The sequence below is a fragment of the Peromyscus eremicus genome, chromosome 19, assembly GCF_949786415.1.
Source record: "Peromyscus eremicus chromosome 19, PerEre_H2_v1, whole genome shotgun sequence".
In the NCBI taxonomy this organism is placed as follows: Eukaryota; Metazoa; Chordata; class Mammalia; order Rodentia; family Cricetidae; genus Peromyscus; species Peromyscus eremicus.
In genome coordinates, this window is record NC_081435.1 from 51,995,945 (window position 1) to 52,127,196 (window position 131,252).

Consider the following 131,252-nt stretch of genomic DNA (forward strand, 5'->3'; position numbering starts at 1 on the left):
GATAGGTCCAACCTAGGAAAATCCCTGATTGGTTCTGATGTGACATATGAAAACTAATAGTGTGTTTCACAGTCAAATATATTTATACAACTTTGACCAGAGCTGTTGAATGCTGATCATTCCTTGTACAATTAGTACCAAGTATTCCTTAAAGCTATTGCGGGATATGACAATACAGACAAAGTCTTAGTGACTCAAGTGTTCACTTCTAGCCAAACCATCTACTACTTTTTAAGTGCATAGGAATCTGTGGGTGTAGTCAGAATAGATACAAACTGGCAGACGAAGTGAGGAGCACAGCTCTAGTGTACTTCACCCCAAGGCTAGTTCTTTATATTTCACTATGTTTCAAACAAAGAGGCAAATCTCAGGCCATTCATCTTCATAAGTGAATAAACTAAGGAACAGAGAAGTTCAATGATTCATTCAGATTCAATTTGGGATTCATCCCCAGAGGCTAAAGGATTCCTCAGGTGGTCTGATTTCTCAACCTCTGAACAATGCCTCAAATGGAGGAATGCCTCCAATACTGTGATATTTGAGCTAAAATGAAACCACCAGCCCCTAGAAACAGGAATTTGTAGAGCTGAAAATCTAAGACCAAAGCACGTAAGCAAGGTGTTCAGTTGTTTTTAGCCCCTGCTGGATAAGGTGCCACTGTCCTTTTGAAGTTTCAGGCCATGCTTCTCTCTTTACTGTGCACATGAAAAGCCCTTGATCATCACAGGTACCCAAGGGCACCTTTGATTTCCTTCTGTGGGGTTGAGAAAATGGTTTTGTCTCTGCCGTGCAGCTAGATGTTTAACAGCTGCTCTGTTAAATAAGTATTTACAAGTTTCCCTGTATACATAACCTCATCAGACCCAACCTCAAGCTACTAACAACGTCAGCCAGCTCAAATGTGCCAAGGCTCCCCACAGCCAGCATGAATTGGCCTTGACGTGTGAGCTGGTTCCAGCACAGCACTGCCTGAACAATTCTGAATCAATGAGTACCAACTAGAAGCTGGGAGCAGTGGCTTTGGAGGATGTTCAAATGCCCCTATCAGCAAGACGGCAAATCTATCTTGGTCAGTTTACTAATTCTTATACACTAAAAAAAAAAAAGGAGCATGTTATTATTGTTATTATGCCCTTTAGGTTAAGGCCCTAAGGTGTCCGAATATTTCTTAGCCATGTGGTGATGAGAGTCTCTCAACAGGTCCTCAGCTTAGGAGATTGTCAGCCATGGCTTTTTTAATGTCAAGGAGTGACCTTCTAGGTAAACATTCTCTAATTTAATTGCCCGTTAAAAACATGTTTGGGTGAGTTTTTGCTTGTCCGCTTGTCGTCCTTCTGACAACACAAAATTCACAGGCATTCGTCAAGCTGCAAAGAGGCAGACAAGATGCTGTTTGGCTTATCTAGCCCTAGACACCTGCAAAAGCTCCTTGGCTCATAGTCTGCCCCATCGCCACCACCAAGGGAGGCTCAGTCTCATGCCTGGAGCTTGCGTGAGTAAACAGATGAACGCTTCTTAAAGATTAAGTCGCAATGATCCAAAGACGTCACTGCATTGGAAGACCTCTGGACCACTTCAGAGGCTGAGCAGACAAGATTGGCAGGGTAAGGTGCCCTGTGCTGCTCTCTTCACAGCTTAGCTAGTTATGTCTGGCCTCCGAAAAACATTCTACCAAGCAACATATTGCTCTGTAGTTCTGGGGCACTGAGTAGCAGATGTCCTTGGGCCATGGATGCACTCCCTGCTGAGGACCTAGAAGTCAAGCACAGTGATGAGACACAGAATAAGCTTGGTTTGCACAGAGGGAGGTTTTCTGGTGGGAATCATCCTTAGGTGGGTTTAATTAAATCCTTTGAGAGGTGATGATGGGAAAAAGTTTACTTAATTCCTCAGACAGTGAATAGCCATAGATTTTCATTCTGCATAGAGTGAATCAAAGTTAGATCACAAAGGGACAAATCTGCTTTCTTCACATAATAAAATATCCAGCAGGTCCTGTAAGGTATTTCTGCACGGTAGATGTTGTAAACTCATGTTGGACATTTTCTGCGTTGTGTTTAAAAGGCCAAAGTGTACCTATATACAGACACCTGCTACATAGTATACCCACAGTATAAACAGGAGGTTGACTTCTAACTCACAGAGGTCCACCTGCCTCTGTCTCCGGAGTCCTGGGATTAAAGGAATGTACCACTACTCTGAGCACTGTTTTCTGTTTTTCTTAATCATCGTTGACATGAGCTTGTTTCTTTATACTGAGCAAGCTACATTTTGTTTCAAATGAATCAGGTATGTATGTATTCCAGGGTTTTTCAACCCTCCTAATAAATTATATGACAGCATAACAAATGCCCTTATCCTCTGTCTCTTTCTGACCAGAGGAGAAGTCCATACCTACAGGCACAAGGGACTTGACCAGGAAACTCCATTTTATTATGAACATATTCGCTGCTACCCAGCCTTTCCCCTGTTAGATAGGAAGGCAGAGGAGAAAAATGATCATGGGAGAGAGGTTTGGACAAGAACAGGTTGAATATAATCCTTGATGCACTTGCAAAAGGTCAGTAGTTTTCTCTGTGAAACCTGGAATCTTTGTCAGACCCCATATCAGAAATACTGTTGAACCACACTTCAAGATCCAGGGCTAAGCACAGTCCTGCCACCAAGAGCCCCAGGAGAATGTACGTATGAACTGAATTTTGCCACTAGAGCAAACCCCATGCCAGTGGACTTTATGACCAGCTGAGATTTAATCATCAAGCTTCAGTAACTGGCACTGAAGTCCTCCCGGGACCTAGAGCAGTGGTTCTCAATTTTTCTAATTCTGTAACCCTTTAATACAGTTCCTCATATTTGAGTGACCCCTCAACCATAAAATTATTTTCATTGCTACTTCATAACTGTAATTTTGCTACTAGTATGAATCGTAATGTAAATATCTGATATGCAGGATATCTGATTACGACCTATGACAGGGTCATTCAACCCCCAAAGGGGTTTCGACCCACAAGTTGAGAATCACTGATCTAGGACAAACAAATCTAAGCATCACAATGCAAGACCACCTATTCAAATGAGCGGCTTACTTAATAGCACAGCAAGGCTTCATGGATCTAGACCATTTCTGTTTCCGCTGTAGATCAGCATCCTCAATGCCGAAATTCAGAAGTGGCATCTCTATCCAGCTAGAATTAAAACCACAGATTTCATGCTATGCTCAGAAATCTGGACACTCAACTGTAAAAGCATAAATTGGAAGTAAAGACAGAAGAACATGTGACAGTTTCTCACGCTTAATTTACTTTGTTTTCACCTTTAATTTCAGTACCATTTTAAAGGATAGAATGATGTAGAACAAAGCCCTTTATATTGTGATGATGAAACTGAAGGGTTAAAATGTGGGGCGCTGGTGACTGTGAGTTTATTAAAGAAATGAGCAGGATGAACATGTCGGGTGAAAACCAATGCCTCTTGTTAGCACCATGGCAACCCTTCCCCCACCCTTACTGATGCATTCATTTTGGGAAATGCCATTGTGTGTGGAGAGACTTTACCCCTGCTCAACCACAGTGGAAGTTTAGTGGTCTTCAGAAGGAGGAGGGGCCTTTACCAGTCCCAGTCCCAGCTGTCTCGTGAGAAGCAACCTTACCTGTCCTTGGAATTAAGCTACTAGAGGAAAAGGGTCACAGAGGCCTGGAAGAAGCCAGTGCTGCTGGGCTGAGCACCATGTAAATATCTCCTGCCTTCTAGGTGAACAAGGAGGATCACCTTTCACAGAGATAACTGTGTGTGTGTGTGTGTGTGTGTGTGTGTGTGTGTGTGTGTGTGTGTGGTGACTGTAGCTTGTGAAGAAAATGCAAAAGTTTGCTTCGACAGCTTCCCAAATGTTCAGTATGAATGTGCCTGCCTTGTTGCCTCATGTGCCCAACACAGTACTGGATGCATTGTTTTTAAATAAACTGTTTTATTGTGCATTGGAAAATGCTGCTGTCTGTCTCTGTCCCGTACAGAAAGCCCACACATCTATCAGCACTAACACACACTCCCAAGTAAAACAAATACATCACCTTCTTTTCACTCCCAGTGAGGCCTTCTCCTGGAAGCTTGTAGGATAAGTCTACACAGGTTGTCCCTGGCTGTCTATAGCCATGAACCATCAGTGAACGCCAAAAATGCCTGAATACACTTTTTCCATAGGACCCTTGAATGATATGACTACTAATAATGCATTACTCCTGACAATTAGCAATTATAGGCATCATCATTTTATTTCATTAATACTTGAATGACCCACAAGGTTGGGGAAGGAGCTCAGTTGGTAGAGTTCTTTCCTAGAGTGCACAAAATCCTGGGTTAAATCTACATAAATTAAGTATGGTGTCATACACCTATAGTTCTAGTACTCTGGGGGACTCAGAAGTAACAGAAGGTCAAGGTCATCCTTGGCTACATATTGAGTTCAGGCCAGTCTGGGTAGGGAGGGGGAGAGAGAGAGAGAGAGAGTTGGGCAAGCCAAATGTAGTGGTGTATGCCTATAAATCCCAATGCTTAGAGGCAAGAAGTTCAGGAGTTTAAGGTCATCCTCAGAGACATGAGATCCATCTCAAAGGTGAAAGAACTGGGTGAGGAGCTCAATAGGAGCACATTTGCCTAGTGTTCACGAGATTTTGAGTTCAATCTCCAAGAGGGAGGAGTTCCGGGAAGAAGAAAGAAACGGGGGGGGGGGGGGGGCAGGAAGGAAGGAAAGGAGGGAAAGAGGGAAGAAAAAATGTAGAACAGGAAACAAAAGAGAAAAGGAATCGAGTGCAGAGGAGATCGACACTTAAGAACTTGGTCCACGCTGCCCCTAATGATGATTCGAAGCGAGAACTCAGTCTGCCTCTCAGCCTCGTGCCTTCTACTCCTCCAGTGTCATTAGGTCATTCCTCACAGCACCCCGTTGGCTGCCACCATCAGCCTCTTCTCTCTGTGTGTCATTTTTCCCCTCTGTGATTTTTTTCCCTCATAACTAGAAATGATACTTACATGGTTTAACCGTGTTTTGTACTGTATTATAAGTTCTACCTTACTTAAGGCCGGTAACTTGGCTTGTCTTATTTATGCTGTGCCCTTAATGCTGGGAACAGTGCAAGGATCTCAGCAAGCTAATAAACACTACTTACAGGCTGGAGGGGCTGGTGTGCAAATAGGTGGTTAGATGTACAGCACGGTCCACGCACCTGTTTCAACTCTTCTTTTATCATCGCCCTCCACGTCTTAGTACCTGCACCACTGACACCAGAAGCCCTGGGTCTCCGGTGATTGTACTGTCTCAGACAGCTCTGTGAGCAACACTCAACAAGAAAGTAGAAAAGAAAGAAAATGTCAGAGAGAAGGAAGGGATAGGAGCAGAGAGGAAACAGGACACAAAATTGGTTTAAAAAAAAAAATCACAATGCCTGTCTTGAAGAAATCAAAAGTCTTGTTGGGGCAATGCCTCAACATATCACAGGGAATGTATTATATCCTGGGTGACTCAGGGGATGCTGGGAATGCAAGTGAAGGCACACACGGTTTGCAGTCCGGACACACGGAAAGAAGAGGCACAAGTTGTGGGCCTAGAACACAGAGTGAGACCCTGTCTTGGGAGAGGAGGGAGGCAGAGGTCAGGGAGAGAAAGGGTCAATTCAAGTAAAGACAATTAAAATTTTAGAGCAAATATAATGTAATACTTGGAGTTTTTCTTTTCTGAAAATCATATTGGAAGATTTCTCTCTCACCCTACACATATGCACACTCAGAGAGAGAGAGAGACGATGGGGAGGTGGGGTAATCCTAAAACACAACACTTCACGAACTTCAGCAAAACATGAAATTGACATCAAGCTTATTGCAGGCTCTCTGCCTGGGGCTGATTAGTACAAATTAAATTTTTTTAATGGGAATTTTTTTTTCCTAAGAAAATGCATTGCCACAGCTTGATCAAGACAAAGAGGACTTCAGAAAAGAGAAATCCCCTTCATAAAAGCACCAACCTGACCCTATGGCCTCCAGACCAGGAAAGAAGTACAGCTTTCTGCTTCCATCTAAACTAGTGTTGGAGCTCCTGTGCTAACTGGGCTTCCTCGGGGTCCAGTGGAAGAGCAGGGGTCAACTGGTGCCAGCCTCGGCTTGCTGCCAAGGAGCCACTGAGAGTGTGACATTCCAGTGAATGAGGTGAGCTCATAGGCCACACTTCTCCTGACCCTAGCTCACCAGGAACTTAGGTTCTCTGTGAACTCAATGCTCTCGATCACAGGACAAGAAACTGCGACTTGGGGTGAGGGTGGGGGGACCTGACTGTCCCAATGTGTTGTCCTAACAAGCAGCAATTGAAGTGCTTCATCAGCTTTCAGAGAAAGGGAAAGAACTTTGCTTTTACGTCAACCCATAATTCTCCATCCAGATAAAAAAATATTTAAAGAAACAGATTGCTCACTTTACATATTTTCCTGTGATGAAAAACATTTATGAAACATTAGAAGATGGAGGTAAACACAAGAATATCTTCAAACCACTCAAACCTTCCCCCCTATTGTTCTGAATGTGTGTTTATCATTCACCATATATTCCCCTGTCTTTTCTGCCTTTTTACATGTAAAAATGACACCAAGAGCTTCGTTCTGTGTTATTAAATATTAAAGGATAAGCTCGCAGAATGAGCATTAAAGCACTACAACTTATTTAACCAATTCTCTAGTATTACTTCAAATTTGTAATTTGAATTACAATTTGTAATTTCTCCTGGTTATAGACAGTGCTCTGAGAAATGTTGGATGTTTCCTTGGGGGGGAAAATGCCTTGAAGTAAATTTCCAAGAACTTGAAACAAATTTCGGTGAGAAGGACTTTTTTTTTCAGTGTCTGGGGAGGCCGCTTAGTCAGTAAAGTGCTTGACATATAGTCACAAGGACCTGAGTTCAGTTCCCAGAACCCACCCTGAAAAGCTTGGCATGGGGCCAGCAAGATGGCTCAGTAAATCACTGCACCAGCCTGTGGACCTGAGTTGGATCCCTGGGACCTACATAGTGGAAGGAAAGAGATCCAACTCCAGAAATTTGTCCTGTGATCTCCATGTGTGCAACACACACACACACACACACACACACACACACACACACACACTTAAATAAATAATTTTTTTTTTTTGAAAATCTGGGTATGGTAGCAGGCACCTGTCACCCCAGCAGTAAGGAGATGGCAACAAGAAGAACACCTGGCTCTGGCTGGTCAACCAGTCTAGCTAAATCAGCAAGCCCCAGGGCAATGAGAGACCCTGTCTCAAAAAACTAAATAGACAGTACCTGTGTATGATACCTAAGATTGACATCCGGTCTCCACATGCACACATATGTTAAGCACACAAACATGCATGCCCACTTAGATCCTCATACACATGAACTCAGGAGTGAACAGACCACACACACACACACACACACACACACACACACACACACACACACGAAACTTTTCAGGGCTAGACAAATGTTCAAATAGAAATTCAATGATCAGATTTCTAAATGTTCTCCTAGAGCACTTACAAAAAGTTAGGAGAAAATCATACACTGTCATAACTTCCCTAATGGTATAATGATGAATTTTATATGCAAAACTTAGGTAAGTAGATAAGCTATTGTAGGTTTCTTATGTTCAGTTTCTATGTCTTTCTTTTAGGAGCTGGGAGACCTTCACACTCAAGGAAAAACTCATCTGCTTGTATTCTCATTACTAATCAAATAAGAGACACCTAGATCATGTGGGAAAGACAGTCCTTCAATACAATGATAGATAGTTCTTTTCTTTATTCTAAGAGTATGTTTATTGCTCACTCGATCTACCAACCTAATAATGTTTCCAATTTACATTAAGTCCAAGAAGTCAAAATGAGGAGGTTGAACCAAACAATCTACCTTGAGGCTATATTAAAGGTACAGATCAGTTGTTTGTACTGAGTTTCTTTTAACCAATATCACCAGTTCTATAGGAGAGATATGCTTTAACCAAATTCAAAATGTGGCATAGATCTTTCAAGGTAGATATTATTAAGAGCAGCTAAAGTAGTCATCACAAAATCCCAACCCCAACTGTTCCTTTTTGTTTTTTAGATTTCAAGACAGGGTTTCTCTGTGTAACAATCCTAGCTGTCCTGACACTCACTTTGTAGACCAGGCTGGTCTTAAACTCACAGAGATCTGACTATCTCTGCCTCCCAAGTTCTGGAATTAAAGGCATGTACCACCATACCCAGGGAATTGTTCCTTTAATGAGTAAATTTGCATAAAAAATCAAGTAACTTATTCATCTCTGTGTGCCTTGTAGTTTCTGTCAAAACAACTCAACTCTGCTATGTTGGCACAAAAGCAGCCACAGATGATATAAACAAATGACAGTGGCTATGTCCCAATAAAACTTTATTTGGAGCATCAGACAGCAACTAGATTCAGGCTATTGGGTCCTGCTGTGGGCCGCAGGAATATATCATAAGAACTCAGCTGGTTATGGCAAAGTCACTACCTGGAGGGATCAGGGAATTCCTCCAGAGGAAGCCAAATTCCAAGGAGTTTTTGGTGTTATTTGGCTTGTTATATATCAGCTGTCTTCTGTTATGAAAATCATGTGTGCCTTCATAGTTTTCCCAATTGACTTTTCCCTAAGAAAGGCTAACAGTGTGGACTGATCACTCTCTGGACATACACATTCCAGGTATTTGGAGAACAGCCTCAGTAAAGGCTTTCTCTGGAATCAGATATCTCCCTTGGCCACTTTCAAGGACTAGCAGTAATAACAGTCCACATGCAAGGCTCCTGATTTAAGATAAATTCCACAAGGAGACACCACCTAGGTCAGGTGGACGTTAAGTAATAGCTTTACACAATTTAGCTCGGACCCTCCTTTCTTACAGACTTACTAACTTTATAGACCTCTAACTCCTTACCTAACCACTTCTAGGAATATTTAGATAACCTTCTGCACTGACAGCTATGCTCAGCCAGAACCCCAGTTCATGCCTCCCTGTAATTATCATCATTGGCAGCATCCGGCCAGGTCCATCCCGAGTTGGAGGAAAGTACCTTATCAGAGATACCTCTGTACTCTCTAAGAATAGACTTAACCATTCAGGCTACCTGTTTGAGAAGGCCTGGCAGATGTGCCAATTAAGCTTTACTTCCTCCTTTCCCAAACCTTACCTCTAGTTCCAGATCTCCCTTTAACTATCACCAGAGGCATCTAGCTGTACACAGGTTGCCTAGCAACTGAGCACACTTTCTCTCCACCCTGCAGAAAAATGGCAGATAGCTTGGACAGATATGAGCCACAGGAAAAAAGAAGGCAGTTTTATTTTCTCCCATTGACCTAGCAACTTATAGATTCTTAACATTTTCTACTAATCATGTTTAAGATTATAGTTGAGCACATAAGATCCCTCTTCTTAGTTATTACCCGAATTTAGCCTTTAGTTAATTCATTTCCCCATTGGTCACTTCCCTTTGGGGTTGCAAATGACAATTAACTGTTATTGCTCCTCTATGTGATTCTTATCACCCCTCCGTTTGACCCTGGAAGCCTGGCTTTGCACTGCCAAGGGATTACTGATTGTAAGTGTATATACCGGGACTCCCAGGGCACAGAGACACAGAGAAGAGAAAAGAGAATGGAAGAACTAGATGGGTAAGAACTTGAGAGGAACAAACTGAGATGGGGAAGAACTAGATTGAAGGGCTAGAAGAGAGTACTAGAGGAACAAGATGGAAGATGAGGAAGAGCCAGATGGGGAAGAACAAGATGAGGAAGAGCAAGATGAAAGAAAAGGAAATGGGAGAGGAGCTGATAGGGGAAAGAACTAGATGGATGAGAACCTAGAAGGGTCAGAACTAGATGAAGGAATTAAAATAGAACCTAGAGGGGACAGTAGATAAATATAGAGAGAAATCAGGCAAGAAAGGAGCTAGGCATGAGAGCAGAATAGAAGCTGTGTAGAGAGAGAACTATCACAGAATAATAAAGTGTATGAACTAAGGAGTTTCTTGTACATAGATTCATTTCTTTTCATCAAAGATTACTTATCAGCTGGTTATAGATTTTTCCTGGACCCTGGGAGGGGACTATCGAGGGGCTGGACCCACATAGTCCCTGATAGGGTCCTAACTGGACAACTTCTGCTTCAAGTAATAAGCCCCTTAATATATGTTAAATATTTTCTTGGAGCTTTATCATATTGGTTTCTGAGGGCGGCTATTACTAATTTCTATACTCTCGGTGGCTTGAAGCAACATACGGTTCTGGAGGGTAGGTATGTATAGTCAAGGTATCAGCAAGGTTGATTCCTTTGAAAGCTCTGACACAAAATTGTTATGTGCATTTCTTCTTGCTTCTGGTAGCTGCCAGAACCCTTGGTATTCCTTGATTTGTAAATGCAAATTTCTGCCTCCATCCTCTATTCTAAGGACTCACCACTGAACTTAGACCCCAGCTGAGTCCAGGATGATCTCATCTCAAGCCGCTCACTCTAGGTACTTTTTTTGCCTTGACTCTTATTATAAATAGGGTCACATTATGAGTTTTTGGGTAGACATATTTTGAGGAGCCATGATTGAGTTGCCTACATCCATTTATAATACACACATACAAAGTAATTCACGAACTCATGGAGAGCCGCAGAATACAACCAAATGATGCATACAGGCTCTGATACACTCTGTAAATGGTTACCCCCTTCCAAGGTATCACATCATCCCACAGAAGCTCAGCAGTATTATTGGGTGATGGAAGTTATATCTTCAAATTAATTAGATTTTACAGAGCTCTCCACTATCTGTTGACAGTAAATGGGTGTTCTTGTAACAGACTCTGAAACAAATTACACAACACCAAACCAAAATCAACAAATTCTAAAGACATTCCTAGAGGACAAGATCTCATTTCCCACACCAAAGAGGTGTTCAGCGCCAGTGATATTGATCTTGTGTGAGTGAGTTTCCTGGCTGGGGTCCATGCACAATGTTTAACAGAAAAACACGTGGATGAAGGAAATATGAAAGTTGGCCAACCTATGACATGAAGTGATAAGTTTAAAAGAAATGTCTAAAATGTTTCAGTGGACACATTTGTTCAACACCTTGAAGATCAATTTAAGACCCATTCTCATCTTCGCAGCAGATAACACAGATATATAGATATAGATCTAAGCAACTTTAGTCACAAACACTAATATGTCTGATTTAGCTTCCTGAAACCTTGTGACCTAATCAGCAAACAGAGTCTATTGGGAAGAAAAGTAGAAATTCAGTTGGATATATTTTTCTTAAAAAAAAATAAATAAATAAAAAACAGGCTATACTGAAGTCAACAATATGTAGCCAGTAACAGTGACTAAAAGGGGAGAAAGACTAGAGTTTCATAGAAAACGGAGCACAAAACTCACTGCTTTCCTTTGGAAGCACTGAGTCCTTCAAAACAGAATGTCTGTAAGAAAATTTTCTCCATGCAAGTATGTCCAGACCAGAAGGACTGTGTGTAATGTGAGGCTCCACATGAGAAAACGGCCTACTTTTCATGCAAGTAGCAAGGGGTATCCAGATGAGACACATCACATCACATACCTGCCCACCCTGGGTGCCCAGAGTACTATGCTGCTTTTCCCTTTCTCTTTCTTTGATCCAGCTCTGAGACAGGAGATTTTCCACATGACAGACCCAGCAAACAAAGGAAGGGATGGTGGAAGAGGTGAGTTCAGAGAACCTTTGATGTAGAAGAAAGGAGGTCTGATTAATCCAGATACTACATAGAGACTTCCAAACCACCAGCAGGGACAAGGGGCAAGAGGGCTTTATCATTCACCCCCATCTTTATCCATCTCTGGTGGGTACTCTCTCCATCTTACAGGTGGAGTTCACTCTCTGATAACCCTTCTGGATGGTCTGCAGTATTCTGAATACTTGTGTTCCTTCAAATTCCCACGTTGGAAACTAATCTCCAGTGAGATTAGAAGATGGGACCATTGGGAAGTCATTAGATCATCAGGACAAAGCCATGACAGGGATTACTGAAGGTGCTCCCTGAGAACTGTCCCTTTCCGCCACATGAGGACGTAACTGAGGTGTACCATGTGTGAGCCAACAGGTGGGTTCTCTCTAGACACTGAATCTGCCAACACTGATCTTAGACTTTTCAGTCACCAGAATTTCTGTTATTCATAAGCTACCAAGTCTACAGTATTTTGTTATAGCAATTCAAACCCACTGCCGTTTTTTCTGAGGCTGTCAGGACACAGTCCAGCAGTATGTTTCAGAGAAATCCCCCTTGTTTTCGTCTTCTATTTACGTGGACCTTTCATGTGTATTCAGCCCAGAGTCCCACTGGTCAGCTCGCAGGGTTGTGTCAACTTCTGTCCCCATGTGTAAGGTTAAGTAATTTCAACTCCTTACTCCACATTAGTTTTGTAACCAGACTCCTTCTTCAATATGCATAAGTTCTGGCTTAGTGTACCCCTCCAAACCAAACCAAAGCCCCTGGAATGACTCACCTAGCCCTTCAAAAGAAGATAGACTGTCTGGCTGAGAACCAGGAATCCTTACATCCTCAGAGTGGAAGGCCCAAGTGTTAAATGGGAAGTCAGAGTTGGATGGGAAAAAAAGAGAAATAAACTAAGTCACTATGGCTAGGGGCAAACTTCCTATGAAGATGACAGAGAACACATCAGTAGACTCTTGACTATGCCACAGAAAAATGACGTCTTCAGTAACAGTAGTCATGACTTTTCATTCTCAAGCATGCCTGAGTAAGCCATGTCTACTTCTGTTGTTAAAAGTCACTGACACGGGGCTGGAGAGATGGCTCGGTGGTTAAGAGCACTGGCTGCTCTTCCAGAGGTCCTGAGTTCAATTCCCAGCGACCACATGGTGGCTCACAACCATCCGTAATGAGATATGGTGCCATGTTCTGGCCTGCAGGCATACATGCAAACAGAACACTGTATACATAATAAATACCACTGTGTATACATAATAAATAAATAAATCTTTTTTTAAAAAAGTCACTGACACTTGGCATTCACTTATGATCAAAGCATGGCCTGGGTTATCTAATTTAATAAAATTCCTTAGACTTCAAATTCCCAGAAACAAATACATGACACCATCCCTCCAGAAAGTGCTCCAATTTAAATCTTGATGTCTAGGGATAGACTTTTCCTGCCCCAAGCGTATTACATTCTCCATGTATATTCCCTCACCCTGATGAGGAATTGTTTGTCTTGACCTAAAAGTTCTTACGCTGAATGTATTCTGTATATTTTCTGTTTCATTGACTTTTAGCTCCTCTTGCTTTGTGTCTCTGTTCTGTAATTTACAACCCAGTGGATATAGGTTCCTTTAGGATAAAAACCACATCCCATACTTCTCTATGTCCTTTGCTCTGGCTCACCAAGAGCAGGCAGTGCTCGTTAATTGCGTAGTTGCTCAGACTTAACCTGCGTCTCTTCTTAGAGTCACATCAGTAGACAGCCCTGGAAACATCATTTGTTTTAGCAGAAAGTGTTCCGTGTACATCCAGAGCTTGGAAGACGGAGGGTGTGGCTCAGAACATGGTCTTTGCACTGCTGGCATAGTTAAGAGAATTTACTTTTCATCGGTTGGCTTTCCCTAAGCCAAGCCAGAACATTCTATTGTGGTTATCACCCACAAAGTAGAGCCCTCTGAAGAACTTTAGTGGGTAGTAGTTGTCTCGTGGTGAAGCTACCATGCAGAGACAGTAGCTCCTTGTATTAGGTAATCTTTTTATCCCAAAGGTCGGATAGTAACATGTTAATTAACAATGGCTGTCTCTTTATGTTAGAATTTCATGTTACACCATTCTGTACTTTTCACCAATGAAATTTATTTGTACCATCTAGAAAAAAGGTTTATTATTATTATTATTATTATTATTATTATTATTATTATTTTCCCTACAGCTTTCCCCAGGAAGGCGGATGGCTACATTTAGGGTGTAATTAAAAGCATAATAAAATTTCGCCAAGCCCTCACATAGGTCTCAGTCCCGTCTGCAAGTGACTAACCTGACTGGTATCCAGAGTGAGAAACCTTCACCCTTTAGTCAGATTATTGAGCAATCAGAGCTAAGGGAAAAAAAAAAAAAAGGCCAGTAGGCTGATGCTATTTTGTAGCTACACGAAGGACTATCAGTCTCCACAGAGAATGGTCTATGAGGGTGGGATGGTTTCCCCTACTCAGTGGATCATCATCATTAACACTCTATAGGGTCCCATTCAAGGAGCCTGAAAAGCAGGAATCAGCAATTCCCTAAGTCACAAATAATTGGCACTTTGATAGCTAGTTCTGGTCAGGGAGGGGAGAAGAAAATAGACACTCATACTTCCTTTCCTCCACTAGAAACAGCTGGGCCTGGTGGAGCACGTCTTTAATCTCAGCCCTGGGCAAGCAGAGACAGGCGGATCTCTGTGAATTCAAGGCCAGCCTGGTCTGTATAGCAAGCTCTAGGACAGCCATAATAGAGAGACCCTGTCTCAAAAAAAAGATGAAGAAGAAGAGGAAGATAAAAGAGAAACTGGGTGGCAAGAGAGCATTCTCTAGGTGAACAGGCACCAAGAGTATGTGCTTCCTCTAAGTGTTAAGCTCTAAGGGGAAGGTATCCTGGAGGTCAGGAGCCAAGGAATACCACAAACTCATACCACACAACAAACCTCACACAAGAGATTTATTGGGAGAGAATAACCCAGGAGGGTGGATGCCTCTGCTTGGGTGAGAAGCAGTAGAGAACTGAGTAGAAGACAGGGTTTTCATATACAATTTCGGGGGTCGGGGGAGGAGATTTCCAAGGTGAGGATTGGTGGGATTTCAAGTCCAGAGCTTGGGATGAGCCCAGGGACTGGTAGAATTTCAAGTCCTGAGTTTGGGCTTTTTACTCTGTAGGGAGGAGACTGTGTCCAGCCATTAGGGCAGATAGAGTGTTCTGTGGGTGGACTCTGATGGTTGGAGGTCTTCAGGACAGGGGCCTGGCCACTTGTGTGCCTCTAGGGGCTTACACTTCCCAGATGGAAAGCCAGGGGCTGGAAGCATGAAAAATAATTTCAGGGATCCAGAGAGATGGCTCATTGGCTGATCTTCCAGAGGACCCAGGTTCCATTCCCAACGCCCACATGGCAGTTCACAACCACCTGTTAATCTAGTACCAACAGATCTGGTGTGCTCTTCTGGTCTCCTCAGGCACCAGACACATATATGGTACAGACATACATGAGGCAAAACACCCATACACTTAAATGTTTTAAAAGAAAAGAACCTCAGAAGCACATAGGAACAGACTTGCTTCTCCTACATTACACAGTATGTCAATGGCAGAGGAAAGGCTGAAATCCAGGTTCCCTGTCTCTGGATCCTAGCCCACGTTGGCTGAAAACAGACGGAGCATCATAAACAAAGATAGCCTTCCTCCTATGTTCCTGATAGTGTCACCTCCTCCACGTCCTGCTGCCGTGGCCCGCCAGGCATTCCTGAGGCCACCCCTGTGTTATACTCAAGAGTCCAGATATTTCTGACTCCCTGGCTCATGATAAAAAAAAAAGGCAGCAGCTCAGAGTTGAAATAACCCCCATTGTGCTATAATTTGTAATTAACTTATTGATATCACTGCAGCAACAGCAGCAGCAGCAGCAGCAGCAGCAGCAGCAGCAGGTTCCACTAAAAATTAGAACAAAGAGAAAAAAAAAAGCAAAGCAGATTTAAAAGAATACATAACTTAGCACATGTGGTCATTGAGACTAATTCTGGTCATTCTCTGTAAAAGAAAAGGCAATGGTGAGGAATATACTGTCTTTGAGAAAGGCAATTACATCACACCACAGTGCTCTTAGAACAGGAACTTAATCTGGGGGCACTGTCGGTGTGCTGTCAGCTTGGAAATTCCTGTGCCCCTGGCCAACTGTAACAGCTGATCACCTCAGACAGAATTCAAATGATCCTTGAATCTATATTGGAAATGGGGTACATCTTTATTTTCACTGGCCCCCAGCTAAATTGACAAAATTCCTTTGAGTATAAAAGTGGGTCACAAGCAAACCACATGATATTAACAATGTCTGTGACTTCATCATTGTAGATGTCCTAGATGTTTCTAAGTCACATTCAATTGCCTCTGGCACCTTTTAGTGCTCTGCATGCATCATGACTTGGAAATGGGTTCAAAGCCACCACTAGATCTTATTTAATACATTGAAAAAGCACATATTACTATATCAAAACCTAGTTATATACCATGTAATTACATTTAAAGAATTCCTGAGACACAGTCTACAGGCTTTACCAGAGTAGTAAAGAGATCCAACAGCACACACACACAAACACACACACACACACACACACACACACACACACACACACACAGCTGAGGTACTAGGCCCAATCTTACACTAACTTCCTAGCGATAAAATTATGCACCAAGGATTATGCTGTAGCGTTTAAACACATTGCTCATTTTACCCTCCCTAAATATCCTAGAAAGTGGTAGGTAAGTGTATGAATTTTATCAATGTGACCCTGGGATGTTAGCCGAATAAATCTAACCTTTTCAGGGTGGCTCCAGTACCAGAATCATCTCTCCTGGTTCTTAACATAGGATAGATCCCCTGAGTACATGCTGAAGGACATAGAAGTTTTATTTGGAAATACAAAAGGTGGAGGTCTGGGACTAGGGAGATGGCTCGGTAGGCAAAGTGCCTGCTGTTCAAGCATGAGGACCAGAGTTCAATCCCCCAGAACCTACATAAATGCTGGATGAGTATTGTGGCTACCTGGAATTCCACTGCTCCAAAGGCAGAAACAGGGGAATACCCAGAGCAAGCTGGCTAGCTAGACTAACAATCTCATTATCCAGTCTAGGTTCCATTGAGAGACCCTTCCTCAATGAATAAGGTAGAGAACAATTAAGAAAGGCTACCAATGTCAACTTAAGAACTGCACACAAATGGAAACATACCCCCGCCTCTCTCCTTTAAAATGAAAACTATCTCCTGCTCGGACTATCAAAAAAAACTGGGTGTATTAGTCTGTATTCTAACTATGAGTAGGGTACTTATTTCATCTAAATCTCACTTCCCTCCTTATAACCTCAACCCTAGGTAGCATTTCCTAATACTCTCTGTTGCTTTTTCTCTCTCTGCTTTTATGCTCAGATGTATATTACTCATTGGCTATTCCCCAGAACTAAATTCCAGTCATCTGCCTATTTTAGTAATTTGGACTCCATCAACTTTATGTTCTAACATTTTACAATGGCTGGAGTCTTGTCACTTAGGATCTGCACCGTCCCTTTAAAGCTTTGGCAATGACAAGGTAATTCTGACAGTTTACTGACTCTGTGACTCATAAACACAGGGTAATTGTCTTCAACATTTGGAGAGAAGTGATGTTGTAAAGTAGGCCCATTATTTCCATATTATCAAGGAAACAGAAAGCAGAATCCATTTTTCATCCTGTTGAAAAATTAGCTTCATCACAATAGTTTTTAACCTAGAAATGTCAATACTAGAAAGTGTGAATTATTCTGCTGGTGTGGAGAGCAGCAACCCATTGACTGCTGCAGGCCTTTATACTCTCTCACTAGCTTGCAAGCAGCTGTGATGACAGAACCCAGTAAGGCATCAACTCAGACAGAATCCTGGAGATCACTCAGAAACCCCAGCTTCTACATTCCCACTGCTGCAGCACCGCACAGGTACTGGATGTTGTTCAGAATCCTACTGACAGTACAACTGTTCATTTCCATTTGCCTAGGGCAGGGTGCTTTACAACACTTCTCCTGATGTAATTATCCCTTGAACTTCATTTCACCCTCTAGAATGCCATGATTCAGATGGCTTGCACTGATATGGTCACCCTATTTGTGGATCATCTGGACCAGTCATTTCTTTTCATAGAGAAGGCCCTAAACCCCAGAAACGTGACTGAGAGATGCCTGCTCAGTAGGCAAGATGATAACATTTGTCTCATTTTCTTATTGTTGCTGTAATAAATACTCTGACAGACACAACTTAATAGAGATAAGGTTTATTCTGGCTCACAGTTCAAAAACACATTCTCTTACAACAGGGGACTCAAGGCTGCCGGATCTTGAAGCAGCTGGACCTTTGGACCTACCTGTAGGGGATTATCTTGATTGTGTTATTTGAGGGGACAATGCCCATTCACTGTGGATGGCACCTTTCCCTGCCTAGGATCCTGGACTGTATCAATGGAGAAAGGCAGCTGAGCAGCAGCAAACATTTGTCGATTTCAGCTTTTGGATTGTGAATTTATGTTAAAGACCCTCCATCGCTCTAACTCTGGTCGTTCTCTATGATGAATTCTATCACCATTCTCTCTCTTTACCACAGAGAGAGACTTGCCAGTTCACATATTTATAATATTTGTGTGTGTCAGATGTCTTAGTTTTCTGTTGCTGTGATAAGACATCACGACAAGGAAACTTATAGAGGAAAGAGTTTATTGGGTCTCACAGTTTCAGAGGGTGAGTCCATGACCACCTCAGCAGGGAGCATGGCAGCAGGAAAGCAGATATGGTGCTAAGCAGTATCTGAGAGCTTATGTCTGATCTACAAGCATGAGACAGAGAGAACTAACTGGGAATGGTGTGTGTTTTGAAACCTCAAAGCCCCTCCCCAGTGACACACCTCCTCCAAGGCCACACCTCCTCCAAGGCCACACCTCCTCCAAGGCCACACCTCCTCCAAGGCCACACCTCCTCCAAGGCCACACCTCCTGTGGTGGTGGTTTGAAAGAAAATGGCCCTCAAAGGGAGTGGCACTATTAGGAGGTGTGGCCTTGTTGGAGGAATTATCTCACTGTGGGGAGTGGGCTTTGAGGTCTCATAGATGCCCAAGATACCACCCAGTGTCACAGTTCACTTCCTGTTGCCTTCTGATCAAGATGTAACCAGCACCACATCTGCCTGCACAATGCTATGCTCTCCACCATGATGATAGTGGACTAAACCTCTGAAACTATAAGTAAGCCACCCCAATTAAATGTTTTGCTTTTAAGAGTTACCATGGTCATGGTGTCTCTTCACAGCAATAGAAACCCTAACTAAGACACCTCCTAACCCTTCCCAGGTAGTTCCACTACTGAGGACCAAGCATTCAAATATATGAGTCTTTGGACATCATTCTCATTCAAACCACCACACCAGATACTCTGTCTTTTAAAATAATGTATATTGAATCAATATTTACCCACAAAAGGTCTTATGCTTCCTAGCTAAAGTTTGGGAAGCAGGTCCATATAAAGCTAAACTGAGTCTGGGTTTACTCTTGCTTCAGTTAGACTCAGTCCGTCAGTGTGCCCCTGATGTTTTGTGGACAGAATTCAGACTTTCCATCTTATCAGGGCTTTGGAGGTCAATCTTTGAAAGATGCTGAAGATTTCTTCATGCTTAAAAGTTCAACTACTAGTTCTCCAATAATGATGGAAAAGTCACTCTCTGTTTTACAGCTCAGCTACCATATAGGGAAGTGAGGATGACTCTGCTTTCCAGGCCTGACCTTAGCTTTATGTATATTGAAATCTCTCAGCCTGTTTCTCTCTGTCATCTACCTTCCTCTCCATTCCCCTCCCCTTCTTTCTCCTACCCTCCTCTCCTCTTCCTTCCTCTCCTTCTCCTCTTCTTTTCTTTTCTTCTCTCTCCTGCCTCCAACCTTCAGAAGGTTATCGTGAAAATCCTAAGTGCCCTTTGCTGCCCACTTTTTATCAGCAGATCTTACCTGATAAAAACCAGTGTTCCTCCTCTTCTCTGCCTACCTACCCCCAAACTTCAATAAGACACTGTAGTGTGGACCGAGGGGTCCTAGTTGGACTTCTCTCAAGTCATTTATCCTCTGCCATACATACCTCAGCAAAACTAAAGAATCTGAAAATAGTACTGAGTATAAGAAGACAAACCTAAAAGAATACATACTGAAATATTTAAAAATATTAATGCCAGGTGTGGTAGTAAATGCCTTTAATTCCAGCACTCAGGAGGCAGGGCCAGCCAGATCATTTGAGTTCAAGGTCAGCCTGGTATGTATAGTAAGTTCCAGAACAGCCAGAACTACATGGTGAAACCTTGTCTCCAAAAAATATGTCATGTGCTTATTAGTGAATATTAATTACATATAATAATGAGTTTCATCTGCTTTTTGATTATAACATTTTTGAAAATTGAAGTTGTGGTGAAATCACAGCAGATCATTGATTGTGTGGGAACTGAAGAGTTTGTAGGGAGAACTAGGGCAGAGACAGAAAGAAATTTTTAGAGAAAATCAATAATTCATTGTTTTGATTTTGGTTGCTATGACTTGGATGCAACATAATCATGCCCAAAGCCGTGCTCATGTTTAATTCTTAATGTGATGGTTTGGAGAAATACAGTGTTGTTCATGAAGGAATTAATGTAGCTCCAATAAGAATGGGTTAGTTACTACAAGAATACATTGTTGTACAGTGAGTCTTGCTTCCTCACGAGGAATAGCATCCAGATAAACAGCTAATTATCCTGGGATAAACAGTAAGGGAGTTAGTTCCAGCACTCAAGTTCCCACATCTAATGAGGCATTGTTGACAAATTTAGGGCTTCGTTCATATCATTAGCTGCATGTAAATTAAATTAATTAATTTAAAAAATAAAACCCTGAGATATAGTCTTCAGACATTTCCAAGGCTAAAAGAATATTTACAAGTTTTTAGTGAATGTAAATTAAAACCCACTATCAAAGCAAGCCTTTTTATCATTCAGGGTTACTTGAGGTCAATTTCATGTGAGCATGTAATGTGCTGAGCATGCTACTCCGTCATGCAATTCCTTCCTCTCCCAGTAGTCCCTTTTGCTCTTCAGAAAGTTTCACATCTACTTCTGTGTCATCAGTAGAGGACATGCATGTCTATAGAGGATTATATGTGTCTATAATATCTAGGACCCACAAATGAAAGAAAAAATGTAATGTTTGTCTTTCTGAGACTGAGTTTATTAAAAATTAAGCCCAAGAAATGTTCAAGTTGTTGAGGACACAGAAATGATGAAGGCCTGATTCTGTCTTCAATGTGCTATTTAACCCATCAGTTAAGTTGACAGGCAATGGGCATCTCCTCTTCGTTTATTGTGAAATCATTATTATTTAATGACAGCGTGGTTATAATCATGAAATAACCAGTTTAAAATCTAAAAGTTCAGCAAAAATCTTCAGTATAGCCTTTGCCCCTTGGATCTCTACTGAGATGAAGCAGGATTGCTGGAGTTAGAAGCCATGTCTGAGGATGCTCGCTCTAGCAGGTTTGCTGAACAAGATGGATCCCCCATCCCCTTCACCTCCATCCCACAAAGCAGCCACAGCTGGAGGCTGTATCATACAGAGGACAGAGCCTCCTCTCCCTGAACAAATCTGACAAGCTCATCGCATTAGGTTGTGACATACAAAATATGGCATAATTGTAGGCTCTAATCATCACGATGATAAGAGAGGTCAAATCCCATTTTTATATCCCGAATTTCTAAAATATTGTTTCGTCAAAAAAAAAAATCAATTTCTCATTTTTCTAGTGTTAACTTGAAAAGGGTATAATTGATCAAGCCTAAATCCCTTACATCACCCAGGACTGTGTGAAAGGCTCACACACCCAGCAAGCCACTTGAGTTGGGGGCAGGCGAGTAGCAGTCCTCTTCAGCATCTAACACCCATGGGCCCAAAGGGCTGCAAAGCAAGAACACATTTTACATCCTTTGGTTAAGACTGTGGGGAAAATATCGGCTCATGTAATATGCTCAGCTGGCTCATTGGGGTTTTGTGGTCCAATTTGCGGATAAGATATTTATAAAATCCGGTGATTACAATGCCATCTCATTAACATTTGTTAAGTGAAAACCACAGAAGGCAGCATTTGAGCTCTAGCCTGAGAGGATGAATAAGGAGGCTGACTTCCCTGCCTCAGCACAGCCGGAAGACACCCTGGTGAACACGTACCTTCTTGTTTCCTTCCTTATAGTTTGATTTTCCTCCTTACGGAGGGAAAAGTCTGCAGGGAGAAGAAGGAACATAGCTTTCGCTTTCTTTTGTTTGCTACCTAAGCACAACAAAATTAAGACCAAATCCATTTCCCCATAAATTTGCATTCTCCACTGCTTATACTATTTTACAAGAAGACACCTCCTCCAGGATGTCTGCCTGGATTAGTTATCACACCAGGTCCTTGCAAGCTCGAGGAAGTTCTAGACTTGACTGGATTCATGGTAATAACAGTGCAGGTGCTCTCACTGACTTCCACTTTCCTGTCCCTGTTCCTGGGAGTTCCCGTGTGAAAAGGGCTAGACTCCAGTTTCAACTCTGGCACATGTTGGTCCCAGAACCTCTGATCATGTCTACCGTGCAAGGGTGTCACAGTGGTGGAGGTGGAGAGCGTTATACAAATGCCACAGTGAGCTCTCAGTCAATAGTGGTCCAATGACTGTTACTACATTGATAGCTGACTTTCTGCTCTAGCCAGTCTCAACTTCACAGGTGTTTAAGTGTTGTGTCCTACATAGAACCAGCCCTAGGGTTATCCACATGATGGACGTCCTATGACTACCGACCAAGCATATGCTGTGTCCAGAGGGAGCGTTTGGAAGTTAGACTCCATATTCAAAGACTGATGAAATCTGGTGATTATGACAGTGATGGACACAGCAACTTCACTGGAGGACTCTGCAAAAATCCTTCAGACAGCTCCTCTTTCTTTATCAAGAACGAATAAACTTCTGGCATCCCTTCCCTCCTAACACCTTCCATACTTTCTTCCCCATCATGGACATGTATGCACATGGGCATGCATATGCAGAAAAGGGGAGAAGAGGAAAGGAGGAAGGGGAGGAGAAGGAAGAGGAGCAGGAGACTTTCTCAGTGATACTTAGAGTCACTGAACAGACAGACAGAAACTCCAAATAAAGATGCCCAGGCCCAGAGTAGAGCACTAGACTTCATCAGCCAATTGAAAATTAGGATCTGCATTTGTGGATCTTACCCTCTTTGTGTGTCTGGGAGCCAGGGACAGAGAACCATCAGCTAGCAAGGACTTCTGCTATAACTTTAATTCCATGCTGCCTTCTGTACTTGGCTCTGCAAGCCAGGGATGCAAGGCAGTTAACCCTCTTCAAGCCAGGTATGAAGCACCGGGTTGTTAAATCACGTCCAACAAGAACAGAAGACTGACTCTGTCCTGAGAGCCATAGACCAGGGGGTGAACATTACCATGAAGACAGTTTTCCAGCCTTACTAGCCCAGAAGCCATCAAATGGGTGAGAATGAAATTCTTCAGATGATGCCCCAGGAAATATCACACTAAGAATACATGGGCATGACCAGCTTCCAGGGCTCGGTCTCCCTCTCTAAGATCTACAAAGCAGCACTGTAAGAGGCTGAAAGAGAGCTGAAGGGATAGCTTAGTTAGTAAAATGCTTGCTGAAAAGTATAAGAACCTGACTCTGGATCCCCAGTACTCACATAAAAAGCCCGTGTCTATAATTCCAGCCCTTTGGGAGTCAGAGACTAGCAGACCCTGAGCTTGCCTGCTGGCCAGCCAGCCTAGTTGAATCAGTGAATTCCAGGTATAGTGAGAGACCCTGTCTAAAAACCTCAGATTTCCAGGAGGGCTGAAACTCAGTGAGAGTGCTTGACTAGCAACGCATGAGGCCCCAGGTTCAATGCTAAGCACTGCTCCCAAAAAAATAAATAAATAAATAAAATGGATATTTGAGAAAGATACCCAACATTGAAAGCTGGCCACTGCGTATACATTCACACACACACACACACACACACACACACACACACAAACACACACATATATATATAGATGTGAGAAAGAGAGAAAGAAATGAGAGAGAGGAAGTGGGGATGGGGAGGATGGAAGGGAAAGAGAGGGCAGGGAAGGAAGCAGGGGTGAAGTGCCCTCACTTATGTGACTATACCTCCTTGCTTACAGTGAAAACATTCATAAGATATAGTAGAAACATCTACTCTATTCATATATATTCAGAGACATTTTGATGTTTTGTTTTAATAACTTTGATGAGTTTTTTCTTTGACAATTTCATACATGCATAAAGTAGGTTGTAATCATTGTAACTCCCCACACTATCTTCTCACTCCTATTCCCCCCATCCCTTTCCAGCCTCATGACTTGTTGCTGCAATTTTTCTACCTTTTGTTTTGTTTTTGAGGCCCACTAATTTAACCAGGATCATCTGTGTGACCGTGATGAGCTCCTCAATGGGTTCACAACTGAAGACAATGGCCGCCCCTCCCCCAGAACCCATCATTAACCAATACTTCAGCAGGGAGGGGGAGGGCCCCATAAGCTCCTCCTCAGCCTGTGATTGATTGTTAATAGGCCCACGCTTGTGCAGGCCCAGTGCCGACAGCCACAGCTACTGTAAGACTGTGACTGCATTAATTGTTCCATATACAGAATACAGCTCTTGCGTTCCTTCTGCCCCTCTTCTGAAATGATCACTGAACCTTAGAGGGGCAGAAACACAGTCTCTTTAAAGGATAGGAAGACAAAATCTCCATTCTACTCCTTAAATCCTTTCATCAAGAGAGGTTATCCAGAGACGTTTTTCTTATAATTTTTTTAGCATCAGCACTTGGTGGTCTCTTCCCACAATTGTTAATCTGGTCAACTTGATGAGATTGAGAGGCACCAAGGTGGTTACAGGGCACATTTCTGGGAGCATCTGTAAGACTATTTCCAGGAAAAAAAATATGGATCCTGAAGGTTCTGACTTGGTGAATGTTTTGATCATAATAGTTTCCAATTTTGAAAAGATGGTGGCAAGGTGGTGGTGGATCTGTGGACATTGGGCTTAGCTGGGCATGTTCTTGGGGGCTTCTGCTCTTCCCAGGCTCCTTCTGGCTACTGCTTTGTTCCACTTCCTATCCACCATAGTGTGAACCACCCTACCACACACCTCTTGCCATGATGGAGAGAAACCTGTGAAACTGTGTGAAAACTAAAGTTATCCCTGTTGGGTGTTCGGTAACAGCAAAAATAAAGCTAACCCTTTATCACAGCTGAAATATCCTAAATTCCCCATTCTCTTTCCCAGACACACACTCTTACTGTGCATAATTCTCACTCTCAGTTCTACAGCACTCCACATAATTAGAAGAAACAGCAGAGCGCCTAAGGTGATTGGAAAGACATTAAAATTCCTTCCCACCAGAAATCTAGTTCATCTAATTATTTGCAGTTGCCCTTGAAGCAGTGACCTTCAGAGGTAGAAGTCTGGGGTAAAGCAGCTCTCCTAGAAATACATGAGTAAGTGCATGATGAACACTGTAAGTACTGAGGCGCACATTGTCTCATTAGCTCCCAAGCAAAGGCAGAGTCAAGAAAAGGACAGAAGAAAGGCCAGAAGATCTGGATGGGTGGAAAGCCGAGTGTGCAAGTGAAAGATGAGCCACAGAGGAGAGAAAGGCAAATCCACGAGAAAGCACCAAAGTCAAGGGGGGCAGGAGTAGCCTAAAGTTCTTGAGTAGAATAGAAAGAAAGTATCTAAACATGAAGGACACAGAGAAAAGGCTTAGCCGATATTAGTTTGTTCATTCACTCAGTATACATTTCTGAAGTGTTTACCAAGTCTCAGGCACTCTGGGTACTGCCTGCTGGAGTGAGAAAGCCCCAGTGTTGGGTCAAGCAGGTCTGTATTCAGACACTACGTCAGCCTATTCTCTTGTGTGTATTTAAATCTGTGAGCACTGGTTTCCTCCTTTGTTGCATGAAGAGACTGAGTGAGATAATTGTGTCTAACACAATCTCTCATACATACCCACCATTTCTACCTAGTCCCAGATGTTGACCTGCAATTTGGCTCAGATTTACTCTTTCAATCCTAGAAGTCCCAATTGCAGGAAACTGCCCTACCCAAAGCATTTAATCTGAAAGAGGTACTAAATTCCAGCACCCTGGGCCTCAAGCACATGGCCGTCAGCAAGACTGCTTTCTCTCCAAGTCCTCAGAAAGCATGACCTGAAGCTTACTCAGTGGTGGGTGATATTTTTCTTTTAAAATACTTATGTATCACCGATAAAATAAATGACTATACCAATAAGCCAACAATCTGTTGAGAGAGACCATAACTCATGAACCAGCCGATGTGAGATGAAAAAGGAATCAGCTGAGTTTGCTATGTTGCTTTTCTCCCTTTGCTTCAAAAGGAGGAGAAGGCTGGTCCAAATAGCATCCACCTTTGAGTAAGTCCTCAAATCACTGCAGCAAGGCTGGAGCTAACCTGGATGTGGGGCTAGGAGAAGCCAACACCCTGACATGGGGACATGAGGAACATTGCAAATGCAGTGACTGAGCTGGAGGGTCTGTGACACTTCACACGATTTAGCCAAGCCCAGTTGTTGAGGATTCCATCTCCTGGTGGAGTATCCAGCTTACCAACAGTCCAGGAATGGTTGGATCTAGCCAGCTGAAAATATCTCATTCATTTATTAAACAGATGTTCACAGAGGACCTATTATGTGACAGAAAGCTATGGTAGGAATGAAACGTGAAGCTCTTGGGGCTTGCACATTAGTGAGAGAAGACAAGACAATAAAGAAGAAAAGGAAGAAGGGAGGGAAAGGAGCAGTCTTCAGATCTGTTGCCTAAAATAAAAAACTGGGGTCCTATGTGAGAGTTAAAAGGTGACAAGCCATACAAAGATCTGGGTGACAGCAAATGAGGTATTGGCTCATGTGGTGATAGTGTGTTCCCCAATATATTGTGCACCCTAATAAACTTATCTGGGGTCAGAGACAGAACAACCACTAGATATAGAGGCCAGAAAATGGTGGCACACACACCTTTAATCCTAGCATTCTGAAGGCAGAGATCCATCTGGATCTCTGTGAGTTCAAAGCCACACTGGAAACCACCAGGCATGGTGACAAACACCTTTAATCCCAGGAAGTGATGGCAGGAAGCAAAAAGGTGTATAAGGCGTGAGGACCAGGAACTAGAGCCTGGTTAAGCTTTTAGGCTTTTGAGCAGCAGTTCAGCTGAGATTCATTCAGATGAGAACACAGTGGCTTCCAGTTTGAGGAAACAGGATCAGCTAAGGAATTGGCAGGGTAGGGTTAGCTGTAGCTGGTTCTGTTTCTCTGATCTTTCAGTGTTCACCCCTATACCTGGCTCTGAGTTTTTTATTAAAAAGACCCTTTAAGATTCATGCTACAAGCTCATACTTCATCGACTCATGTACCCTTCTTACTGGAAGGGACTGAATGTTTCAACACTCACTGTCTATGTGATAGAACTGAGAAGTAACAAGGTATCTCTGAAGTCACCCTGAGGATTCTCTGCACAGGGACTCCTCTGTTTATCTGATGAACAGTCATTATTTGACAAATATCAACTGAGCCAGTAGTTTGCATTTTCAGCGCACTGTGATGGCCGTTCCCTAGAGACCAAACTTTCTGCTGTAATACGAAAAGCAGGAAGACGAAGTAAGCAAAGGTCCATCCTGAGCTAACAATGGCCCTGCCTGTTTCACATAAATGACAATGAGAAGGGGAAGGAAAGATATATATATATATATATAGGTGTCGATTCACCCAACAAAGGTGAATGGAGGAGGGGGAAGTGAGTGAGATCTCAGAAATGTCAAAAGGGTGATTGGAGCTCAGTAAACACCACACAGAAAAAAACGGTCAGGAGGAGAGACCTGGAGGAAACTAGAGAGTAGCCAGGGAGAAGCAGGACATAGTTCTGCCTACCAGCCTCACAAGTTTAGGCTCCCAGAAGCCTAATTGCAAAGGAGAAATGTTAGACTCTGTTAGGCTCCCTTTACACTCTAAGTTTTGATATTCTACTGCTGTCAAACAACAACTTCGGGAACCTCGTGCTAAGACACCAACAAGCAAGAAGGAAATTGACCAGTCTGGCAAGGGCAATTTGGTCCTGGATGACGGAAGGGACTTTGCTTCTGCTATTACTCAGCACAAGCAAAAAATACCTGCCCTCTGTCAGGTGCTCCAACAAGGACCTCTTGATGCTCCCATGCACACCACTGAATGTCAGATGGACAAGAACAGCCAGCAGCCATCGCCTGAGATGGGCATAGGACTCTTGGGCTCAGAACCTGGGCTAGAGGCTTGGTTGACTCCAAAAGCTAAACTACCAAAACTAGCACAGAGGCCAGTCAGATTTAGAGTGATGCCCTGAGTGGTGAAGAATGGCGGTAATGTTCCTTGAAGTCAGGGGAGCATCCCTGAGATCAGTGTAGCAACAATGGCCAGCACATCCCCATTAAACCTTCATATGTGAGGTCCAAGCCAACTAAAACTCCATAGCAGGTGTTCTAGTAGGGCTAATTCATGATAAGCAGCAAGGAAGTTTGGATACCACTAACGTGTTCCACCTTGGACCCTTCCTCAGAATAATGCTCATGACCCCCAGCTGATAAGAATTCTGGGTGCTGTTGATCCAAGCTGAGTGGCCTTCATCTCTAAGTTGTTTCATGATAAACTCTCCCAGGGGAAAGCATATGACCAGTGATTGGCTTCTATAAGAGACAGAACAACATTCAGGTCTTCATGCTTTGCTATGGGACATCTCTGAAAGAAAACCCCAGCTTCCTGCCTGCAGAGACTACCCTGATACAGGAAGTCAGAGCATTTTCTCCACCCACCCCCAACTCCTCCTTCCCCATCACATTGCAGATACATATCCTGAAAAGACTAGAAACTCTGTCTAGACATTTATTTCTGAGTCCATAAATTAAGAGGGCCATGTGTGCACACATACCACATGTCCCGAGCCAACAGGACGGGAGGAGAGAGCAGTGGAGCCTTCTGTCATGGCTTCATCTCCATTTCACCAGATCTAGTAACTATCTCAGAAACTGAGATGGACAACCCTACCCACCTTGTTCTGAACAGATGAGACTCTGCTACAACTTAGTCAATAAAACTTCACGTGCAACTTGCTTCTTCTAACACAAGTGGCCAATAAAGAGAAAGTGAAGGGCATTTCAACAGCAGAAAGTTAATGCCTTGGTTTCATCACAGAAGACTGGCCCATGAGAAATGGTTAAAAAGAGGACATCAGGCCGGGTGGTGGTGGTGCACGACTTTAATCCCAGCACCCTGGAGGCAGAGCCAGGAAGATCTCTGTGAGTTTGAGGCCATCCATGTCTACAGAGCAAGATCCAGGACACACATCAAAACTACACAGGACTCTGTCTCGAAGAAACAAAAAAAAAAAAGAGGACATCACTCAGGACAAATGACTGTAGCTAAGTCCTTCAACTTCCACCAGACTGTTTCCTAACCTATCTTTTTTTATTCTTTTCTGTTTCCTAATCGATTTAAAAAGCTTTTCTGACCACACTCAGAACTTTCTCTGTAAAGGCCTATCTCCTGGGGTACTGAGAACAATTAAATGGAGTCGTGTAACATGACTTCTCTGCATAGAACATACTATATCGATGTCTAGTATAAATGAAATACTTGCAAAGGCAGGTTGAGAACTCTAACAGGTAACAAAAAGTGCAGTTATGATTACAACATAACACATCTGCTATGTAATACTACACAGTTTTCCTTTTCAGAGTTTTAGCCTCCTTAACAAGAACAGAACCTTTCTCTCTGGTTCCATTTAACTGCAAAACAACTGTTGAGTATTTTTCATTGGTCAAATGCTGTTGTGTTTTCCCTGACTTACAAGGCAGCAGTCTAGTGAGTAATACCATGCCCTCACACATTGTGGCTGCCAGAAAGTTCAACTGCTTCTGTAATGGGCTTTTGTTTTGCATCAGACTGGAAAAGGAGAGAGAGAGAGAGAGAGAGAGAGAGAGAGAGAGAGAGAGAGAGAGAGAGAGAGAGAGATATGCCTTCCCCAAAGTCACCAGAAGTATCATCCTGAGATTTCAAAAGCATTTCTCTGTCTGACTGTGTCCCAACCAAAATCTACTTCTAACCACCCAGTATCTCAGGATGCTGGTGTATGTGCACCCAGATCCATTTGTACCTTATTAAAAGAGGAATTGGGATTGCATCTATCCTACACTAAAACTTTTTAATGGAATAGAAATCCTTTAGGGATTATCTTAAATCTGGGCAATATTGTTAAGTGGGACCTGAATGTAGCCAAATAGCTGCATGGTTAGAAAAAAAAGGCTGTCTTCCTCCTCACAATGATCCCATGAATCAGGGCTTCTGTGTCACTGATCCACTTCAATGTTGGCACATGTACTATGAGGATATTAATTGATGGAAATACAAAAACTCCTCAGAAATGCCAGTGTGTCTCAAAATAAGAATGGTTTGGAAACCCCATCAGTGTAATCTATCCCACTGAATCTCATCTTTAGGACTTAAATCGTGTGCACCTTTCAGTTGAATAGAGCTAACTGTGTTTCCTTGTTCAAATCTCCCCCCTTTTCTGTGCCAGAGTCCTGTCCCTGCACCAGCCAAATGGCTTGCTTTCCCAGAGTTACGTCCAGCCTTGCCTCTGCCCACCACACACTGAATTCTAGAACCCAACTCATTTAAGAAACTTGGGAATACACCACCCCCTCAAATGAAAACAAGCCAGAAAATGTGAGCAGTCTTTGTGCCTCCTCGCAGGCTATTTGCAAGACATTGGCAGCTACACATCCTAAGGTTGTAATAATCATAATAATTATTTAATGCACTAAGTAGTTTTTGGTCTCTGAGTGACAGGTCTTCATTTTATAGAGAAGATATATTGCCAAATATTCTTTACTCATTCCTACTACAAAATACTGTTTCTGCCCATTAATTATCTACATTGACACTGTACTGGAAGACTCAGAAGATGTGTTCAGAAGCTGAGCACATATCTCCTTAAATTACCGTAATTGTGTATCATCTGACTTTTATACAGCACCTTAAAATATTTCTGCTGAGTTCTACCCCTTTAATAACTTTCCTGTGCTAGAATAGCGTGGTTGAAACGATATGCTGTACTCTTTGTGGTTGATTGCGTGAGCCTTTTTGCAGGGTGGTCTCTATTTTTTCACAAGGTTTGCACTGTCTAGCCTTAAAGAAATAAGAAGGGATGGATGCTTTAGAACAGAAGCAAGCCAGGGAAAGAGTCACATTTGAAAAGAAAAGTTCAGAAGCATGACCAAATCGTACCATGTAGGTGGTCACTTTCCGGTCAAGAAAGGCTTTCAAACCTCTCAGATGGTGTTTATCACAAAATGTGAACACTACAGTTGTGTGAACACACAGGGACTCCTGTGGAGGTCCAAGCTAAGGAGCAATGCTCTTCTGGTTCCTCAGACCAAGAATTAAGATGAACAGTTCACTTAATTTGCCCACCGTGCTGCTGTCCAAGGTACTGCTCCTAGCTCCTCTTCCCCCCCCCCCCCACAAGCTCCTCATGGATATCACATTGAACCCCTTCGATGCTTCTAGATAACTAGACTTGCAATATGCTGACCACATCAAGTGATAATTAAAGACATGGTCAGGAAGACCTCTATTCAAATCCCAACTTCACAACTTACTAGCAATATGATCAAAATGCTAGATCTAATCTTTAATTTTTCCTTCTATGAAATGGGAGGGATGGTAGCACTTCCTATTTCACAGGCTTAGTTAAGGATAAATGAGATAAGTGGGTAATCATTAAGAGAACACAGTCCAGAGATGCAAGGATGGCTCAACATATGAAATCCGCCAATGTAATACACCATATAAACTAACTGAAAGAAAAAACCCACACGATCATCTCATTAGATGCTGAGAAAGCCTTTGACAAAATCCAACACCCCTTCTGAGTCCTTTTTCATTGATCTATTTTATCTTTATAATTTCACTCCTAATTTGAGCTTAATTTCCCATTATTTTTCCAATCTTAAAATGGTATACAGATATGCTGATATAAAAAATATTACTCATTTTCATTCTTGTCTAAGACTTGCATTTAATGCTATAAATTTATTTCTAAACAGAGTTTATCTCTATTCCCCTAAGCTTTTGACAAACAACATTTATATTAGCATTCAAAGTAGCTTGTGATTTCTTCATTGACAGAGGCGTTATTTAAGAGCATGTTGCTCAATTCCAAAACATTGAAGAATTTTCTAGTGTTTTACAGTTGCTTTCTCTCTTAGTTTGGGTTTTTGTTGCTGTGAAGAAACACCATGGCCACAGCAACTCTTATTAGGGACGTATTTAATTGAGAGGACTCACAGTTTCAGAGATTCAGTCATTATCATCATGGCAGGGAGCACGGTGGTGTGCAGGCAGACATGGTACTGGAGTAACAGCTGAGAGTCCTACATCTTGCAGGCAACAAGAGGTAACTTGACTGTCACACTGAGGGAAACTTGAGCACAAGTGACCTCAAAGCCCACCCCACAGTGAGACACACTTCCTCCAACGAGGCCAGACCTCCCAATGGTGCCACTCCCTTTGGGGGCCATTTTCTTTCAAACCAGCACACTTTCATCTTAAATCCCCTGTAGTTGTAGGAGATTAAGATTTTGAAAACTGTAACAAAAGTGCTAGTTACCATGGAATCAGAGTCCAAAGAGAAAAGAGAGGCTCTGGGGGGGAAGTAATTGGAAAGGGGCTTCTAAAATCTGGTGGCATGCACACACTTACAAGTAAAACTCAAACCACACAAACTCAAATAATCCCCCAACAAGATAAACTGTAGTCAAACTTCTGAAAACTAAATGCAGAGAAAGGAATATTGAAAGCAGAGAGAGAAATGATATCTTGTCTACAGGAAGAGAAAACACTAAATAATAATGGATTTTGTCATCAAAAACCATCATGGCCAGAAACAAACAAAAACAAAAACCATGTAGCCCAACGTTATTTAAGTGATGGCAATAAAAACTTCCTATTCAGGATCCTCTATCCAGAGAGAATATGCTTCAGCCAGGAAAGGCACCACATCCAGCATGGCTTGCTTTTGGAAACTTGACTGGGACAGCAAGACAATGGAGGAAGGACTGACAGAAAGACACATGTACAGAAAAGCTGGGATTGGATGTGTAGCGCTCACTTTGCTGGAGTAATGCAGACTCTGCAACAGCCTGGAACCTCAGCATTTTTATATGTGTAGCACAGAGGAAGGAGTCGGTGGTCCTGATAGGAGGTGTCTGTAGGGGAACAGCCTCAGGTTGTGGCTATCCAGGAGGAGGAAGCTGAAATCACTAGTTTTTGCACACACTGGCCCATTGTTTCTTAGCACTCACATTTACACATCATCAACATTCACACTTGGACCAGCAGAAGACATTACCATCCCTCTGAGTTTCACCCAGAGGAGTTGCCACTGCCATGGATCTGAGGCATTTGTCCTTGATATGGCTGTGTCCACAGTAATGCTTGGCTACTCCATCCTTATTCTCTCAATAACTGAATGACCAACTAAATAAAATCAACAGGAATGTAGATAGTCATTTATTTCATCAACCAAGAAGATCTACTTACTATTTACAGACATACTCCCCAACAACAGCAGAATATACATTCTTCTCAAGCATCCATAGTACATAAACCATGTGGAACACATAGTATGTCCTGGGCCATAAAGAAAACCTCAACAGATTTAAAAGAATTGAATCATGGTGAGTGCTCTTTGTCCATGTGGAATCAAAGTAGCAATCAGTAACAGATAAAGGGAAACCTTCAAATGCCTACACCTAAGCCACACACTTCTAAGTAATCCACCAGAAAGATCCCAGAAAGCTTTAAACACACACACACACACACACACACACACACACACACACACACACACACAACTGAATGAGAACAAAACAAAATACATAGGATGCAGGGAGGCACTGCTTACCAGGAAATGTACAAATGAACAACGTTGTAGCAGGAATCTTAAAAGTTCTTATTAATAAAATAAAACCTGAGGCCAGGTATTGGAGTGAATGCTGGAAGATCAGAGAAGCAGAACAAGCCACAGCCACCTCACCTTGCCAATTCCTCAGATGATCCTGTTTCCTCAGACTGGAAGCTTCTGTGTCCTCATTCGAATGGGTCTCAGCTGAACTGTGATGCTCAAAGCCTAAAAGCTTAACCAGCCAAATGCTGCTAGTTTCTGGTCTTCATGCCTTATATACCTTTCTGCCATCACTCCTTGGGATTAAAGGCTCACTTCTTGGGATTAAAGGGGTGTGTCACCATGCCTGGCTATTTCCAGTGTGGCCTTGAACTCACAGAGATCCATGCCTCCAGAAGGCTAGGATTAAAGGTGTGAGTGCCACCATTTTCTAGCCTCAGTATCTAGTGGCTGTTCCATTCTCTGACCCCAGATAAGTTTATTAGGGTGCACAATATTTTGGGGAACACAATACCACCACACAACGTAATGAACTATCTAACAAACCTGGAAAGAGCAGAGCGAACAAGCCAGAAGAAGGGAAGATGTAATGGGCAGAAAGCAGGGGAAATGTGGGTCATTTGAAAAACAGATGAATAGAACTGGCAATACCAAACCAACTAAAGAGAAACAGGCACCAGTTAATGGTATCATAAATGAGATGGGGGCTGTCCCTTAAGACTGTAGATGCCAAAGATAATAAGGGAATATTATGAACAGTTCTACACTCACAAACTTGACGACTTAGATAAAATGTGCCTACGCCTCAAAAATCATATACATACAACATGAGATAAACTAAATAGTCCTCTTGTCACAAGGGAGATTGATTTTATATTTAAAAATACCAACCAAAATGTAGTCTTCAACTCTATTCTAGATTGTCTAATTAGATAACTCTACTGTTTATAGAAGAATTAGTGTCAATCGTTTTTCCAATTATGTTTGCACACCTGTATTTATGCATGTTTGTGGGGTTAGGTGCACACACACGTGTGCACACAGAAGCCGGAGGTCAATGTTCGGTGTCCTCCATCCACCTTGTTCTTGGGGACAGGGTCTCTAATTGACCTGGAGTTCACCAATCAGCCTCAACCAGCTAGACAGTGAGCTCCAGGAACATGCTTGTCTCTACCCAACATAGGGGTTGTAAGTGTACCACCAGGCTTAGCTTTGTACAGTGTGTTCTTCAAAATAAACTTGGGTCCTCACACTTTTATAGAAATCACTTTTCCAACTGAGCTATCTCCCAATCTTTTCTTTTTAATTAGAAAAATCATACATATTTGACATAAACAGCATGATATTTTGATATATGCATCTACTGCAGAAAGGCTAAATCAGTCTAATAACATATGTATTACTTTGCATATATGTATGCGAAATGTGACAGTATAATGTATTGAAAATGTGACTTACATGCATACACATGTACACACACTGTATGTATATATATGTGCACACATGTACACAAACCTATATACACATACATATAAAAATTTTAAAATCTCTTTAGTGATTGTTTTCAGAATACAATGTATTGTTAAACATAGCCTTCAAGTTGTATTGAAACTTAACATCATGTGGCAAATATCTCCCCAAACCTCCCTTCCCCGGTCTCATAGTAACGGCTACTTAGATTTTGTCAGCTTGACGCAAATTGCTCAAAAGGTTTTTTTTTTGTTAATTTGGCAAGAGTCGGCTCATCTGGGAAGTGGGGTCATCAGTTGAGAAAATGCTTCACAGGATTAGCCTGCAGGCAAGTGTGTGGGGCATTTTCTTGATTAATGATAGGTGTAGGAAGGCCCAGCCCACTGTGGGCAGTGCCACCCCCACGTGGGCAAGGTGGTCCTGGATTGTACAAAATTTTCATCTGAGCAAGCAATGGAAAGCAGGCCTGTGAGCAGCATTTCTCCTGATCCCTGTTTCAGTTCCTGACTCCATGTTCTTAATTTGAGTTCTTGCCTGACTTCCCTCAATGATTGGCTGTGATCAGGATAAGCAGACCAAAGGAACCCCTTCCTCCCCAAGTTGCTTTGGATCATGGCCTTCATCACAGCCACAGAAAGAGAACTAGGGTACCAGTCTACCCTCTGTTTATCTGGGTTTCAAAGATTTTGACATTTTTGGATTCCACATAAAAGTGAGATTATATGGCATTTATCTCTCTGTGCCTGGTTTATTTAACATAATATTTTCCAGATTCATCTTCATTGCTACAAATGGCATTTCCTCAACTTCTTTTTTCCCCATTTTTTTTTATTTATTTATTTATTTATTTATTTATTTATTTATTTATTTATTTATTTATTTTTCTATTATCAGCTTGATACAGTATAAATTCTTATCCTAATAGTGAAATGTTTGATTGAGGCTTGCCTGATAATTGAGTAAAACCAAAACTTATTATAAGCCACAGTCATCCTAGGGTCCCCCCTGCTAAATAGCCTCCCTGGTTCTGTGGGTTGCAGTCTGATTGTTCTTTGCTTTATATTTATAATCCACTTATGAGTGAGTACATACCATGGTTGTCCTTCTGGGTTTGGGTTACCTCACTCAGGATGATATTTTCTAGTTCCATTCATTTGCCTGCAAATTTCATGCTGTCATTGTTTTTCTCTGCTGAGTAGTACTCCATTGTGTATATGTACCACATTTTCTTAATCCATTCTTCAGTTGACAGGCATCTAGGTTGTTTCCAGGTTCTGGCTATTACAAATAGTGCTGCTATGAACATAGTTGAGCATGTATCTTTGTGGTATGATTGAGCATTCCTTGGATATATGCCCAAGAGTGGCATGGCTGGGTCTTGAGGTAGATCGATTCCCAATTTTCTGAGAAACTGCCATACTGATTTCCACAGTGGTTGTACAAGTTTGCATTCCCACCAACAGTGGAGGAGTGTTCCCTTTGCTCCACATCCTCTCCAACATTGACTGTCATTAGTGTTATTGATCTTAGCCATTCTGACAGGTGTAAGGTGGTATCTCAGAGTCGTTTTGATTTGCATTTCTGTGATAATTAAGGATGTTGAGCATTTCTTTAAATGTCTTTCAGCCATTTGTGATTCTTCTTTTGAGAATTCTGTTTAGCTCTTTAGCCCATTTTTTAATTGGATTGTTCAGTATTTTGATGTCTAGTTTCTTGAGTTCTTTATATACTTTGGAGATCAGTCCTCTGTCAGATGTGGGGTTGGTGAAGGTCTTTTCCCATTCTGTAGGCTGTCTTTTGGTCTTATTGACCATGTCTTTTGCCCTACAAAAGCTTCTCAGTTTCAGGAGGTCCCATTTATTAATTGTTGTGCTTAGTGTCTGTGCTGTTGGTGTTATATTTAGGAAATGATCTCCTGTGCCAATGCATTCAAGAGTACTTCCTACTTTCTCTTCTATTAAGTTTAGTGTAATTGGATTTATGATGATGTCTTTGATCCACTTGGACTTGAGTTTTGTGCATGGTGACAGATATGGATCTATCAACTTCTAAGGATTAATTATATTCCGTTGTGCGAATATGTATGTATGTATAAGTTTGTGTACGTGTACATGTGTGTGCATACATACACACATACATGTATATATGGGATGTGTATGGGTGTTTGTGTGTGTGTGTGTGTGTGTGTGTGTGTGTGTGTGTGTGTGGTGTAACAGCCATTGTGTGGGGTGATTAACGCTAAATCTGTCACTATCTTTAAGAATAAGAGAAAAAGTCTTCTCAATATATTTACAAAGCTAAGATTATCCTAATATTAAAACCAGATGAAGGCCGGGCGGTGGTGGCGCACGCCTTTAATCCCAGCACTCGGGAGGCAGAGCCAGGCGGATCTCTGTGAGTTCGAGGCCAGCCTGGGCTACCAAGTGAGTTCCAGGAAAGGCGCAAAGCTACACAGAGAAACCCTGTCGTGGAAAAAAAAAAAAAAAAAAAAAAAAAAACAGATGAAGACAACACTTAAAAAATAAATCTATGGACCATTATTCCTCATAAATGTAGATGTAAAAATCTTTAACAATATTAGCAAATAAATATTAGCAAATAGAATCTAGTAGTATACAAAAAATTATAAACTATAGCCAAATGAGTTTTATTCCAGGAACACAAACTGGTTCAATACTAGAAAATCAATCAATGTAATCCACTATATTAACAAATAAAGAAGAAAATTATACAATCACATCAGTCAATGCATAAGACGCATTTTATTAAAATTGAACACCTATCCAGAAAGTGTTATAACACAAGAATACAGAGAAATTTCTTCAATTTCCAAGAAAAAAAGCCTATAAAGCCTTTCAGCTAAATTATAATAACTGATAAAATAATAAATAAGTAAGTAAATAAATAAATATGTTTCCTACTAAGACTAAGAACGAGGATTCCACTGTTACCAATCATTGTGTTAAACACAGAAACTATAGTGAGAACAATCTGAAAAAGCAAGTTGTGCAGACCAGAAAGGATAAAATAAAGTCTGTCCTTGCTTGTAGATGACATAAATATCTATATAGAAAGTTCAAATAAATCTACAAATAAAATAAAGTAGAACTAATAAGTTGAAAAAGGCAAGGCAAAATACTGATTTTTGTCTTACACAGCAACATTGTGTGGATATCAACATGATGTGATTTGTAATTCTTATCACCCAGAAAAGTGAAGTTCTTAGGAAAAATAAAACCCATAATTTTAACACTGAAAACTAAGTGAAAGTGGTAAAGAAATCAAACAAGATATAAAAGAACACGTCCAAAAAAGTGTCTTATTCGTGGAATAGTAGATAGAGTAAAAATCTCAGATGCTTCCAAAATTATATACAGCTTAACACAATCCTTATCAAAGTCTCTGAAAGATTTTTATAGCTATAGACATGATTATCCTAAAATTTAAATAGAAGGTTAACAAAAATAAAGTGGTAAAAACAAATATTTAAATAGAATAAGAAGGGTGTAATAACTAGTCTGCCTTCAAGACTTACAAAGCTGGAGTAATCAATACTATGCAATAATAGTGGAAAGAAACATAGACTAATGGAGAACAGAGAATTCATCAATAGAAAGCCCACATGTTTATGTCAAACCAATTTTTCAAAATGGCACAAAGACGATTCACAGGAGAAAAGGAAGTCTTTCCAACACATGGAACTGAGGCAATTAAACACCCACTTATATGCAGAATAAAATACTAAAAAGTATTGTAAATCTCCTTTATACAAAAATTAGCTTAAAAATGGATCACAAATGCTATGTTGAATACAAAACTAAAGTAAAAAAAATATGTGAGAATATCTTCAGGATCCAAGACCAGGGCAAATTATTCTTACCCTTGAAGCAAAACGCATAGTCCATAAAATCAAAAATAATAAATTGAACTTGATGAGAATTAATATTTACTTTGTGAAAAATTATATTTAGAAGGTAACAGAAACATTAAAAGTGGGTAAAATACTTATAAATAACATATATGACAAAGGACTGCTATCTAAAGCAAAAAGGACACTCAAAATTCAGTAATAAAAAACTATTAAACATGTCCCAAAACTCCACTTAGAAAATGGGCAAGACACATGAGCAGACATTTCAATGACACACATATATGTATGACACATGCATAGAGGTTACAAATAAACTCATGAAAATGTGTGTTACCTCAGAGAGAAACGTATAATATGAAATTATTACACACTTCAAAACTGTCTAGTCTCCAACTAAAAACACCAACAGTATCTATGCTGGCAACGACATGGTGAAACTGAATTACTCTCACGTTGCTGGTGGGAAGCCAAAGCAGGAGTCACTCTGAGCAGTAGTTTCTTTCTTAAATGATGGAGGTGAGCTGAGATTAGAGGTCAGTTGATAGAGTGCTTACCTGGCATGCTGGGTTCTCTCTCCCCAGCACTGCATAAACTGGGTCTGATGGCTTGTGCCTGTCATCCTAGCACTTAGGATATGGAAGCAAGAAAATAAGAAGTTCACGTTCATTCTCAGCTCAATAATAATAATAATAATGACAAGATAACCTACCAGCTACACTACTGAACAGGTTTGAATGAGACTATCCTCCATAGGCTCACCTATTTGGGCACTTACTCCCCAGAAGGTGACGCTGTTTGGGGAAGTTTAGGAGGTATGGTCTTCCTGGAGGAATTACATCGCTGGGGACAGGTTTGGGGAGTTTATGGTCTCACCCAGCAAGCAGTTCACTGTCTCTGCGTTGTACTTGCATTTGAAGATGTGAGCTCCCAGCTTCCTGATCTTTCCACCACACCAGCTACTTCCTCCCATGCTTCCTGCCATGGTGGACTCCTAGTTTCCTGAAACCAGAAACCCAAATAAACTCTTTCTTCCCTAAGTTTCCTTGTCTCTGGTGTTTCAGCACAGCAACAGAAAGGCAATTACTGAGCATTTATTCCAGAGAAATACAAATGTGTGGTTACACACACACACAAAAAAAAAAAAAACCTATGTATTCATAGCACCTGTACTCACAATAGCCTCAAACTGGAAACAAGCTCTAAGGACTGAATAATTACAAAAGTTAATGCCTAGCCTGGCAGTGGTGGCACTCGCCTTTGATCCCAGCACTCGGGAGGTAGAGCCAGGTGGATCTCTGTGAGTTCAAGGCCAGCCTGGGCTACAGAGTGAGTTCCAGGAAAGGCTACACAGAGACCCTGTCTCGAAAGAAAAAAAAAATAACACTTATGATGCATCTTACTATAAACTATTACTCAGCAATAAGAGAGAACATACCATCCTACACATAACAACTTGGGTGGATCTACAAATAATTAAGTGGGTGAAAGTCTGTCTCAAAGGGTCATGTTCTGTGTGATTATTTCTATATAATAGTCTTGAGACTATAAAATTACAGAAAACTGAAAACGATAAAGATGTGAGAGAACTGAGTTTGACTATGAAGGGGTAACACACAAAACACTTGAGAGGAAGTGTTTGACTGTCAGTATGAACATCCTGATGTTGTGCTTAATTTTCTAGTGTTTTCATTGGTGAAAACTGGGTCAAGGGTACAGGGTATCTGTCTGCATTATTTCTTGTTCATACATGTGGATATACAGTTCTAGAAAAGAATCTACTACTGCCACCTTGTTAGACCACCGTAATTCCTTACTACATTCTAAGTCTTATCCTTAGACCCACAGATAAATGTGGCCACCACCCCTCATTGAAGAAGCCTCTCTCTACAGAAAATGGAGACCATCACAGAAAACCACACTGGACACAAAGGACCACTGAAATCAATGGACCATGGGGAGTCCAGCCCCAAAAGAGGCATCTACATCACAGCTCCTGCATCTACGGTTCAGACAACGTGGAGGAAGGGAGGGCAGAGAGATGGTAAAAGCTTGAATAGCAGGAAGTCCGCTGTGAAACAGTCTCTCCTAGAAATGGCTGCATAAACAAAATCAGAACAACGGCAACATCAGTGGACATGTCAACGTAGAAGAAGGAAATGTTCATGGGGTCTCAGCCCTAGACAAAGAACCAGAGGCAGCTAATGACTGCTGGAAGAAGGAGGATTATCCTCTCCCAGACCCCTTATTACCTGTCCAGTGCAGGGGGATGGATCAGTCCTGAAACCATATACACACCACCACCAAAAACAGACTCATCAGATTGTATTTATACATATTTGTGTACACACACACACACACACACACACACACACACACGCATATAACAAAGTCAAAAAAAGAGGCTGTCCACCCGGGGATCAGAGGGGGTCGAGAGAGGGTAGCTGGGAGGGGGTGGAGGGAGAAAAGGGAGGGAGGAGTAATGTAATTCAATTTCAACTAAAAATATTAAGAAATGAATTTTTCAACAAATCTCTAACCACAAAACATAGGCATGAATTATTTTGAGGAGTCAAGTAAAGATAAATGTCTATGATCGGGGGTTGAGGAGATTAATCACTTCTATGTCAAACAACACTTCTCAGTAATGTAAGTGTTAATACGGTAAAAATGTAACTAGAATTGCATCAAAGCCTTGGCTCCAAGTCCCATTGTGACACTTATTAGACGTGTGATCCTTAATAAGTCACATAAATTCCAAACTTGACTTTTCCATCTTTAAAATGGGAGCAGTAAGGACTGGAGAGCTGGCTCAGCAGTTAGGAGTACTTAGCTACTTCTGCGGAAGACCTGAACCCACAGAACCCACATCAGGCAGCTCACAACCACCAGTAGCTCCAATTCTAGGGGATCTGAGGCTCTGCTCTGGCCTCCATAGGCACCTGCACATAAACTCACACAGGCACATGCGTGCACATGCACACACATGCTCATGTACGCACTTGCACTCAAATGCACACAATATTAATGAAGAAATATTTTTAATTAAAATGAAATTAAATGGGAGCAGTAATATTTTCCCTGCCCGCTCCACATTTTCCCCTGAAGCCCTGATGAATGTGTGATTACACTAAGGCACAGACTTGGTCTCATTCATCTCTGTGACACTCCTGCCTAGCTGAGGACCAGCAGGAACAGGTATTCCATAAATGTCTACAGAATGAATAATAGTTTTAGGAAGGATATGTAAAATGAAAGCCATTAATTAAGTGTGATACTAAATCCTCCTGCTCAGCCAGCGAAGTGTGCTGTTGTCGTCGAGAGTCAGCTTCAAATAATATCACATATTCCTTGGGAAGAGACCCTCGACATTGACCATTTTACACCATCTCTTTATAAAATAAGTATAGAAATGGCAGAACAACCCACAGCTTCCTTATGTAGTATGGATTTGTCTGATAGAGTAAATTCTTTCTGTGACAAGCTTTATAGACTTATTTATCGTGTTTGAGAATTATTCTAGCATGAGAGGGTAGATTTCAGGCCAACAAAGTCAAGTCACTCCGAGAGAACAGGAAGTATCTGGTTATCTGACTACTAATACTATATTAGGGCACAATCCTTAGGGCAGACTTTTTGGAGATACACTTGAAGTTTCTCAGATATTTGAAAGCTATTAATGCTAAGTGTCATATATTACTATCTTCCAGCAGAGTCTAGGTCAGTACCCACTCACTAAACGCAGAACCATGTCTGCAGAGATATGTATGGCTGTTGTTTTGTTTTGTTTTTGAGATAAGGCTTCACTATGTAGCCCTGGCTGGCCTAGAACTCACTATGTAGACTAGACTGGCCTCTACCACATAGAGATCTACCTGCCCCTGTCTCCTGAGTGCAGGGAGAGAGTTAAGGCGAGTGCCAGCATGCCCAATTTGGGTAAATATTACTTATAAGTGGATCAAAGATGTTAAAATATCTCACATCAGTTAAGGTTATTTCAACATATGAAATCCAAGAGTAATTGAGTTTTTAGAACTTTATTTAATTGTAGAAATCCAGGCAACAAATTAATGAATTTATGCTTCTGAAAAGAAATGCTTTTGTAGTGTTCTGTGATTTAAAAAAGGGGGGGAGGGTCTCAGCATGTATATTTCAAATGTATAAGCTTGAAAATATTCAAAGTTAATTTTTAAAGCTATCTAAATCAAATCACTTTCACTGTTTATTTTTTTTTAATATTCAACTCAACAAATCCTGTGGTTCAGTTAGAGATGACTTATTTTGACCTGCTGCCTACCTCTGCTGATACCGACTAACTGCCCCCTAAGCCGGCAGTCACAGAACCTTGGGGAAACATTCTTTATAAGTGAAGACCTCGCTCTGTTGTATGGCAACCCACTGTATTCTCCGGCAAATATAATGACTGGAATCAAAAGCAGCCTGTGTTACCCTTTGCTCCTAAATCTGAACAGGAGGCAGCAAAAGCTACGTGGCCTGTCCCTACCATGTGACAAAGAGTCAAATATTTGAGAGGGCAGTCATGTTCCAGGTCATGTGCCTCTCTTCTAGCCTGAACTTCTGCTCCCTTTTCTTTTCCCCTCATATCCTGATGATCTGTGCTGAGCTCTATTTTATCAACGTCCAGATTAAAGTGAGGTGGCCAGAGTTGAATAAATTGCCAGCCTAGAATGTAGGGTACCCACAGTCTGCCTTATAAGCTATGTATCATATTTTTCTTTAATTTTTTATTACATTATTGTGTGTGGGGGAGAGAGACAGAGACAGAAAGACAGACAGACAGACAGACAGACACACACACACACACACACACACAGAGAGAGAGAGAGAGAGAGAGAGAGAGAGAGAGAGAGAGAGAGAGAGAGAGAGAGAGAGAGAGAGAGTGAGTTATGGAGTGTGCGTAGGAGGTGGGGGTCTGGGGATAGCATTATAGGGTTGGTTCTTTCCTTTTACCATGTAACTAAACTCAACTCATCAAGCTTGGCAGCCAGCACCTTTCCCAGCTGAACCATCTAGCCGATTCTGTGCACCCTAGTTTTCATAATGCAGTCTAAAGTATTTTGTGCAGACAAAGATAACTATTTTGTACTAACACAGATTAAGCATGTTTAATCTGAAAATCTGAAATCTAAAAATCTTTAAGCACCTACATGGTACCACAAGTGGAAAATTCCACACTTAAACTCATGTGTCACAGGCTCACTAAAAAGATTGTTTTGGGTCACTAGTAAGACTAATCACTAATAAGACTAGTTTCAGGTTATGTGTATATGATGTATGTAAAGCATAAATGAATTTCATGTTTAGACAGGTAGATCTCATTCGAAAATAAATTCTCTAAAATCCCAAACCTCACACACCAAACACTTCTGGCCTCAAGTTGGAATAAGAGATGCTCAACTTATAGCAAATACCACCATTGTATTTTTTACACACATCACGGCCATAGTCTAGGTTTACATTTATATCTTTCAACTTAAATAAAGGGTGTTCAATTGCTCATTGCCAAATTATACCATGTTGTTTTGGTTCTCAACACTGATATTTCATTGTGAACCCTGATTTTCTGTCCAGTGTTGGCTGTGACCACTGCATTGACTCTCCGCTTCCTGAAGCTTTGATAAGCAGCCTTTCTAACCTGCAGCGAAAACTTTATTGAAAGCGTTGTACAAAGAACCAACAGCCCTGTGACTTGCCACTGGAAACTTCTTGGCAAGGCAGCATCGTGAGGTATCAACTAACAAAATGGTCAATACTACCCACGCAGACAGCAATGCCAGGCCAAGCCTCAGACGGCAGGTACTGAATGAGTATGTGAAAGTGCAGAAACAGATGCAGAGAAGAAAGGAGTGTATTCCCGAACCATCAGAACTAATCTGAGACACGAGTTTCTCTACAAGAAGACATTTAAAAGATGTATTTCTTTCTTAGAAAAAAAGTAGAAGATAGAACTAACTACCAGATGTCCTAGAAATATCCAAAGGACATGAGATCATTATGTCAAAGAGATACCCTGTTAATTCTTCTCATGTTAACTCCAGCAATATTAATAACCAAACAGGGAATCAACCTCAGTATCCCCCAACAGATGAGTAGATAGAGAAATTGTGGTAGACACACAAATAGTCCATAGCGTATACAAACTGTGTAATAGATGCATATACTATTCGGCTTCAGGAAGTTCTACGGTTTTATACAAATAAACCTGGAAGAATTATTTTTAAAAGAAATAAATTGCACACAGAAAGACAAAACTGCATGTTCGCACTTATATCTGAAATCTAAAAAAGTCAAATTTATAGGAACAGCAAGGTAGGGCTTAGAGAGTAGCAGCTGGAAAGGTTTGGGGAAATTTAGTCAAAAATTATAAACTTTCAGTTAGAAAGAGTAAACTCAAAACTTCTATTGTACCACAGTGACTCAATATTCTTAATACACACAACTGAGTTAGCACATATGTTAGTTAGCTCCATTTAGCCATTCCATTATACACATTCTTCAAACTAATATGCTGTACATTGTAAGTATGTACAATTGTTGTCAATTGAAATATTTTTGAAAAACTTTTTTCATGTTAGCAAGATAACTCATATCAGGTAAAGGTGCTTCCCCCAAGCCAGAACAGCATGAGTTCAAGCCCTGGGACCCACGTGGTAGAAGGACTTGTAGAAGAAGTGACTCCTTCATGATGTCCTCTGACCTCCACGGGCCTGCACACGTGCACACTGAATAAATAAATGTCCTTTAACAGAGAAATTATTTTTAATGAAAAAAAAAAATCCTCCGAGAGAGAGAGAGAGAGAGAGAGAGAGAGAGAGAGAGAGAGAGAGAGAGAGAGAGAATGAATGCCCTAGGATGGCAACATAAATTCATTTCCTACTATGGATCTCATCCAAGAAGTTGACAAATTGGATACTAAAGGGTGAGTAGGATTTAACTTAGATTAGAGAGGGGGTAAACAAGCCAAAGGGAAAAAAATCTGGGCCCATCAGAGATCAAGAAACCCTTTTTTAGCACCTCCTGCTGCCACCTGGAGTCAACTCAACCCAGACCCCACCACTGCAAGCAACTCCATCGCGCAGAAATCAGTATTTTAGGTGTTTACATCTTTAAATGGTCATTGGATGTCTAAAGAGATTATTCACTTTTAAAACGGGTCACACAGAGGACTAATATACAAGGCAAGTGACCGGTTTAGCCTATGTTACTTGATCGATGCCTCAGTTTTTCAGCACGCCAAGGGTGCAGAGATATCAAGGACTGCTGTTGTTTGCTTATGTTGGGTAACAAACCTGATGTTAAACATGACCCTTGCAACTGTTCCCTCGTCTTTCCGAGAGCCAAGGTACTTTGATGCTAGAATAAATATCAATATAGTTGATGTCGAGGAAACAGAGGTTTTATGGACAGAGTTCTCCCTGTCAAGTAGGGTTGTTTTTTTTTTTTTCTTTTCACAAATAGCTTAAAACTTTCTTTGAAAGAAATACTTTAAAATCTAATAAATTCCAAAAGTGGCATGAACTGAGACAGTCACTTTAAATTATGACAGTCCTTGGCTCTCTCACATTCTCTGATCATTACTTCTGCCGTTTTAGTCTAAAAATGTAGAAAAGAGCCAAAATGCCATAATTGGAAACTAAAAGCAAAGACCCATCCAACCAACATAAATCATTTGGACCTAGAAATAAAATTCATTTTTGAAGAAAGAATTCTGAAGGCTTTCCAAGATATAAGGTAATTTCTTACTTATAATTTATTCATCAGAAATAAGGGTTTTTTTTAAGATTTACTTTAAGCTGGGTGGCACACCCCTTTAATCCTAGTGCTTAGGAGGCAGAGGCAGACAGATCTCTGAGTTGGAGTTGGAGGCAAGTCTGGTCTATAGCACAAGTTTCAGGACAGCTATGACTACACAGAGAAACCCTGTCTCAAATATATATCTTATGCTTATCAATGCTTTGCCTGCATGCAGGTAAGTGCACACGTGTGCCTGATGCTGGAGGAGGCCAGAAGCAAGCATTGGATCCCCTGGAACTGGAGTCGTAGATGACTGTGAGCCAAGATGTGGGCACTGGGAACCAAACCCAGGTCTTATACTAGAACAACAAGGCTCTTAACTGCTGAGCCAGCTCTCCAGCCTCCCAGAAATAATATTCTAAGGCCAGAAGCCCCAAAACCATTTGAATTCAGAATCAAGACAACTAAAGAGCCAACAGAAAATGAGCCTAGACCCTATCTCACCCCACTCCTAAGACCAGTTAGATGGCACTCACTGGTCTGGATGGGTAAAAGGGGAGGGGGGGAGAAAACTCAAAGTTGGATGAGGAAGGAGGTAAGACTGGAGAAGGGGGTTTACAGGAGGAATTGGGGGAGGAGTGACTATGCTCAAAATACATAGGATAAAATGTTCAAAGAATTAATAAAAATATTGTTATAAAAAGTAAAAATATTTTTAAAAATTTTAAAGACCCATTTTCATAATAGTTGGCCCATGCCAATAAGGCTTTAAATGCAGGGGACCTAAAGAGCCTCAAGGGTCTTCATCAACTAACTGGCCAATAAGAAGAAAGGACTAAAATGCAGGTCCCTGTCCACTGTGACCTTGAGATTCAGGGTCATGGACTAGCTATAGGTACCTCATGAACCAACAGTTTTTAACGTCTCCTCACCAACAGTCAATCATGCCAAAGCGAACAAAAAGATAAAACATAAAATGTTTTATAAACGGGATCTGAATAATTCTTGGCTGTTTTTACACTTCACATTTAAACTACATGCGTAGTTATCGTCTTACTGAAAATGGAAGGTCCACAAGAACAGGGGCCATATCCAGACTGCGCCCTGTTTCACTCACAGCATCTGTGTGGTGGTTACATAGCTCTGGATGCTCTGCTTTGTTCCCACTCTCCAAGCACCCTCCCGTTTGGAGGGGATACCCTGATGTGTGCATTGCAAGGGGGAACACCATGCTCCTCTTTCCTCTCTTCCTAAAGTCCTGGTAGCTAGGACTCTGGTATATGCACCAGGGGCCGGACACACACACACACACACACACACACACACACACACACACACACCGCTAGCTCTTGTAAAGATGACCATGAAGGGGTGAGATGGCAGCTTTTCTTAGCGGCAGCAACAGAGGTGCAGCTGAAGTAAGGACTTGTCCAGCAGCCCAGGGCTCACCTTTCCTGCTGTGTCCTCATGGGGTTCTCCTGCATGGCTCTCCTATAGTTCTCTTGGCTGGCTGGTTTAGTTGACTGAAGTTCTCTCCCTCTTTAGTGTAAGGCAGCCTCTGTTACTTACAAGCAAAACCACTAGTAGGCTGATAATAGACACTCAAATATTTCTTAGGTGAAAAGCTCAGCTAAAAGGATCAGTTGCCTATTATAATTTTACATCTAACACTACAATTTCCCCTCTCCCACAGCCTAGGTTTTGCACCTACTCAACTTACATTCCAGGTAAGTTATCATACTTAACAATGTCAAGTTCTTGGTACAAGAATCAAGATTTAAAAAAAAAAAAAAAAAAAAAAAAAAAAACCTTTAAAAAATATAAACTACGTTTGCTGTTATTCCCCTCAAGTAGGTTGTGAAACATCACAGTCTTAACTCACTGTGGATAATGTCACTTAAGTAATAAGGAAAATAACGCAAAGAAAGAAGCTTAGAATACTGTCTGGGGAGTTAAAGCCAGAAAGGGGACATGAGAGAGAGTTAAATGTTTTCCAAGGGAGCATCTGAAGGTGTGATAAGTGTGTGGATGGGGGAGGAGGCTGGAGGAAGAGAAGGGGAGGAGAGAAGGAAGAAGAGGGAATCTAGAAATGAAGACTTAAACTTTAAATATGGGCTGATATTCACCATGTGCACTGTGGTGGAAGTGGTTCAGTAGCTTAGGGAACAGCTACTTAAAAGACAAAAAGTATTAACACACAGACACAGACACACACACACACACACACACACACACACACACACACACACACACACACACGCTTTCGTAGTATGGCTCTATGGAAGCAGGACAGAGAACACTTGGTCTGTAAATCCTTAAAAATGGCTTCACCCATCCCATCTCCACCTCCCTCAACCATAAACGTCTCCTTGCCTCCTAAAAGAATCTAAACAGGGAATGTCACAAACTTCCACGTTTATAATTTAAAAAGGCTTGTTGTTCAGGATTACTCCAAGAATTCTACTATTTTGCTATCAACTTACGCCAAGGTAAAAAGAATTTATCACAGTGTGTCCTGCTTGGTTTGTGTAAGCACAAACCCCCAAACTAGGTTACCCCAAATTAAAAATCCATTAAACCAACTCAAGTGAAGAATAAAGGAAAGGCCATTTTCTGAAAACTGTGCTTGATCAGCAGGGGATTCAGTGCTAGCCACCCTGCCCCCTTCCCCCACCCTCCACCCCTTCCCCCACCCCCACCCCCACCCACATCTCCTGTTTGATCTCCTGGGCGCTGGTGCTCAACCCTATCCATATAAAGCCTGAGGAGCACATCTCAGGAAAAAAGATCGCTAACACTTAAGAGAAGTTTTTAAGCGTGGGCGGGGGAGGGAGGGAGACGCTGGGGGGGGGGGGATGAAATACTGAAGGAGCGCTTAATTAACTTGGATATCCTGCATACCCTGTGTGTTTTCTCCATAACGTGATTTCTATTTTAAAAATGATGTATAAAAATAAGTTCAAATTATAATGAAAACCCATATACGTGGCTTTCAGTGGAGCGATAAAGAGACATGAAACCTGTACATGGGCTTCCGGTGTTTTTTCCTCCTGTAGATGCGGAAGACAAAGGCCTTGGGTCAATGGATTCATCTAACACGTTCTCTGTTGTTGCATCAATTATGCAGCTCTAACTGTACCGGCCCTTTAGCACGTACTCTCCACTCGCGCTCCCGTGTTCTGAGGACACTGGCATTTCTCCCCAGGACACACATTCCTCTCTCAGCCCTGGGACAGGAGGACTGGGCCACCCACTGCCCTGGCGGCTGCCAAGACACAGGGACTTGTTGCTGGTGGCAGATTTTTTTTTTTTTTTCTCGCTGCGGGCGCAGAGCCTGGAGTCTGCCACGCTCCCTGGGGCTCCTCGGGTCAGGCGTGGGTGGGGATGGCTGCCCCAGCGCCCCTGAGTCCCGGGAGCCCGCCGGAGGGGAGGGAAGCGCTCCACTGGCTGCAGAGCTCCGAGTCTAGCCTTTCTTCCCGCTGAGGTCGCCGGGTCGAGGGCACCCGAGGGCCCAGCGTCGCTCCAGCCTTCCCCGCAGCCTCCCCACCCCCATTCGGGCCTGGAATCAATAGTGGGCGCTGATTTTTCACAATTGCAGCTGTCTGATTCATCAGTGAATAATTAAATCAGAGGCAGCCAGGCCTGCCTGCCTGGCCTCGGAGTATAGGGGGCCCCTCCTCGATCCCTTCAAACTGGGGGTCAGTGGAAAACTGAGAGGGCGAGATCGGAGGACAGGCCTCTGCCTGCGCCTAAGCTGGGCGAGCTACCTGGCCGGGGAGGTGGGGTGCGCCTTTCTGGATGTAGCTGGGGAGCCAGAGGCAGGTGTGGGGAGCAGGCCTGACTGCTGGGGGAAGCGAGGGAAAGCGGGGCGCTCCACAGAGCCCCACCCCCACCCCCAGCTCGGGTTCGACAGCCCCTTCCTTTTGGCCCCGGGCTGCAGATCCAACCAGCACACTCAGGTCCCTGGCTCCCAGCTGCGGCTGTGATTTGTGCAGACACCCTTCTCAGGCTGACTTTCCGAAGGGACAGGAAGCCCACCCTCGGAAAGCGAGTTGCCTTTGAGGAAGATAGAAGCGCCTAGAAACGGCATTGATTTAGACATCAATCCTGACCTACTCCTCCATCCCCCTCCCCACTGGCTGGGCCGCGTCGCCCCTCCTAGCAAAGAGAACCTTCGGCCAGCCCCAGGGCAGGGCGACTGGACTCGACTAGCTGGCAACCAGACCCGCTCACTCCAGCTCCCGAAGCCTGCACGCCTGCCCCCAGGGTCTCCAACCTACCTCCACAGCCTCAACATCTGCACCCACCGTCTCCACGTCCACCCGCCTCCATGACCTGCACACCAGCCCCGCACAACCTCGCTACCCGCTTCCATGACCTCCAACCCACCCGGCACAGCCTCCAACCACCCTCAGTCTGGAGGCCAGCACCCGGGGCCTCCGTGCCCGGTCCCTACCGTATCAGCCATCCTCTGAAGTCTACCCCCGGGTGTAGGGCCTCTAATTCCTCACACACACCCCGCAGCCATTACACCAAGGCCTTGACACCATCCCCCAGAGCCTCGAGACGCCCTCCTCTGTGGTCTCTATACTCACCCCCACGGGCTGGACTTACTTGCCACGTTCTCCATCACCACCTCCAGCCCACTCCGCTCGGTAGGCCTCCACGCTTGGCCTGCCCCAACAGCTGGCCCCCACGTTGGGGCGTCCCTGTCGCCCTGCAAATGCTACTTCCTTGGGGCCAACAGGTTTTCCTCCAGGCCCTCCCCGTCGCAGGGTAGACACTTTGCTCTCTCAATCCCGGGTCTGGAGCTCGGTTTCCCTCTGGGCAACCCTACCAACTGAGTCGGGCCAGGGAGCGAGCTGGTTCACAGTGTTAAGTCCCGCTTCTAGAATGACTACAGCCCCCTGGCCACCTCCAACCCCCGCGGCGGCCAGTCTTGATTTCTTACACGCGTTTGCAAGCAAAACGATTCAGAATTCGTAAGGTGACATCGAGGCAATTTTGTGGTCATGAAATTCTCCTAAAACAACCTTAAAGTACTTGGTGCCTTTTAATAGTGTTACCTCGAAAGATCAACTCAGAATGATTTGATTTTTTTTTTAATTTCTTTGAGAGCAGATAGTCGAGAAGTCTAAAAAAAATGTGCGAATTTAATAAACGGACCGAATACACATAAATATTTTAAACCCCTGTTATACTAGTTTCCGACTAAAAAAAATTATTTTTAAATCGAAAATTCTGTTTCTCAAGTTTCAATTCTGGCCAGTGTCTAAAATACTCTATGCTAAAAATCTTCCCCCGTGGTACCTACACAAATGAAACATCTTTTAAACTTTCATTTTTATTGAGAAAGTCCTAGGTATTCGTAGTAATAATAAATAATGCTAAGTCCTCAAAAATTGTGATTTCTAGAACAAATAAATGGTGGTTTTTAGAAGACAATACATTTAAAAAAGTGGTGCCGTGCTTAGTGTCTGCGGGCAACTTAAAAAACGGCTCCACTTTCAAGGAGCTAAATTTGTCCCTTTTAAAACCAACTGCAACTTTTGCCTTTCTTTAGAAAAGACAACAAAAAAGATTTCACGCGCAACTTGACCGGGACAAAGGGACCTCACGCCCGGTCTTCTTTTGTAAGGTGACGAACTGACAAAGGAAAACTTCATGTTCAGCCCACTTGAGTAGTACATCTGGAAACCCTCTTTAAAGAGAAAGTGCCACGGAGGTTACCCACAAACTCCAAACCCAGGCGGCGGGGCTTTGAGGCCAAGGTGACCAGAGAGCCTGAGAACTGAACGTTGGAGAGGGGGGAATTCCTCGTTCTCAGGCTTCAAGTTGCTTTTCTTATAAGTGCCACGTAGTTTTAGAGAAAACTAACCTTCTCCCATCTCGGAAAAATGCCACAAGCTCCACCCTTCCCCACAAAGAAGTACTTTGAGTATTCACAAGTTAGAGCCCTCAACTTCCCATATACCCTCTTTTCTAAATTTTTTTATTAATATTATTACGTTTTCTACAAAGAGGAGAAGTGCTTCTCCAAGCGGCTTCAGCAATGTTGGCAGCCTAAAAAAACAGACCAGGAAAGGGGTGTGGGAGGGAATTCCGAACAAGAAAGGTGTGTTGGCAGAGCCTACAGTATCTAGATTCAGCGGTGGTCTGTCCAGTTCCAAGGAGGCTTCACTGCCCACTGCCACTAAAAGTCCTCCAGCCGGGAAGAAAGGGGACTGAGGAAAAAGAGACAGAGATGAGACAGTAACACACAGAGAGAAACTGGGCACCAAACTTTGGTGGTCTCCAAATCTATGGGGATAGAGAAAGATTAGGGTTGGTTGACCCAGTTCCTGGCTTTCTTTAAAAACTAAGCCAGTGAATCTGCTGGTGTCTCAGCTCAGCTGAAGTCACGATTCTGGTTTGGGCTGCCTCTGCTGAACCGTCAGTCCCTGTAAGCAGGTGCCTATGCTCTTTGGGTTGGTGGCTGTCCCTTCTCACCTGCTCTCAAACATACCCCCCCCCCAACACACACACCCCTCCAACTCCACCTTCGAGTCTTAGAGCTGAACCTGTCTCTCTAAGAAAAAGCTTCTCCTGGAACAGGGCTTCTGTAGCTTCAGCTTTTCTCTTAAGAGGCCAGATAAGCTGGAAGAAAAGACTCACAAATACCAGCTCTCTGTCCCCTCAAGCAAAGTGTCTTTTGCCAACTTTATGCAGTTAGAGGCAGGCATTTGAAGGATCTGGTCACCTAGAAATACTTTAACACAATCCATAAGAGGAGGCAGGAGTTTTTTCCAAAGGACTAATTTGGCTTCAGCCACTAGAAAACTTTGTTGTTATTATTATTATTATTATTATTATTATTATTATTAAATTTCCTAGATCCAGCAGGACATTTTAAAGGTGTCAGTGGCTTTACAGGGTGAGAAGCTGAAGGGGCTTGGCTGGGCTTCGGCTTTAGTTTTGGTTTTCTTCCTGTGCTCAAGCAGCCCAAGCTTTCAGACAGAAGAAAATTGAAGCTAATGGAGATATCAAACCGAGCCACAATTCTGAAGGCTCCCTCTCTGCCACAAACACCCACGGTGCATCTGCACGTGTAATCACAGAGACTTGCCGGGTCTTCATTACTAGAGACTCTGAGAAAAGGGAAGAAAATTCTCCACCATTAAAAGGAAGCCTCTATTATCACTACTATTATTTGTGTACAGCAACATGAGAATTTCTTTCTCTTCTTGAAATTCCCCCACAATATTAAAACACCATTTGTTGTCCGATTCATATAAACGCTTGAGGCCTTACTGGAAAACCATTACCATTCAATGGCTAGAAAATTGCTCTCCTTCCTTTAAAAAAAAAAAAATGAAAGAAAGAAAAAAGAAAAAGGCTGTCGTAGCAGCAGCAGCAACAGCAGCAGCAGCTACACACACAGACAACAAAAACTTTCTCCTGCATAATCCTCCCTCGTACAATGACAAAGAAATGATATTGACTTACCCAGGAATGGATGATGTGTTTGATAAGGGGGGGGGTGCTTTTTGTGTGTGAAGATTTCTGTCCCGGAGCTACACAGACAGCTGCAATTCATGGGCGATGCTGATTGCTAGAAAGGCTATGGATTGGCATGGGGTCTGCAGCTCACACACCCTGATCAATACCCCTACACTCACACGCCAGATGGTTTGGGGAAGGGCAAAAATAAAATAGTCCAAAACAGCCCACTACTGTGCCCCCCCCCTTTGGTACTGCTCTGATAAACCTAGCTGTAGCACAAATACATTGGGGCCAACACTAAACCTGGGTATATACTGAGGGTTTGGGTGTTTTTCTAGCCCTGTGCCTTTCCAGACTAGGCTATGGCTGCTGTTGGGTTCTGTTTGTTTTGTTTTTTGTTTTGTTCTGTTGTGTTGTGTGTGTTTTAACTTAAAACAAAGCTGTTGGTATCTTATCCAGATTGTATTGATTTAGGGTCTGTTTGTATTTTTTGTGAATAATTTATGGAGTTCCTGTTTTAATTGAGTCTCCCCAGTTTCAATATGAAAAGTACAAGTGAAAACCTGATAGTAAATATTTTCAGTGTTTTCATGCCATTTCTAACTTAAGCTCTGAATTTTTTTTCTTCTATCGTGCAAAAATCTAGCCTGTCGGACTTTTTTTTTTCTATCCTCATTTACATTTCTGATTGTGAAGGCTATCTGACCTGCAGATGTGATATACCGAGAAGTGGATCTCCCTGTCCTGACACAAAGCCTGATACAGGTCCCCAGATTCTAACAGAAACGGCTGGGCTGTGTGGGCACTACATTTCCATAGACTATTTGTGAATCAAATGCTGGAGAGGCAGGGAGAGCAGAGTGTAAGTTCACATTAAAAGGCAAACCCCTGACCTAAAGAACTTGTTAAGCTTTGAGCAGAGCATGGGGCTAAACAAGGGATGATTAAAAGGCAGCTCCTCCCTTTTGTTTTATTAGAGACATAGTAAGAAAGAAACACCAAAGTATTTCAAAACATTATTTCAAAATCTCATTAGTATTGCTACTGTTAAAATTATCTCGAGGTGGGAAATGAATAGTTTTCCCTTTTTAGAAAGGAAGGGGGGGGGGACATCTAAAATCCAAGTCAGTAAAAAATGAGGTTGCTAACTAAACAAGAGCTTTCATTATCCCTTTCATTGGGTTCTGGGTTGGTACATAAAACGTCAAAGCTATTAGGAAAACGTCGTGGAAAAAAATCTGCTTTAATTTAACCCAATGAAATTATATACAAAGACGCCCAATGCGATTTCATCATTTTCCTGAGATCGTCAATATTGATTGAGAGGAGGGGGGTTGGAATGGAGGGAGAGAGGGAGGAGGGAAGAAGCCAGGCAGTGAGAGAAAAACGCAGCTCACCTTTCTGTCCTCAGCACAGAAATGCAATTCCCAGGAGCAGAGTTACCTTGGTGGTCTGGCAAATTAGATTATCATTTTGAAAAATAGTTAAATGGAAATGCATATGCTTAGTGTTCTGTTTGTACACAGCATCAGCCTACGGGGTCACTGGCTACTCTTTGAGCCTGAAGCCAGGGCAACAGCAACTGGAAGTTATAGTCAGCATTGGAGTCCATCAGAGGTACCTTTCCCTGCCCTGCCCTTCCCTGTTGTTTGGGGTCCTGTCACTGAGCACTAGGAGACCAAAGCAGGTTGCTGTCTGGAGAACTTTTGTTTGACAAGGTGTGTGTTTCAAACGTTAGCCATGTGCCCAACCACCATAGATACAGTGAAGGAAGCAACATGGGAAGAAGCCAGAGCAACCGAAAACTGCATTATTTTGTGTGTCTCTTCTGTGACACTCAAGATGTGAACAGCTAGGAAAGGAGAGATTTGGCAAAGACTGAGGAGTGCCGCTTTCTTACCCAAGCTTTGGTGTCACAGAGGATGCTATTTGAAAGAATAATTGGCAACATATTGACCAGAGCTCAATAAAGTTGATCTATGAATAACATCACCACCGAACATTCATGGGTGGTGGTAGGGTGTGTCTGTAGTTGGAAAGGAGAGGAGACCCGCAGAAAAGGTCACTTCGAGAAGAACTGTTTTCCAAATGAATTAAACCGTTCTCTAGTCCCAAGAAGGCACATACAGTATTCTGGGCTGTCCTTGTTTCCTTATCAAGTTTTCCCTAACAGCTGGAAATGGTCGGAGGGGGCTGTCTTAAGAAGACCCCCTGCTCTTCTTTTGACAGCTGATCAAAAGAAAATAGGTCACGCTTCTCAAACTTATGTCCACCCTGTCCTTAATTACTGTCTCTTTAAACAAAGGCAACATCTGCGCAACCTCGAGCTCGCTTGAATCTTCGGAGGCAAACGGAGCGCAACCTGCTTTGGAAGAATCTGTTACTTTTAAGGCTTTCAATGCCGGGTGTTGGCCTCTCTGGCTGTCTTCTACAACCCCTCAACCCCCACACAGTTCGCGGAAATCACTACCTCCTCCACTCCGACCTCGCGACCTGGGTTTGTCAAACAACCGAATTCTAGGAAGACGAAAGTGTACTTTTCAAAGCTATGGCTTTCGAGAGAGCGTTCTCCCTCGTAGTCAGTACCCTAGCTCGGAGCTTTTTAGAAACCAGAGTTGAAAATGCAAATGCCAGCGGAGGCAGACCGTTACCTACCTACAGTAGTAACCTAGGGTGGACAGTCCTCTCTAGAATTTGAGATAAGCGGTACGAGTGTGTGTGTGTGTGTGTGTGTGTGTGTGTGTGTGTGTGTGTGTGCGTGTGTGTGTGTGTGTGTGCGTTGACAGAGGAAACACAACGCGGGTGCAGTCCCCACTATTTTGCATACTCCTTGCCCCCAGGAGAAGTTTGTGGGTCTGTGGATATCAATAATAACAATCTTCGCCCCCAACCCCACGAGTTCTACACTCTCCCCCCTTCTTCCCTGCTCTCTGAAGGAGCAAGCATTTGGTCACCTCGAAACCGCAGCTGCTGGAATTTTAGTTTTGTTTTGCAATCTAGTAGGGCCCTTCTGAAGCCTCATAACTGGGAGATTTATGGGCTGGCCAAGTAATTAAATGGTGTTATTGTGTTAACTTTGCATGCATTAGGGCTGCTTGCGCCGCCGTCAGTGTGAACCTTCCGCCGCCGCCGCCGCCGCCGGCCGCAGCTCTTAGGCAGCCTAGGCGTTCGAGCTGCTGTTCCCCCCATAGATTATGCACATCCCAGTCTCGGAAATTTACCGTGCATTAGAACACATTAGCGCCTGCATTTTAAAAGCTAGACTGCTAGCTCCCTGCGAGGACTCTCGGGAAGTGGCTAAGCTAGGAGACGCGCGTTTGTTTTTTTACCGTACCACAAGCTTACGGGGAGTGAAGAAAAGCTTTGAGGTGAGACTAAAGAAACCGAAGCAATCAACCCAAATTGTAGCTAGCTGCCCAGGAAAGGCGGAAAGCGGAATCTCCCACATAATCCCCCTTGGTGCCCCGCACTCTTGCTTCTTTCTCTCTTCCCCAGCACCCCCCTTCTCCTCCCTTCTTCTCCTTGACGCTTGGTTCCAGGAGCAAAAAAATGAGGGGGGGGGGGGTGGCGAACCGAGCTGTCAGCCAAACCTGAAACGCTCGGCCCCGCCTCCTCCCCATCCATTGGCAGCTGCTCCGAGAAGGTCTGCCTTCCGAGGCCGTTCCTGCCGCGGATTGGTTTCTCTTAATGCCCATCGAGCACGGTCCCGCCCCGGGCCCGGGAGGATAGGTTGGCTGCTCCGGCAAGCGGCAGAGCCCTTCTGGACAGCTCCCGCTCACCCAAACAGAAGACGTCGGCGCCAGAGTGGGCTCGGACATGGCGAGGCAGCGCGCCCGCACAAGCGGCGGGGCCCGGTGATCCCTCCCTCCTTCCCTACCCCCTCCCCTCTCCCGCACGCACGCCCTGTCCGCCCCCACCCCACCCCCACCCCGGGCGCGCCCGCCCGCAGCCCGGGGCACACACCCGCACGCACGCCCCAGCACACTCTCGCACTCGCACGCCCGCCCCCCCCCCCGGAGCCCCGTGGCCGAACCACGCCACGCGTGCCTAGCCAGCCCGCCGGCAGCCCCCGCCGCTCCCACCGCCCCCGGGCCCCGATGGACTGAATGAAGGCTGCCTACACCGCCTATCGATGCCTCACCAAAGACCTAGAAGGCTGCGCCATGAACCCGGAGCTGACAATGGAAAGTCTGGGCACTTTGCACGGGCCGGTCGGCGGCGGCAGCGGCGGGGGCGGCGGCGGGGGCGGCGGGGGCGGGGGCGGGGGCCCGGGCCATGAGCAGGAGCTGCTGGCCAGCCCCAGCCCCCACCACGGGGGCCGCGGCGCTGCTGGCTCGCTGCGTGGCCCGCCGCCGCCGCCGCCGCCGCCAACCGCGCATCAGGAGCTGGGCACCGCGGCGGCGGCGGCGGCAGCCGCGGCGTCGCGCTCGGCCATGGTCACCAGTATGGCCTCGATCCTGGACGGCAGCGACTACCGGCCTGAGCTCTCCATCCCGCTGCACCACGCCATGAGTATGTCCTGCGACTCGTCCCCGCCAGGCATGGGCATGAGCAACACCTACACGACGCTGACGCCGCTCCAGCCGCTGCCACCCATCTCCACGGTGTCAGACAAGTTCCACCACCCGCACCCTCACCACCACCCTCACCACCACCATCACCACCACCATCACCATCAGCGTCTGTCGGGCAACGTCAGTGGCAGCTTCACCCTCATGCGCGACGAGCGCGGGCTTCCGTCCATGAACAACCTTTACAGCCCTTACAAGGAGATGCCTAGCATGACCCAGAGCCTGTCTCCGCTGGCTGCTACCCCGCTGGGCAACGGACTGGGTGGCCTTCACAACGCTCAGCAGAGCCTGCCCAACTATGGTCCGCCGGGCCACGACAAAATGCTCAGCCCCAATTTCGACGCGCACCACACTGCCATGCTGACCCGCGGTGAGCAACACCTGTCCCGAGGCCTGGGCACCCCGCCTGCGGCCATGATGTCTCACCTCAATGGCTTGCACCACCCGGGCCACACTCAGTCCCATGGGCCAGTGCTGGCTCCTAGCCGCGAGCGGCCCCCGTCGTCCTCCTCGGGTTCGCAGGTGGCCACGTCGGGACAGCTGGAGGAGATCAACACCAAAGAGGTGGCCCAGCGTATCACCGCCGAGCTGAAGCGCTACAGCATCCCGCAGGCGATCTTCGCACAGAGGGTTCTATGCCGCTCTCAGGGCACTCTCTCCGACCTGCTCCGGAATCCCAAACCCTGGAGTAAACTCAAATCTGGCAGGGAGACCTTCCGCAGGATGTGGAAGTGGCTGCAGGAGCCCGAGTTCCAGCGCATGTCTGCCTTACGCCTGGCAGGTAAGCTCAGGGGCAGCCGGCAGCCAGGCTGCTGGGGAAACAGCCCCCGTGTGTTTGTAGGGCTGGTCTGTGCGCGGGTTCTGGTCTTCAGCTGTGTGCTCCCTTCTCTCCTGTATACGTCCCCTTTCTTCTCTTTCTTTTCCTTCCGTTTTCACTTTCTCTTCTCCCCTTTATTTCTCTTCTCCCCCCCCCTTTTTTTTTTGCTTCTCGATTGTTTTCTCACTCATTGCCTCTGAGTTCTCATTGCCCCCTCCCTTTCATGTGTCCGCTTATCAGTGTGCTGACCTTTCCCCTCCTCCTACAGTGGGAGGTGGGATCGGGGCTCCTGGTGTCCTCTAGAACCCCTGTTTTTCGAGAGCTGCCGTTAGCCAAAAACCGGTGTACTTGAACTTTCTTAGGACAATGCATTTCCGTGTTCCAGGGTGCCTAGTCTCCTAATGTAGATGCTTTTGACTGTTAGCGGGGTTTGCTCCTTAGAAAAGAAAAAGTTCTTCACTCTCCTCCTACCCACCAAAGCAGGCAAACTTCTTTGGTCACTGGAGGAGATACACCCTTACGCAGCGCTTGGGAACTGAGGGCCAGGATACAACACCGCTTCCAGAACCTATTTGAGGCTTTGGTGTTAGCCCAAGGACTTTATGACCCACCAAAAGAGCGGAGTCTGGCCGACTCCGGTGTCACTGACTACAGGAAAGAGGGTGCAAAGACGAAGGTTGAGGCTGTCACATTCGTCGCTTTGGAAAGGAGACACCAGAGTAAGGAGCTCCTTGCCTCACTGGCCTGCAGCCCTTGCTGGGCTACGAGCCTTCGCAAGGGTTTGCTGAGGTTTGACAGGACTCCGAGAGAGCTTAAGCTCTCAGAAAGAGGTGCTGAGAAATTAAGATGCGAGTTAGTTAATGCTTCTTGGCCTCGGCAAGCTGTAAGCTCCGCCTTTGCATTAAGCGGGCGCTGATTGTACGCGTAGCGGCGGCGTGGCGGGGAGGGCTAGCAGCCCGCGGCAGGGGACCGGTCAACGCGCGGGTTACATTGTTCTGGAGCGGGCACCAGCTCTCTGTGCCTCCTCTAGCGGCCGAGAGGCGAGGTACAGCCCTCTATTGTTCTAGGAACACTGAAACCTCCGGTGTGGGCGGTGGGTGCAAGACCGAAAGACGCAGCCCAGGCTGCGGCTGACTCAGTTGCGAGCTTTTGTGCTGCACGCAGACCCCCTCTTCCAGAGTGCCACGACTGCTCTACCCCCAGGCCTGAACAGCGAATCCAGACGGGCAAGGTGTCCAGACCTCCCACTGGTGAGGACATACAACACCCAGCTGCAAGCCTGGCCGGGCGACTTCTCAGAAAAGGCTTGGTGCTCTAGAACAATTAGTGTTGGCCTTAGTTTGCATAAAGCCCGCATTGAGGCTCCAGGGGTCTGAATCAGGCCCTCACTGCTCACTAGCGCTCTGGATCTGCTAGCTCAGGTGTCCACTCGGTCCCCCAGGACTTTTGTCGGGTGCATCCTACGGTTGCCTAGCAGGACTAGGTCACTACTTCGGAGGAGGAGGCGTTTCCGCCTCCTTTGGCTACCGTTGGATTTTGTTCACTGCTCAGTAACCTCCCCTATCAGTCTAAAAGGGTAAACAAACAAACAAAAACAAAAAGAGAAAAACAAAACAAAACCGAGATTTGATCCAGAGACCTCCAGTCAAAATCAGTGGGCTGAGGACACTTCTGGAGTTCGAAGTTGACTTTCTCTCTCTCTCTCTTTTTTTTTTTCCTCCATTAGTTTATTCTTCATCCTCTCCTACATTTTCCTCAGATTTGCTCCTGGCCCCCAGCAAAGACAAAGCTGTGAGGGCTGGGGGCCTGGCGACAGTTCCCATGGTAGCAACTCTTTGTTTTAGACTCCCCTCTCCCCAATACAGGAGGCCCTAGCTCCAAGGGGTCTCCAGCCTCGGCTGGCTTCCAGCGCTCGCTCGGGGGCTAGAAGGAACTTGGCAGCTGCTCTTTGGGGTACAGTAAAAGGCTGGATGACAGCTGTTCTTCTCTGGCCCATCTCGGAGCGCTGCCGCCCCCTCACGCCGGTCGGGCAAAGGACAAGGCTGTTGGGAAAAAACGCTAGCGTTCTGCCCGCGTAGGTCTTGAAAGTTAAGCCTCGCCGTGCTATGAGATCTTGCTGCAGCCGCAGGAGGAAGAGTGTGGTACCTGGGGCTTTCCGCCTCAAACTCCTGGAGAGTTGCCGGGTGGCTCCTAGAGAGAGGCAAGCCTTCCAGACCACAGACCAGGTAGAGCGATGTTTCGGCGGCGGGGGACGCCGAAGGGGAAGTGCGCTGAGGACCCGGCCTTGCTCAAACATTTAAATGTGAGTCTGTTTTTATTACCCTAGGTGAAAAGGGACAAGTGTCTTCGCCTTTTTATCTCGCCGTTTTATCAGCAACTACAAGTGTGTCGAGTGGTTATTATCACGGAGGAGGCTTTTCAGTACGGGGTCAGTAGATCAGTCTCTTCAGACACTGTGGCAAAAGCGGGGACAAGTAAATAGGTATTATGTGCTCAGTAGAGTAGGGAACAGAAGCACACAGGGGAGAAAAGGGAGGCCTTTTGATTGTTATTGATCGATGGGAAACCCCGCTGGGAAGCAGCCCGGGCCCAGGCCTTTGGGACCCTGAGGTTAAGCAAGCCAGCGACTCCCCGGGATGGCCGTCCCAGCCCAGCACCTACTCGATCTGGGGCCACTTCCGGCCACCCATTCACATTATCGTTGTTCATTCTCATTCTCTCTCTCTCTCTCTCTCTCTCTCTCTCTCTCTCTCTCTCTCTCTCTCCCTCTCCACCCTTTATCATTTTGAGACCCGTCTGGACAGGGATTGGAGGGACTCCAAGTGGAAACCTTTGAGTTGGCCACCATATTCAAGCTCTACCTTTAGGTCAAGTACATCCCAGTCACCTGAAGACTAGATCTTCCAGCCTGCCCATGCATGCAAGCTCCCGGTCTCTCTCTGCTGCTGGCACAGCCAAGTCCAGGTTACTCTAGAGAGGACCCGGGAGGATGCTGGGGAAGCTTGGATTGTCCCAACACAGAAGTCAGAGAAAGGAACTCTACCTGCGCTGGGTGGTGAGAACAGCAAGGGGTTGAAACCGGCCCAATCGGCTGGGAGTGGCCCAAGACGGGATCCCGCTGGGCGGTTCTTATTATCCCGGCCTGAGGACAAACTCACGCAGGTTTGAGCACACTTTCTAGGGCTTTGATCCTCAAGGGCCTTCTGCACCGCGCACAAAAGCAAACTAGGAGGGACCTGGAGAGCTGGGGGGGGGGGGCGGGGGGAGACACCTGAGTTCATTGCCAGGTGGAGGAAAACCGAGACTTTAAAGATGAGGGTTTTTTCCCCCCACGCAGGAAAACAATAGCGTGGCTGCTATTACTTTCCTAGCTGAGGTGTCTCTGCCTCCTGGGCACCGGCCTCTGAGATTGGCCCTCCGGGAGCCGGGCTCTAGTGCCAACTGCGGGAAGACAATGTGGCCTTCTCCAGAAAGCAGTCCCCCAGACAGTCAGGATGGAGCCCACGCAGTTCAGGTAGTCTAAGACCCTTAACCAGCCCGACGTCGGACCCACTTGACGGCCGCCGTAGTGGTATGGTCGGAGCATCGACTGGCCTATGGCTTCTGCCCAGGCACACTTACCTGCGCGTCTCCAGCCGCGAGCTACAGGTATTTAGATGTCGCGGGAGAGCGGTTTTTGCTAAACGGAAGGACTGGAAGAGGGCCTCCACCTTAGAGTTCCTTCAGTTCCCCACCCAGCCTTCCCCACCGTCTTGTTTCTCCAACCCGGGGCCCAGCCCGCCACTCTCAGGGACTTAGTTCCGGGAGGCGAGCCGGGAGGCCAAACCCTACACACGTCCGTGCAGAACAGACTGATCGGTTAGCCTGCTGGCTGATCCGATTAATAACTGAAAAGCTCACCACCGGCGTCCGTCCGTGCTTCAAGTCCCTAGCCCCCAAAGAACGCCTTCCTAACACAGATTGAGAACGGCAGGAGCTTGCGGAGGAGGCGGGACGCGAGGGAGCTGAGTGGATCCGAGCTCCAGGAGTATTCCAGGCCGCCGGGAACGGTGGATTAGAGGGGCCGCGCATTTATTTTTATTCCAGGCTTTCCACCGTGTGGTTATGCCACTTTCTCAAACAAATGTGTATACGGAGGGAGATCGATGCTGATAATGTTTAGAAGATTAAAAGAGCATTAATGCTGGCAACAATAACGTAAACGTGTGGACCCAGATTTCATTGATCTGGAACCTGATCCGGCGCGATTCCAGTAAGTCCGACGGCGGCGCAGCGTACTCTTCCCAGAAGAACGCTCGCCAGTGCCCAGGATCCCTGGCGCTCCGGCCACGCCACTTCGCCAGCTGGGGCCAGGTTCTCAGGTCTGACCGCAACTCCTCCCACGAGTAGCCAGCGGAGCCAGCTCCATTCCTGCTAAGGTTTCCTTAGTCTTGCGCTGGACTTCTGAGCCCTCTCCCCCCACCCTGTGCACACACAATACACTCTCTGCACTCCCTGGAGTGATTCAGTTGGTGGCCGGGCGGCAAAAAAGGGTGCCTCGGTTCTCCCTACCCTTGACACCGTAGTACTTGGTCCAACGGGTCTCTCTCTCTCTCTCTCTCTCTCTCTCTCTCTCTCTCTCTCTCTCTCTCTCTCTCACATCAAAACCGTCCTGGAAAGCCCCTTAATTTTGTAATTCGTTCTCGATAGAAGTAACGTGTCTAAAGCTGCCTGTGAACGTCGCGCTTTAATGATCCGTGTACCCCCCCACACACACCCGGCGCCCGAGCGCCTCCCCCCAACCCCGTCCTTACAGGTTTCAACACTGAAAGTCCTACTTGGAGACTTTGCATCGATGTGTTAGTTGGACTGTTAAACTCAGCCTCAGTAACAAATGCCTGGGCTTCACCCCTCAGTATGGCCCGCTCTGCGGTGGCCCAACTGGGTCAGCTAGTGTGGAAGGAGCTTGTCTTCTGCCTTGAAGTGGCTGCGATCCTGGGCAAGGGATTTTAGGAGAACACCCGCCCCACACTTTTCCACCTGATTCTGAGGCCACAAGCTCTTCCATGGTGTGTGTGTGTGTGTGTGTGTGTGTGTGTGTGTGTGTGTGTGTGTGTGTGTGTTGGGGGGTTATGAGTGTGTGTGTGTGTGTGTGTGTGTGTGTGTGTGTGTGTGTGTGTGTAGGGGAGTTGCTGCTCTGGGACACACTGAATCTGCCAGATTTAAAAAAAAAAAAAAAAAACTCTAGAACTTTTCCTTTTCATCTAGCGGGGAGGGGGAAGAGCTACACCTGTAATCCCTTTCCTTGCAAAATGATGGCTTGCTCTTTGAGAAGAAGCATTGAAGTGAATTTTCTAGAGAGAGGGCAAGAGCTGTTTTAGTTGTTTGTAATTACATATAATTATGAGAAAACTAATATTTTCCTTCGACGAGGTGTTTTCCTACTTTCTCCAAAAAGGGGTGGGGAGAGATATAAATCTTGTGTTCTGCTTTGAAATGTGGGAACAAGCAAGTGGTTATTTCTTATCTTTCCACCAGGAGCTTCCCTTAAAACAAGGGAACCCCCCTGCAGAACACCTTAGTTTTGCAGATCACAAAGTACCCTATTCCCTAAAAGCCGTGTGGTCACCAGATACCCTGATAATCATAGATGGCTTCCTTTTGGAGTGGAAGGCAACTGGCCCACTACCCACAAGCTCTGGAGGATAGATTCCTCTCCCCCTCTAGGAGAACTGAGTAAGCCTTTGTTGAGTGGGAGTCTTAGATTATCCCCACCCCATTTAGAATCTAAACAGCAGGATTCCTCATGAGAGGTGTAGGGTGGGGATTAAATTGATTGTTCCACATTCTCTTTGTCCCCATAATGTCTTGGCAGTAGTTCCATTCTTAAGTCAGGACCGTTCAGAGAGCCCAGGACCCTACATCTGCTTTCCAGGAATTTATTTGATGACCACCTCTCTTCGGCTTCTCTCCGTTTAAAATATCCACTTGCACAGGAGACCAGAGGAATAGAGGAGGAGAGCCCTTGGGAAGAAAATGCTGTGTAGTTCATAGCTAGTGGTAAGGGTTGTCAGAAAATTTCTTTGCAAAAAGTGGTATCATCCTGGGGATCCCTAGAGAAATGAAAGCCTCATAGGAAAAGCAGAGAGATCCAGTTTCTGGGTTCTTGCCAAAGGAAGAGAAACAAGGAGGGCGTAAATAGAAATAATTATCTGGATAAATGGCCCTGGGGAAGAGGAGGAGATAGGGGCACCTTTGGACTTCAACTTCATCTGCACCCTCTCTGGGTAGTATTTACCTTCACCCTTCTGGGGACTCTTTTCTCCCTGCCGAACTGAGGAGTGCCATTTCCTGCAAAGGAGTAACTCCTCTTCATGGGCTGAGTGCAGTCAAAAGAAGTGTGCGGTCCTTCAGTTTGTCTGGTGCGGAGGAGACAGAGCAGCTTCCTCCTGGTGAGAGACGATACCACTGCTCTTCAGTCCAGCCTTTCCTTCAACCAACCTCAGCACCCTTGAGGGAGAAGTTTCCCAAGTATCAGGCAAAACAGTGATTGTAAAGATCACACCCGGGGTGTGTTGGGGTAGGGAAGTAGGAGGCAGGGAAGTTGACTGGGTATCCCAGACTTGTGATTCCTGGAAGGCACAGAGACAGAGATTGTCTCACTTGGAAAGTAGGATTCCTAGAAGCTGTGGGCACTTGCTATGAATAAAAATCCCACATGGATTTTCCCAGAGGGCCAGGAGGCTCTGCATTCCTCCTTGGTGCCTCTCACCACTTGAGGATTCATTACTCTTTCTGGAAAGAGCAGACTTTGTTTGGGTTGGAAGCACACCTCCAGTGTAATTTAATCAGCATTGGACTTCGGCTCCTGTAATCAAATATACATATACTTTCTCCTGGAGGAAGAAAAATAATTTCTCTGTAACCGGTATTGACTTGAAATTGTGTGATTTCTGGAAGGTATCACATTTTTAAAGGGGAAGGTACAATTACGGGGAAAGAACCCACCATTTCCATGGCTTGCCTTGTCATTACTAAGAAGACCCAGTTACCTAAGAAGGGGCAAAATGAGCACTCACAGGGCTCAAGTGTTCAGCCTCTCTAGTTGCAGATATCTCAATACAGCTTCTATGCAGCCGGCCTCTTAGATCTATATTGATAGGAAGCTAGATTGACTGGCTCACCAGATCCCAGAATATGAGTTTTATATTTCCTGGACATTCTTAAAGGAACCTGTCTGTCCTGCATCTTGCTCCCCTCTTTGGAGAGGTCACACAGGCAGGGGGTTCTGGATGTGCCAGAAGTCAGTCGTTGCTTGGTGGCTATTACCAGCACATTCCCCGTTCTTCCCTACAGCATCTCCCTAGGGCAGCTTGGTCTCCCCACCTCCTGAGGTGAGGCTTTGGGTTTTGCCCAAGCTGAGTCTGTTAGGGAATCTGTTGTAAACACAGATCCATTGATTTGCATTTGTCAGAGAGTAAAGTTAAACCAGTGAAAAGAGAAGCCCTTACCCTTTTATGCAGGGCCAGGGAAACCTTTCATATTGATCCTATTGATCCAACCTTTCCCTTTAAGGAAACCACATAGTTAAAGACCCTCGTTCAATAGATTTACCCTTCGTGCTTATGATATTCCTCTAAGTGTTCTCATCTAGGATAGCTGGGCATTAAGCCCACATTCCAAGCCAAACAAAAAATGAAAAGGGGGAATGAAAGGGGAGGGAGGGGGGAGGGAGGCAGAATTGTGGGAAGTGAAATTAAATCAGACTGAAATGTATAGTGACACAGCTGGGGATGTTTTGATCATTCTGAGATGACATGCAGAGATAAAGATAAATTAGATGCATTTAGCATCTTCCTCCCCACCCCCCCACCCCCACCCCCCACCCCCGCATTTTCCCACAAATGAAAATCAGTTTCTATGCATAGACTAGCAGTGTCTTAGGAACATCATTTCCTAATGTAAGGTGATTTCAATCAAACCACTAACCTGGCTCATTTAAACTGGTTCGTGTAAAAGCACTATTGTGGCCACAATAATTATTTTGGTTTGTTTGTAGAAAATCAAGACTAGAATTATCCCTACAAATGCAATATCTTTGACTCCATATAAGACCATGGATACCAAAACCACTTAGGTGGGGCTTAGAGCCACATGCTATGATGGAAGGAGTAGAACCCAGCTTAAGAATGGAATACAGGGTTTCCTGCAGAGCAATGTAGTTGAAATGGAAGTTGCTACATATGGCTTAGTGTTCCTCTGGTTTGCAGATATGAAAATGAAAGTCCCTTTGTCCTTTGAACTATTGGCACAATCCCATCTTTTTTTTTTTTTTTTTTTTTTTTTTTTTGTCCTGGCCCTTTTTGCTCCGTAAGTAACTCCATTCGTGATTTTTTTTGCAATGTGGCACATGGATTATTCTCAATTGGTTATCTCTTGGGTTGTTTTTGTACACTTGTGTTTGTTTTATGTGATTGAAAAATATTAATGATTCCTTAGGTGAGCTAATGTATTTATCTGCTGAGTGAGTTCAAAGGGCAGAGTTCAGCTATGGTTCAGATTAATTGAACAGGAAGCAGTGGGCTCTCTAGGCTGTGCTGGACAAGGACTAGCCCCTGAAACTATCACTCTTAGCAAACACACAATGTCACTGTCCTTATCCTGGAGTCTGATGTAAGGAGGCTCGGATTGACTTGGGTTGCCTGTTTAAAAAACCCAAAGCAAGGCACAGCAACTGCAGCAAAACCCCAGAGCCCCCCTCCGGGAAGAAGAGTTTTCTCATTGGCTAATTGCTTTATTGGTCGCCTGACCTGCAGAGCAGCTGCAGGAGCCTGGATGAAGGCTTAGGCCTTGGAATAATGTGATCCATTAGAACAGGGTAAGGCATTTTTTTTGTTTACTCAATTGAAGCTCCCTGCAAAGTGCCATTAACCCCATCCCAAATGTGTGTGTGCTGCAAAAGCCAGAGGTCACACTAGTCATCTGCTGGTGGAGCCAGCCTCTGCCCCTAGTCCAAGGGAGAGAGCATCTTGCTGGCTTCGCCCTTCCTTGGAGTTTGGCATAGCCTTTTGGGCCCTTCCAGGGTTTTGACCAGAGCTAATAGTTTCACCACTTGTTTACATTTCCCAACTGCTGAATCATGTTATTGCTGATTAAACAGTTTTGATCTGAACACCAGTGTGTATGCGCATGCGTGAGTGAGTGAGCACACCACACACACACACACACACACACACACACACACACACACCCTCCCCCACTAACCCTCTCTATTCTATTTATGTTCCCTCCATTACTGTGCATTACAGTAAATAGAATTGTGCACACAATGCTTTTAGCAGAAATATAGGATGGATATGTTACTTGGATCAAACAGAAGGTACAGATTGGAGCAGGAGCAGAGTTAAGACTTGCCACACAGACACTTGTAACTACAGTTTCACCTTCTGGGAGTCTCTGGTCAGTTGTGTGCCTCACCTCACCTCACCCAAGGTCAAACCCCCTTCCTTCGCTTCCTTTCTGGAATCAGCGTTCCATTCCTTACCTTCCACACTGCTGTCTGCTGCAAACACTGCCTTCCTAGATATATCATAAGGGGACCTCTCCATGCTCACTGGAGCCTCTAGTCTCTGCTTCTTCTAATGCATTGCCAAGGAGAAACCAAAGAACAGTTCTGCCTGGAGTGAGGTCTTGGCCCGTGGAGCCGATGCGGTAATGCTATCCTGCTCAGCTGGGTGGTGTTTAGGGTGGGGTGGCAGAGAAAACAAGAAGTTCGAGTGAGACAAAAGAGCAGTGGTTACCTGTGGAAGAAGAAAGGCACAGCCCATGGCGCCAGGGACGTGCAAAGGCAAAATATTGTAAAGGAGACAAGAGAGAAGGGGGTGTGGTGAGAGCTAGAACGAGAAAGGCAGAGACCCGAGCCAGTGAGGTAGACTTGAAGCCTAAGGGTGGAGCTGGCTGTAGCTCTGTGAGATGTGACTGTTTCCAAAGTGTCCTCAAATCCACCCCAGCCAGGACCCTCCCTGCACCCCGCTCCGACCCCAGTGCCTGTGGGTGGGTTGCAGCCTCGCACCGACAGAGCTTCAGCACCACGAACAGCACCGCATAGCCGCCCTCGGCTGGCTGTGGGACCCTCAGCCTGGACCAGAGAGGTGTGCTGGCATGAGAAGGATCATAGCTCCAGCTCTGTAGATTTCTGTGCCCAGATTAAAAATAGTGCCTCAGGTTTTCCTCGTGCTGGATGATTTCTTGGGCAAGAAGATGCTTAAAAACCAAACAAGAAAAACTCACCTTGCCTCCCAAAGGGGGAAAAGCCGAGTGTCTGCAAAAAGACGGAGTGAAGGTTGTCAGGATTTAGCTTTTTTTTTCCTCCATGTTGTTTTCAAAGTCACCAACTGATGCTCTCAACATGGTTTTTAAGATGTAAGGTTCCTTTTAAGCTCTACGGCTGAGTCTTCCTCTCCTCCCAGGTATGTACACAAATGGATGCTTTGGCTCTCCACCTGCATCCTTCCGGTTTTTGAAAACACAAGCCTCGTCATATTGAGCAGCATTCTCACAGTACAATCCGCAGTGATGTTTCAGAGAGACACCAGTTATGAGACACTAACTCATATAAACCTAGAGTCCAAGTTGAGCTGCCCAAGTGTCGCCGGTGATGGGGCTGTGTTTAAGAAGATACTTTCTACCAGATGCTCCCCCACACAAAAAGAGCCAAGAGCCAAGATGTTGAGGCTGCCCTGTGGACTTACCCAAACTAATTAACATGCAAAGCCTTCTTTTGCTTTATTTCAAGGGCCTCCAGTTCTGGCCTCATCTATTACTAAGTGGCTACTGGGGAGTCAGAGCCTAGGGACAGAAGAGCGACTCCTTTACAAGAAGGCCAAGGGCAAAATACATGACTTTCTTTTCCTCTGGCAATTCATTTTGAAATTTTAGGTGATGCTTTATGAAGATAAAACCGCTCATATCTATAAACTAGTTTTGAGTACATTCAGAAAGCTGATTAAAGTGGTTTGTTCAAGCTGTGTAATCTCAATTTTCAGACATCCCTTCCTAAGCAGGTATTGGGTTATGCTTTTGAAATCTTTTCTAGTAAAACACAGATAGTCAGCATAGCCCCTTTGAAATCTCTCTCTCTCTCTCTCTCTCTCTCTCTCTCTCTCTCTCTCTCTCTCTCTTTCTCTCTCTCGTATTAACACTGCAAGATGTAGTACTGAATTCACTGTCTTTGTAGTGGTCTCAGTAGGGCTTTTAAAATATACTTTGGCAAGATGTCACATAGTAGGGCCTTTTCTACATAGTCTTTGACTCTAAACATTAAAAGATACATGGAATAAAATAGCTTCATATCTTTCCAAATTAATGGCATAGACGCCTAACTCTAAGATATATAGAAATTTTTTCATGGATTCACTGCCTCCTACTGTGTACCAAAGTTCACCTCGGGTCACATTCAAGGTACAAGAGCAGGTGTCTTACATCTGATCCCTTTTGCCGTTTTTTCTGAAGAGGGAGAAGTGGTCTCGGTATTGAAGGCTAAATCCTCTGACTTGTTCTTAGCTTCTGGCTCAGGACCCCACCCTTCCTTTACCTCTCCCTTCCAGTTGGCTCCGTCACATCAGCATTTTCCAGCTCCTTACTCCTGTCTTCTTTTTAAGATGCGTCCCACTCATCCCACCTTAATCTCTTCCCTCCATTTCTGTAAAGAGTTGTTGTAGCCCCATGTGTCTCTTGCCTGTGTGGTTAGCCTCAGCCCCAGCCGTTCTGACTTATCCCACTACTGTCTTTGTAACTAAGTTCACATCTCAGTTTAGTATATATATTTTAATTATGTATTATTATCACCTGGTCTCTCTGCGCATTGACACTGTTGGCCACCCTCATCCCTAAACTCCCCCCCATACACACACACACCGATTTCTAACATGCTTTTCTTCCTCTCCTTCCCTCCCGCTTCTCTGTTTTCTCCTACTACATCTGGTTACACCTTCCCAGCTTCCTCTCAAGCCTCCCTGAGTGTAGTGCTTTTCTCTAAGCTGTTTGATTTTCTTTTTCACTCATAATACTCAAAATTGAGGGCCTTTCTTTTTTAATATTCTGATTTCAACTTTAAGATAGAATACAAAATAATGAGCTTCACTGTAACATTTGCATCAATGTATGTCATAACACTTTGTTCTTATCCGTCTCCTTACCGTCTTCCCTTCCTCCCTCCCTGTCTCTTGCAGGCTCTCTTCCTCCCTCCCCAATAGTCCCTTTCACATGACATATGAATACTGGGGATTGGGTGGTCTGGACTCTCACATGGAGAAACCACAGCACCCTGGAAGCTCAGAGTGTTTATTACTTAGAGTTGGACAGGGAAGCAGGGTTGTTACATACGGCTGAACGTGGAGGTGGGGCTTACAGCGTACAGCTGGATCAAGGAGACAGGTTTAGCTAATCTCAGTATGGGCAGGCTCTACATGGAACAGACTTCAGGCTATAAATATCCAGCGGGGAGAAAGCCATGGTGGACATTTTCTGCACACACTATCAACATCCACACACAGACCAGAAGGGAAGGCTTTGCCATTTCCCTCTGGACCTCACTGCAGGCATGGGGAGGCTTTGTCATTTCCCCGCGGGTCTGAGGAGGCGCCGAGATCCTTGACATGGTAGCTCACGTCAACACACACCCACTCAGACCCTCACACACTCAAGGCTTCCTACAGTTCTATTTTCAGTTTATTGGGGGCAGCAGGGGCGGGGGGGGGGGGAACTCCACACTGATTTCTGCTATGGCCTTGCCAGTTTGTACTCCCATCAGCAGCACAGAAGGGGTCCCTGGTCCCCTCTAGCCTCTCTGATATTATGTGTTTCCTTCATGATGGCCATTCTGGGGTGAAATGCAACCACAATGCAGTTTTAATTTGCATTTTTCTGATGGCTAAGGATATTGAACACTTTTCAAATATTAATTGGCCCTTTGTGTTGCTGTACCCTGGAAGAGCTTATCGATGTGGTTAATATCTCCCTATACTGAGGACTTCAGGACTCTCTCCAGCCCTGGGATCTCTCCCTCTCTCTGAAGCTCCAGGAACCTGTTTCCAGCTGCATCAGGACATCTTTGCCTAAATGGCCTCAAACACAATTTATCTTAGAGTGTTTGGTTTGATTATCTTTTGGTCTTACTCAGTCATCACTGAATTAGAGACTTTTATTCAGTCTTTGAATAACAATACCACGTGTACAAACTTTTAATTCAGAAGCCAGAATGTCAGCACAGGTTTCTTCTTTTCCCGTCAGTCAACCACAAATTAACCACGTGGATTACAATGTTTAAATATCTATGTCTGTTGTTCACTTCTGACGTTGGCCCAACTGGCGCTCTCCCCAACGTTAACGTCAGTAACCTCTCCACTGGTTGGTCTCCAGTGTTACCCTGTGTGATCATCCATGCGCCATGCTTAAATTAGAGGGATCTTTCTGGAATCTGAATCTGACCTCATCTTTAACACCCTTCTTACCTTGAGACAAGTTCCAGGTCCCTGAGTGGAACACACTGCCCTTGTGCATTCTGACCTATGATCATCTTCTCTCACATCCCCATACAGTCACTCACAAACTGCCCTTCCTGTAGCTCCTCAAACATCAGACCAATGTTTGGGTCCAGAGTATTCTTTTTCTCCCTTACTTAACCAACTGGAGCCCAATTTGAGGTCTTGGCTCTACAAAATGTTTTCTGGTCTCTAAATTGGGATATCTGTCAGCTGGCCTTCCTGTTGTGTTTGGAACACAGCGGAGGCCACCTGTTAACTTGGTGGTGTGACCCTATTTGATTAAGTTCGAGGGAACAGAAGTTAGGTACAGCATACACTAGGTCAATAAATATTTGTGAATAAATTTCGAAATACTTTATAGGCTACTACTTCAGCCCATCATAGATTTCTCCCTGCCCCCAAGTTATTACATAATATCCTGGGGAAAAACTTAACCAGAACTGTCACATCATTTGGAAGTATTGAGTATTCCTCATTAACAAATTCTTATCAATACCCCTTTCCTCCAAAGCTAACACACTAACTTGAGGATTCATTTTAAAAGGAGCCTTAGAGTGAAGTCTTAACCGGGGCTTCAGATTAGAACAGTGAGACAAGGTGTACAAAGGGACAGACACCGGGAAGGGACCTGTTTTCCTGTGGCTGCCCCCCTACCCCCGTAACCAGCTGCGGGCAGACAGTTCTCCAGCTCGTGTGTTATCCTGTGTATCACGCCCACGTGTTTGCGTATCTGCTTTCCCGGAATACCTTACCTCTTCTCCATTCTGCCTTGCCTCCTCCATTCTCCCCTAATGAAATCATCCCAGCTGAACTGACCTATCTTTCCCTTCATGTCCCTGAACATCTGAATATAGTCATCCGCTCCAAACTGCATAATATAGCTTCTGGACTAATCTTACAATTCTCCTTAGTTTTTTTTTTTTTCTCTCCCCACCCCGGGTCTCCCCTTTCTGTGGTGCTAGGGGGAAAGCTATATCCTGTTACCCATGACTGCTGTCTGTGGCCACACCCCCAGGAGGCAATGTTTTTCAGATCACTCTGGATTGTAAAATCTACTCATTACAGTCACCCTGAGAGTAGGTTGTATACGTCTGCATGTGTCTACCACTGTTCCTTTTCTTTTCTTTTGCATTACTGGGTATTGAACCCATGGCCTTATGCATGTTAGGCAAGTACTCTACCCTTTCCCTTTCTAGCAGCTCCTTTCACGTGGGTCTTCTTTTCTAGAAGTGGTGAGATCATTGATAGAAATGTTTGCTTCTGTAATTAAAGGTAGATGTCGGTATTAACCCACAGTTGGACATAAGCCAGTCTAATGTGGATAAAATAGTGCTTATAGTAGCTTGGTTGCTAGCAAAGGCTGTTCTGCCTCAATACACATCTTAGAGCAGCAGAACCAGCTGCTTGCTTAGCAAATCAGAGACTAGTGTGTAAGTCATTTTAATTACCAGTAACCTGCATTTATATTAAAATGATCATAACTTGGCATATTGTAAGTTCTTAGACTCTGGTTGCCTTAGTTTGTCTGAAAAGAACAAGGCCAGAAGTCACAATTTTCTATTTATAAGCTTAATTTCATTTTTATTTTTATTATATTTTGATGAGCAAATACATAAATAAGACTACAGGAAACCTTTGGGACACAGTAGTTCAACATTTCCAGGATGAATGTAGTTTTGCTGGTACAGTGCTGGACAGGGTAATTAAGAGTGGGAGAAAGTTAACCACACACACACACACACACACACACACACACACACACACACACACACACGGTTAAATATTGGAGACAGGATCTTGCCTGGAAATCACAGGGATCTGCCTGCTTCTGCCTCCACTTCCTAAGTGCTGGTATGGAAGGCATGTGCCACCATGTCCAGCAGCTTCCCCTTCTGACATTTCTGAATTTTAAAGATTTAAGTGCACACATCCACTATTGTATTTACAATATCCATATGGGGCTATAGGGTAGGATTTGCTCTTAACTTTAGTACAAAATAGTGAAACCAAAACCATTTATTTGCCATGCAATCTTGTCTGGAAGCAACGTACTGCACTGTGATCTTTTCTCTTTTTAGTTACGCTCTGATAGCTTTGGATTTATAAGTGTAACAGACTACAACGAGCAAGAACAGAAGAGAAAGAGGTGCTGAAATTCAAACTTCTTAGTTTTCGTTTGGCGTTGTTTTGTTTTTCGAGACAGGGTTCCTTTGTGCAGCCCTGGCTGCCCTGGAACTTATTCCACATAGACCAGGCTGGCCTTGACCTCAGAGATCTGCCTGCCTCTGCCTCCCGAGTGCCTCTATTGCCTTGGTTTATCTTTTGATTTTTTTTAAGCTGAATGCATCATTGGGATGCACGATAACTAGGTATGTAAGGTAAACAACTGGCTTAAGAGCTTGTCATTTGGGTGCCTGGAATAGCCAAATCAAACTTCCTTTAATAATGAGGCTGAGAGATGGCAGGCCTGAGCAGAAGAGGAGGCAGTTCTGAGGCCACCCTGAGGGCCTTAGACCCCTACCTGGGGGAGTATCAGTGGCTGTCCTCTTTGGTTGGGCACCAGGGCTAGGGTATACTTGGCATCATAGCCTTCCTTTTTTTTCCCTTTTGCCTCCGCCTTTTGTCTGTCAAAGAGCTGGAAGGACCAGGAGGAGTTGGCCTTGCTGGCCTGGCTCACCACCCCTTCCCAGGAAGTTCTCCATCAAAGGCCTCAGACTGAGGTTTCCATAGGCATATTCTGGAAAGCTTGTTAAAGGTCAACATGGGAAGTGGGGAGAGGGACAAGTTGAAGGATGAAGGAAGGAAAATTCACATTACAGATTGGTTGACTTTTCCACTGTAAGCCATGCCAGCTCAGGAGCCCAAGTATTCTGTCTCTTTAGAATTCTGAAAATCCCGAGGGTATGAACATGCAAACATCCCTCTCCTAGGTGGGAGAGGAGCCCCAGCCGAGGTACCCTTCTCCCAGGCTGCTCTCCTGGGAGGAGAGCAAATCCTTCTCCTCCTCTATCCCCCTTCTCCTCCTCTCTTTCTTCCTTCTTCTCCCCTTGCTGATATTAAAAAAAATCATTACACACACACACACACACACACACACACACACACACACACACGCCATGATATGGGCAGAGGTCAGAGGACAACTTCTGGAATTTGGTTCACTGTCTTCCACCATGTGGGGTCCGGGGCCGTCTTGCCGGTCTTTACTCTGGCTGCTCGTACAGAAGCAGTAAGAGCTGCAGGGTGTGGAGTGTAGTAGTGTAATGAATGAGCTTTGTGTTTGGACTCTTACAGGCTCAGGTATACAACTTTGCCTTTGCATAATTCTAATTCCATCTCCCTGAACCTCAGTTTTCTCCTTTATAAAATGGGAGTAATAGGTTTACCCTGGGGAGCATATATAAGTATTAGACATGATCCATATAAAGTACCTGTCAGGTAACAGATTGGTGTATCTTCATGGTTTTTCCACAGAATCCCATACCTAGCATAATGACCCAAGAGGCAAGATGTTGAGGGGTAAGAAAGTATATGAGGTACATATTTGATTGAAGGTCTGTTATATTAAATATATGTAACATATCACCTACAGACTCATGAGGCCCAACAATTAATACTTATTTCTCATGTATCTACAGGAACCAGCTAATATAGGCTGGTCCCAGATGGGTTTGCCCATGCTCTATAATGGCAGAGCTAAAATGCTCAAGCAATAACCGTCTCTGTCATCCCATCGATGAAAGCAAGTCACATGACTGAGCACAGAGCTAAAGGGGAGCCCATTATTTGGTTCTACTTCTGGATCATACTTTTTTTTTTTTAACGGAAAGCAGCATTAAAAAAAAAAAAAAAAAGTGTTTTGTCACGATTCTCCGTGCAGGTATTAAGGGATGTCTTCCATTAGTAAGCATGCCCCCAGATAACTTTCATTTGCATTTTCTTCTCTGTCTGTCTCTTAATGGTCTGGTACACAGAGGGCTACTTGAGCTGATTTATATGGATGTCAGCTGCTCACACTTGTGCATACTTAATTCAGAGAGGTGATCCCATTGATTTCCAAGACTTGTATCCCAGGACATGGTACTAGCGTAGATATTTCAGCTGCTCTAACTACATTGTCTGAAAACGGAAAACACTTTAAACCTCCACAAGAAGTAATTTTGACGGACATCTCACCGTGCTCTATATTACTCCCATAATTAAATTCTCTTTACTTCAAGATCTGTTTAAAATTAAATTGGAAAATATTTTTTAGTTCCATTGGGTAAATAATTTTGTTCTGCATACATATGGAATGGCACCTATAGCTGGATACACAATTCCCCTTTTCCCGGGTGTCCTTGTTTGCTTCTCTGTTGCTGTGATAAACACCATGTCTGAAAGCAGCTTGGGAGGAAAGGGTTGATTTGACTCACAGGTTATAATCCATCATCAAGAAAAGCCAGGCCAGGTGCTCAAGGTAGGAACCCAGAGTCGGGAGTTGAAGCAGAGACCACAAGGAACACTGCTTACTGACTTGCTCAGATGCCTTTTTTATGTGGCCCAGGCCACCTGCCCAGAGATGGCCCTGCCCACAGTGGGTTGGGTGACCTTCCATCAGTTAGCAATGAAGAAACTACTCAGAGGTCAATCTAACGGAGGCAGATCCTCAATTGAGAGTCCTTAATCCCCTTTGTCTAGGTTTGTGTCAAGTTGTCAGAAAGTAACTAACCAGTGCACCCTGGGTGTGAAGAGGCACTACCTTTAGTATGCAAGAGCTGCCTTGCCATATTAAGCTTGTTTACCCCAGAATTCCACAGTCTTCAGGTTTTGTGACTACTCAGTGCTTAGTGTCGAGAATACAATTTGGAATTTTTTTTCCCCCATGGGACTCTCATTTAGTACAAGAGATGTGAAACCCAATGTCCCCCATCTTTGGAAAGGAGACAGGGTAGCCTTGTCTCTGGACCTGCCCTGCTGCTGAGGACAGGCAACATGCTTCTTTTATCCTGGATCTTACCAAGATAACCCTTCCATCCATCCTCTTTAGTGCTAGAAATGTAATTGGGGAGCTGGCATTCCTTAAGCACTGGATTAATACTCTTAAAACGGTCCCAAAGAAGTGCACTGTTACTTTCCCTTTGGACACTTTAGAATTCAGTAGAATAGTCAGTCGTACAGACTCTTCAAGGCTTATTTTATTTATCTCTGCTCTTAGATAAGGTACCTTAGTGACTGAATGTATATAATGCTTAGAGCAAGAAACGTGTAGCAAATGGTTGCTAATTGCTAATATGAATAATATTCATCACTAACCTTGTATAGCATCTCTGAATATCAGCAAGAGACTGCCTGAGTGTGTGTGTGTGTGTGTGTGTGTGTGTGTGTGTGTGTGTGTGTGTATGTGTGTATGTGTGTGTGTTGTGTGGTATTGTCACTGAGAACATGAGCATGGGAGTCAATTCCAGTTTTTCTCAGAAACCATTGCTAGCTCTGTAGCCTCAGGCACATCATTCTCCCCTACCCCCCCTAAAGACCTAGGAGATTTTGGTGCCCACTTTAGTTGGAATGCAGATTGAAAGAGGTATTGTGAGGAGGCTCCATGCTGGCACATTCACCTCTGATGTTCTCAGTGAAACATCTGTTGATTACACCTGGTCACATCTGTTCTGAGTAATCTGAGTGTCGCTTACAGTGGTGACATTTCAGATGAATGAGCTCTCCAGACTGGACATTACCCCCACTGAATCCACTCTTTACATTCCCAGTGCCCCTTCAATAGTATAGTTATAGCCTTTGGCTAAGTTGATGCTTTGAGTCCAAAAGTCAAATACGGGCACGGTGGATCCCGCTGAATCCTTACTGACTCGTGCTGGGAAGAAATAAGTTCATTTTGCAAGTATTTTGCCAATTGAACCAAAGTTCTCCACTTGACATATAGAAATTGGTACAGAGACAACAAGGTTCAGTTAATCTTCATGAAGAGTGATTCCAGCATGGGAAGTGGGGTCTTAATAGAGAATCACTTTCATCAACACCAAGGGGGCCATGGGGCTTTTGGTGCTTGGGAGAATAGCTTCCTCTTTCACATCTTGGCTGGTTTCAACATGCTCAGACCCTGCCTCTTTACCATGCTGGCCAAATCCATTTCAACTGGTTTTGAAGGGCTCTTCTTTGGGCTCATGCTATAGTCTTTGTTTCCATATCCACGAATCTCAACAATAAAAAATACAGCTGTTGCTCCCCCCCACACACACACTGCTTTTTTTTTTTAAGCAACAACTAATTTGCTTGTATAAGATTTTGAAGCCATGGTCTCTGAGTTGTCAATGTTCCCAGCCTGTGTAAACAGTCTCCAGAATCCCTGCCTGACCCCAAATTACTCCCAAGCATTAATTGTCCTGGTGGTTTCATGGCCACATTATTTCATATTCATTAGTGTTTTCATGAAAAATTACAATACTAATTAGAGTGGCTTCCAGTTAATTCACTTGATGATTCATTACCTCTCTCCTCTCTTGGTGTTCTGCATGTGGTCATCCTAGAGAAAGCATCCGAGAGGTAATTACAGTTGTATTCCCTGAGTGATCGCCTAATGCCATTAGTTCTGATCCACCTGCACAGCCCAGCATCTATGATGGGGTCTGGTTACAGCTGCACCCTGGTCCCTGCCCTGTGGATGTCCAGAGAGAGGAGAGGAGAAAGGGAAGCTCACAGTGAAGACCAGCGCTTAAGAAGGCATTCAGGACAGCAGAGGGGAGAAGAGCCTCACAAAGGGAAGCCAGGGAGCTTAGGCAGATGACCATCACTAGCTCCTTCTGCAGCCCGGTGTAAGGACAGGATGATGGGCATCCGTGCTTTGAATTTAGCATGCATATAACCAGGCTAAATTTCTCAAAGTTCTGGAGTCCTTTAGTAAGAAGTTTGGGAGCCTATTAGCATGGATGCTATAAAAAAAAAAATAGAAAATAACTGTTGAAAAAGATGTGGAGAAACTGGAGGCTTATGAGTGGAAAGTGCTGAAGGGGCTGTGGAAGCAGAATGCTAGCTCAAATTAATATTTTGCTTGGAAATGCCACCTCTAGATCCATACTTTTTCTTTTGGTTTTTTGAGACAAGGTTTTCTCTGTGTCGTTTTGGTGATTATATTGTAATGGGTGCTCAATTTTTAAAAATTGGAAAATAGAAAACAAAATTCTGCTGTAATATTTCTGTTCTGTTTCAGTTTACCTAGGCATAGCATTAAAATCTTGTCCTTGGGGCTGGAGAGATGGCTCAGTGGTTAAGAGCACTGGCTGCTCTTCCAGAGGACCTGGGTTCAATTCCCAGCACTCACATGGCTGCTCACAGCTGCCTGGAACTCCAGTTCCAGGGGATCCAGTGCCCTCTTTGGCATCTGCAGGCCCTGCATGGACATGGTGCATAGACAGATGTATAGGCAAGACATCCATACACATAAAAATAAATAAATAAAAAAACTTTGTCCATGTAAAAATCCAAATATAAATAGTTTTGATAAAGCCCTCTTTGCATTTCCCCCTTAATCCCCTTCTCTCATATTACTTCTCTGAGATAACCTTCGTTTGGGCTGCAAGGTGGCTGCCAATCTAGGCATGCATTTATTTGCCTACCTATGTACTTGCGGAAGTTTTATTATATAAGTATGTGTGTGTTGTTTTAATACAAAGGGGTTCACAGAGCCCACATTGTTCCAGGACTCATCACTTTCATTTCAAAATGTCTATCAGCTTTCCACTCAGAATGAGATCCTCCCAACTTCTGTTTATAGCATGGTGTACCGTAGACTTGGCCATTTCCTTTAGTCATTCTTGTGGTGATGGGCAGCTAGACCACCTTTATTATTGTTCATGTTTGAGATAGGGTATTCCCATCTGGCCCGGGCTTGCCTAGAACATATCCTTCTGCCCCAGCTTCCTGGGTGCTGGAATTACAGGTATAGACACACCATACCAAATGATAAGGCTATTGATCCTCTGGGTTGTTGGTAAATCACTTTGTGTGAACACATTATGTATACCAGTGCAGATGCTTTGGGGGTAGACAGTAAGAGGTGTCCTCCACGCCTTCCAAAACTGTAGCCATTTTCTATTCTTCTTCATCAATGTGTTAAAGTAGACTTTGTGGTTTCTCTCTGGTTTATTTGTTGCTGCTCATGATTTTTAGTGAAAATGGAGATATTTACATACTTTCCAGCAATATACATTTCCTTTTAACAATGTCCTGTACCCATCCCTTTTTTTCCTCTACTAATCTCTCTCTGTGTCCTTCATATATGCTGCATACAAATCATTTGTATTTTGCAAAATGTTTTCTCCCATGCTAATTGGTTTTGGTTGCTTGTTTGAGGTTGGTGTTGATTTTGTTCATTTTAGTTTTGATTCTTTGAGATAAGTTCAGGCTGCCCTAGAACTTTCTACATAGACAAGCTAGGCCTGAAAATCCTCCTGCTTCAGCCTCTAGGGTAGAATTGTAAGTGTCTACAGTCATACATGGTTCCACACTATTTTATGAAACCTAATGCATTACTTACGTTTCTGTTGCTGCAATAAATCATCATGACCAAGGCGACTTATAGAAGAGTTTATTTGGGCTACAGTTCTAGAAGGTTAGAGGCCATGATGATGGGAAGCATGGCAGCAGGCAGCAGCTTTGGGGGCTGGAGCAGGAAGCTGAATGAGCACATTTCAAACACAAGCGTGAAGCAGGGAAAACAAACTGGAAATGGCCCCTGTCTTTAAATTCTCGAAGCCCTTCCCCAGTCACATACCTCCTCCAACAAGGCCACACCCCCAAACCTCCCCAAACAGTGCCAGCAACTGGAAACCAAATCTTCAAGTATGTGAGCCTATCGGGGAACGATCTCATTCGAACCATCATATCCAATAAGGTTTCTTTGAACGTGGTGGTGGTCAAATTTATCTTTCTCTTGTTGTTCTATTTCATGTCCTCTTCCCGGGTAATTTTTAAACATGTGGATCTTTAATGTGTTTCCAGTTTAATTTTGTAAGTGACATAATGTTGACATCATGCTGTTGTCCCTCTCAGATGAGGAGCTGCTCAGTCCAGAACTGCTTTCTGACGATTCTTTTCTCCCCTGTTATTGGAAATGCCTCTTAATCACATGTTAAGTTCCCTTACCCACTTGGGCCCTCTCCCATCAATCTTCTCTGTCCTGTGGATATATTGGTTGCTCAGCCAGCATCATACCTTTAATGACCTTTGCTCGAAGTCTTTAGCTTTGCCAAGGCTTATTTTTCTTCCTATCTTACGTTTCTGTGTTTGTTCGGCCTTCCTTACCCTTCCACTCTTCCAGAAAATTATAGAGCAGGCTGTAATTTATAAATGATTTTAATCATCCCGATTGCATATAGGGCAAAGTCCCATTTATCCCAATCTTAATGTCTTCCTTAAGAAGAAAGAGTTTGAGACTTGCCCTTTCTACTGTTTAGCTAAGGTCATTAGCAGTCACTCATTCTGTTGTGAAGGAGTCATCTTTCTGAAAAGGGATTCTACAAGACACTAATGCAGCAGTCCTCAACCTTCCTAGTGCTGCGACCCTTTAATACAGCTCCTCACGTTGTGGTGATCCCCCCAACCATAACATTATTTTCATTGCTACTTCATAACTGTAATTTTGCTACTTTTATGAATCGTAATATAAATATCTGATATGCAGGACATCTGAATATGTGACCCCTGTGAAAGGATCATTCAGATCCCAAGGGGTCACAACCCACAGGTTGAGAACAACTGCGCTAATAGGTTGGAAAAGTGACAGGAGAGTTGTTTTATGAGGTACATTTCCAGTGTCAGCAAATGGAGCCTGACCTTCGGTGATACTCGGTAACATGCCGTAGAAACCACACATTATGGATTTTTTTTTTTTTTGGTTTTGGTGGTGGATAAGTGCATAAAATATATTCAATTCTGAATGTAAAACTTTATGTGAAGCTCCGCAATGTCTGTTCTGAATGCCCATACTAACTGTATGGAAGTTCATTGAGTTGTGTGAATTTAAATTTTACATCTGGTTACTTTTGGTGTGTGGTTTTTATTTATGCTTTTTTAGATAATAAAATTCATTTAAGAAAGGAAGAAAGAAATAGCAAGCATGCATACATTCACACACACCTCAGCGATGTCCTACCGGAGGATGCTGGTTCATCTGGTAGCCCTAATTATTCACTGATTGGGGAATTATAGAAGGGGCACTCTGGTATTACCTATGGGCAGGGTAGGGTCTGTCATACAGAGAAAAGCTTCAAGCAAGGGAATGCCAGTGCTGGCATCTGTGGCTTGGGAATAATGCTGGCATGAACTATGGTGGTGAGGGCCCCTAGGGGCATGTGCTTGTGCTTGGCACAAGCTGCTGAAGGAGAGTCTGTCCAAGAGCAGGCTGCCAGTCATGTGGCCCCCATGTATCACCCTCTGCAGATGCTGTCAAGCTCTCCAGAGGTACATTTCTAACATGTCCAGACAGCACCCTACAGGCCCAGCCTTGCAGCTCTTGAAGAGGAAAGACTTTTACATTTCCTGCCATTTTGGTGTATGTGTGATTGACATTTTAACTTGTATTCCTAGATTAGCAATAATTTTTAGTAACTTTTTAGATTCTTATTGGAAACTCTGGTCTCTTCCGTGGAGTGCCTGCTGTAGTCCTTGGCCTATTTTCATATTAGGATGTCTGGGTTTTGCTTATTGATTTCTGGTAGATTTTATATATTCTGGCTTCATGCCCTTTGCCAATAAAATGTATGGCAAATATCTATGGTTCTTTCTGCCCTTATTGCTGTGTCCAGTAAACAGACATTCTTAATTTTAATGGGTCCTAATAGATCATTTTCTTTTGGATTAATACTTACTGAGTCTTAAGAGATCTTCTCCAGGATTATAAGGTATTATCCCATATTATTTTTCTGAGCATTTCATTTTCACACTTAGATTTGTGATCTGTACAGAACTTGTGTTTTGTAGAAGAAATGAAGGAAAGATTGAGATTACACCTTGCCTCTGATGGGGTGGGGGATGACTCAGTAGGTAAAGCACCTACTGTGTGCGCATAAAGATCTGAGTTCGAATGCCCAGAATCCACAGAAAGCCTGGCGCAGCAGCGCACGTCTGTCTTCCCAGTGTTCCCACAGTGAGACGGGTGAATCTTGGGAAGCCGGCAGGCATGTTTTGCCATTAATCAAGTATTCATGGGTTCAAACCTTTCTTTGTGCTCTTAGTTCTGTCCTGTGGGTCTAGAGTTGTATGCTTTTCCCTTCCCCAAGTGGCACTAGGTACCTTACCGAACATCTGGGTAGTGGATACAACACGGCTTTGTCCAGAGCAGCTTGGGCATTCTTTACCTTAGCGCTCCCTGTACATTTTCAAATTAGCTGATTAAATTCCAAAGACTGTCGAGAACGGAGGAAGGAAAGAAGAGAGGGAAGGGCATCGGGATTCTGATTAGAGGTAGCATTGTATTGCTAGACCGATGGAGAAAGAATTGAACTCTCGTCAGCACCGAATCTCCCACTCCAGTTATTTAAATCTGTATGTAGTTCCTCTAAGGAAACAGGAAAGTTTCTGCCAGAGACTTGCACAATACATAGTGTTAGACTGATCCTATGTTCTTACTATGGATAGATAGCATTTCTGACATGTGTATGTGTACGTGTGCCTGTGTGTGTTTGCATGTGTATGGGCATGTGAGTTCAGGTACATGCACACACACACACACACACACACACACACACACACACACACACACACACACACGTACATGCGGAAGCTGAAGTAGAGTGTCTAATTTGATTTCATCCCGCCTTATATACGGAGGCAGGCTCTCTCAGCTGAACCCAAAGCTCACTGATTTTCCCAGTCAACCTAGCCAGCTTTCTCTAGGGATCTCCATCTCTGCCTCTGCAGGAGACTGCCCTGTCCACCTGGCATGTCTGGGGGTGCTGGGGATCTGAACTCTGATCCCCATACTTGCACAGCAAGGGCCTTACTCACTGACCCTCCTCCCTATCCCTGACACATAATACTTTTAATATTCTATGTGTAGCATTGTATCCAGAGACAGTTGTTTTTGTCTACTGTCTAAGAATTTTTTTAATTCTTGTAATAATTTTAACAGTTTGTACTGGTCATCTTATTGAACTTCCTTATTAGTCCCAATAATCTGTCTCAGGAGCCCTTAGGTTTTCTAGGTAAAAAATGAGATTATCATGAAATGAAGGTTCTATTTCTGTCTGGAGAAAGAGTATGGAGTAGCTGGAAATGCTACCAGACTACCCTAATTTCTTTTCTTTTTATTTTTTGAAACGTGGTCTCTCTGTAGCCCTGCCTCTCCTGGAACTCACTCTGTAGACCAGGCTGGCCTGGAACTCACAGAGATCCTCCTGCCTCTGCCTCCCTTGTGCTGGGACTAAAGGCATGCACCATATGCCTGGCTGTAGACTACACTAATTTTTATCCCAGCTTTGCTACTTTCTATGTGACTATATGTAATTTGCTTAATTCCCTTGACTGTGGTATCACGAATTATGAACAGCATCTCATGGAGGAGCTGCAGTAATAGATGAGTTCTTGGCAATAGAAAGAACTGTCAAAGAAAGAGCAGGAACCTGTTCAGCTTCTGAGGTCAGCCAGTTTCACTACCTTCTAAATCTCGGAGTCGTATCTGTTTGTTTGTTTGTGTGTGTGTTTCATTGTAGTGGCTACTTTCCCAACATAGTGTTGGGCAGTAGTGGGGCTTGAAGGCCTCATCTAAAAACACTGAAGCATTTCCATCTGATTTCATTGTAGGAATAGGTATGTTTCCATATTGATATATCTGACACAATCAGTGTTCACCTCTGAGAGGTTGTGCTATTTACATAAAAATGGAGACATTAGTGCTGACATCGTTTTTCCAGACCACTGAGATGCCAAAGCAGAGGCCACCCAGCCACCTCCCCATCCACACACCTCCCCACCTCTAGACCCATTAGTGTAAGTTTTCCAGAAAACAAGCTTTGTTATGTCGTAAACCCCCTGAGACTGTTCGCGATGAGATCATCACGGAGCACGCTGGCCGTCCACTGTTTGAGAATAGTATCAAATTCCTGAGCTTTTGTGTTTCATTAAACTCCTAGTAACTTGAAAGACGTCTTCAAATTATTTTTCTTTTCAAGGAGAGCACACAGACTATGTTCCTCCAGGAAAGACCAGCTGACCTACATAGAAGTCCAGTATTGTGGTTTCTGTCCTTATGCCTCAATGCTACTTACTATACTCCTTATTTTCCTGCAGTTTTTAAATGTTTATTCTTTTACTGTACACACACACATACACACACATAAACACACACATAACTAAATATATAAGTATAACTTGCTTAGTCTGTTTAGTGTTGCTTGTATGTATATGATTTAAATACCAACACTTGGTATTGGGTAGCCAATTAGGGCGCTTGCCCCAGAGAAGACTATTTCTTTTTCTTTCAGCATTTTGTACTCGCCTATATAGTTCTCTGTCTGTGGGTAGGGCACCATGAGATTTTTCATGTGAGCGTGTCTATTGGTGCTGTACTTCTTCAGGTCTGCTTTAGGCATCCGTATTGTTGGGAATTCGTGGATGCAGCTTCCCTGTCATTTCTGGGAGACACAAGCTCACAGCAGCCTTCCCGATCCTCTGGCTCTCCCGTTCATTCTGACCCTTCTGCAATCTTCCCTGGGCTTTAGGTGCAGGAGTTGAGTTGCAGATTTATTCCCCGGGGCTGGACACCCTGTGATCACCTGTCCTCTGCACTTTCACCAGTTATGGTTCTCTATAATGGTATCCTTCTGTTACAAGGAAAGAGAAGTGTCTTTGGTGAGGGGAGAGAGCTCCACTTACCTGCGAGTAGAAGGGTAGATATTTAAAATTTGTGCTGGGCGGTGGTGGTGCACACCTTTAATCCTAGCACCCAGGGGGCAAGGACAGGCGGATCTCTGTGAGTTCGAAGCCAGCCTGGTTTACAGAGTGAGTTTCAGGACAAGCTCCAAAGCTATAGAGAAACCCTGTCTTGAAAAAACAAAACAAACAAACAAAAATGTATTTAGAGACTATTCTGGTTTAGTAAAGTGTAAGTCTTAGGGTTCTCCCTCTATGATCCATGACCTTAATAGCCCTGGCTGGCAGACTAGGTTTTTAGTACCAGGCATGTTTTAGCACCAGGCATGATTTCTCTCCTGTTAAGCAAGCCTTAAGACCAAAAGAGTTTTATTTACCACCAAGGTATGAATGCCACTATTACACTCCTGTCTTCAGGTTATCATGCCGTTCTGGTCATAATTGTGGTTCACAGGCATTGTAGCTGGGCAAGGCTATTGGTTGCTTCCCTACCTTGGAAGTCTGCATACCACCTTCTGATATGATGGAAGCTAGTCCTTGGGGTATGTGTGGGAGGGGCTTTCAGCTCATATCCAACTCAGATCTCCGGGTCTTCTGTTCAAAATGCATGGTGTCTTCAGCAATGGAGACTTATCTTCAACCTTGGGGAGGCAATTAAGAGCAACAGCCATAGACTATATTGTTTTGAGAGTCTTTTGTTTTCTCCTGACCAAAACCTCATATCTGTTATTGCAGGGGTTTTTTGGTAGTATATGGTCATTGAAATGAGTATTATTAGACCAAGTGGGATAACTTCATTTAAATTACGTATATTTGTTTGCGTATACAGACTTATATGTATTGTATGTAATTTGGACAAATAAATAATGGTATGATTCCTTGTGTATTTTTCAGATTTCTTTGCTGTTATTTTACCCTCTCTGCCACCTCCTTCTGTGTGGACATCCCTCCCTTCACACCCAGTTATAGTTTTTACTGTGCTAAGTTTCAGCTTACTTTTCGGTCTCTGAAATGATGTGAGTGAGAAGTTGCACCCACCCTGGATCTTCCAGCCATTTGAAATCAGGTGTCCTTCCTGTACTTGTTTCTGAAGCTCCCGGCTTTCTGGGTGGCTTGGAGGAATGCTATCCCTGGCTATGAGCTGTGTAGAGAGTTAGAGATCTCTTCAGGACAGCCCAGGCCGAGTGGATGATCAGCAAGTGTGATTTCGAAGAGTGGGTTCTCCAAAGATTATCATTGTAGGCAAATGAGAAACCCTTCCTGGATCACATGGGGGGACAGCTAGATTCTCAAAGTTCTGCCATTCCTTGGCATTGCTTAGGACCAGATGAAATGATGTCACCTCTGGGAGCTGTAGCTTCCTGAACTCATCCAAGTGCTCTCTAAATCCTGACGTCTTTGACTTCATGGTTTTAGCAGCCAGGCTAGACCATCTGGCTTTAGCAGCCCAGTTTCCAGTGTTTCTTGTTTCTGCTCTTGGAGCTCCTGCTGAAAGGGAAGCGGAAGCTGAAAGCATACCTCCTCTCAGGGCGAGCATCCGCATGCAGCATGCTGCCTGAATGCCGCAGGAGCCAGCTGATGGTGAAGAAAAGACCTTCAGTGACTGACTGAAAGTAAAAGATAAGGGCAGGAAATAGAGCTGGTGTTATCCAAAGACTGTACTTGAGGGATGGGAAGTGAGATCAGCCCCTCTGTGCAGCCTGTCTTTTGCTGGATGAGAAATGAACATTGCTTGCTTATAAGCTGCCCAGCACTCACGTGAAAGTGGAGGATCTGGGCTGTGAAGAAAGAGCAGAAGCTCATCATCTATTGTTGTTCGAATCTTAGATGGTCTCATAATAAAAAAAAACTGGAGCCAGATATTGGGGTGAACACTGAAAGATCAGAGAAGCAGAGCAAGCCACAGCCAACCTCACCTCGCCAACTCCTCAGTCAATCCTGTTTCCTCAGACTGGAAACCTCTGAGTCCTCACCCAAAAGGATCTCAGCTGTACTGCTTTAGTTCCTGTCTCCTCATGCCTTACATACCTTTCTCCACCCAGCCATGTCACTTCCTGGGATTAAAGGCATGTGTGCTTCCCAGCACTGGGATTAAAGGTGTGTGCCACCACTGCCTGGCTGTTTCCAGTGTGGCCTTGAACTCACAGACATCCAGATGGATCTCTGCCTCCCGAGTGATAGGATTAAAGGTGTGTGCCACCACTGTCTGGCCTCTATGTCTAATCTAGTGGCTGGCTCTGTCCTCCAATCCCCAGGCAAGTTTATTAGGGTACACAATATATCACTACAATCTATCACCCACATTTTCCAAAAGAGCAGAGGAGGGTAAGCTCAGAAACACCCACATGGTAAGAAATGTGTCCTGGGTTAGTAGCTCAGCTCAAACCACAGCATAGATATGCATGGGCAGCACCAAGACCCTTTGGTCTTCTGGATCACTGACATTAAGACCCCTACTGATTAGACTCCAGAATGTTTGTGTGTATACATGTACATGTGTGTGCATATATTTCAAAGCCAGAGATCAACCTTTGGGTGTCATTCCTCAGGTGCCGTACACCTGTTTTTTAAAGACAGGGTCTCCCAGTGGCCTAGAATTCCGAATGTAGTCTAGGCCAGCTGGCCAGCAGGCCTCAGGAACCCACATGTCTTTGCATCCTCAGCACTGGGATTGCAAGTGTGCAGCACCACGCCTTGCTTGTTTTTATGGGGGCTCTGGGAATCCGGCTGGCTCGTGAGCTCACGTTTGCTAGACAAAGCAGCCGGCAGACTATGTGAGCACAGTCACCCTAAGCGAGCCAACTCCTCAGCCCCTCTCCAGCTCCCGTGTTCCTTCTCTTTCTCTTCTCTCTCTTCCTGACTAGCTCCTCTTTCCTCCCGCCTGTGTTTGCTCTCATAGACTGAGCTGCTGCAGCTCTGAGGTTAGTACATCGAATGCCTTGCGCGCCAGCGATGATCTGACAAATGTTTGAGGTTCTTCTCCTCGTCAAGGTTTTGCCTAGACCCACAATTAGAAGAGTGTGAGACGAAGGGACTCTAACAATGATGAACTCCCCATGGCTATTTTTTGTTGCACACCATTTCTTCTCTTGGCCTCCCAGAGAGATTTTTTTTAGACATGGCTGGCTCGGCCACTTCAGTGGATTGGTATCAGGTCTGTAGAGACAGTTTCGAAGGAAAGCCAGCTTCCTCCTTTGAGGCAAAGCCAGTATGCTCCCCATCTGACTCTGACTAAGGGTATTGGGAGAAGGGAGGTGGTTAAGAGTTTAGCTTTTGAGAACCAAGTTCATAGTACTGAGTCTGTGGTCATCTGGACCACAGAGCACCTTATTGATGAGCCAGGAACTTCCAAACTGTTTATAGTTCCTTAAATTCAGGGAGCACAAAACAATGGAATAAAGATTTTCAAATTGCCCTGTGCCTAAAGTGAGCCCTTCCTTCACCCAGGTGAACTCAACTGGCCCCTGGTAGCCATCGCGACATTTTGGAGCCGCGACACCAAGTCTGCTGTGCATTAGCCTCTTCTCCCCATGTCCTTTTAGCAGTGTGCTGGCACCTGTCCCTCTGCTGGCCCAAGCAGCCTGCAGGACTGGGGCTTACCAGCACTGATGGCCGACCGAACACTCGATATGTACCAGCCCGGTGTGTGAGTCCTACTTGCTGCCTTGTTAGAGTGCAGGGGATCCCTTTATTCTTTCTCCCTGTAGACTCCTGACTGTGCAAATTAGTTCCAGAGACAGGGTTAGTGTGCTTTTCTGTCTGTGTTGGAGTGTCACCTCTGAAAGCCACAGAAGGGAAGGGAGTTCATTTCCTTTCTTCTTTACTCAGAAGCCCATAGACTGTGCCAAAAACCAAACCAAAACAAAAAACCAGTGGCACAAATGTGAACTTTCTGCCACTGGTGTTTCCAACCCGGTCTTCCTGGGTCTCTCTCAGGATGTCCCCCCTTGCTGAAGGTCACTCTCTCCCCTCTTTGGACAATCCCTGGCCTCCAGCTCTTCAGCTGTAAAGGAAAAGGATTTTCCTGCAAGCTTCAGACCTATAGACTTGGAGATGCTGACAGATCCACACCGGTGATGGTTTCCTTCTCCCTCCTCCACCCACTGTCCTGGCAAGTTCATAATGAACTCTTCAAGGGAGTATTTACTGAATTCAAGGTAAATAGAGCGTGGCTGCATGATTTCTTAGGGGCTAACGAGAGCCATCACGGATAGAATGTATTTGAACATAAATCAGTGACTTAGGAAACAGCCATGGTCCAGAGCCTTTTAGGCCCTCTGATACAGGCAAAAAAAAAAAAGTACACCATGGTCTTATCTTTTGCATGAAGCTGGGAACTAAATGAGACAATAAGGAAAACAAAATCATAAACTTTTATTTGCCGTTAGCCCCATGGCAAGTTCACGTGCTATTGAGTAAGGTGTGGAAAATCATTTGAAATCATGAATTATAAACTTTTTTTTAAGTTTCTGAAAATGTGTGTTTATGTCTCTGTATTGAGTGTTTAGCACGTGTGTGCAAGTGCCCACGGAGGTCAGAAGAGAGCTCCCAGAGCTGAGGTGGCAGACCATCCTGGGTGGCTTCCCAATGGTCACTTCCCAGTACTTGCAAATGCCTTTTAACCACAGAATGGTCTCTCCAGCCCTTCTTCAGATCGTGAACTCTAAACCTCACCTTTCCCTTTTCTCTGTGAAAGAAAAACAAGAGTCACGTTTACTGAATATCTGTGTACTGAATGAGACAGCTAGCGTCGTGTGTGTGTGTGTGTGTGTGTGTGTGTGTGTGTGCACATGCGTGCGTACATGTGTATGTGGGAACGTGTGCATGGGTGTGTGAAAGCGAGATGCTGAGTCCAGGTATCAGTTGCTCTCCACCTTGTTTCTTGAGACAGGGGCTCCCACTGAATCAGGAGCTAAGCTGGCTAGCCAATGAGCTCAGGGAATCCTCCTGACTCTGTCCTCCTAGCAGTGGGGTCATAGACACCACCAATGGGCTTGATTTTTTTTTTTTTAACTTGGGTGCCGGGGATCCAAACTCAGGTCCTCATGTTTTCACAGCAGGTATTTTATTGACCGAGTCGTTTCCTCAGCCCATAGTTAGCCTCTTGATGTCCTGGAGTGGTGCGCATTAGAGTCCCCGGTAAGTAAGAAAAGCTAAGGCTGAAGGTAATGCAGTGGCCAGTGAAGAACTGGACGCAGCTGGGTTCTGAGATGAGGCTTCTACCCTGCATTTGACTCACCCCCAGAGCCGAAAGGCAAAGGTTGCTCTTGGCTTTCGTGTCCACCATCTCTCACCACAATTAGGTTGCATAACATAACCACAGAGCAGGTGGCAGAAGCCAGCATTTATTTCTGTTCAGGAGTCTGTGGCTTGGCCCTGCTGTTTTGCTGATCCAGGCCGCACTTGGCTTATCTCAGCTGTCCTTACTCAAGCATCTGCAGTCAGCTGCTGGGTCAGCTGGGGGTGGGGGGTGATCTAGTATGGTTGGAGTTGGGTCATCCCCTCTCCTCCTACAGCTAGCCTTGGCTTTTGGTAGAGTTCCCAGAGCCTGGAGAAACTTTTCATCTAGGCTGATTGTGCTAAAGCTGGGCCCTTCGTTATCAGCCATCAGGCTTGTTCCCATCACCCAGCCCTGAGCATCTGTGGCTGAAACTGGGTTTTGCTGGTGGAGCCAGGGCTCTCTTGCCTTGTCTCAGCTCTCTGTGATGACCTCTAGTTTCTTTTTTTATGATGGAATACCTTAGGCTGGGCACTTTGCAAAGGAGAGGGGCACATTGAACTCATTACTGGTGATTCGGTGACACATAGAGGTGTCATTATGGCTTTGATGAGGACCTGTATAGCAGAAAGCCATAGGGCTGAAGGCTTTATGACAAGTGAGAGGAAAACAGGGATCAGACAGTGGGGCAGGAGGCTAGAAAGAGACATGTGAGACCAATGGGAATCCTCCAAGAATGACATTAATTACTCTGATGGCACACCTTAATAACCTCAGGCCCTCCCACTAGATCCTGCCTCTGAATTGACTGCACCAAGCATCTACACACTTAAACTTATTAAACAAATTGTAGCAACCTCTTTGGTCCATGCACTCATGGTTTCAGAGGGGAAAGGGTTAAAAGAAAAAGCCATTTATGAAGACTCTGGGTGTCACCAGATCAACACAGGAAACAATGTTGTACTTGGAGGTGACACGTGAGCTGGCGGGGGTGGGGGGGGCGGGGGTCGGAGGAGGGAGTTCGGTCGCAGGGACAGGAAGGACAGCTAGGTTCTTAGAGGACAAGGATGGACAAGACAGTCCTAGAAAAATTAGTGAGAACTGAAGAGAAGCAGAAACGAGTCTAAAAGAAATATAGGAGATCAGAGATGTGAGGACAAACCATCATCCCCAGACACTAGCATCCCCTTGGACCCTATTCATTCTGCTGCTGCTTGGGACTGAGGACTTTCTCAGGCCACTCCCTCCAGCAAATAATTCATGAGCCTCAACTATGACAGTATAATTCTCTCCACACGCATCCCCTGAAGCTGCTAGGACAGGAAGGATGAAAACCCATCTCTTCCTGTTTAATGAGGCCACTACATAGGGGTTCTATTGTTATTTCATATTAATAACCCTGTTGCAGAGCTCCAGGCTTACAGAGGGTCTCAGCCCGATACAAGAAGGGCACACACTGGGGGTCTGAATCAGGTAATGTGGAGCATCTCTGCAGGGGGATTCGAGCCTTGCTTTAGGTCACTTCTACTCCACGGGGAGGGGAGTTACTGGGGAGGTTGACAAGGGAGTTTCCGAGTCTACAGACTGTCACCCTCAACAAAGAGGGGCCCCTGAACTTGTATGAACTGTGAATGGGAATCCATACATCTGCTTTACCTTCCTCTAAAACGTGTGGAAAGGAAGTTCAGCCGAGTATCTTGGTACTAACTTTGATTCTGTTGGTCCTCATTTTTTTCTACATTTTTCATTTCCCTTATGAAAGTGACATACTGGGGACTATGGAGGTCCAGCCCCTCCATAGTCCCCTCCCAGGGTCTGGGAAGAATCTACAACCAGCTGATAGTTAATCTTTGAAGAAAAGAAATGAATCTATGTACACGAAACTCCTTAGTCCATATACTTTATTATTCTGTGTCAGTTACAAGCTTATATTCTGCTCTCATTTTTAGCTCCTTTCTCTACTGTTCCCTCTAAGTTCTATCTTAATTCTCTCATCTTAATTCTGCCTCATCTAGGTCTTTTTCATCTTGTTCTTACCCAGCTAGGACTTCCCCATCTGACTCTTTCTCATCTTCCATCTTGTCCACACGTACTCTCCTTATCCCTCTCTGTTCTCCATCTCTAAGTTCTCCATGTTCCTCCTAAGTCTCCCAGGAATCCAGTTATAAACCCAAGCAATAGCAAGCCCCTGGTTGAGCAAGGTCTCCATGCTTGAATTCTACAGGGTCATAAAGGCAGGTAAGAATTTTCCTCAGGCAGTGACCACCAGGCTTCCAGGGTCAAACAGAGGGGTGATAAAAATCACATAGAGGGGCAGTATTTGTTAATTATCATTTGCAACCCCAAAGGGAAGTGACTAATGGGGAAATGAATTAACTAAAGGCTAAATTTGGGTAATATCTAAGAAGAGGGATCTTATATGCTCCACTATAGTCTTAAATGTGATTGGTAGAAAATGTTAAAAATCTATAAGTTGCTAGGTCAATGGGAGAAAATAAAACTGCCTTCTTTTTTTCTATGGCTCCTATCTGTCCAATCCATCTGCTGTTTTTCTGCAGGGTAGGGGGAAGTGTACTCAGTCGTTAGTGTACAGCTAGATGCCTCTGGTGATAGTTAAAGGGAGATCTGGAACTAGAGGTAAGATTTGGGAAAGGAGGAAGTTAGGCTTAATTGGCACATCCTCCAGGCCTTCTCAAATGAGTAGTCTGGACAATTAAGTCTGTTCTTAGAGAGTACAGAGGTATCTCTGATAAGGTACTTTCCTCTATCTGTGGATGGACCTGGCCGGATGCTGCCAATGATGATAATTACAGGGAGGCATGAACTGGGGTTCTGGCTGAGCATAGCTGTCAGCGCAGAAGGTTATCTAAATATTCCTAGAAGTGGTTAGGTAAGGAGTTAGAGGTCTATAAAATTAATAAGGCTGTAAGAAAGGAGGGTCTGAGCTAAATTGTGTAAAACTATACTTAGCGTCCACCTGACCTAGGCGGTGTCTCCTTGTGGAATTTACCTTAAATCAGGAGCCTTGCATGTGGACTGTTATTACTGCTAGTCCTTGAAAGTGGCTAAGGGAGATATCTGATTCCAGAGGAAGTTTTCCCTGAGGCTGTTCTCCAAATACCTTGGGTGTGTTTGTCCAGAGAGTGATCAGTCCACACTGTTAGCTCTTCTTAGGGAAAAGTCAATTGGGAAAACTATGAAGGCACACATGATTTTCATAACAGAATACAGCTGATGTATAACAAGCCAAGTAACACCAAAAGTTCCTTGGAATTTGGCTTCCTCTGGAGGAATTCCTTGATCCCTCCAGGTAGTGACTTTGCCATAACCAGCTGAGTTCTTAGGATATATTCCTGCAGCCCGCAGCAGTGACATCCTCTGGCCAGACAAGGACCCTAAAGTTCCATGACTGTGACAAAGATTACAGGAGGAAAAGGATGTTCAGGTGAGCAGGCATGATAGCTCCTGCTGAATCCCAGCACTCAAGTGGCAGAGGCAGGAGGGTTGCCACACATTCAAGGATAACCTTGTTGAAACAGCAATCTCCAGGCCAGCCAGAACTATGTGGATCTTATATTAAAAGCAAAACAAGGCAATGTTCAGATGCTTTAAGAAACTAAAGGCACTGAACCTATGGGATAGATCAGGAGTCTAGGAGAAGTGTGGTACCCCGAATGACCTCACCCACCTGGACCTGCCTCCTGCAGCAGTCTTACACACACACACACACACACACACACACACACACACACACACACACACACTCCTGATGCCTTCCACAGATGCAAGTTGTCTCTGGCTTAATAAATTCTGCCTCAGGTTTCTGACCACATTCCTGCACGTTGCCTGTGGTGACCAGTGGGCAAAGTTAAGACCTGAGTATCAGGGGACAACTGAGACCCCAGAATTCTAGGAGCAGCCCCCACCCCAAGGCAAATGAGACATGGCTGTACCAGGAGTTGGGATGGAGAGATGTGGAAAGAGAATCAGTCAGGAAAGAGTTGATCTCTCCCTCCAGGTTAAGAAGGATCAGCTATGGGGAAGTATCACATCCTGGGCTTTACAGTGTCTTTATCTTATCAATATTCCTGATAACAGCCAGGGGACAAATAAAGTGATGACCCAGTAAAAGGCAAGTTGACAGGTTGAGATGTGAGAGTTGGCTTGTGCCTGGCCCAGAGCCTCCCTTAGAAACAAATGGTTAAAACCTCAGTCTGGTAAGGAGCCTGCATTTGTAGGTAGGTAGTTGGCTGTTGCTCTTTGCTATCAGTCACAGGTTATGGACAGACCTGTGGATTCTTGTCTGTCCAAAATTACCAAGCTGAGTCAATGGAGTTCCTTCTGGAAAGAGGGAAAAGGCGTGGTGGCATGAGTAGGTCACCATGGATAGGTAAACAGATGATTAAGCCCATCTTTGAGGTAGAAAGGGGCTTTAGGACTTCCTTATGCTCCACATAAGGGGGAGGGAAGGAGGGGACAGTCATAAATGGCTTGAAGCTTCCTGATTCCCACCTGTCTCTCTAGCCTGGAGAATATCCATTAGCTCACCTATCTTCTCCCGGCTTTTCTTCCTAGAAAAGGGGGGAAGAGAAATGGATCTGTTAGTCAGGATGAGATTGGACCATTATCCATTGCAAAATTCCCCTCAGGTAGCTGGAAGCTGGACAGGACTGGCCAGCATTAGGCTGTGGCAAGACTCCATCAACACGGCCTGTGAACATCTGCTGTTATCTGGGGTCTCCGACACATTCCTCCGTTGTAAGGAGTCCCTTGGCACTTCCCTAGTCATTCAGAAATGAGTACATATTGACTGTAGAGTATAATATCTTAACAATACCTGAACCATTTACAGACTACTTGTGTCTCTGGGGATAGCTGGCTCTGTGGCTTGTTTTAAGAATACTGAGATCCGCAGCCTCATGCCACCTGCCATTCCATCTGTTGACTTTTTTTTTTTAGGTTTTCAAAGCAGGTAAAACTTTATTTCATTCTGTTTCTGTTTGCTTATTATAATATTTTAATTTACTCTTTGAGAATTTAATATGTCCATGCAATGTATTTCAATCATAAACCTTCCCTATCCCCACTTCCATTTCTTTACAGATGCCCCCCCTTTTATATCTCTCTCCCAACTTCATGTCCTCATTTTTTTTTATAGCTCATTGAGTCCAATCAACGCTGCCCATATATTCATGGTTGAGGGGCCATCCATTGAAGCATGGTCAACTTATCACACCACTAAAGAAAATTATCTCTTTTTTAAAATTTTATTTATTTATTTATCTATCTATCTATCTATCTATCTATCTATCTATCTATCTATCTATCTATTTTTACAACCAGACCATGGTTTCCCCTCCTTCCTCTCCTCCCAGTCCTTCTCCTCCCCTCCCCTTCCATCCTCTCCCCTCTACACCTCTATCCACTGCTCCTCCATTTCTATTCAGAGAAGCACAGGCCTCCCATAGATATCAACCAAACATGGCATATCAAGTTGAAGGCTGGACAAGGCAACCCAGTATGAGGAAAATGGTCCCAAAAGCCAGCACAAGAGTCAGAGATAGCTCCTGCCCCCACTGTTAAGAGTCCCATCAGCAGACCAAGCTACACAACTGTCATATATATGCAGACAGACTAGGTCAGGCCCATGCCGGCTCCCTGGTTGTCAGTTCAGACTCTGTGAGCCCCTATGAGCCCAGGTTAGTTGATTCTGTGGGTTTTCTCATGGTGTCCTTGATCCCTCTGGCTCCCACAATCCTTCCTCCCCATCTTCTGCAGGATTCCCTGAGTTCTACCTAATGTTTGGCTGTGGGTCTCTGCATCTGCTCCCATCAGTTGCTGGATGAAGCCTTTCTGATGACAATTGGGTTAGGCACCAATCTATGAGTATAGCAGAGTATCCTTAGGAATCATTTCATTGCCTTTTTTTTTTCTTGGCAGCCATCAACTGTCAATAGCTCCTCAGCTTGAGATGGGGATCGAGAGCCCTTTTCCCGTCCATGCTGGTATGTTGGCTGGCTCGCACTTGTAAGGACACCTGCAGCTTCTGTGAACTCATGAGGACAGTTGTCTTATGTCCAGAGACACTGTTTTGCCCTAGTCTTCCCCCAAGCTCTGGCTCTTAGAATGTTTCTGCTCCCTCTTTTGCTATGTTTTCGGACCCTTGGCTGGGAGGGCCACAATGCCGACGTCCCGTTTATGGCTGAGCACTCCACAGATACATGCTCTCCACACCTGGACCACTGACCAGATGACTTTGTGAGTAAAAATCATGAGTTGCCAACTACCAGCTATTGATAATCTGAGCAAGTTCAGTCCTGCTACTTCATTATTTTGGCTTTCTTGGCTTGGTGTACATTGACTGTAACATTGCATTTACTGATGTGTAATCTGGTGACTCTGGAAAGCAATTGGAAAAGCATAGAAAGAAAGTATTGATCTATTATTTCTCTGCAGTGCTGAACATTTTAAGCATTTAATATTTTTCTAAGTATATAAATCTAATATCTATCTAATCTGTCTGTATCTCACCAAATATAATCTGACAGACCAATGTGGACTTCTCCCACACAGTGTAATCACTGTACTAAAAACACAAACAGAAGCTTATCTGAAGGGTGATCAATATTGGTATGAAAATTGAGGGCTACGTGACTAATCCAGAGAAGGGTGAGTTGACAGAGGACTTCAGCCAATGTTTACAGAAGCTATTTGCTCAGATTCTACCAGGTGATAATTGCGCATCACTATTTATTAAGAATCCTCCAGACGAAGGCTCCACCCCCAGGAGGCTGGGGCAGGGCTGGGATCTGAGAACCCGATGTGGCAGTGCCAAGCACTGTGGCCAAGCACATTGTTTCCCACATCTCAGAAAAACCTGTGGGGAGTGTAATGGCAGTACTCCACAGAATCTCTGGAGAGGACTGAACACCGCCCTGCACAGAGGCCCCTCCCCTTGCAACAGGTGCTGTTCTGTGGAAGGCAAGGAGGAAGCTTGTCCACTTATTTCCTTTTAAAATGACAATCATCCTGCCTGATGTGTCTAGCTCGAAGTTGCTGGGGTTAATCCAGTGAGTGGAGACTGGCACTGTGACTTCTTCATTGGACTCAGGAATCCAGGCCCTGAAAGCTTAAGTACTCTGAGGTCCCAAGCTTTAGAAGTGGGAGTCAGAATCTGAACCCGGGCACCTCTAACCCCAGAGCTTTCCATGTAGCCGGTGCTCCTGGAAGATTTTAGGGAGCAAGTAATTCAGACTGAGGCATGTGGACCACTGGGAACAGCATCACCTAGGAGCTCATGTATAGTGCAGAATCTCCACCCACCGTCCAGCCAGGCTGCATCCACACCTGTGTCTGTGAAGTGCTCTTCACATGACTCTGCACACCCTGAAGTTCAGAACCACTTTGATAGATGACCCGAAATACGGCGTGAGAGTCTCAGCATGTGCTGAGGACAACCCGACAGGAACCCACATAATCCAGCAAGCCATGAGAACCTGGTGGGTTGGGCAGGGGTGGGGGTGAACAAGGAAGTGTACACGGGGAAGCTATCCAAGGGTGGTGTGGCAGGAAGTCTCAGTAACTGCTGTCTGAAATCACATGGCCGGGGAACCTCCCCTCATGAGAAAACCACAAACCCTCCAACAGAAAAGTTCTTGTGTGGCTATGCTTTCTTTCAGAAGAAGTTCATTTCTTTTCCTTCCTTCCTTCCTTCCTTCCTTCCTTCCTTCCTTCCTTCCTTCCTTCCTTCCTTCCTTTCCTTCCTTCCTTCCTTCCTTCCTTCCTTCCTTCCCTCCTCCTCCTTTTTCTTCTTAATGAGAGAAGAACAAATCAGGAAGAAATTATTTACCAAAACTGACACGCTCCAGCAGTTTTTCCATCAGAGGTCCCTCTACCCCGGCAGCCCTTGGAAGGTACACATCTCGTCTACTTCAGGAGTGAGTTTTCTTTGTCTCTGTGTGGAAACATAGAGAGCATCCACGAGTTAGGTGAGAGGTTCAGTTTCCAGAGGATTTTCCCTTTGAGTGTTGTCCTTGAGTTAACTCCTCTTTAAGTCCATTCCAGCTGCTATGGCAAAATATCATGAGCTATATGGTGGGTGGTACCATCCTTGGGCTGGTGGTCCTGGGTGCTATAAGAAAGCAGGGTGAACAAGCCACAAGGGGCAAGCCACCAAGCAGCACCCCTCCATAGCCTCTGCGCCAGCTCCTGCCTCCAGGTTCGCACCCTGCTTGACTTCCTGCCCTGACTGCTTTTGAGGATGACCCGTTATATGGAACTGTTAGTGGAATAAAACTCTTTCCTTCTCAAGTTGCTTTTGGTCATGGTGTTTCATCACAGCAACAGAATACTGCCTAAGACAAATTGGTATCAGAAGTTGGATATTGCAGTGACCGAGCTTACCATGTTGATTTCAGAGGGCGGGGAGGACTTTGGCACTTTGGGCTAGAAAAGTCACTGAGCACTGAGGGCTCAGTGAGATGTTCTGAGGAAGCCTGAAAGATAACCATGTTGAGAGCAATCAGATAATGGAGGCCTGGCTTGGAGAGTTTCCAAGGGAAGAACCCAATTCCCTGAGTCAAGATGCCATTTGTCACCACTTGGTGCCAAGTATAACCCATATCCCTGCTCCAAAGAGTAAGTTAGGAATATCAGACGCAATTGGTCACTGCCTTCTAAGGAGCTGCAGACTAAAGGAGAGGGGCTGATGGGTAGAAAAATGTCCTGGTCACATATGTCATTCACACGTAGCTTCTCACGTCTGCTAAATCCAAGCATATGGCAGTAGACATATTTAGGATCCTAAAGGCTGTCATTGCAACGTTGGCTTATTTCTTACCCCTAACCCCCTCCACTCACACAAACACACACCTGTTTTCCTGTTTCAGCCTCACTTTCAAGTGGCCAAAATAGGCTAAACCGACTTTACTGAGATTTGTTTGTTTTCTTTTTAAATGTCTGGATGGACAGGATTCAGGGCAGGATGCTTTCATCTGTCACCTTGTGTTTCCTCCTATTCACAATGTTTGAAGTTGTGTGAATTGAAGCCTTGCCTGTGTGTTTGAAGGGGTGAACTTTAACTCCAGGAGTGACTTCAGCTTAACTGAGAACAGTTCTATTGAATGTGCACAGGGCACCCCCTCACCAACTCTCCCCCTGGTGTCGGGCTTCTTCACCTATGTCACCACAACCAGAGTCACAGAGAGAGAAAGAGGGAGAGGGGGAGAGAGAGAGAGACAGACAGAGAGAGAGACAGAGTTAAGCATGTACAGAGGGGGTGGGAATAAAAGAGAAAAACGAGTTGAGTCAGATCCAAATCAGACTGGAGCAGCCAGCCCTGGCTCTCCTTTCTCCTGCTCCCCATTTGCTAACTGAGGCCTTCCGTCACCAAGACAAACTGGGTTGGTTTGCTATTGACAGTCGGGTAATCTACACACTAAAACTTAACAGTTTCCACCCCCTCTATGACTTTGCCGATGTTTTCAAAGGATCACCGAATCACCGTTGGGTCCTCACACTGCCACTGACTCCTTTCCCTTCTCTTGTCTTTCCCTCAAGCGTGCAAGCGCAAAGAGCAAGAACCTAACAAAGACAGGAACAACTCCCAGAAGAAATCCCGCCTGGTGTTCACGGACCTCCAACGCCGGACGCTCTTCGCCATCTTCAAGGAGAACAAGCGCCCTTCGAAAGAAATGCAGATCACCATCTCCCAGCAACTCGGGCTGGAGCTGACCACCGTTAGTAACTTCTTCATGAATGCCCGGCGCCGCAGCCTGGAGAAATGGCAAGATGACCTAAGCGCGGGGGGCTCCTCTTCCACCTCCAACACTTGTACCAAAGCATGATCCAAGGACTCTCACCTGGGCACAAGTCACCTCCCAATGAGGACAACAGATACCAAAAAGTAAATCAATAAAAACCAAAAACAAACAAACAAAAAAAACCAAAAAAAAAAAAATCACAAAGACATCCGATTCTTAGCTGGGGCCCTTCACTGGTGACTTGAAAGCACAATTCTCCTGAAACTTCTATTCTAGCTGTAATCATAGGCCAGGTGTTCATTTTGTTTTGCTTTGTTTTAAATGGCTACAGAGTCCAAGTGCACGCTGAAAATTAATCTCTTTGAACCAGACACTATCCTCTGAGCATGCTAAGCATCCCAGAGATCCAAATGGGGCCTTCTTGGAGGGAGTTAATTACATCAGGGTGTCCACCAAGCTCAGTATTGATGTAAGCGTCAACCATCCCATTCAGGCCCAGTCAACCTCTTGTCTCCGTTGCCCATGAGCAATAGTGGGAATTTGGCCTGTGTCAAGACACAGCTTAGGATTCCAAGACACTACATCACGAAGAGAATTTAACAACAAGAAAGACCTCATTTGCCTCCCAAGTGCTTAGCTTCTTTATATCACAATACACAAAAGTTCTCAGCCATAACATTACAAAAAAAAAATAAATAAATCAGAATGGTAATTACTGAGCACAAGTTTTAAATATGAAAATCAATAAAAATCCAAGGACCTGTTTTTTCCAACTCAGGCATCTTTTCACTGGATAGTTTAGAAAGCGTTAGGTTGATTTCAGTTTACAATTTTTCTTTTCCTTACCTCCTGGAAATCTCATGTGGTCTTTTGGATCCGTCGAGGGGGGGAAAAAGTCAGTTCACTTGAGCTCAAAGTATCAAGCACAACAAAGATAAAACAGAAATAAGGAAGGTTCTGGTTTCAATGCATCCAGCTTGGCAAGGCGGTCTACATCCGTCTTCACCGTTGTGAAGTCATTAGGGAATCATTGGGAATATGGCTTCAAGCACATTTTGCAGTTTGTTACAAATTCTGTTTGTACATAATGCAGATGCACACTCAGGAGGCCAATTTTAACTGTTACAGTACAGGAGCAAATGCATCGTTTAAGAAGATCTAGATTTTTTTTAGATCATTGCCATGTCCTTGATTTACCAGTCCACCCAGTTCCTCCTATGTGCGTTCCGGCTACCATGCAGTTCATTCTCATCCTTGCTGATTTGTGTTGTCCCTGCCCTATCCCATCGGTGGGGATGTTTCTATTGTTTTCTAGAAAGAAACAGTTTAATAAGCCACATCCTGTTGCCTCTTCCTAAATCTCTTCCGTTGTTGATTCATCCTTGTGAAACAGCCGACTGAATCTGGAGAGAACACAGCACACCAAAGAAGCAGAATACTGCAAACCAAAGACATTTATTACCTGCCATTTTCTAGCCTACAAATACTGTGATTACTTTTAGAGATCAGAACACCTCTGTAACTCCTAGTGGCATGCGGCTCTTGTCTTGGGCTCACCCTCTGGCTGAGCAACCAGCGATACCAATGACATTCACCAAGCATCCAGGCAGTGGTTTTGCCATGCCAGCCCTGGTTGTCTCTTTTCCATAGTGAGTGGAAGAGGGCCCACAGAACTCTGGGAGATTACAAAGGTCACTATGTGCATATTTACCAGTGAATGGCCCCAGGTGGGCACCGTGGGGTGTTCAAAGCAAGCCAAACGCTGCAATGATTCTTTACAGACACTTGAGACTGACTTTTGTATGAATTACTTATTGAAACCAAAGAAACTTTTTCTGCACCTACTTCTGCAACAAACGGAACTGTCCCATTAATTGAGTAAATGATTCCATCAATCACTGGAAATCACCAACAAGAAAAGCACGCTAGAATAAAAACAAAACAAAACAAAACAAAAACACCGAAGACGCACTGTGTTCAAACAGACCTCTTGGGACATTTTTTTTTTTTTTTTTTTTTTTTGGAAGCAGATTTGAAAGAAAGGGTTGAGACAAGAATCAAAACACAGGAGAGCCTCAGTGGCTGCTGCTTCATTTGACAACTCACTCGGTAATCTTAAAGTTGAAGATTGTCTTTAATTTGTGCCTATGCAGTTTTTCAAAAGAACATGGAACAGAGCAACAGAAACCTCAACAGCTACAATACCAAAGATGAGGATTCTCACACCTTTTGTCTCAGTTCATTACCTTCTTTTGCCTGGCTAAAATACTTATAGCGTCATTGATCTGTACAAAGGTAATTGATTTTGTTTCTCTAAGCAACAAAAGGAAAGGGTCATTTGTTTGATTTGATTGCCTCCCTTTAGTTTTTGCTTTATGGCTTTTTAGTCAACATGGAATCCCCCCCCAAAGGTTCCATGGACCCCAAATTTGAGATGTTGGGATACTGAATGATGTTCCCCTCTCTCTTCAGCAGAGTATGGGAAACACTACTGTTTCTTGAATGTTCGTTGCTTCTATGTTCAGAGTCTCATCATTAGGGGAGGGAAGGGGAGCAAGGGTCAAGGGTAGGAGTCTGGGTGATAGGTCCTCTCCAGAGCCACAGAACCAAAGAATTTATAGAGAAATTTACAACCTCATCTTCATGTGACTGCCACATAGTAACAGGGCTTCATTTGGGGGTGGGGAAACATGTAAAAAGAATTGCCAGTTTCTACTTTTCTATTAGCTTTTTAAAAAAAAATCAGCTGTAAAGTTGCATTTCTAAAGAAAGATATAAATATATATATATATATTAAATGTATGAGTACATATATAAACCAACCTGCATTGGTGATAACCCCAAAATTTTGCTGTCCAGATTCATTCCATCTTTTTGTCATAGGCTCCATTCACTGAATGTTCAGTTCATAGCTATTGTCATTTTCCATGCCATTCCAGAGTTAATTTGCCACTGTGGTTGTCTGGCAGTATTCATATTTCTATGTCAACTTATGGGAAAGGGTGAAAGTCATGTTTACGTGTTTCTACATGTAACTTGTTGATGAATGGATTCATGATATAAATGAGTTTTAGTTGTATTTAGTCATCTCTATTCTATGCCTCAACCATGATAAGCAAGGTTTCTCTACCAGATTAGCTCAGAGCTACTGCTGCTGCTAGCAGTGAGGAATTCATCTTCTCTCATTGCTGGGAATGCTTAGTGGTCCGTTCCCATCCTCTGTGGAGTAGAACACCCAGAAATCCACTTTCCCGTAGATGCCCTATCCATCAGAGTAGTCTAGATTCTTCTAAGTGAGCAGACCCACCAGGGACTTCTCATGGGGAAGTCCAGCTCCCTTCGCAATAGGTTGACCAGATGTCCTCAGGGTAGTAATTACCAATCTGTATTGATAAGCTTGAATGCAACCATAGCTGCCACTGGGGTGGGACAGGGTTGTTGGGGGGACGTAGCTCAATCCTGGGGAGAGTCCCAGGTTCCTGTCCCTGGAGAGCCACATCATCAGTTGTCCCACTTCTGTACTTGCTCACTGTGGCTGTCCTATATACGGAGTATCATTTCTAGAGAATGTGGCTCTGTGTGACTTTTGTAATCCGTCCTGCCTAGAGAATTTTTTTCCACTTTTCCCTTGTTTCTCTCTGTCCCTTGCTTATATTCCTTGGACCCTTGGTCAAATGACCAAGAGAAAGTTATATTTTCCTCTGGAAATTGCTCCCATTTCAGCTTGGTCAGGTGAATTTTAACTTGGGTAAACACTAAATGAGTCCTTAAGGTAAATTGTGGCCAACGGGAATGGTGGTTCTGCTTCAATACAGACTGAGGAACCAAGCATCTTACTTTGGTTGGTGACTGACACTAATTAACAGCATTTGGGTCTCCACATCCTTGAAGATGATGGCATGAAGATAAAAGGCAAGAATTTCCCTCCAAGAACTCTTGGTAAATGTCTCACATATCTTAGATCATATCAAAGAGAATGCTTGCTTAAAAAATGTTATACACACAAACACACACACACACAAACACACACACATATATGTATATGTGTCTGTACACATATGCATCAAAATTTTAAGCCGTACAAAGTTTCATTTTGCTAGATAGGTGAAAGGAAAAAAGTACTATACTGAAAAGTTATAGAATTTAATCCAGTGTGGTTTTTTTCCCCAAAGCCTTTAAATTTTTATTTTAAATAAATAGTTTCAGAAAAATAACTATTTGGACTTGGAGATAGCCTATAATCCACATCCTCAATCCAAGAAAAGTTCCAGCCTGCCTCAGCCATCAGCAACAACTGGACACTGTGAAGTAATAGCTCACAACCCAATTTCACATTCTTGGGGTGACAGAAATCCAAATGCTCAAAGCTACTGAGTCAAAGGTGTTTCTCTTTAAGTCTTTGCATAACTAAGCTTTTCGTTTCGTTTTGTTTTCACTGTGATTTTAATAATGGAGATTCAATTCCTTCATTCCCAGAATTCTTTTAAAGGGGAGCCAATAAATTTCTTTTTTTAAAGGACAACAACAACAATAATAAAAATTCAATTCCAGTATTTAAAAGATTTTTCCATAATGTTATAGAGCATTTGGTTTGTGCCACATAGTGGTACAGGCTAGTCTGAGCCAGGAAGGAAAGAACAGGCTTGCATACACAACTCCTGTTTTTCCGAAGGCTCTTGGCAACTTTGGCTTTGGAAATCCAAACTCAATGTCACTTCAAGATAAAGCAAAACGAAAACTAGGTAGTTAAACCTACTAGACTCACACACACACACACACACTCACACACACACACACTTTCCTAAGGCAAGCAATTAGTTCCAAAGCCAAATACTAATAACTTAATTTTAAATAAGCAAACACTGTCTATGCTGGGCATCCATGTTTTAGTGCCAGTACATCAAAATTGAGCAGATTTTTAAACAAACAGCCACTATTTAGTAGATACAAAGAGGAACTGTCCTATTATTAAAAAATGTCTAGGGATATGTCTGTTAGCTTGATATTATCAAAATATCATGGAAATACACTTTTAGAGGAAATGGGTCTTCAGGAGCTTGTCTAATTGGAATTTTTCAAAATCTACAAACAGACTAAGGTCCAAGATTGTTAGAGAATAATAGAGTCTATTGAAAACGGGGAAAGTAGATAGCAGCTGTGGTTAGTTAATGTTGACCACATGGCCCAGACACTACTTTGACAGTACCTCTTGTAGATTCCTACCCAATCAGAGCTGATGTTTTACTGTCCTGTTGATGCTCTGATTCAAACTTGCTGGCCTAACCAAGTGAGGGGAAAGCAGACAAAGGGATAGAGCCTTTCTGATGGTTGTTTGCAAAGCTGGACAGCTCAACAGACAGTTCTCTGCAGTTTAGCCAACCAGAGAGTCCAGTTGTAAAATAAGCCAAAGTAAATCCCCACTTAAGAAGAGCAGTATCCCAGGTGGCTGCTTGAACTATGGATGCCCTAATTCCTAATTTCTATCTACACTTTGTTTCTTTGCAAGGTAGGGGGCAAGGGTAGGTGGTTGATTGGTTTGTTTTAGAAAGTCCCAAGTACTTGTGAAACAAAAAAATTAAATTCTTAAAATAACAGGATCTCATATACATAGATAGATACAAAACTTTTCATTAAGGCCCATGGGTTATGCTGGGAGTCCACAGGACTTTAAGCATTCATCAATCTCAATTACCCAAGTAACCAACAGTCATAGGAAAGTGAAAGGTCTAGGTCTAGAGCCCAGGCTCTACCTCTGTGGACTTTGAGTTAGGTTGATTAACATTAACCAGTTTATACTTTTTAGTGGAGAAAAATGTATGTAAGAAAAAAAATATCACCATAGGCTTGGTCATTCCATGGGAATTTTCCATTTGGTTCCATTTTTAGCAATGGGAATTTTACATGGCGTAGACCTTGGTAGATAAGTTTGCCTGACACTTATACTGTCTGTGGGCTTGGATGTATACAGATCTAGATACATATTTCAACATAGATCCTCATAATTAACTTTACATCCACATACATTGCCTAGAGGTGTCTAGATGTGTACATGCAAGTGTGTACAGACATGCTTAATACATATATATATTGTAATCTGTTACAATAAATAAATTTCAAATCATCATGCAACATGTATATGATACTTTGACAATGTACCTTGTCTTATTATTTATTGTAATGCTGAAAACCAAAGTGCAGAAATGTAAGCAAAAGTATCCAACATCATCATTCATCATGATACTTGAAATTACTTTCATTTGGGTCCAGCAAGGACAAACAACTCATAATGGAACATTAGATATTATTTAATTACCTGTGTTAGATGTTTGATGACTTTGGTTGAATAGCTTTATTCTGAGTCTCTCGTAACTAAAGCTAAATCCAAAGACCTGAAAAAGAACAAAAAAGGGGTTGGAGGACTCAGAGTCAAGTCAAATCAATGGCAGACAGTGGGCTCTGGTTTCCAGGGTTGAAACAGTGGTGGTATGAGCATGTGGAGGTTAACTAACTGGGGTGGTGATTTTTTTCCCTCATGTTTGTCCCATCAAAGTGATCTTTAATGTGATAAAGCTTTAGAAGTCATACTTTGCTGCTTTATTTTGACTTAGAATATAGAAAGAAATGACCCATTTTGTCCATCAAAAGAAAAAAAAAAAACGAAGACAGCCCATCCTCCACCCCTCAGCTATATTTTCACGTGTCTCTTTCAACTGTGACCCAACAAGCTGTTAATATAATTAATTTATTTAAATTAGTTTCTTATACACTAGCATGTAGGATTTGGGTAATTATTTAATTCTCTTTCCTTAGTTTGATTTTACTCCTTGTTCTTATTTATCAAGACGTAGAGCAGTGATGCATCTGAGATGCAAAACCTTAGCTGTCCTCCTCCTCTAGTGGAGTCTGCTTCATAAAGCAGTGAACTTCTGTTACAGACAGGGAAGAAACATAGGTTACAAGGAAAATGAAAAACAATCTGGGGGTATTTCCCCTTGCTGGATTAACTTTTGAAATGGTTTAATGGTTATTAACTTATTTAATTTAAGTTCACAGTGCCACCGGGTGCCAGGTGAACTTCACCTCTTAATTACCGGGGCCCTCAGAGCCTTTCTATGGTAACTTATTTATTTAACTTATTCGGCATCTGTGACAGATGCGCTGTATAGTTTGTGTTTGTTATTTAAAACAACAGAGAGCGAGCACTGCGGTCTGTTTGCTGTCAGAACAACAGAGCAGATGTGTGGACAAGCAGTGACCTGCTCAGCCTGAACCTGCTTCAGAACCCTCGAGCTGAGATCCAACTTCACCAGCCCGGATTTCGGGGCTTCTATACGGAAACTGGAAAAATAAATTAAAAAAAAATCATAAACCAAAAAGAGAGAACCCTTACACTAGCTGCTTCCAAGAAAGAACTCAGTGTGCGTGTAAAGCAACAAAACAAAAAGGGAAAAAAAAGCAGAAAAAAAAAGGAAAAAACGGAAAAACTTTCTATTTGTAGTGAGAACCAAAGAAGGCTACCTCACTGACTTTTTCCATTTGTAATTTTAATCGTGTTGATGACACCAAAGATACCAAAGATTCCTTTCTCTGTGCGGTCTGCATTTTGCTTGTGCTCTTTTATGATTTGAACTCTTCTTTCTGACATATGGTATGTACAGCCACAGCTCAGACACCCCAAAGAAACAATGATGTACGCGAAGGGGGCTGCTAACCTGGAGAGGGATATTTTCTGTGTCTCTGGCCTTTGCCTGCTGCCTCCCCCGCATCCCCACCCCCTACATGTTCAGGATGCAAGTCGGGATGCTGCTGTCATTGGATTCTTTAAAGTTCCCGTTCCAATTTGGTGAAGAAGACTGCTTGGAGGTGGTGGCCTGCAGGCCTAGTTGTGACCTCTGTTTCCTGGAGCTGTCACAGGGAAAAGTGCCGACCAAGCTAATGCAACGACAGAAATAAGCACTGGCTAGGAGAGCTGGAAGGGACTTTAGAACACATCCAGTCACCACCGCCCACCCCACCATGGCCAGGTTGAAGTAGTTATCTAAGTCCAGTAACCCCAGAGCCAAAGCCAACCCATGCTTCCTGGCTCCAGGTCCTATGTGCTGCCTCTTCTGTGGTGCTCTGCAGGTTCTGCCTGACATTGGTCACACGCTGTCAAGTCGGAAAGTAGTCATTCTTTAATACTTTCATCCTCTAAGAATATTATTCAGGTACCTATACTTTATATGATATATCCAGAGTCATATATGATCTTTTGCTTAGTAACATGGCCAGACTTGAACTTCCAGGGTTCACTCAGGGTGTCTGCCCTGGGAAGCATATGGACCCAGATAGTAAGATGACTTTTGAACCCACCCATTACAAAATTTTGAATAAATAAGCTTGTAATGAGTGGAAGGAGAAAGCACAATCTCGACCCACTGAGTTTAATGGCTATGGCTATTCTGAAGTCAATATTTATCAAGCAAGGGAACTTAATTATCATTTTCGGTAGGATATTTTAGCTGTCAGCTTTTTTGTTTGTTCACTTTTTTCCTTTTACTGGAAAGTGTTCCCATTACACTTCTAAATTAATTTTATTTATAAGTTAAATATAAGCCTTACATTGTTTGATACTAAAATGTATCAAACATCAATGAAAAATATCCCGGTATCAGAAGAATGGATCTACCAGTTTAAATAACGGTTACTTAAAGTTACTTCTCTCCTTTTTTCCTTACCAAAACTTAATTGGTCTCCTTTAAGTTTCTTTAGATTCTATTAAATGACTAAATCACTATTAAGATCATTCACCAATGTGACTGAAACGTTAGCCAGTGAATCTTTTTCAGCTTTCGGGATTTAGGTACACACCAATTCCATCTCTAGTCCACAGAGCTCTTTATTGAATACTGCGATTTTACATGTCACATAATAGTTATCACTGAGCTTTTAAAGATACTATTAGATAAAGCTAAGAAGGGAAGATCAATTAACTCATCAGTTCCATACACCAACAGAGTATAGCTGATAAAAGAATTTAAAACAGACGTATACACTATGAAACACATAGCCTTTCTCTTTCTCCTTCTTCTTTTTAAAGACAGGGTCTCATGTGGTCCAAGCTAGCCTTAAACTAATTGTATAGATAAGGATGGCTTTGAACTTCCAATTCTCCTGCCTCTGTGTCCCTAGTTGTGGGACTGCAGTTGTGAACCACCACCATGTCCGGCCAGTTGTCTTTTTTCTGAAGTTTGCAAGCTCCATCCTGGCGTATGTGGAAGTCCTTTCCCACCTAGATAGAGACTAAGATTCCATGGTCTCCGTATACAAGGCAAACCTGCCAGGCCTTCTTTCCAAGCAGCCTATCACCAAATTCCTAGTGGAAGCAAACCTTCTCAGAAATACCTGGGAGACAACAAATTCACTAAGCATCGGGAGTAGTTGTTCCCTGTAAGCAACATCGCCTTCCCCAGCCTTCCTACCACTGAGCCCCTAGGACAGAGAACCTAGAAAGAGCAATGGCAGCCGGAACACAGAAAACATCTCAATTGCCAGACCCTCCCTCTTCGGCGACCCACCCCCACCCCCACCCCCACCCCAGCCTCATGCTTCACTTGCAAAGTGTGACATAAACCACAAGGGACGAGTGCCTTGCTTGAACCAAAGCAACGATTTAGCCAGTCTGGACCTCTCTGTGCTTTTTTTAATCCTTCCTGTGAATACCTCAGCTGCAACCGGGCCTCCACACCAGTAAATTGGTGGGCTTACCGTACTGCGGTGCTTTGCAATGCAACCCTGCAAAGAACAAGATTTGTACTAATACCAAAGCTTCTTTCTCGACGTCTCTTCCTTCTGCCTCCCCGTCGTCCCCCTTTTCTAGTCCCTCACGGTTCCAAAGCTTTAATATGAACCTGGGCATGTTGGCAATGCAGACCGCGTAATTCCTTACCGAATTTTCTCAGATATACCTCATAGATAATAGTGTTTAGAGTAATGTTATTATAGCGTATGTAATAAATTATTCACTGTTTTCTTTTGGTAACTGTGATTTAAAAAAAGAAAAAAAAGAGGAAAAAAAAAGCTTTATACAGTTTAGGTCGTGCTTTTGTAATAGATGACAATGTGCGCTTAAAAAGGAAATGTATGTGCTTTTTATTTTTCTTCCCCCCACCCCTTTGGATTTTATTTATTCTGGATTGGGGAAAGATGCAGAATGAGCCCAAAGTTTACAGTTTCATATTTTGCTGAAGAAACAATCTGTGTTCATTTGCTTTGTTGAAAAAAAAAGTTATTTTCTACATTTGTGCTAATTGTTCTGTGTTAACAGTGTAGTATTATAATTAGCAACTGCCAATCAGTGCTATAATTTTATGCATGAGGCTAAAAATTTAGCAGTGTGATGCATTGTGGTCTTACTAGCAACATTTTTCATTTTGTACTAGATCTTCCCCTTTGGTTCAATGGACATTATTTATGCATGGGCGTCTCTCATTTGTTAGCAGTCGTGAACAGTTGTGTATACATTAAACTGTGAAAAATGTACACAGTTTGGCCTCAGACAGTGATAATACTGGTTTTCTTGGGAGATGAAAATACCTTTACATCTGTTGGGATTTCAAAATGAGTCAGATTGAATCAGGCTTGAATTTTATAATGAGAAAGGTCATCCAAGTTGGAGTTCACCTACTCGACCCCCACAAATTGGGACCCTCATAACCCAGATAGATCACTATATCTGAGAGTTGAAAATGAGCAGTAGAGAGCAACTCACCTCTGCATTTTTAATTTCCACTAAAAGGAGTTTTAGCTTTATGTTCATGACCTCAGACCTATTGGGCCATGTATACAACAATGCTAATTCATCTAGGTCTCTCTTTCCCGGATTTTCCCATGGGGACTGGCTTCTTCTAGGATTCTGTTGTCAGTTCCCAGTAGAAATGCATGTAGCGTCCATATCAGTAATTCATCCCTGGCCTTTTGGTACATTCTCACAGATAATCCCACCAGCTATTTGGACAAGAATATATGGCCATTCCCTAAACGTTCCCTCATGTGGCCCTGTCATTTTTTTCTCCTTAAGGTCAGAAATGACTCTAGATTCCTTTTTACAAAGTTATACCTATATTCTAAAGGGGAGTATAAGAATTTTAGAACCGGGCCGGGCGGTGGTGGCGCACGCCTTTAATCCCAGCACTCGGGAGGCAGAGCCAGGCGGATCTCTGTGAGTTCGAGGCCAGCCTGGGCTACCAAGTGAGTTCCAGGAAAGGCGCAAAGCTACACAGAGAAACCCTGTCTCGAAAAACCAAAAAAAAAAAAAAAAAAAAAAAAAAAAAGAATTTTAGAACCAATTTAGGAAAACCATCTTGGTTTGAATTCCCCAGTCTTTAAGGTCTCTCTAGCTCAAAAATTATTTTTCAGTCCCAGTGGATTGGGCAAACATATTCTTATATTTGGGTTCTGAGATCCATTCTTGAGTTTCATACCTATTTCCTACACCAGTATGCTCCCCATAAAGCCAAATCAACTGCCAAGTTCCGCAGTTCTGCAGGAGAGAACGAAGATAAGGAAACAATGGTGGGAACACAGCAGTCTGCCGTGCAGAATATTGGAAATCACCAACAGCAGAAGGTTGCATGTGTGTCTGTCAGTGAGTATGTTGGAGATGTTCTTTCATTGATGCAAAGGAACGGCCTTATAAGTAGGTTGTGATGATGAAAGCTTTGTAATGTAGTCTTTTTGTTTGTTTGTTTGTTTCCTTTTATTAATCTGCCAAAGATGGGAATGGATACAAGAACTTTAAAATCAGCTTTTGTAAGCCAGTTGTTGATTGTAATAGTGTTTAATCTTCCAGAAAGCTTTACATATTCTTCTGCAATAAGTCAAGTCACTATTTGTTTCCCTAAGTTCTCTTCACACTCACAAGCCTGCAAACTGTTCCTTATGATGCAGATGTAATAATATCGTCAACGTTCTAATGTATTTTTGATCCAAAGCAGACAAAGGGGTATGTGAGACATGAGCATGCCTGGCCTTCTTTACTACAAGCAACACAGGGGTCTGGCTCATTAGAATTTGCCAAGAAGACTTGTCTTATGAAATTTGAGGTATATTTTGTTATGCAGTTTTATTTCCTTTTTTTTAAACTGTGGAAAGTGATACGTTGAATCAAGTATAAGCTGAGTTTTCCAGACAACTGAAGTAGCTACATTGTGAATGTTATTTTGTTATTAAAGGGTTTTTACTCAATCTTTGTGCCAATGAATGTCCTTTTCCTTGGAAACACAAGAACCACGGAATTACCTCTACTTGGCCTGGATTTTCCTCCTGTGGAGGTATGTGGAGCTGGCCTGGGAAATAAATGGTAATGCCTGGGCTTAAAAGGTAGGTTTGGGGCTCTAGGAAGAGATCTCCATGTCTATCAGCTTTAAAGAGACCTAGGTCCAAATTTTCCATCCTCAACCTCTCAGGACCCCAATACATCTCTAAGAGCCCTTGAGCAAATGCCAACATAAAGTTAGGCCCCAATTCATACAGGAAAGGGAAGGGGGAGAACTTGGTGATCATGCATCATCTGTGAGCCGCTAAGTATACACACACACACACACACACACACACACACACACACACACACACACACAGGCTCCACCCAGGGGAAGCCTGGGCCTTCACCAAAGGACTTTCTTCCATATTGACTCCTGCAAGGGATTCAGTTATTCACTCAAGCCAGGAGAAGGCACTTGCTATCAGTAGGCTTCCCAGACACCTTCTGCATACCACTTACCTATCATATCTATAATTTGGGGGGCAATTCCTTAAGAATCAAAGGTATGATTTTCTAGTGTTTGGTTTCTAAATGATTGTAGCTCCACAATTCTTAGACCTGAAAGCTTGCAGGTGAGAAAAAGAGATTCTTGGTCTTCCTGTATCTCAGAGGGGCCAGGCAGGTTACTCACATAGTGGATGGTGTTTAGGGGCCAGTTGAACCACAGCAACCGAGCCTACCAGAACCATGGCCCACCAATGCCTATTTTATTTCTGCTCGAAAGTCCTTTTCAAAAAAGTTGTAGAACGTGGGTTATTCTCCCATTTCCTTTACTTTGGCTACATTTGGCATTTAGCTTGACTCAGTTTTCTATCTAGGACAGGTTCCTTTTCAGATAAGGTCAGGGAGTCTGCTATTTGAGGAGAACAGTTCAGTATATACAGGCTACCTAGCTAACAGATAGTCACATAATTAGAAAACCCTTCCTGAAATGTAAAATACAACCCCCCCCCCGTCCCCCACCCAACTGTATCGTTTTGTGTCACACAAGCCCAAACAGTGTGAGCCAGTAGCCCATCATGAAAGGTTATAAAACACCTGGCTTAGTGGATTTCCCAAAACAAGAACACAAGCTTCAGGCTTGAGAAGTTTTAGTTAGGTGAGAGCTACGGCAATTTGGAGCCCAGGGGATATGGCATACGGCACCATCTTGTTAGGCTGCTTCTAATCACCACCTCCAATCAACAAACCTCTTTTTCTTCTCAGTGCCCCAAAAAAACCGTTTGGTGTCTTCTCTACAGAGCAGGATGTCAAAGAATGGCATGGGCCAGGGGACTCAGGAACTGACCACCATTCTAGTGAGTTCTCATCGGCATGTTCTCAAAGAAAGTGTTTCCGTGGATTGCAGGAGAAGGAGCCCCCCTCCCGACTTCTTGTTTGAATAGTTCTCCCAGGTCAGTGCTTTATTAGCATAGATCTGTGGAATCTTTCTCGCTCAGTGAATTCTTCCTGCTCACACCAAAGAGAAGTAAAACCAAGTTCCCATACATTTTCTTGTATCCGGTTTTGTTCTTAGGATCCACCTCTCACATTAGGCCCTGCCCCCACCCCGGATGTTTCCTTTTGGTTCAGAAACCACTATTTAATTTCACCTGCTGGCCTGTGTGCCTTTAGTCGTCCCTTCTAGTTTTTTGGTTGCTTTATGGTGGTACTTAAAGGTGACAGTCGTGAAAAAAAGACGAGTAGAGAGAGAATTTGCCCCCACCTCTTTTTAAAGTTCGAAAAATGGACGAGATCCGTGACGTCACGGGGGCGTGGCTATGGAGTGGGGGGGGGGCTCCCTGCTACGGCCCTGGCTGTGCTTCCAGCCGAGGCTGGCCATTCCAGGACTCTACCCCTTTAGTGGAAACCCAACTCCTTGTCATAGATCTTCAGCCAGACTCAGAGAGGCCAAGAGACCCCAGTCATGCGCAAAACCGTTATCTCCGGAAAACCGGAGGTTTTAGTCAACTTCTTTAAGTCCCATTAATCAACCCCTCTTGTGTTGAAAACCAGGAAACCATACTCCCTCCTATTCTGAAGAAAAGCCCCGGTGCTGACTCTCAGCCTCCTTTCCTCCCTGAGTTATGTTTCCAAGCACGTTATACCCAGGTTTTACCCCAGCTCAGACATATAAAGTCACACATGGCGCTGAAATAGTTTCCAGGGTTGGTCAACAGGGTATATATTTGGTGGCTGCCCTGAAATCCTGGTGGGAGTGAGGCTCACGCTTTATTATTGAGAATGAATAATCATCATAGTCATCATACGCTCAGCCCTTCGTAAGTCCCCAGTCCTTTCTTTTTGGAAGATTTCTTTGAATGTTGATTGCATTTTCAAGATGGCTCATTTCCCCCACCCTGATGTTTGATCTGCAAGGCTGCTTACACTGGATTATTTCTATTTTTATTCTATCATTAAATGGTAGTGCTGTAAATCCTACAATTAATGTCAAATAAACTGCTTTAATTCATTGATCATGGCTCAGTTGCTGTCTTTATTTCTCTGTCTCTGTCTCTGTCTCTGTCTCTGTCTCTCTCTCTCTCTCTCTCTCTCTCTCTCTCTCTCTCTCTCTCTCTCTCTCTGTGTGTGTGTGTGTGTGTGTGTATGTGCATGTGTGTGTGTTTTCTTCTTCCAGCATGTGGGTTCCAGAGATCAAACTCATGTCCTCCGGCTTGGCTGCAAGTATCTTTACCAGCTGAGTCATCTTGCAGACATTTCTTTTTATTTTGATTGAAAGAACTAAGCATTATTCCTCCTATTGCAGTTTCGTAGAGAACAGCAAAGTTTTCCTACCTGGATCAGGACACACAGCACATCCTATGATCAACTAACCTGTCATTCTTGTTATCAATCACAAAACACTTAGGGATGCCTGTCAGTTTTCTTATTCTTCACCCATTAAAACATAAGAGATAGCCTGTTCTATCCTGCCTTGCCCTTGTTCAGATGAGATCACATGTGGCAATTCAAAAGAATTGTCACCTATGAAAGAATCAAAACACATAGACAAGCCTACATGGAACTGGGAGGCCTCACAGTGAACCTAGATTCTGCCAAAATATATAGCTCACAATTCTAGTAGTTGCCAGGTTGAGTTGACCCCAGCTAAGTGGTTCTTTGATCCTGACTATGCTCACTCATGTATCTGCCATCAGTTCTCTGTTTGACTGGGATCTGGCTAGACTAGGGTGGCATTAGTTTGGACAACTCTAATTTTTAATCTCACAGTTAGCTGGGCTCAGCTGCATTCCAGGATTCAAAGAAAGCACCAAAAGCTCCTTAGGGCCCAAATGTGAACCTGATAAAGTCACTTCTGCTGTATCCTGTTGACGGAAGGAAACCAACGTCTCTTCCAGATTCATAAGGGAAAAATGGGATAGCTTCACTTCTTAATGGGAGAAGCTAAAAGATCACACTGTCAAGAGAAGAGTCTGATTGTGGCCATGTTTTACAATCCATCACAATCAGTGTTTTTTCAAAAGCTCTCCCATAGATTCAAATGCTCAGCTAAGTTTTCAAAGGCCAGCAAAATCTTGTGTTTTCTTGTTTTGTTTTGTTTTTTTTACAATACCAACCCTTATTCTTATGGGTCGATTCTCTCAGATGCTGTCATAATGATCATGAACTCACTTTATGAAGATACAATTTACAGCTTTCAGATTTGCAGAGCAGATATCATCTAGACTGGGCTAATACAGGTTAAAAAAAAAAAAAAAAAGAAGCCATCCACAAACCAGAGTGAGTCAGGCACATGTTGACTGTGAAAATTATCTAGAGAACACATAACCCCTCCTGGCTTATATCAAGACTGAGCCATATGACCACTGGACCTCTTCCACATCTGCTACACTATGACACCATGACCTACCACTGTTGCTCAGAAAATGAAGCTGTGATTACAGCGGGCATACATCAAGACTGAGGGTCCCTGATTTCTACTGAGACCCTTATATTTTTATATATATATAAAAAAAGACATTCCAGACCCTGAGAGGTAAAGCAACACCTTGGATAACACAGTCATGGAATAAAGACTTACAGCAATTCTCCTGCCTTAGCCTCTTGAATGCTAGGACAGTAGGGGCACACCACTGCACCTTGCTCAACAATTAGTCTTGGCTAATAGAAGAATTAAAAAATGTGTCTGTTGTTCCCATAAAGACCATTCATACAAATTGCCATGACTGACAGCTTCAATTTGGTCATAACCAACACATGTTCTTTTGGTGGCTAAATGTCGCTGCTCAAAAGCTTTGAGTTGCCACATGTGTTGGCACAACCTGTAATCTAGCACTAGGGAGTCAGAGGCAGGAAGAGCTCAAGTTTGAAGTCAGTTTGGACTACACAGCAAAAGGTGAGGGTTGATAAGATAGGTCAGTGAGTAAAGGTGCTTGTCAAGCCTGATGACCTGAATTCAATTCCTGGGACCCATATAGCAAAAGGAGAGAACCAACTCCTGCAAGTTGTCCTCTGACTTCCACGTACACCCCGTGGAGCACACACAAACACACACACACACACACACACACACACATAAAGTTTAAAAAAGAAAAAAAAGGAAAAGAACAAAATAATTCAGATGGGTGTCAACGGATGTTTTCTGTCCCAACTGCCCTGTCCCAAATAACCAGCTCAGAGGCTGAATATGAATTATGAATGCTTAACCAGTAGCTCAGGCTTGTTACTAGCTAACTCTTACATTTAAATTAACCCATTTCTATTTATGTATTGTCCCGTGGCTCATGGCTTTACCTGCCCTCTAGCATGTCTTGCTTCCTGGGCAGCTGGATGGCATCTCCCTGACTCCGCCCTCCTTCTTCCCATCATTCTCAGTTTGACTTTCCTACCTAACTTCCTGCCCAGCTACCAGCCTGTCAACTTTTTATTAACCAATAAGAGTAATACATATTTATAGTGTAGAAAAGGATTGTTCCACAGCAGATGGGCAAGATTTATACCTGGTATCGTGAGTATGCTATGTCAGAAATATAGATGAACATACTTGTGTCTTTACACAATATCAGAATTTATTCAGTAACAATTCACTAGGTTTCATTGGTGGCTGTTGGCCAAATAGTCCCATTTTCATGGACACCCTGGCTAAAGCAAACACAGGTTCTTTCAGTCCAATCTTAATTATTAATATTAGTTCTCAGACCACACATTATACATCCATTGCTAAAATCCCTTCCCTGGGGAAGATGTAGACAACACCTCTCCTCCTTCTAAGGTCCTAATGACAAACCAAGGTATGACTCCACCAGAGTCCAAACATCTTAGTAGGCTTACTTACAGAGCAACGGGTGAGCAGTTACTAGAAGGAACACGGGTGACCTTAACTGCCACACTGGAAGATCCAAACCCAGTGGGGATGATGGCTTTCCCCTGCATAGATGGAGCCCTCTCCCCTCATCCTTTCCCATCTATATCCTTTAGCTCCTCCCACAAGGCCCCAAGTATGCAAGTAAAGCAGAGTTTCTTACAACTGGTCAGTGTTAGGTCTCAGAAACCCAGAACAAATGGCTAACTGGTGTCTATTACCATATCAAAGTAGATGCTGGCCAGCTCTCCCAACATCACTCAGTACCAGTGGCTCCTCTCAGCACTCCTCACCCCACCCCCTACCTAAGGCCCTCTCTCGGAGGGGCTGGGCTTCTGCTTTCCTTCTCCAAGCCTGATCCCTACATAACTAAGCTTTTTTGGTCTCTTGCTCTCTTGGTCCCAGGGAAGCATCTCTTGGTCAACAGCTCCTGTCTTGTTCTCTCCTCATCTCTTCTTTCACAGTCCAGTTTAGTCTGCCAGCCATGTTCAGCCTGGACTCTTCCCTCTGCCTGCCTTCTCCCTTATATCTACAATGGGAATCTTCTGCATACTTTAGGAGTTTATTTCATTTTTTCATTCATTGGATGCTGAAACCTGGGATTGGCATAAATGAGCTCCCTTCTGAAAGACTCTGCCTCTCTAAACCTAGCTGCTAGGTATATATGTATTATATTTAAGGTATATATGTATTATTTGTTGGTGCTGGCTTCTGCTACCCACCATATTTGATTCCAAATTCTAGAGTCAGCCTCTTCAGCCACTTCTTCCCTCCACCTGCTCTAACCATCCATCTCTCCTCACCTACTCAGTAAGAGTCCTCTGGCTGGCTCCTGGAGCCTACTACACCCTCCAGGGTACCCACTACCAGAGTGCCCACTTCATGAGTGTAAGACATTTACCCTGTTCTCCACATCTCCCCCTGGGAGCTGCCTGCTACAGCCCACAGCTTCTCTATACCCTTGTAGCCTCTACACTATTGGAACCCTCCCTTGGGTGGAGTCCCGGCTTGTTCCTCCTTGTCCCTCATGACTACACTGTTCTCTGTCTCTCAGCTCCATCTTGGAGCTTATTAGACCCACCCCCCAGAGTAGAATGAATTCATGTCACAACCTTCCTCTTTTTTTTTTTTTTTTTTTTTTTTTTGTTTTTTTGAGACAGGGTTTCTCTGTGTAGTTTTGGTGCCTGTCCTGGATCTCGCTCTGTAGACCAGGCTGTCCTTGAACTCAGAGATCCACCTGCCTCTGCCTCTGGAGTGCTGGGATTAAAGGTGTGCACCACCACTGCCCGGCATACCCTTCCTCCTTTTTTCTTCAGACTCAATCCCTTCCTCAGACTCAGAGAGTTTGTTAAAGCTTTCTGTCTTGCTGCAAATGGCTTGGCCTCAGTAGAGCTCAATGGCCAAAGATGGCGCATTGGAGTTCCAAGTTCTGGACTGCAACAACTTGTGCCACTGCATAAACAAATGATCCCAGAGCTTCTCAGTTCTACTGTTGTTCAACTTTCCACTCTTGAAAATATTTTATCTTTGTGATTTCTCTGTGCTCTTCACTCAAGAAGTCTATTGTGTAAACAGTCTTTATCTCAAGATTTGTAAATGAATTGAGTGGTTAAAGAATCTGTAAAATTGGTAACAAAAGTTAGCTTAAAACTTGTAACAAAAAGTTGCTAGTTAAAAAATCTATGCATTGCTGGGCGGTGGTGGCACTCGCCTTTAATCCCAGCACTCTGGAGGCAGAGCCAGGTAGATCTCTGAGTTCAAGGACAGCCTGGTATACAGAGCAAGATCCAGGACAGGCACCAAAACTACAAAGAGAAACCCTGTCTCGAAAAACCAAAAAAAAAAAAAAAAATGCATAGGTAACTTTAATTTCCTACAGCATATTATATGTGATTCAACTCTTGTAACTTGGATTCAATACTTGTTTAAAAAATAGATCTACTAGAAAACTAGATGTTTTAAATAGCAACCATGTAACCTGCCTCCATTTTGGCTGATGACCTCATCAAGATGGAAACAATCATGTGACTGGCAGCTGCTGTGAGATGTCTTTCTGTATACTGTAAATATGTGTTGCTCTGATTGGTTGATAAATAAAGCTGCATTGGCCTATAGCAGGGCAGGATAAGTTTAAGCAATACCTTCAAACTGAAGAGAAGACAAAGAAGGATGGAATCAGAGGAGACACCAGCCCACCGCTGAAGAAGCCACATGCCAGCAGACTGGTAGTGCCACAGCCACATGGCAACATATAGATTAATAGAAATTGGTTGAGTTAAGTTATAAGAACTAGCTAGCAAGCAGCCTGACCCATAGACCATACAGTTTGTAAGTAATATATGCCTCTGTGTGTTTACTTGGGACCAAGCAGCTGCAGGATGCTGATGGGAGAGATTCGTCTGGACAGTGAGGCCAGGCAGAACTGGAGAAACTTCTGGCTACAGGCAGCCATCTTTACTAAAGTTAAAGAGTACATGCCATGTGACTTCACCATCATCTTGGCCATGTTGTATAAAACAACAATTATAGAATTCATCTCTGGTGTGTGAGCAGACTTTTTGGAGCCCACTACCTATGATGGAACACCTTGTACAGCCTTGAGGCAGAGGGAGCTTGGAACTGCCTCTACTGAATATACCAGGCTCTGCTGACTCCCCATGGGAGGCTTTACTTTTTTGTAGGAGGGAATAGGGAGTGGGTTGGGAAGGATGGGGGAGGCTGAAGGAATGGAAGGAGGGAAGAGGGGGATCTTTGGTATGTAAAATGAATAAAAAAATTTCTTAATTAAAAAAAAAGAAAAAATAAATAAAAGTTCTTAGTCCTAATGAGCTCTCCTTTTATCATTTTATCTGCTTTTCAGGCTAAGGAGACAACAGCAGGTCTCCAAAATATTTTAGATTAATATAAAGTTTTTGTAGGGCTTATAAATTTGTAAGGTTATTAAGATATACTCAGGTGAACAAAAACTGACTTAGAGATGTATATCTAACTACTTACATTCTTGCTAACTGCTCAACAACAAGCTTCTAAAAATATTAAATAAGGGACAACATATGTTTGATAAAGTATATAAATTACTAAGATCTAATCAGGTTAATAGTAACTGACTTAAGCTTTGGATATTTCTGATAAATTGAGTTATACAAGAAACTGTGATATTTTATAATGGCACACCATAAAAGGATGAAGAGCCCAGTCTCTCTGTATTTATGGTTTAATGCTCTATTTTGGTGCTAAAGAATCTTCAATTAAATTTTCAACTCAAATTTTTAAGGCTCAAACTTATCAGTGATAAAGCTTTGAAATCCTAATCTTATAAAAGCTATTAACTGTTGTAAACTGATAAGGATAATTAAGACTTGCAAGTTAACAGTCAGTTACCTCCTAAAGGATCACATTCTTTAATGTTCTCAAAACCATGCTTGTAGCCATGCTAAGTTCAAATGAATTAATTTACAATGACAAGCTTTATTTAGCTTCCTGAATGTGTTTTCAAGGTTAAGCCTTAAGCAACTAACTAAAAACAAGTAAAATTTGTTTAAATCAGGTATACATAATAGATAACGGCCCTCAAACTCTTCAGAGATTTGTTGAATGTGGCATTTAAAGGATTTAATGAAAAAGCTTCCCATGATAGACAGAAATTCAAGCTCCTAGATGCAATACTAAGATCTCCAAAAAAGACTATGGGGCTTAGACAATTCCACTTGAATTGTAATAATAACCAATAGGATAAATGCCCCATGCCTCACCTGCTGCCAGGTGTCTGCCCAAACTGTGGACAAACAGGACACTTTTGGGTTGATTACCCTACTTTTCCTGACCAAGGTAGGTCAGTTTTCTCAAGTTCCTTCTCCACAGGAAAATCTCTGAAACCTTCTAGGTCTGGCAGATAAAGGCCAATGCTATCCTGGGTAGCAGCTGAAGACTGACTACTTCTACCCCCAATGAAGCCATCAAGACCACAAGCCATTAACCACCCAGGTAATGATAAGTCTCTGACATTTCAGTTAACACATAGGCCATTTGGATTATATTTCTTGTTATAATGTATCTTTCTCAGGTCTCTGATGATATTGATGGCTAACTATAGCTTTATGTTAACAGCAGCAGACACCCAGCTCCTCCTGCCTAGGCTGCAGTGGCAGGTTTATTCAGTTCATCTAAAAATCAAGCCTCACTTTTCTAGAGCTACTAGGTCTCCAGCTGAGAAAAGCAGACACAGACACAGTTTACCTTGCTGACAGACTTCAATCTTAATGAGATAAACTCACAAAACAGGTTTCAATGTAACTTTTTTACTATTTCTTTATTTAAAGGAACTTGTTTTGCAATGAATGCTCTCAGTAATTAACCACTTATGTCTCATGGTAAGACATGAAAAAAAAGTTTAAAGTTTATCTAAAAAGTGTTTTAAGCTGTATAAATGCAAGTTGTAAAGGTCTAAGAAAAATGAGAAATGTTTCAGATTTCTTTCCCTCTCCATGCTATTGTTATACTAAGACTTCAAAAGTTCAGAGTTTTAACATTAATCAGTGGAAATGTGATAACACAATCTCAAAATTTTAAATTTCCTTTGGTTGTCTTCTAAGTGTAGACTTAAAAGTGCTTCTCAATCAGGCTAAAAAGATCTCTATCCAATCTATATATCCAGCCCTCTGGAAAGAGTGTTAGTGCTTTTAATCCAGAATGATTTTTGGGATCCCCAAGCTTTTGCTATAACTCAAAAAAGTGTGAAGTCTACTGCCTTCTCTACAGTGTGGATTTCAATACAGATTAAAAATATATATACAATACAGATATATTAGTGATACTAATATATCTAAAACTTTTATCTCTTTTTGTAAACTTAAAAAAAATCATGTAAGTTTCAGGGAATCCACCTGGATCTATCTCTCACAGGACAAATGGACTCTGGATAAGTTTCCCCACCTGTCTATTTCTGAGTGTCTCTCTCTCTCTCTCTCTCTCTCTCTCTCTCTCTCTCTCTCTCTTTCTTTCTCTATCTCTCTCCCCTTGTCTTGGGACTCCCTTCCCCCAACTACCAGGGCTCTGAGCCTGGAAGTTTCAAATTACACCCCAAGATTTCCCCCTAAACTCCTTTGTAGTAGGACAGGGCCATAGAGTCGAGAAAATTGGCTCAAACCAGTAGCCAAGGCATGCATATAATGTATTCCTTAAGAGCCAACCTGTAATCTGCCTGAGGACCTAGCAACAGTCACTGTCAGAGTTCCTGATCATGCCCAGCCAATGAGGGATGACCACACAGACTAGGTACTGAGAGGAGGGTATATAAGGCCTTCCCTGTTATTGAATAAATGAGTTTGTTATTTGCTTTCAACGGACTCCCGGTGTCTGTGTCATTGATGCTGCACCTTCTCACCCCCTCCCGCAAGGAAGCTGGTAAGATCCAAGTAATACTCGTTAACTTTACCTTCTGTTCTTAGTTTGTATCTGTCCCAGCACATTTCCAATCAACTGCAGACTGCTCCAAAGCTGCTGGCACCAGACCAGTGCTAGTGTTCCTTGGGATCTACATCCCAGATGGCTCCAAAGCAGCCTGAGTCTCACTAGTTCTAGGTGGTCCCACAGAACCTGGGTAGCAAGAAAAACAGATGTCCCCAGCCTGCATTCTTCTCTCCCTTCCCACTTTTGTCTAATATCCCAGCCTTCTTAGGCCCTGACATTGGCACCCCAATTTCAGCAGGAAGTCATTATAGAAGAGATTATGTTGTCCCTTCATCATCAACCAAAAGCTCCCAGAACTCCTCACCCCACCCCCTACCCTAAACCTCTCCCTCCCAGGAGCTGGGTTTCTGCTTCCCTTCCCTGAGCCTGATCCCTACATAACTCAGCCATTTTGGCGATGCTGGTCTCTTGGCCTCTCGGCCTGGGCCTCCTTTCTTGCTCTCCCCTGCCCACTTCTCTCATGGTCCATTGTAGTCTGCTGGCCATGTTCAGCCTGGACTCTTCCCTCTGCCTGCGTTCTTTCTTGTATCTACAATAAAAACTTCTCCATACTTTAGGAGTAGTCATGCCCTCCTCCTTTTATTTCATTTTTCATTCAGTTGGGACTGGAGGCTGGATACTCAGGTGAAGGTCCCACAACCCTCCCACCTCCTCCTTCTAGGAGAAGGTCAATAGTCAACAGTCTGAGCTGGGATGAGCTTTTGCAAGCAGACCCAGTAGAACTCTTGAAGATTGTGGAAATTTGGCTGGGAGGATAGTTCTGTACAATCACAACTCACAATAAAAAAAAAAACCAATGTGTTTGTGGGTGTTGCAAATAGATGTGTAGGTTGCAGAAAGGCTACAAAAGGCTATAAAGGTGAGAAAAAATTTAAAAAGTACAAAATATAGAGGTGGAGGTGAGACAATGAACCAGATGGAGGTCAGTTGGAGAAGGTTAATGCCACCACTGCTGCTGAGAATCAGGCTACTACAGGCTTGAGTGGCAGATGTCTCATGTATCTGGCATTTCCAATATCTTGGGGTCTCCAACACAACCCAGGCTTCACTGCCACGGCATCAGACAATGATCTCTCAAAGCTCCTTGACCCCTCAGGACTTTTACTCAGGGGCTTTGCTGACACAAGTTGCCTGGCCTCAGCAACAATCTGACATGACTATGACCCCTTAACCTTCATGACACTGCCAATTTCAGCTACCAGTTTGGGATAGACCCTGGCCCCCTTGAGCCTCCTTGTCAACAGCTTTTGTCTGTTGTTACTTTATAGGAACAGAAGGTTTTTAGGCCTTTTCCTTTCACGAGTTGGAAGCTTCAATGGGTGGGCTGTAGCTGGAATTTTCTCCAGTCCTGCCTGGCCCATGGTCAGGACAAATCTCTCTCACCCACCAGTTCCACAGCTGCTCAGACCCAACCGAGTAAACACACAGAGACTTATATTGCTTACAAACTGTATGGCCATGGCAGGCTTCTTGTTATCTAATTCTTCTATCTTAAATTAACCCATTTCTATTAATCTATAAGTTGCCACATGGCTTGTGACTTACCAGTATCTTTACATGTTGCTTGTCATGGCGGCGGCTGGCAGGGTCTTCCTCTCTGCCTTCCTGTTCTCTCAATTCTCCTCTCTGTTAGTCCTGCCTATACTTCCTGCCTGGCTATTGGCCAATCAGTGTTTTATTTATCAATCAGTCATCCACAGCAGGTGGGGTCTTGCCCTGAGAACATTCTTCCCTTTATCCCAATGCAGATTCAGCCTCTACTTAATCTTCTGTATCCTTCAGCACCATCTTTGGGTACAACATTACATTTCCTGGTGCTCTTGTTCTCTTTAAACTGTTCATTTTGTGTTTCCTTCAGAACCACTTGCTCTTTCACATTGCAGACCTACATAGGAGTGATTACTAATAATCACATGACAGACTCAATATTAGGCTTTCTCGGAATCTTCTCAGCTAAAGAAATTAATGCATTGCTTTTAGATTTAGCCCCAGGTAGGTTCTTAGGAGCACAAAGCAGACACATTCTTTTCCAAAGTACCACAATAAGGGAAGGATTCTAGCCCAGTTGCTAATATTGTTCCCCTATGAAATCTGCCCCTCCTACCCCCAAAAGTCTGCATTGTTCTTAGCTCTGTCTTGTAGGCTCCTACCCCTGAAACCTTGCTTACAGTATTCAGTATTTTTACAGTATTTTTCTAGTCCAAAGTTCCAAAAGTCTTCCAAATTTCTCCCAAAACCAGCCTGGCCAGGACCATCACAACAACAGCCCACTCCCTGGTGCCACCTTCTGTATTACTGCCTTTACTGTTGCAGTAAAATACCACTACCAAGGTAACTTATAGAAAGAAGGGTCCATTTGGACTTATAGGTTCCAGAGGAATAAGTGTCCATTTTGGCAGGGAAGCCTGGCAGCAAGCAGTAGGCAGAAGCGGAGGGCGCTCACATCTTGAACCATGACTTAGTCACTGTTCTACGGCTGTGAAGAGACACCATGACCAAGGCAACACCTATAAAATAAACATTTAATCGAGGGTTTGCTTGGAGTGTCAAAGACTTAGTCCATCGTCCTTGTGGTGGGGAGCACAGCAGCAAGCGTGGCAGGCAGACATGGGGCTGAAAAAGTTGCAGAGAGCTACACCCTGATCCACAGGCAGCAGGCAGTGAGAGAGACTGAGACTGGGCCTGACATGGGCTTTTAAAATCTCAAAGCCCATCCCCTCTGTGACATACTTCCTTCCACAAAGCCACGCCTCCTAATCTTTCTAATCCTTTCAAAGAGTTCTACTCCCTGGTGACTAAGCATTCAAATATATGAGCTTATGAGGGCCATCCTTATTCAAATCCCCATAAAACTACAGGCAGGAAACAGAGAAAAGGAGCAAGCAATGGTGACATACGTCCTCCAACAAGGCCACCTCTCAAAGAGTGCCACCAACTGGGGATCAAGTATTCCAATGCCCAAGACTATAGGGACATTCCTCATTTAGAGCACTGCACATCAACACCTGCAGGTTGGTGACCAAGGCTATTAGAAGCTGATATGGATTTCGGCTCTCCTCCAGGTACCAGCTTATTTGTAGAGATCCCACTTTCCCTTCCCTGTTCCAATTTGATCTTCCTTAATTGGTGCTTATGCTGTTATGGTAGCTTGAATGTATTTGGCCCCCATAAGCTCATAGGGAATGGCACTATTAGGAAGTGTGGCCTTGTTGAAGGAAGTGTGGTCTTGTTGGAGGAGGCTGGATGACACACACCTTTAATCCAGACCTTGAGGCTTGGAGGGCAGATCTTTAATCTGGGCCATACCTTCTGTTGGAAGTTGTATCTCTGTGGGGGTGGGCTTTGAGGTCTTTTTCTCAAGCTTCACTCAGTGTGACAGTCAGTTGACTTCCTGTTGTCTGCAAGATGTAGCAATCTCAGCTCCAGCACCACATCTGCCTGTATGCCGCCATAATCCTTGCCATGATGATAATTGACTGAACCTCTGAAACTGTAAGCAAGCCCCCTCAATTAAATTTTTTCTTCATAAGAGTTGCTGTGGTCATGGTGTCTCTTCACAGCAATACAGCTATAGTAAACTAAGACAGATGTCATATCTAAGAAACCCTCCTCTAATCCAAGGTCATGAAGATTTATACCTACACTTTTGTGTTGGTTAATTTCACACATCTGTGGTCAAACATCCAGGAAAAGCAGCTTAGAAGAAGAAAATACTTTGAGTTAGTAAAATTCTTGCCATGAAGGCATGAGGACCTGAGTTTGATCCACAGATGTCATGTTGAAAAAGCCAGGTTGGGCTGGAGAAATGGCTCAGCCACTAAAGGGTGAGCTCCAAATTAAAATATAAGAAAAAGTCAGGTGTGGTGATGTGCCCTGTGATCACAGTATAGGGTAGGCAAAGACAGGCAGATCGCTGCGGCTCCCTGGCCAGCCTGCCTCACCTACTTGGTGAGTTCCAGGCCAGTAAGAAATTCTGTCTCAAAAAATAAGGTGGACAGTGCCTAGGGAATGAAACCTGAGGTTGACCTCTGACTTACACGCACAAGTACATCTGTATGTACACACACTCTTACACACACTCTTACACACACACACACACACACACACACACACACACACACCTTAATTTGGTTCACTGTTTTGGAAAATTCAGTCCACGGTCAATTGGCCCTGTGCATTTGGGTAGAATATCACGGCAATTGGAGAATGTGGCAGAGGAGGTGTTTTACATTATAGTTCACTAGAAATAAAGATTGAAGAAAGGACTGAGAATCAGGTATAAACTCTATAGTTACACCTCAGTTCCCTACTTCCTCCCATGTGACCTCACCTACTAAAGTTTCCAGAACCTCCCAAAAGAGCACCTCCAGTGGAAGAGCAAGCTCTCAAAGTGTGACCTGTGGGGACATTTCACATCCAAACCATAAAAACTTTCTTCTAAACAAGCAAAAACAATTTACTAAAAAGTTTCTTCTAAAAGTTTTATTTCTTTTGTGTATGTAGTTTAAAGTTAATTTTTGCATATGGTATGAGGGGAACATCTAGCTTTTACACATATGAAGGAAAATTCCCCAAAAGAAACTATGTCTATGAACAACAAAAACTCCTGGGAGTAGTTTCTGTATCTACAGAAACCGATTGACCCATTGGAATTTCAGAATTGTGGAGAGATTGGAATTTTGTAGGTTCAGACAGAGGCTAATTGCTGCGGTCCCACCGCAGCCTGGGTTCAGGTCCTGAGATGAGGAAGGGGCATCCCCTCGAAGAAATGAAGTCATGTCAGACCACAAGTTGAGTTTCACACAAGTGGCCAGCCCTGAACAGCTCCAGACATCTTTATTTACACTTCAAAAACAGGCATGTTTTTCTATTCTTCCAATGTTAACCTCCAGCAAAAACAAATACATCAAATATGTTTTTTCCCAACTTTTACATCAAAACATCTTTAAGCCAAAAATGACACTTATCATTTTGCTAGCTTGGCCAAATATTGAGCCAGGAACATCCTGTCTTTACGAAACTAAAAGGTGACAAACGTAGACACACATTTTTAAGAACTGCAATATTGTTCAAAACTTAACAAAGCATATTTATAGAGATAGGGGTGATTTGCCATAAACTGCTAACATACAGCTAGCTTATATTTTAATTGCCTGTTAACTTTTATTACCTCCTATCCTGTCAGCACTGAATCAGAACAGTTCCCAGGATCTGGAGTGACAGCTGATATTTCCTGAAAAGTATCAATTTACAAAAAGCTTTAGGGGAAAATATTTGAGAAAAAAATGGAGTCCCTTGCATGACTGATAAAGTGACACTAAAAACAGCCAAAAGAATCATCAGTATTAAGAGAGAGAAGAGAGGGTGTAGCCCAAGCAGTCCCAGTAGTATTCTGCACTGTCCCAAAGTCCACTGGTCCTTACCAAGTGAGACTGTCCCTGGGGGCTTTGCCTCATCTGCAGACCTGTTGTACAAGTACTCATATGCTGGTCTGGAACTAGGCCGCACAGCTCCCAACAGCTAGTTATCTTATCTTGGCTAGTGTTAGCCTTCTGAAAGAGCCATGCCTTGCCCCACTCTGAACTAACACATTGTGATAATAAATAAAGACCTCTTAGAAGCTGTTACCTTAGCAGAACACTAGCTTCTGCCAAGCCAAGAGCTAAGGATGCCACCAGATAGCATTTGGGGCCTACAGAAAAGCTTCCCCCATCTCGATATATCTGCCTTTCTGGTATACGCACCAATGTATTTTAAACTTGCCTTGATTTATGAATTTCCTTCTTCTGTAACAATAGAAAAACCTCGTGAAACTGCCTTCACGGTGGAACATGGAATTTGGGGATAACCTAAATCTGTGGTCACTCACAATGGCTCCAAAATAAACTATTCCTCATTGCCTTTAAGGTGAAAGCTCTGATTTTTAGGTCAACATATATTTTAAAACCTATTTGTTCAAAAGGTTATTTAAAAAAAAA

General features: G+C 43.8%; 1 protein-coding gene across 1 annotated transcript; it reads left to right on the forward strand.

Moving 5' to 3' along the window:
• Nucleotides 1–58,555: 58,555 nt before the first annotated feature.
• On the forward strand, nucleotides 58,556–102,286 carry Onecut2 (one cut homeobox 2). The gene is made up of 2 exons (XM_059246528.1): nucleotides 58,556–59,801; nucleotides 102,000–102,286. Exons 1-2 carry the CDS (start codon nucleotides 58,556–58,558, stop codon nucleotides 102,284–102,286), a joined length of 1,533 nt encoding a protein of 510 aa, XP_059102511.1.
• The last annotated feature ends 28,966 nt before the right edge of the window (nucleotides 102,287–131,252 follow it).

Bases quoted from the DNA above. Each gene is read 5' to 3' on its own strand.
- Onecut2 (XM_059246528.1), top strand. From the start codon at position 58,556: ATGAAGGCTGCCTACACCGCCTATCGATGCCTCACCAAAGACCTAGAA. The intron at 59,802-101,999 runs GTAAGCTCAGGG...CTTTCCCTCAAG, and splicing joins GTCTGCCTTACGCCTGGCAG to CGTGCAAGCGCAAAGAGCAA.